This window comes from Jaculus jaculus, chromosome 7 (assembly GCF_020740685.1).
Source record: "Jaculus jaculus isolate mJacJac1 chromosome 7, mJacJac1.mat.Y.cur, whole genome shotgun sequence".
Classification (NCBI taxonomy): domain Eukaryota; kingdom Metazoa; phylum Chordata; class Mammalia; order Rodentia; family Dipodidae; genus Jaculus; species Jaculus jaculus.
The window spans coordinates 24,631,974-24,776,152 of NC_059108.1; the positions used below are offsets into that span (position 1 = coordinate 24,631,974).

At 41.4% G+C, this 144,179-nt stretch overlaps 4 protein-coding genes and 1 non-coding gene across 6 annotated transcripts; 3 read left to right on the forward strand and 2 right to left on the reverse strand.

Annotated features, from left to right (window-relative positions):
* Positions 1 to 38,497: 38,497 nt before the first annotated feature.
* Positions 38,498 to 45,894, reverse strand: Kcnrg (potassium channel regulator). The gene is made up of 2 exons (XM_045154194.1): positions 43,692 to 45,894; positions 38,498 to 38,969 (listed from the first exon to the last, which is right to left on the reverse strand). Exons 1-2 carry the CDS (start codon positions 44,267 to 44,269, stop codon positions 38,729 to 38,731), a joined length of 819 nt encoding a protein of 272 aa, XP_045010129.1. The 5' UTR covers positions 44,270 to 45,894; the 3' UTR covers positions 38,498 to 38,728.
* A 125-nt stretch (positions 45,895 to 46,019) lies between these two features.
* Positions 46,020 to 96,199, reverse strand: Trim13 (tripartite motif containing 13). Of its 2 annotated transcripts, none has more exons than XM_045154193.1 (4): positions 96,133 to 96,199; positions 57,612 to 57,713; positions 50,464 to 50,510; positions 46,020 to 47,437 (listed from the first exon to the last, which is right to left on the reverse strand). In XM_045154193.1, exon 4 carries the CDS (start codon positions 47,429 to 47,431, stop codon positions 46,208 to 46,210), a length of 1,224 nt encoding a protein of 407 aa, XP_045010128.1. In that variant the 5' UTR covers positions 47,432 to 47,437; positions 50,464 to 50,510; positions 57,612 to 57,713; positions 96,133 to 96,199; the 3' UTR covers positions 46,020 to 46,207. The 2 variants fall into 2 exon arrangements, with proteins under 2 accessions (XP_045010128.1, XP_004659933.2); XM_004659876.2 differs by lacking the exon at positions 96,133 to 96,199 and adding an exon at positions 58,161 to 58,247.
* Positions 53,372 to 58,593, forward strand: LOC123462290 (serine/arginine repetitive matrix protein 1-like). Its single transcript, XM_045155538.1, has 3 exons — positions 53,372 to 53,525; positions 57,919 to 58,427; positions 58,477 to 58,593. Exons 1-3 carry the CDS (start codon positions 53,486 to 53,488, stop codon positions 58,591 to 58,593), a joined length of 666 nt encoding a protein of 221 aa, XP_045011473.1. The 5' UTR covers positions 53,372 to 53,485.
* Positions 96,200 to 96,486: 287 nt separating the features above from the next.
* Positions 96,487 to 117,462, forward strand: Spryd7 (SPRY domain containing 7). The gene is made up of 5 exons (XM_004660046.2): positions 96,487 to 96,607; positions 103,419 to 103,535; positions 106,578 to 106,744; positions 111,248 to 111,350; positions 117,265 to 117,462. The coding sequence occupies exons 1-5, from the start codon at positions 96,502 to 96,504 to the stop codon at positions 117,360 to 117,362; spliced, it is 591 nt and encodes a 196-aa protein (XP_004660103.1). The 5' UTR covers positions 96,487 to 96,501; the 3' UTR covers positions 117,363 to 117,462.
* A 7,063-nt stretch (positions 117,463 to 124,525) lies between these two features.
* Positions 124,526 to 124,660, forward strand: LOC123462583. The gene has a single exon (XR_006638381.1). It is a non-coding gene; the product is annotated as a small nucleolar RNA SNORA70 (small nucleolar RNA).
* The last annotated feature ends 19,519 nt before the right edge of the window (positions 124,661 to 144,179 follow it).

Sequence of the window (144,179 nt, forward strand, 5' to 3'; positions counted from 1 at the left end):
AGTCAAAAATCAGGTAGGCCTACATAGCTTAGAAGAAAAAGTACAGAAAGTAATTTGTTGTCATGTATATCTCAGAGGACCTTGAAAAGTCATATACCAGAAGAGAGTAGTCATAGCACTCTAATGACAATTTGTTGCATTTTTTACCTGGTAACCACAGTAGCATCATGCCTTGTCAGTTTTTTGTCTGCCAGTAAGTTCATTCATGGGCTGAAGAGATGGCTCAGTGGTTAAAGCACTTGTTGCCATGCCTAATGACCCAGGTTTGATTTCCTAGTACCCACATAAGGCCAGATGCACAATGTGGCACATGCATCTGGAGTTCATAGTGGCTGTGGGCCCTAGTGTGCCCATTCTCTTTCTTCACTATCTGTGCTTGCAAATGACAAAATTTTTTTTGATGATTTTATTAAACCTTTTCATATAGAGATATTTCTTCCTAAATGTATTACCAGCATGCTTATTTTCAGTTCCTTGCAGTTGAAGAAATGCACACATATTGACATTGTGCATTTGACCATGATAGGATTTTTTTTTAAATTTTTTATTTATTTATTTGAGAGCAACAGACACAGAGAGAAAGACAGATAGAAGAGAGAGAATGGGCGTGCCAGGGCTTCCAGCCTCTGCAAACGAACTCCAGACGCGTGCGCCCCCTTGTGCATCTGGCTAACGTGGAACCTGGGGAACCGAGCCTCGAACCGGGGTCCATAGGCTTCACAGGCAAGCGCTTAACCGCTAAGCCATCTCTCCAGCCCCGTGATAGGATTTTTTTAAGAGAGCTTTAAACTATAATGGCATGATGTTTCCATTGGTGAGAAATAGTATATGGATATAATATAAATACTGTATAGATGATTATTGTATAGATCCTAGGAAGTCATATATTTACCTTAGGGTATATGTTTTTTTTTTTTTTTTTTTGAGGTAGGGTCTCACTCCAGTACAGTTTGACCTGGAAGTCACTCTGTAGTCCTAGGTTGGCCTCAAACTCACAGTGATCCTCCTACCTTACCCTCCTGGGTGCTTGGATTAAAGACATGTACCACACCCAGCTCAGGTATGAGTTTGTCTTGTTTTTAATATATTTGAGGGATGCCTTAGCGGTTAAAATGCCTGCTTACAAAGCCAAAGGACCCAGATTTGATTCCCCAGGACCTACATAAACCAGATGTACAAGATGGCACATGTAGCTGGAGGCCCTGGCACACCCATTCATTCTCTCTATCTCTCATTGCCTCTTTCTCTCAAATATTTACAGAGAGAGAGAATGGGCATACCAGGGCCTCCTGCCACTGAAAACAAACTCTAGATGCATACACCACTTTATACACCTGGCTTTATGTAGGTACTGGGGAATTGAACCTTGGCCATTAAGCTTTGTAAGCAAGCGCTTTTAACACTGAGCCATCTCTCCAGCCCTGATTTTTTTGGCTTTTCAAGGTAGGGTTTCACAGTACCTCAGCTGACCTGGAATTCACTGTGTAGTCTCATGGTGGCCGTGAACTCACAGCAATCCTCCTACCTCTGCCTCCCAAGTGCTGGAGTGTGCCACCACGCCCAGCTTGATTTTGTCTTTGAGACAGGGTCTCAGGTATCCCAGACTGGCCTTAAACACATTTGGGGATTGGAGAGATGGCTTAGCAGTAAAGGCACCTTCCAGAAAAGCCAAAGGAACCAGGTTCAGTTCCCCACTACCCATGTAAACCCAGATGCACAAGGTGGCACATGGATTTGGAGTTTGTTTGCAGTGGTTAAGAGGCCCTGATGTGCCATTCTCTATCTGATTCTGCCTCTCCTTCCCTCCTTCCTTTCCTTTCGTTTTTTTCCTTCCTCCCTCAAATAATAAATAAGTACATATTTTTTTAAAACCTTACTTTGTAGCCAAGGATGACATTGAAGTCCCTCCTCATCTTTTTGCCTCTACTTGCTGGCCTTTCAATATGTACCACCACTATGCTGACTTTATGTAGTACTAGGGATTAAATTTAGGGCCTAATTCATGCTAGGCAAGTACTCTACCAACCAAGATACATCCCCAACCTTTTGTGAGTTTTTTGTTTTTTTGTTTTTAGAGGTAGAGTCTCTAGCCCAGGGTGACCTGGATGTCACTATGTAGTATCAGGGTAGCCTCAAACTCACGGCGATCCTTCTACCTCTGCCCCCTGAGTACTGGGATTAAAGGCGTGTGTCACCTGGCCTTTTGGGAGTTGTTTTTTTTTTTTTTTTGTCTTTAGAGGTATGGTCTCAATGTAGCTCAGGCTGACCTGGAATTCACTATGTAGTCTCAGGGTGGCCTCAAACTCAGTTCTTAATATGTAGACCAGACTGACTTTGAACTAACTATATAGTCCAGGCTAACCTCCCAACTCTCAGTCGTCCTGCCTCCCAAGTGCTGAGATTATATTCCTTAACATTAAGAAAATACTTGAGGGGGGAAAGGGAGGGTATTACCATGGGATTTTTTTTTTTTATAATCATGGAAAATGTTAATAAAAATTTTAAAAAAAGAAAATACTTGAGGGGCTGGGGAGATGGCTCAGTGATTAAAGGCACTTGATTGAAAAACCCGTTGGCCCAGCTTCAGTTCCCTAGTACTCACGTAAAGCCAGATGCAGAAAGTGGCTCATGTGTTTGGAATTCATTTACAGTGGCAAGATATCCTGTTATACCCATTTTCCCTCCTGCTTTGCCCCATCCCAAATAAATAAAAAGCTCTTCAGTTTACCTCTCTTGACTCCTGAATCTCCAGGTCTTGCTCTTGTAGACCTTCCCCATCCCAGCCCAGCTAATCAGGGAGCAGAGGGAAAGGACCCCTACTCTCACATGGGTTCTCTACCCCTTCCTGCCTTCTACCGAGCAAGAGTTCTCTATACTTCCTTTTCTTAATATAATAAAATCTCTCTAAACCTTAAAAATTAAATATTTAAAATAAAAGAAATGAAGTATGAAGTAGATTCTTAAAAAAAGATAGTTGGGAGCTTAATGTATAATCTTACTTGCTGGATTAAATTATCTTGGCTAAAATCACATCATGCATAGTTGTTTTAGTTTTTTGAGGCAGGGTCTCACTGTAGCCCAGGTTGACCTGAAACTCACTTTGTAGTCCAGGCTGGCCTTGTACTTATGGTTATTTTCAGCACCCCCTGAGTGCTGGGATTAAAAAGACAGGGGCCACTATGTCCATATCTGCATAGTTTTACAGAAAAAATATAAAGGAGTGTAGAGAAGAGACACAGTATAAAATTTTATATTCACTTACACTTCAAAGCTACGCTTTTAGTTTATAAAAGTTTTTTCTGGGTGTGGTGGTACACGCCCTTAATCCCAACACTTGGGAGGAAAAGGTAGGAAGATTGCTGTGAGTTTGAGGCCACCCTGAGAAGACAGAGTGAATTCCAGGTCAGTCTGGGCCAGAGTGACACCTTACCTCAAAAAAAAAAAGGTTTTCTGCCAGGCATGGTGGCAGAAATCCCAGCACTTGGGAGGCTGAGATAGGAGGATCCCTGCTGGCCCAAGTTTGATTCCCCAGTACCCACACAAAGCCAAATGCACAAAGTGGCACATGCGCTTAGAGTTCATTTGCAGTGGCAGGAGGCCCTGCCCATACTCATTCTCTCTGTCTGTCTCTTTCTCTCTCTCAAATAAAAATATACTTTTAAAAACTATAGAAAAAAGATCTCTGGGGCAGGAGAATGGCTCAGTGCTTAAAGGTGGTTGCTCGCAAAACCTGACATCCCTGGTTCAATTCCTTAGTACCCATGTGAAGTCAGATGCACAAAATGGGGCATGTATCTGGAGTTCATTTACAGTGGCCAGAGGCCCTGGAGTTCTTATATTCATCTCTTTGTTTCTGTCTCTCAAATAAGGTTAAAAAAAAAATCAAAAGTCAAGCAAAAACAAATTTTATTTTATTCACTGCTAATTTTATTTACTTAGATATTTACTAAAATTTGAACGTTGTAATAAGGCAATGAAAAAAGTACTATTTTGTGATATTGCATACACTGTAGTTAGACCTCATAATTTAGACCTTTTATTAAAGATATTAACAGCTGTTTAACATTTTTCCTCCAAATATATTACTGACATTTCAAACCACTTGTGTTTTTTTTTCTCTTTTTAAGCAAAAACAGTCTTTCTGGGTCTCAGGAAATATACATAGACACTTGCAAGGACAAAAGTTAAAATGTATTTGAAGAAAGTAATGACTGTCATTCATTGTATGATGCTGGATTGAAAGTAAAATTAAGGTTTAAAAAACCTAAGGTTGTTGCATGCACCTTTAGTCCCAGCACTCAGGAGGCTGAAGTACAAGGATGACTGAGTTTGAGACCAGCCTGAGGTTCAGGTCAGTCTTAGCTAGAATGAGACCCTAACTCAGGGAAATAAAAATTAAAGTAATATAGTAATAATAGATTAAACAGATAAGAATATGTCAACAAACTAGCAGAAAAATTTTCATTTCATGTATTAGCATCTGAAAATCCCTGTTATATGATGGAAATAATCTAAATTATACACATTTAAGGGAATTTTTAATGCAGTAAAATTTTTATATCTTGAAGACATATAAAACTGACTGCTCTAAGCTGGATGTAGTGGCATACACCTTTAATCCCAGCACTCAGAGGCAGAGGTAAGAAGATAACCATGAGTTCGAGGCCACCCTGAGACTACATAGTGAATTCCAGGTCAGCCTGGGCTAGAGTGTAACCCTACCTCACAAAACCAAAATCTGCTCTAAAGTAAAAGAAATTAGGGCTGGAGAGTGATGACTTAGCAGTTAAGGCACTTGCCTGCAAAGCCTAAGGACCCAGGTTTGACTCCCCAGAACCTACATAAGGCAGATACACAAAGTGGCATATGTATCTGGAGTTTGTTTGCAGTGGGTAGAGACCCTGGCATGCCCATTCATGTTCTCTCTCTTTCTCTCTCTCTAAAATAAATAATAAAAATATTTAAAGTAGGGCTGGAGAGATGGCTTAGCAGTAAAGTGCTTGCCTGTGAAGCCTAAGGACTCCAGTTCAAGGCTTAATTCCCCAGGACCCATGTAAACCAGATGCACAAGGTGGCGTATGCATCTGGAGTTTGTTCGCAGTGTCTGGAGGCCTTGGTGCGCCTGTTCTCTCTGTTTATCTGCCTTTTTCTCTGCCTGTCACTCAAATAAATAAATAAATAAAATTTATTTAAAGTAGAAGAAATTAGGGCCTGGGAAATTGGCTTAGCAGTTAAAGGTACTTGCTTGCAAAGCCTGATGGCCCAGGTTCTATTCCCCAGTACCCGTGTAAAGCCAGATGCACAAAGTGGCACATGCGTATTTGCAGTGGCAACAGACCCTGACATGCCCTGTTCATTCATTTTATATATCCATTTATCTCTCTATAAATAACCACTTTGCAAATAAATATTTTTAAAGTAAAAGAAGTTAAAAGGAAAAATCAAAGCAAGCTATACAGAAAGGTTGCTGTTTAACACAAGTAGATACACCTTGTCTGTCTACTTGGAATTGCTTCACTCATTTGTTTATGGGTTCTTAGCTTTAATCCATTGTTGTGAATAACACAAGGTCTTGCTGTGTAGCCCAGGCTGTCCTCAAATTTGGGATCCTCCTGCCTCAGCTTCCTAAATGCTAGGATTACAGCATGTTGCCATCATGCCCAAGTGAAAATAATAGTCTTTAAGAGATGAAATTGTATTAAAGGAAATGATAGTATGCTCACTGTTTGGAAATCATTCTGTAGCAAGGAAGATTAAAGGTGCAGGGGAAATTTTAAAAAGGAATATCCTTTGATAAATAAGTGAGGATAAGATCTATATAAGAGAAGAGAGATGCCTCATCCTAATAGAAGCAGAAGTTGTATGGGCATAGATATATGTAGACCTACAGATGTGGGGAAATTTTCTGGTGGCTTTTGATATACATGGATGAAAAGGAGGATGCTAGATATGTAAAAGGAGGAAAAATATCTGATGTTTTTGCTAGGAGAATGAGAGGAAAGGAATAAGATTACCAGATAATTCTTTAATCAATTTTAGATGTAAAACAATTCTAAAGTGAAACTGTCTTTTTACAGAAGACAAGATTTTCTGAATACAAGATCTTAAAGATTCATCTTAATATAATAACTAATAAATTCAAAAGTATGTTATTTATTCAGTCTCGAGTCATTGCAAATATATTCGTCTTAAATGTTAAAATTGAGTAGTAGAAACTTGAAACAATAGAGAAATTTGTGTGAAACACCTGTTGCTTAGACACAGTCAGCCACATATATCTTTTAGTAGTGGAGAAAATACAAAATCGAATGTGGAATATAATGACTACACATCCAGTAAACAGATATTAAAATGGAGGGACAAATTTTAGTGCCTTGATTATACACATCTTATTCTATGATAGAAATAGTGTAGCTTTACATACATAACCATTTTTATGAGAAAGCAGGTACAAAAAGTTGTTTAAATAATTGGTTTTCTAGTACCTACTATCTTTACAAATAAGTGAAAACTTATATTTGAGAATACACTTCTCAGGCTGGAGAGATGGTTTAGCAGTTAAGGTGCTTGCCTGCAAAGCCTAAGGACTCATGTTCGATTCTCCATGTCCCATGTAAGCCAGATGCATAATGTGACACAAGCATGTGAGTTCACACATGCATACAAGATGGCAAACACGTCTGGAGTTTGGTTGATGTGCCTGGAGGCCCTGGGGCATCAGTTCTCTCTCTGATAAATAATAATATAATAATAAAAAATATATTTCTCTCCTGGTGAGTGGAGATAGGTAAAGCCTAAGATAAAAAGTCTATACAATTTTATCCTCTTTAGGATATCAAGTTAGCACATCATTCTACAACTTCACATATTCACAGTTACATCAAATAATATCAAGAAACATTCTAATGTGAAGGTAAATGTTTAGTTTTAGTATTTGAACTTTTGCTTTTAATATTTGGATTTTATGACTTAAGGGAAAATTGAATTGTTTGGGGCTATGTAGTATATTTAGTATTAAAATATTTAAAGTGACATTTAGTTTTTTTTTGTTAAAAATACATTTGTGTTTTGCTAGTTTAAAGTTAATGAAACTGAGCTCTTTTATATCATTTTATGTTTTTTCCCCCTTGACATGAAGTCTTACCTTATGAAGATGGTTTTGAAAGGATCTGTGAGAAGTAAAATGCTATATATAAAGTCTTTTGTTAACTAAGGTAAAACAAAACAAAACAAGCAGCTTCATATATTGAATATATTCTAAGTGTTCTCTTAATTTGACACAGGATAAACATGACTTTCCTTTTTTTTTTTTTTTGGTAATTCTTAAGACTTACAGCACTATGTTGGGCACGTAGTAGGCTTTTATTAAGTTTATGATGTAGAAGCCTCTAAAAATATGCACATACCAGTGTTAGAATCTTTAAATGTGGATTTTATGTGTTGCTTTCCTCCTAAAAGTTTCTTTTGTTGTTCTTTAGGTGCTAATGTATGTTTTAAAACAAAACAAAAACCTTGGAGTAAAGTAGCAGCACATAATGGTTTGTGGATTCTGAAAAGGTGCAGGCCATATTGTGCTGCCTCAAAAATACAAGGGCCTGATCTTCTGAAGAACATACATTTTTCTTTGTATTCATAGCTCCTAAGATAGCAATGTCAGCAGTGCCTTAGCAGCACGTAAATATTGGCGTTGAGATTCTAAGATTATCTCCAGTATTAACTGTGCTGCTGAAGTAAGGTTGGCCATATTCTACAAATGCATTTTAATATGGTTTAATATTACTGATTTTCTGTTTTAGTGATTGTATTCTTTGTAATACTGATTCTGTGATTAGCGTAGGATGCTAATAATGATAATAACTTTTCACATGTATTGTCTGTCTATGAAAATAGTATATAGTTGGGATCTGGGGATGTAGCTGAGTTGGTAGTGTGCTTGCCTAGCATACCCAGGGCCCTGGGTATCTCCAGGATTGTATAAACCAAATGTGATGGTATACACCTGTTATCCTAGCTCATTGGGAAGGTAGAGAGAATAGGATCGGAAAGTTCCAGGTCAGCCTGGATACATGATACCCTATTAAAAAATAATATACAGTTGTTCCTCCATGTATATGAGGAATTGGTTTCAGGACCTCTGAATACTCAAATTGGCAAATACTTGAGTCCTTCATGTAAAATGGTCTAATATTTTCCAAAATCCTATGTAAAGCCTCCTATAACTTCTTTCTTCTAATACCTGATACAATGAATATGTTCTTAAGTAGTTATATTATTTAGGTTGCTCCCTAAATGACAAGAAAAAAGTTGATATATTCAGTATGGATTTGGCATTTTCCCTTTTGAAAATATTTTGATCCATGGCTGGACAAATCCACCGATATGGAAACCTGACTAATTTAATAATTGTATTTAATACCTTTAAGAGTTTGGTGGGGGTTGGAGTGATGGTTCAGTGGTTAAAATGCTTGCTTGCAAAGCCTGACAGTCCAGGTTCAATTCCCCAGTACCCCATGTAAAACCAGCATGTGCATCTGTAGTTTATTTGCAGTGGCAGGAGGTCCTGGCATACCCATTGGTTTTCTTTTTGCTTTTCTCCCTCCACCCAAGTTAGTTAATTAATTTTAAAAAAAGAATTTGGTTAAGGCTAGAGTGATAGAACATCTGACATTCATAAGGCCTGTGCTGAATACCCAGCACCACACACAAAAAGAAAAGCTTCTTTAAAATGCTTAGAAGTAGTCAGGAGGGCCTACCCAGAGGCATTCACACCCCTCACCCCTCCCAATGACTAACTTCTGTTCTCACAACACATAACCTACAACCCCATAGGGAATATCAGCAATTCCACTGAGGAGGGCCCTCAGCAGATTAGGGACAAGGAGGAAGGAAATGATGATAACCAACACATGGTATGTCCATACAAAGCGTATTCTTATTTATTTATTTCAGAGAGAAAGAGAGACAGATAGAAAGAATGGGCATACCCAGGCCTTTGGCCACCGCAAATGAACTCCAGACCCATGTGGCACCTAAGTGAATCCTGGAGAATCGAACCTAGGGTTTTTGGCTTTGCAGGCCAGCACCTTAACCACTAAGCTATCTCTCCAGCCCCAAAGCATATTTTCATTTTTTTTTTTTTTTTTATTTTAGAGAGAGAGAGAATTGGTGCCACTGCAGTCAAACTCTAGAAGCTTGTGCCTCCTACCAGGCATGTGCAACCTTGTGCTTGCCTTACCTTTGTGCATCTGGCTTACTGGGATCTGGAGAGTTGAACATGGGTCCTTAGGCTTTGCAGGCAAGTGCCTTAACTGCTAAGCCATCTCTCCAGCCCCAAGTATTTTTTATTTTTATTTTTCCCAAGGTAAGGTTTCAGTCAAGTCCAGGCTGATCTGGAATTCACTATGTAGTCTCAGTGTGGCCTCAAACTCATGACGGTCCTCCTACCTCTGCCTCCCAAGTGCACATGTACATCATGCCCAGCCCCAACCATATTCTTTTTATTTTCTTTAATTTTTATTTATATATTTAAGAGTGACAGAGAGAGAAGGAAAGAATGGATACACCAGGGCCTCCAGCTACTGCAGACGAACTCCAGATACATGCACCTTTTGTGCATCTGGTTTTTGTGGGTCCTGGATAATCGAGCCTTGAACCAGGGTCCTTAGGCTTCATAGGCAAGTGTTTAACCACTAAGCCATCTCTGCAACCCCATACATATTCTTAATAAAAAGAAAAATATGCTTAGAAGCATCATGAGAATTTATTTTAATGTATGTTTATGTTTAAATTAATATAAATTTTAACTCAGATTATTACCTAAAATAAAAGAAATAATTCATTTTCCCTTTGATTTGACATTTTGTTAGATATCTTCTCTCACAAATAAGTATAAAATATGTGACAGAGTTTAGAAAATAAATTTCAGTAATGTCTTTAATTTTTTTTTAGTGTAGGAAATAACATGTTAATTGAATTCCTATAGTCATCTTTACTTAAATGTAGAAGAGTCCTTAGAGAAATAACTAATCTTTTCACTGGGTAGCTGAAGAAACCAAAATTAATTTGTAGCAGGTGACAAGATTAGCATCTTAATCCTATGTCTTTATTAAGTGCTTTTATTAAAGTGTATTTTTAAATCCTTAGCTGAAGATTTTTGGTTAACATGTCAAAACTATAAGAAATTTATTTTTGTATATTTAATACTTAACTTCAGAGTAATGCTAAATTGTGATTTTGTTATTGACTTTATAGCTTTAAATATAGTCAGAGTATTTTAATTTTGTAAAGAAGGAGTATCATTATCTTCTTTTCCTTATTTGTGGTATGTTAGATCATTAAATTAAAAAATGATGTTCAAGACAAGTCAGGTATCTCTGAATAATGTTTTCAATTATGGCTAAACAAAAATGTATAAAACAAAAGTAGGCCTTAACAAATTCTAATTATCTATTTTTGAAATTTCTAAAAAAAAAATTTGTTGACTTCTTAACCTTTTTATTTTATTTCAATTGTGTGAAAAGCTGACAAATATATAATAATTTTTGGTTCAAAAATTGATATTTTTATTGGATGAGTTATAAAGTTTGTCTAATACACTGTCCAATGTTCTTCACAACCCATAGGTTAGGTTTCTTTGTTGCATGTGTACGTGTACAAAAGAATTTGTGGTCAGGGGCTGGAGAGATGGCTTAGCAGTTAAGGCGCTTGCCAGCAAAGCCAAAGGACCTTGGTTCGATTCCCCAGTACCCACGTAAGCCAGATGCACAAGGTTGTGCATGCATCTGAAACTCATTTGCAGTGGCTGGAAGCCCTGGTGAGCCCATTCTCTCTCTCTCTCTCTCTCTCTCTCTCTCTCTCTCTCTCTCTCTGCCTCTTTCCCTCTCTCAGATAAATGAAAATAAAAAGAATTTATAGTAAGAAAATGAGATGCATCAAAATAAAAAGAGAGACTGACTGAGAGGGGGAGAGGATATAATGGAGAATAGAGTTTCAAAGGAGAAAGTGGGATGAGGGGATATTATTTACAATCATGGAAGTTGATAATAAAAAAGAAAAATAGGGCTGGAGAGATGGCTTAGCAGTTAAGTGCTTACCTGTGAAGCCTAAGGAACCTGGTTCGAGGCTTGATTTCCCCAGGACCCATGATGCACAAGGGGGTGCACACGTCTGGAGTTTGTTTGCAGTGGCTGGAGGCCCTGGCATGCCCATTCTCTCTTTCCCTTTCTCTCTGTCTCTCTGCCTCTTTCTCTCTCTGTGTTGCTCTCAAATAAATAAATAAAAATAAACAAAAAATTTTTAAAAATAAAATAAATTTGAGATTAGATTTTAGAAAATTTTTGTTTTCTAGATGACAAGAAAAAACTTTGCAGTTTACATTGCCAATCTTTATAATGTTTCAGATGTAAAGAAAGACCATTTGGAGTTAAAACTTTTCCTATGTTTTTAATTATTATTTATGAAAGAAGCAAAGAGAAAGAATGGGTGTGCCAGGGCATCCAACCACTGCAAAGGAACTCCAGATGCATGCGCCACCTTGTGTATCTGGCTTATGTGAGTACTGGGAAATCAAACCTGGGTCCTTAGGCTTTGCAGGCAAGTGCCTTAACCAATAAGCCATCTGTCTAGCCCTTTTTTCTTTCTTTTTAAATTTTTTTTATTTTTGTTTTTGTTTTTCAAGGGGTCTCCCTCTATCCCTGGCTGACCTGGAAATCACTTTGTAGTTTAAAGCTGGTCTCAAACTTAGGGTATTTTTTTTATACATATAGCTCAGACTGTTAAAGTAAGCATCATTGCTCTTGCATGCATAGATCAATCATCTTCAGAATAGCACAAACATAATTTTCACAAATTGTGATCTCTTATGTTATATATATATTTTTAGAAGTAAACATTTTAAATTAATTTTTTTCTTTTGCAGGAGGATATTGCAGTACCTTTCTCATGGAAAAAAAATTCTGAGTGTTGTTTCTCATTGAATATTATCAAAAAGGAGAAAAATTATGTTCTAAGTTTTTGCAATAGATTTGGCTTCAGTAAGTATTTAGATAATGTCACTTAAGTTTATGAGAGAAGATAACAAAACAGAAAATCATCAATACATTCCATCTATCAAAAAGTTTTATTATCTTATACTTCAGAGGTTTCTTTTTTTGTTTTGTTTTTTTCAAGGTAGGGTCTCACTCTAGCCCAGGCTGACCTGGAACTCACTCATTAGTCCCAGACTGGCCTCAAAAATGGCAGTACTCGTACCTCTAGCCTCCTGAGTGCTAGGATTAAAGGCTGAGGATTGCAGCCTGAACTTTACAAGGACTCTGCTATTGAGACATGACTCCAGAACAAAACAGAAGAATCTGAGGCTATTTTTGTACTAAATGTTGCTCAGCCTGATTAATTTTTAATGAGAATGTTCCATGTATATTTTTTCCACTTAGCTGATTCTAGCTTAAGGAGTATCTTTAGAAAGTGACAGAAACACTCTGTTTCCATGTGTTTAGTTTAAAATGTCCTGTTAGTATGAAATAATGAAGTTCAATCATTGTTTTGCCAAAAAGTGGAGAAAACTTAAGCATATCATTTTGGACAATAATGTGTAAATTTTAATATAATCTACACAGATTTTTATGTCAATGTTTATATTTTCATATCTTTCCTGGTGGTGAGAACATGTAAATGTCTGAGCAGCACTGAAACATTTGAAGCTAGGTATAGTAGCGCACACCTATAATCCTGCCCTCAAGCAGCTGAAGCAGGAGGATTACAAGTTGGAAACCAGCCTGGGTACATAGCAGAGCTTTCTCTCATGAAGCCAAAACACAAAAATGGGTGAGAACCATTTATGTAAAATGAGATTTCAGTTATATATCTACAATTTAGATACTGAAGAGCATCACCGAACAACAGATAAATCCCATAAAGGGAAAAACTACAACAAAACAACAACAAAAACCTCCCTTAGCTTTATGGAGCTTACAGTCTGGTGGTGGGTGAGTACTGGGGTGAACAAAAAATGGTTAGCTAGATGTCTGTGTTGAAAGCAAGACATGGAAAATGAGAATGGTGACTGGTGCCATACAGGTGGTTGTAAGGTAGAAGGATGTGTTTAGAATCATGTTTTAGGAACAGTTCCCACAGATGACATTTGAGTGGACACACAGAAACAAATCAGGTTGGTATCCAGGACAAGAGCCTGCAAGCAGCTCAAACAGCAGATACAGAGTTCTGGACATTGACACAGGTTGGGTATGTATATTTACAAGGAGAATGTGTATGTGAGATGAAAGGGAAAAGAGTTGATAGACTCAAAAAGGTTAAGAGGTCATAGTTCAGCTATGTAAGTTCATAGCCTAATTTACAAATTCACTTTTGAATATTTTAGGACAACTCAGCCTATTTTACATTTGCAAATAGAATACTTTCATGAATTGGACTCATGATTAAAATCACCATTCCAGACCAGTAAGAGTACAAAGAAGAGCCTGGGTAGATGGCTCATTGGGCAAGAGTGTTAACCAGGCAACCATGAATTCACCCTGAATTTGAGTCACCAGAAACCAGCATGAACAGCTGGGTATGGTCATGCATATCTGTAACTCTCATCCCTTAGGGAGCTTTGGAGGTTGCTTGTCAGTTAGTATAGAACAGCAGCTCCAGGTTGAGTGAGAGATGCCTTCTCAAGGAAACAAATGGGTAAGTTATAGAGGAATACACCAACATTGTCTGGTATGTGCATATGTACACCACACATACTACAGACAAAAGTACAAAAAAGTTTAAATGAATGCTAATAGGATATGTGTAATGACCAGCTTTTTTTCTTGTCAGTTTTCAAGGGTCAAGATAAATGATTCTAAGAAACATTGAATTCATGTTTGCCAACTGCCCAAACAAACCACAATCATTGATTCCTTCAGCCTTGAAATTGCTTTTGTAATTTAAGTACTTGCTTATTTACTGTCATTTGAGAAAGAAAGAGTGAGTATGGGCACAGCAGGGCCTCTTATAGCTGTAAATAACTCCAGACACCTGTGCCACTCTGTGCGTGTGGCACTATGTGGGTACTAAGAACTCAAGTCCAGGCACAGGCTTTGCAAGAAAGTACCTTGAACCATCTTACTGTGTCCTCAAACTCACAGTGATCCTTCTAACTATGCCTCCCCAGTGCTAGGATTAAAGGCATGTGCCCAGCTTGCTCATTTTCTTACAAACTCCTTGGCTTGTCATGTAATAATTTTGCCTCTCTCTCCTTCCCTCCCTCTCATAAGATGGCCAGTCTATTGGGCTTGCCCGCTAAACCTAAGGATTCATGTTCAACTCTCCAGGTCCCATGTAAGCCAGATGCACAGTGACACAAGCATGTAAGGTCACACATGTGCACAAGGGGGTGCATGCATCTCGCATTCAAATGCAGTGGCTGGAAGTCGGACATGGTGGGGCACACATTTAATCCCAGCACTCGGGAGGCAGAGGTAGGAGGATCGCCATGAGTTCAAGGCCACCCTGAGACTACATAGTGAAATCAGATTAGCCTGAGCTACCGTGAAACCTTACCTTGAAAAACCAAAAAACAAAAGTACCCTAATATTTTCTAAGTTCAGTTTTTCTTGAACTGAAATAATTCTAAGACTCCCCTCTGCCACATCCCTTTATACCATTTCAGCAGTTTAGTTCTATCCTAATTAATTCTGGTTTTAAAAAGTTAATCCAAGCTTTTCATATGCAAAGTAGTATACCAAGTATTTCAATAGCATGTTAATTATTTCTCCCAAAGCCGAATAAATCATTATCTGTGGATATGATATCTTGTTTTGTTTTGAGATGGGGTCATGCTCTTTTTCCCAGGCAGTTCTTGCACTTGCAGTCCTATTATCGCCTCTGAGTGCCTTGAATTATAGAAAAGTGCCACTGTGCCAGCTTATTAATTTACGCACCTGAGGGATATGAATACTTGTATCATTAATTGTACTTCATTTACTTGTATGTGTTAACTATTTAAATATACTAGCAATATAAATGGAAATTAATAATTTAAGCAATATAGAACTATAAGACATCCAGAAATTAAAAACAATAGCCTGGGGCTGGAGAGGTGGTTCATCAGTTAAGGTGCCTGCAATACCTAAGAACCCAGATTTAGTTCCCCAATACCCACATAAAGGAAGAAGCACAAAGTAGCACATGTATCTGGATTTTGTTTGCAGTGGCTTGAGAGCCTGGTATGCCCATTTTCTATCTGCACCTCCCTCTCTCTCTCTCTCTCTCAAATGTTAAAAAAAATAAAAAGTATCCTAGCCAACCATGGTAGTGCACATCTTTAATCCCAGCACTCTGGAGGCAGAAATAGGATCACTGTGAATTCAAGACAAGCCTGAGACTACAGAGTGAATTTCAGTTCATCCTGGGCTAGAGAGAGATCCTACCTTGAAAAACAAACAACAACAAAAAGTATCAAGTACAACAAATGAGATGTTTTTTATTTCTCAGATGGTTGTCAACTAGCTTCATAAGTTTCTAGGACTTTAACAGTTAAACTCAAGTGACCCTACCTCGAAAACAATGTTCATAATAAATGACTGGGAAAAAATTTTTAAATATTTTATTTAGTTGTAAGGGGGGAGAGAGAGAATAGGCATGCCAGGGCCTTGTGCCACTGCAGATGAACTCCAGGTGCATGTATCACTTTGTGCATGTGGTTTTACATGAGTACTAGGGAATTGAATCTGAGCCTTCAGACTTTGTAAGCAAGTGCCTTTCACTGCTGAGTCATCTCTCCAGCCCCATGATTGGGAGAAAAAAAAAACCAAAGAACTTTTGAGGTAAGGTCTCACTCTAGCCCAGGCTTGCCTGGAACTTACTCTAGTCCCAGGCTGGCCTGAAACTCAGTAATTCTACCTCTGCCTCCTGAGTGCTAGAATTAAAGGTATGTGTCACCATGCCCAGCTAGAAATTTTAGTCTTTTTATTAAAGGGCTAATTAACTATCATGTTCAATAAAACACTGAAATTGTTAGAAATACAGGTAAATATTTAATGAGCCAAAAAGTTATGAAATAAAATGAAAATATACATTAGACATCACTTATTATTTGCTGTGACTTAGAGATAATATTGGTGTGGAAGGGGTCATCTGATTTTCATGATGACAAGTAAGCATGTATGTTTAGTTTTCGAAAGGGAGAGAGAAAGCCTTGAAAGTTTAAGACAGCCGGGCGTGGTGGCGCATGCCTTTAATCCCAGCACTCGGGAGGCAGAGGTAAGAGGATCACCGTGAGTTCGAGGCCACCCTGAGACTACATAGTGAATTCCAGGTCAGCCTGGGCTAGAGTGAGACCCTACCTCGAAAAACCAAAAAAAAAAAAAAAAGAAAGAAAGAAAGTTTAAGACAATTTTAAACAGCCTTAGTACCATGTAGTCACTTTACTCCCTATATAAGAACCACTATAAGAATTGAAGAGCCATAATAACAGGTTAGCTACCAGAGAGAAATAAGTAATTACAAAATCAGATAAATTTTAAATCAATTTCAAAAGACCAGTTTTCTCTAAGTTCTCAAAGCAATAATGAAATTGAATTTTTTGGTTGTCGTTTTGTTTTTCAAGGTAGGGTCTCACTTTAGCCAAGGCTGACCTAAAATTCACAAATTCACAGTAGTTTCAGGGTGGCCTCGAACTCACAGTGATATATTTCTGCTTCCTAAGTGCTGAGATTAAAGGTGTGAACCACCATGCGTGGCTGAATTGAGTTCTTGATTGAGAGGTTTCACTGTCATTTTTTCCTGTTTTCTAGTCCCCGGAACATCAGAAGGTAAGTATAAGAAAAAAGGGTAGGTAAATATAATTTTTAAACTGTATTAATAAGCTAAGTAAAGACACACAAATATGGCTAGCTTACAGTTATAAATATTTTTTGCGGGGGGGGGGGACTTCTGTTTGTTAGTTTGAAGCAGGATCTTACTCCAGCCCAGGTGGACCTGGAACTCACTGTAATCTTACCTTAGCCTCCAGAGTACCGCCATACCTGTTACTATTATTTGATAGTGCAGCGAAACTGACTGCAACCTAAAAATTAAAGAATTTTTCTGGCTGGGGAGATATCTCAGTGGTTAAAGGTGCCTGCTTGTAATGCCTGCCAGCTCAGGTTCAATTCCCCAGTACCCACATAAAGCCAGATACACAATGTGTTGCATGCATGTAGAGTTCATTTTTAGCTGCTAGAGGCCTTGACACATCGATATTCTCTCCCCCTTTCTCAAATATATTTTTTTCTTTTTTTTTTTTTTGGTTTTTTGAGGTAGGGCCTCACTCTGGTCCAGGCTGACCTGGAATTAACTCTGTAGTCTCAGGGTGGCCTCAAACTCATGGCAATCCTCCTACCTCTGCCTCCCGAGTGCCAGGATTAAAGGCGTGCGCCACCATGCCCGGCTTCTTTTTTTAATATAGTATTTAAGTACTACATGGATAAATAAAACTTGTAAAGGGCAAGAAAAAAATAATTAAAATTTATTTTCACATTGGGTGTGGTGGTGCATGTCTTTAATCCAAGCACTTTGGAGGCAGAGGTAGAAGGATCACTGTGAGTCTGAGGTCACTCCTGAGACTGCATACTGAATTTTAAGTTTGCCTGGGCTAGAGCAAGACCCTACCTTGAAACCCCCCCACCAAAAAAGTTTTTGTTTCCATCACATGTAATGCACACCTTTAGTCTCAGCACTGGAGAAGCTGAGGTAGGAGGATCGCTGTGAGTTTGAGGCCAGCCTGGAACTAGAGTGGGTTTTAGGTCGTCAGCCTTTGCTAGAGTGAGACTAAAACATTTTCCCTGATTAGGTGGTGCATGCCTATAATCCTAGCACTTGGAAGATAGAGGCTGGAGGGTCCAGAAGGTCAAGGTCATCCTCACCTAAGCAGCAAGTTTAAAGCCAGCCTGAGTTAGAGAGAGACCCTGTCTCAAAACCAGGGTGTGTGGGGGGGATATATTTTCATCATTCAAAAGCAACTACCTGTTCTTAGCCTTGTGCCCTTCTAATTGCATGTTTGGCTTAGTGGAGTTTTCTGTTGCTTTTTCATTGGTAGAAATCAAATCCAGGTGCTCACATGCTAGACAAGCACTCTACTATTAAGCTATATCCTCAGCCCTATGTTTGTCTATCTCATTACTGTGCCAGGAACAAAAGCACCTACCACTTTATAAATATTTTTCTGGAGCAGGCCACCCTGAGACTACAGAGTGAATTCTATGTCAGCTTGGGCTAGAGTGAAACCCTACCTCGAAAAACCAAAAAATAACATAGTTTTTTTATCTGCGCTTGGAGAGATGGCTGTGTGGTTAAAGGTGCTTGCTTTTAAAGCCTGATGGCCCAGGTTTAATTCTCAAAGCCAGACCTCCAAAGTAGCGCATGTGTCTGGAGTTCATTGGCAGTAGTAGAAGGCCCATACTCTGCCTCTCAAGATTTTTAAAAAGATTTTTCTGTAAAGTTGTATTAACAAACTATTCAATGGTCTAAAAATCAGAAGGGACATGGGGAATATGTCCCTCCAAAACAAGGTTACAGAAGACTTCAAATCCAAGGTTCTGTTGTCACTATTTTACATTTTCATGAATTTTCATTATTTAAAAAACCCAAAAGTAAAGTCTGTGATAGTTATGCTGCAATACTGCTTTTGGATTAGCAAAAACTCACATGTCTCCAAAATTCAAGGAACTTTACAAATTGATAACTTGGCCAGGTGTTGGGGGCTCCACATCTGTAATCCTAGTGTTTAGGAGGCTATAATAGAAGGGTTCAGTTTTGAGGATAGGCTGGTTACATGAGTCACTGTCTCCAATAAAAGGAAAACATTGATAACTTGTTCTTTCTAGAAAGTTCTAATTAGAAATACAGAAAGCAAAATTTAACTACATCATATATTCTGTTAAGAAACTAAATTTCACTGGACATGGTGTCACATGCTTGTAATCCCAGAACTCAGGGAGCCAAGATAAGAGTATTGCTGTGAGTTTGAGGCCAGACTACATAGTGAATTCCACGTCAGCCTGAGCTACAAGACCCTACCTCAAAACAACACCACCACCCACTTCCTTATTATCAGTAAAACCAGGTTGCCTTGGTTTCTGTCTACTAAAAGAGTTTAATGTGAAATCTATAAGTAACAACTAAAGAAGTTCAAAACCAGCATGCCTATCTTTCATAAAATGTAAAATAGTGCAAATAAACATGTTTCCCAAACCATTCACGATTGTAAGTCTTTCATGTATGGCTCACACCAGGCCACATGAATATGCATATGGCTGACTAGAATGTGTTGAGTGAGTGGAAAAATATGAGATGTTCAAATGTCTTAAGAAATGGCTGAAGGAGCTGAAATTTACTTAAAGTGTAAGGTGGATTTACTGGACTAAAGCTCAGAGCAGGCAGTGAAGCTTCAAGAAGGTAAACAGAAGCTATATGGAACTATATGAAATGTTGTGGCAATGACTGCCTTGTAAGGACCTTAAAACTGATGAAATAGGAAAAGCAGATTTTAAAAACATCTTTTGAAATGAAATTCAACCCATTAGTTTGCACATCAAAATCGTTGCCTCAAAAATGTAAAACACTTGCTGTGCTGGGGATTAAATTTAGAGACACTAAAGCACAAAGCTACTATATAGTAGGAAGAAGTTTTTGGATCTTTTAGAACAGTTTGGGGGTTTTTACAGAAAAATAACATTGTCAAAACTAAGGAAGGTTCACCATATCAAATGTTCTAGAATTGGGTCATTTGCCTAAATGTATGAAATAATGGAATACTACCTAGGGATAATTCTTAGGTATTCCTAACAGGTTTTATAAATTAGTATGTCTTTGACAAAGATTCCTTAAAGGTTGTTGGGAATTCAGTATAGAACTGGATGGAGCATTAATCCTTACCTTCTTAAGGCTTTAAAGGTAAAGCCAGACATGGTGACACACGCCTTTAAACCCAACACTCGGGAGGCAGAGGTAGGAGGATTGCTGTGAGTTGAGGCCAGTCTAGGACTTAATAGTGAATTTCAGGTCAGCTGTGCTACTCTTGCAAATTATATGTGAGGTTTCTAATAAGAGTTATGGTCGTGGCACACAAGGTTAGACCCAGCAGGAGACTGAGGTAGGAGAATCCCTGTGAGTTCAAGACCAGCCTGGGCTATAGTGAGACCCTATTAAAAAAAAAGAAGAAGAAAGCATAAATATTGACATTTGCCCCTCTGGGAAATAGGTCAGTAAACTGTTTATTTTAGTAGCTTTCTTTGGGGGTGAGGGGGAAGGAGTTCTATGTTGGGTCTCATTCTAGCCCAGGCTGACCTGGAATTCACTCTGTAGTCTCAGGGTTGCCTCAAACTCACAGCAGTCCTCCTACCTCTGCTTCCTAGTGCTGGGATTAAAAGTGCCCCACCACACTTGGCTAGTGGCTTTTAAGTTTAGAGAAATTTATACCAAGAAAAAGAAACGAGGGAAGGCTTAGCTGTTAAAGACACTTGCTTATATTAACTTTTTAAATACTTTATTTATGAGAGAAAGTAGTAGGTGTGTACCATCATTCCCAGTCTGTGCCATTCTTTAAAAAAAAAAAAAAATTGAGAGAGCATTAGAGATGCAGAGAGGGGAGAATGGGTACACTTATAGCTGCTGCGACAAACTCCAGATACATGTGCCACTTTGTGCATCTGTCTTATATGGGTCCTGAGGAAGTCAAACCAGGGTCCTTTGGCTTTGCAGGTAAGCACCTTGACCACTGAGCCAGCCCATGTTAAGTTTTTGTTTGTTTACTGGCAACTTTCCTAAGTAGTAGTATATGCCATGATCCTATTCACCTCCCAACACCCTCCTTTCTCCCCACCAATCTTCCCTCCACTGAATCCCTTCTTTTTTCAATTTATATATTTTTTAAAAGTTACATATGTTATATAGTCTTATATCTCCTCCTGGTCCCTTTTCTCAAATATTTTAAAATATAAAGACTTGGCTCTATGGCTTAGTTGGTCAAAGTGCCTGACTCATAATGTAAATGACTTCTTTGGGTTAACTGAAGAATTTCAATTTCATTTATTTAAAACTAAACTAAATTGGAACATAACTTGATTACTCATTTGCAAAGTGTACATTCTAAAACTAGTGCAAGGCTTTAGGTTCAATTCAGAGTATCGTGTATAATTTAAAAAATGACTACTAGTTCTGTTTCTAGCTGTGTTATATATGTGATTGGAAAGAACAATTATGCGAATTATTATTTATTTTTGTTTCTATTTTTTGGTTTTTCGAGGTAGGGTCAACCTGGAATTCACTATGTAGTCTCAGGGTGTCCTTGAACTCAACGGTGATCCTTCTACCTTTGCCTCCCGAGTGCTGGGATTAAAGGCATGCGCCACCACGCCTGTCTTTTTATTTTTAATAATTTACAATTTAGGCTAATAATCTGAGGTTGCAGATTTTGCGAGGAAGAAAATATGGTTTTGTTTCATCAGAGTAGTGATTGATGTCCAATTATGGTGGCACATGCCTGTTATTCTAGCATTTGGAAGGCTGAGACAAGAGGATCACTGGTTAAAAGCCAGCCTAGGCTCTCTCCCCTCGCCTCTCCTTCCTCCCTCCCTCCCTTTCTGTCAAATACATAATTTTTTTTTTTTTTTTAGAGGCCAGGCATGGTGGCACACATCTTTAATCCCAGCACCTGGGAGGCTGAGGTAGGAGAATTACTGTGAGTTTGAAGCCAGATTGGGACTACAGAGTGAGTTCCAGGGCAGCCTGGGCTAGAGTAAGACCCTACCTCAAAAACCAAAGGGAAAAACATTCAAGCATATATAAATGTCAGCATACTAGTTTATAGTGCCTTACCAGCTTTCTGTTTGCATTGTTACATAATGTTTATTGTGTGTTCTATGCCAAGTACTTCAATATTTTCTTTAAGAGAGGTTCCTCATCACAAGGGATTTTTATTTACTTGCAAACAAAATAGGTGCCACAAGTCCTCTTGCAATTACTAATGACCTCTAGATAAATTCCCCACATTGTACATCTGGCTTTATGTGGTTACTGGAGAATTGAACCCTAGCTGTCAGGGTTTTCAAGCAAGCACCTTTAGCCACTGAGCCATCTTTCCAGCTCTCAACAAAGAATTTTTCTTTTTTTTCTAGATAGGTTTTCAACCTAGCCCAAGGTGACCTGGAATTCACTCTAATCTCAGGGTGGGCTCAAACTCACAGTGATCCTTCTACCTCTGCCTCCTGAGTGCTAGGATTAAAGGCATGTGCCACCATGCCGGCTAAGGAATATTTATTTACTTACTTATTGAGAGAGAGTGGGCACACCAGGGCCTTCAGCCACTGCATACTAACTCCATACATGTGCACCACATGGGTCCTGGGGAATTGAGCCTGGGTCCTATGGTTTTGCAGGCAAGCACCTTAACCACTAAGCCATCTCTCCTAAGTATTTTTGTTATTTATTTATTTGAGAGAGAGGCACAGAGAGAGAATTTTAAAATTATAGTAGCATATAAGAAACAGCTCGCTTTAGTCCCAGCACTCAGGAGGCAGAGGTAGGATTGCTATGAGTTCAAGGCCACCTTGAGACCACAGGGTGAATTCCATATCAGCCTGGGCTAGAGTGAAACCCTACCTCAAAAATACAAAATTAACAAAACAAAACAGAAGCTAGGTATGGTGACACATGCCTTCAATTTTAGCACTCAAGATCGCTGTGAATTGGAGGCTAACTTGGGCTACAGAGTGATTTCCTTGGTAGCCTGAGCTAGGGTGAGACCCCGCTACAAAAAAGAAGAGGATAGTGAGATGGCTTACCAGTCAAGGCACTTGTCTACAAAACCAAAGGACCTAGGTTCGATTCCCCAGGACCCATGTAAATCAGCTGCACAAGGTAGCACATGCATCTGGACTTAGTTTGCAGTGGCTGGAGGCCCTGGCACCTCTTTCTCTCCCTCTCAAATAAATGGAAATAATAAAAGTTTAAAAAGGAAGGAAGGAAAGAAAGAAAAAGAGCTAGAGAATAATGAAAAGTACATGCTGTCTTGCTATTTGGAAGTATGGTAGCTCAGGAGATCAGCTTTAAACTTATCAAAGCAGACTTAGAGGAGGTAGAGGATGGGAAGGATTAGCTAGTTGAAATGAAGGAATAATTGGCTTTCAAGCACATAGCATGCTTGCAGCTTTCAAGAGATAAGATGAATATGATGGAGAATGGAATTTCAAAGGGGAAAGTGTGGAGGGGGGAATTACCATGGGATATTTTTTATAATCATGGAAAATGCTAATAAAAATTTTAAAAAAAGAGATAAGATGTAGTGCTGAGCATGGTGGTGCATGCCTCTAATCACAGCACTTGGGAGGCAGAGGTAGGAGGATCACCGTGAGTTCAAGGCCACCCTGAGACTACATAGTGAATTCCAGATCAGCCTGAACCAGAGTGAGACCCTACTTCAAAATAATAATAAATAAGATGTAGGCTGGGGAGATGGCTCAGCAGGTAAAGGTATTTGCTTAGAAAGCCTATCAGCTTCGAATAAATTTGCCAGCACACACGTAAAGCCAGATGCACAAAGTAGTACTTAGATCCATAATTCATATTCAGCAACAGGAGACATTGGTGTATCCATTGATTCTCTTTTCTTCCCTCCCCCTCTCTCTGTCTCTCAAATAGAATTTTTTTTTAAAAAAGGAGCTAGGATGCTAAAGAAAAACATCAGCTTTTAAGAATTGGAAAGAGGGACTGAAGATAAGGCTCTTACCTGCAAAGCCTAACAACCTGGCTTTGATTCCCCAGTGTCCACATAAAGCAAGATGCACAAAGAAATACATGCATCTGGAGTTCATTTGCAATGGCTGGAGTCCCTAGTGTACTCATTTTCTTTCTCTGAGTGTCTACTCTGTCTTTGCTTGAAATTAAATAAATGAAAACTCCTTAGTTTAAAAAATTCTTTTCAAGTCAAACTTTTAGGTTAAAAAGAAATTTTAAGACCTGCCATTGGGCTGGGGTGATGGTTTATCAGTTCAAGGTGCTTGCCTTACAGCCTGGATTCAACTCTTAATATTCACATAAAGCTGGACCCCAAATGGCACACGCATCTGGCATTTGTTTGCACTGGCAAGAGACTCGTGTGTGCACACACACGAAAAAAAAAACCTCCAATGCTATAATCAAAAATGTGCTAAGCCCCTAACAGGTCTCACAGGTGACTTCTTAAAATTAATGGAATGCTCCTTGTTGCTTGTGCTTATCTGAGCCACCTTATTAAACTAAATAGGCTGTTTTCTTTTTGGCAAGGTTTAAATAGACTTTATTGGTATTATGGGAACCTCATCAAGAATAACCAATGTATATTACCCCATATGTCATCATGGAGACATCAAAAATGGTCATGATTGGGCTGGAGGGATGGCTTAGAGGTTGTTTGCCTACAAAGTCAAAAGAACCCGGGTTTGATTCCCCAGGACCCACATTAGCCAGATGTACAAGGGGGCACATTCATCTGGAGTTCATTTGCAGTGGCTGGAGGCCCTAGCATGCCAATCCTCTCTCTGTCAAATAGATAAAATTATTTTTTAAAATGGCCATAATTATGTTAGAGATGATGACATGATCTAGGCAGAAAAGGCAGCCAGGAATGCAAGAAATATGGAATAGGCAGGTAAAGATTGGTTACATAAATTAAATAGGCTTTCTGTTAAACGCTGAAAAATTTTAAAAACAACAGAGTAAAAAACAGCTTAAGAGGAAACAAAGGCAGAACTTCTATATCACAGAGTTCAAAGAGATTCCTAGAAGGCAGGGCTCCAGGAGAAGAAGAGGGTCCCAAGGTGATAATCATACTGGTGGCTCTGATCTAGAAGAATGAGAACCCTTACAGAGCCCTAGTTTGCTCAGTGTCCACTTCCATAACTCCTTGCAGTTACCATTTCTCCCCAATGTCTTTGTATATTTATTTATTTGCAAGGAGAGAGAATGCACATGCCAGGTTTTTTGTCATTGTTTTAATATTTATAGGAAGGAGGCTCCTCTAGAGAGGGAGTTAGGTTTAAGGAAGAAGAGATCTAGGGATGGAACATCTTTAGAAGAAAAGAGATAAGGAAAGTAGATTCCACCTTATAAGCTCAAGGACATTTTTATCTTTGGCCACTTTATTTGCTTTTGGGGGTACTATGACCCCTAAACTCCTTCATTCCCCCTCTGAAGGAACTAACTCTTTAAAAAAAATTCTCTATAATTTTTTTAAACTTTATTTGTTTGAGAGAGAATGATAGCACCAGGGTCTTCAGCAGCTGCAAACGAACTCCAAACACATGTACTACCTTGTGCATGTGGCTATGTGGGTCCTGGGGAATCAAACCTGGGTCCTTCGACTTCACAGGAAAGTACCTTAACCACTAAGCCATCTCCAGTCTGAAGGAGGTAACTCTTAACTGCTTTTAGGAAGTTGGAATAACAACCAGTCTGGTTCTTCAAGCTGAGTAAGGTCTTTGTGACAGTTGGGACCCTCCACTGGGACTTAGGAACCCCCAGAAGTATGCATTGCTATAGTGGAGAAGAGAGTCCTGGATAAAGATGCTAGGGAGAAGTGATAAATGCAAAGGGTCGAGTGGGCACTGAGCCAGTTGGGGCTCTTTAGGATTCCCATTCTTCTAGACTTGGGCCTTGGAGGGCTGTCAGTGGAGCTCAGGTTAATGAAGTTAGATTGTCACAGGACCATTTGAGTATGAGCTGACTAGATGAGTCTGGGTGGTCTTCAAAAAGGGGTCAAATCCTGAGCAGGACCCCAACCAAGATGCTACCATCTAGGGGTTGGGTTCATTTCTCTGCTGATTAAAGACTTAAGACAGGAAAACTTTGAAAGTCAAGAAGAGCAAAAGTATTTACAGAGCAGAAGAAGCAAAGATGGCAGATCGCCTGTAAAGCTGAAGGAGTCCCGAGCAGGTAATCCTTGTTTTTTGTTTTTTTGAGGTGAGGTCTCACTCTAGCCCAGGCTGACCTGGAATTCACTATGTAGTCTCAGAATGACCTTGAACTCATGGCAATCCTCCTACCTCTGCCTCCCAAGTGCAGGGTTTAAAGGCATGAGCCACCATGCTTAGGTAATCCATTCTTACGAAACCAAGTTACACCAAAATCTAAGAAGACACAGTTGTAGACCAAATATGTAACATTTGCTTGCTACTAAGATACATTGTATATATTGTTATTGTTTGCTTATTTGAGTCAGGACATATGTACCTCAGATTGGCCTTGAACTCTTGATCTGCCTACCTCTACCACTAAGTGCTTGGGAAGTTATATGGGAAAAGAATTCATTTTATGTGCTTTTATATAATTTTTGGTAGTATAAGAGTTCTCCATTATTCACTACAAAACTAGAGTCTTAGATACCTTGAAGTGTCATTTTATGAAACTAAAACTTAGGGTGAGGTGTTCATATATAATAAATACATGTATAATGTACATTACATATATAATATGTATGTGTGTTGTCAGGAGTCAAACCCAAGACCTCAGGGATACTAGGCAATAGCTATATCACTGAGCTACACCTCCATCCCTTAGTTATGTTCTTTAAAAGACTTGTTGCTATTGTTTTTTGTTTGCTCTTAAGGGCATTTGGCATTTTTGTCATTTAACCAAAAATTAGCAATTAAATAGTGTTCCATATGTTAAAAGTTTCTCTACTATCTTGATTTGCTTTATGACCTGTTTTCCAGGTGCGAATTTTTACACCATGGATAACTCCCTACCCCCAAAAGGTGAAAACTCACGAAACCACAACTGCTTGGAACACATGGAGAAGGGACAAAGACTGGAAACAGAAAATAGCGTTGTCTGTGCACTGTGGTAATAGCTCACTTCAGTAGAGACAACATATGCTATATGAGATGATCCTTTGGCCATAAAACTGTAAGTAATTCTGGGCACTTAGAGGAAAGTTGGACAGTTGTCAATAAAAGTTGTCTTTGTGTTTTGTAATTTGTGGCCTATATTCTTGCAAGTTAAGACACATTGAAGCCAGGCATGGTGTTGCACGCCTTCAATCCCGGCAGAGGTAGAGGATCACTGTGAGTTGGAGGTCAGCCTGGGACCACAGAGTGAGTTCCAGGTTGGCCTGGGACTATAGAGTGAGTTCCAGTTGGGCCTAGGACTACAGAGTAAGGCCCTACCTCAAAACAAGCAAACAAATAAAAAGACACATTGAGATGTCAAATAATGAATTTTCCTGGTTTATAGGTAAGAATTGAAGACAAAATAATGCTGGACATGCTGGGGTACGCCTTTAATCCCAGCATTTAGGAGGCAGAAGTAGGAGGATCACTGTGAATTTGAGGCCACCATGAGACTACAGAGTGAATTCCAGGTCAGGCTGGGCTAAGGTGAGACCCTGCCTCATAAAAACAAAACAAAAAAAAGCAACAACAAAATTAAAGCCAATGCAGAATGTAACATTCCTCCAGAGAAACTTGGACCTGGACCATAAGCGCTTAGGCAAAGTTAAATAATTTTGGGAAACCAAGTTAGAACCGAGTTACTGGGCCTTTGGCCTAGAAAACTAGAGAATTTTAGCCTTCATATAGCAAGGAATAGGGAATCATCATAGCCTCTTACAACAAATTAATATAAGTTGACTGTTTTATATTGGTATGTGTTTATGCACGTTTGTATGTGTTGACATATGTGTGTGTGTGTGTGTGTGTGTGTGTGCGCGCGCAGGTGCACATGCATATGTGTGTGCATGTGTACAGAGGCCAAAAGTCAATGTGAGGTGGCTTCCTCAATTACTTTCCACCTTATCTTTTTGAAAAATATATTTTTACTCATTTAAGCAAGAGACAGAGAGAATATGGGTGTGGTAGGGCCTCCTGTTACTGGAAACAAACTCCAGATGCATGCACCCCTTTGTGCATCTGGCTTTACATGGATACTGGGGAATCAAACCTGGATTGGTTGGGCTTTATAAGCAAGTCCCTTTAAAGACTGAGTCATCTGTGCAGCCCTGCCACCTTATCTGAGACAGGTTCTATCATTGAACCCAGAGCTAACGGATGTAGCTAAACAGGCTAGTCAACAAGCTTAAGGGACTGTCCTGTCTCCTCCTCCTTAGCACTGAGATTACAGACCATATCACCATGCCTGACATTTTTTGTGAGTTCTTGGAATCTGAGCTCACACTAGTGAAGCAAGCACTTTATCCACTGAGCCATCTCCTGAGACTTTGAAGTTAACTGCTTGAAGTTGAATGTGGCAATGTTATATGTAGAAATGCCTAAGAAATAATGTCTGATTTCAAGGAACCTGGACATGCACCTATTGTAGTAATCTATGAGTAAAGAACATGGAATAGAATAGCCAATAAAAATAACAGGTGCAGGCTGGAGAGATGGCTCTGCTGTTAAAGGTGCTTGCTTGTAAAGTCTGACAGCCTGAGTTCAATTCCCCAGTACCCATGGAAATCCAGATGAGGTCCTGGCACATCTCTGTCACTCCCCCCACCCCCGCCTCTTTCTTTCCTTGACTTTCTCTCTGCTTGCAAATACATTTTGAAAAACAGGTGATTGCTGGGCATCCCAGGATTGGGAGGCTAAGACAGGAAATCACAAGTTTGAGGTCAGCCTGGAATACCTTGTCTTCAAAACAAAAAACTAGAGGTGAAAGAATAAATTCACTATGCTTCAAAGGAAAAAAAAAACTATAGGACATAATGACTGAGGTATAACGGAAGTACAAAAATCATGTATTTTGGGGCTGGGTGTGGTGGCACATGCCTTCAATCCTAGCACTTGGGAGGCAGAGGTAGGATGATTGCCATAAATTCAAGGCCACCCTGTGATGACGTAGTGAATTCCAGGTCAGCCTGAGCTACAGCGAGACCCTACCTTGGGGGAAAAAAATACATATATATTTTGTTTTGTTTTGTTTTGTTTTGTTTTTTACCCTGGAAGACAATGGTAATATCACTGGAAGAAGGAGCTTAAGAGAAGCCAACTTGAGAGAAAAATGCTGAGCCTCAGTTCTGTAATATTACATTTAAGCTTATATTAGGGATTTAATTTGAAGTTCCTCAATTAATGGTTACTGGCTTTAGCAAGCTAGAATTATTTTATATACATGAGGTGAGAAAGGTAAATTTGGCAGTTATTCACATAAAGCTTAAAAATGTTAAACACTGATTTATACAAATAAAGTATTTTATTAAGTATAAAATCTTAAATGTTTTCAAAAATTGAAATAAAATTCCTTTTCCTGGGAGTTATTGTATCTTAAGCTTCTATCTCTAAGAAAATGCCTATACTTGCTGGGTGTGGTGGTAAATGCCTTTAATCTCAGCACTTGGGAGGCAGAGGTATGATGATCGCTGTGAGTTCAAGGCTAGCCTGAGACTACACAGTGATTTCCAGGTCAGCCTGGGCTAGAAGGAGACTCCACCTTGCAAAACCAAAAAAAAAAAAACAAGAGAGCGAGAGAAAGAAAGGAAGGAAGGAAGGGGAAAAGGAAAGGAAAGAATGAAGGAAAAGAAAGAAGGAAAGAGAGAGATAAAATATCTATACTTTTAGGAGAATCAGTGACTAAAATATACCAATACTCTTGAACCTTATCTTCTCTTTTAATAAAACAAAAATCTTTCCCTGAGGGAAAGAAACTAAGAACTTAAAGTCTAAATAACTCAACAGTTACAACTTTATAAAATTGATATGGCTTTAATTTCTAAAATGGAAAGGCAAATAATTGAATTGGGGGAAGTGTACTGATCTCCAGTTTCAATAAACAGTGTAACACAAATATCTGGCATTCTGGCTGAAGAGCTATAATAATAAACAAAAATTTGAAAACCAGGAAGACAAGTTTTCTAAAAGTACAACTGTGGCATTTCAAAGGAGATTTGGCCAAAAATTATACAGGATAGCCAAAAATTGGCTGAGATAATTGAGATTTTTTTTTAATTAGATGCTTTTTTTTTTTTTTTTTTTTGATGGAGAAACATACTTAACAGAGAATGAAGATTCTAAGGTCTAAGGTTTTTTTTTTTGTTTGTTTTTTGTGGGGTTTTTTTTTTTTTTTTTTTTTTTTTTGGTTTTTCAAGGTAGGGTCTCACTATAATTAATCCAGGCTGACCTGGAATTCACTCCATATTCTCAGATTGGCCTCAAACTCATGGTGATCCTCTTACCTCTGCCTCCTGAGTGCTGGGATTAAAGGCTTACACTACCACGCCTGGTTTAAGACCTAAGTTTCTTATTACCATAGTCATTTACTTCTTAAAAAAAAAAATAGCTAAAAAAGTCAAATAGAGGGCTGGAGAGATGGTTTATTTTAAGTTAAGGAGTTTGCCTGCAAAGCCTAAGGACTCAGGTTCAATTCCACAGTACCTACATAAGCCAGATGTACAAGGTGGCACATGCATCTGGAGTTTGTATTGGTTGGAGGTCTTGATACGTCCATTCTCTCAATATCTGCTTCTTCCTTTCTCCCACCACCCCCCAAATAAATAAAGTATTTTTTTAGTCAAATATAGGAGCTGGGGAGATGGTGCAACAGTTAAAGATGCTTGCTTGTAAAATCTGCTGGCCCAAATTCAGTTCTCCAATGCTCATTAAAGCCAGATGCACAATGTCGTGCATGTGTCCAGAGTTTGTTTACAGTGGCAAAGGGTCCTGGAACACCTGTTTTCTCTCTCCAATAAATAAAAATGTTTTTAGCCGGGTGTGGTGGCACATGCTTATAATCCCAGCACTTGGGAGGCAGAGGTAGGAGGATCACCATGAATTTGAGGCCACTCTGAAACTACATAGTGAATTCCAGGTGAACCTGGGCTAGGGCAAGAATCTACCTCAAAACACACACACACACACACACGCATGCATGCATGTACGTACGTAACAGGTAGTGTAATTTTGCATTTCCAAAATAGCTTTTAAACACTTCAGTAATATTTTTCTAGATATATCAGGATCTTTAAACCATTTTACTTTATTTTTTAATTTTTTTTGTTCATTTTTTATTTATTTATTTGAGAGCGACAGACACAGAGAGAAAGACAGGTAGAGGGAGAGAGAGAGAATGGGCGCGCCAGGGCTTCCAGCCTCTGCAAACGAACTCCAGACACGTGCGCCCCCTTGTGCATTTGTCTAACGTGGGACCTGGGGAACCGAGCCTCGAACCGGGGTCCTTAGGCTTCACAGGCAAGCCCTTAACCGCTAAGCCATCTCTCCAGCCCAAACCATTTTACTTTAATCCTTAAGGCACTTGATTAATCCAAATTCAGTGAACTACACCTTCTAAATGAGATTTCTGTTTTCATTCTCGTAACAACTGACTTATGCACCTAACCTACCAATTTGTATATATGTTTTCATAACTCCTAAGTTAGGGAGATGACAATTTATTATTAATTGCAATCATGTGACATCCACTCAGAATTTGTGTTTGTTTGTTTAGTTTTGGTTTTTCAAGGTAGGGTCTCACTCTGCCCCAGGCTGTCCTGGAATTCACTGTGTAGTCTCAGGGTAGCTTTGTACTCAGGGCAATCCTCCTACCTCTGCCTCCGGAGTGCAGGGATTAAAGACATGCGCCACCATACCCGGCTGTCAGAACTTGTATTTTTGATGTTTTTAATTGTTAAGCACTCTTGTAGCATTTTATTGTTGTTAACACAGTATGTGTATTCTTATTTGTGCTTAGTTAGCTTATTTTACTGTGTTAAGGTGTATATTTTGTGTAACTTTCTATGAGTTAGTATTCTTATGCATGAGATATTTTTATCTCATTTTGGTGTGGCACTAACCAAGTGATTTCTAATAGGAAAGATCTATTACTTAAGTCATTTGGAGTGGATTATATACAATAATTCCATCCATATTTTTCTATTCAGAACATAAATTGGATACATCCTGTGTTAGTATCCTCTCTTCTCTTCTCGCTGCCCCCATTCCACTGGGGGCCTCCTCAGTGGAGTTGCTGGTATTCCCCATGCAGTTGTAGGTTATGCTTTGTGGGAGCAGCAGCAGTCAGTTGTTAGAGGGAGGCAATGCCTCTGGGCATTATGTCTCAACCTGTGGAGCTTACAGTTTTTCTGCCCCCTCTTCTGCAAAGTTCCCTGAATCTAGGTGGGGTGTGTTTTAAGTCTACTTCAGTGATGAGCTCTTAGGAGCCTCTTGATCTCTGCTTTGGTAAGTGTTGAGTATCCTCCGCATCTGTCTCCTTCACCCTGGCACTGATTGTCAGGCTCACCATAGAAGTAGCACTCTTGCTCATCTCCCCATTTCTTCTTTGGTTTCACCTGGACCATGGCTGAAATGTGAGGGGTGGTTTATGTCCTTGGGCCTCGCTACCTTCTGAAAAAGAAAAACAGATTCTCCAACAGAGTGAAGTCAGCATAGGTTAAATTGGATAAGATTATTAATTTAGGTAGCTTTTGATGGATGTAGCGCCTCTTTTAGCCAAAGACTGGTGGGAGCTTGACATCAGAGAGCACAATCTTTGTCTCCATAGGATTCTGACTCGGTTCCCAGTTCCAGATATGGGTTCCTTTCCACTAAGCAGATCTCTTAGCCAATCAAATAGCCACAGGTTACCTACCAAGGCTCTGTGTCACCACTGCACTTGTGTACTACTTGTCAGGCTGGTTGCTTCTGAGTAGTTTAGACCTCTGCTTATTCACTCTGTTGTTGACCACTTTCCCCTAGGTACTTATGTCGTGCTTTCCAACACTAAATGGGCTGGCTGTCTGGGGACTGGCTCTCTTCTGGATTCCAGCCAGGTCTCTCCATGCTCTGTGTCGGCAGCATATGGTGTCTTCAGCAGTAGGGTCTTACTTTTTACCTCAGGCAGTAATCAGGACCCATATCAGCCTGTCTTGTTTTAGGAACCTGCTAGTTCTCTCTGACCAACAGCTCAGTGAGGGTAGCACCAATTTCTGATATTGGGAGTTACAGGTCAAAGTCATTTGGGTGGGGGCGGGATTTCCAAGGTAAAGTCTCATTCTGCTTCAGGCTGACCTGGAATTCACTATGTAGTCTCAGAGTTGCCTCAAACTCAAAATCCTCCTACCTCTGCCTCCTGAGTGCTGGGATTAAAGGCGTGTGCCACCATGCCCTGCATGATTCTTTACATATGCTTGTCAAGTTTGCAGTCTCACCAACAATGAATGAGGGTTCCTCTTTCCCCATATCCTTGCCAACATTTGTAGCTATTTGCTTTTTTTAATGATTGCCATCCTTGATGGAGTGAGGTGGAAACTCACAGATGATTTAATTTACATTTCCCTGATGGTTAGGGATGTTGAACATTTTCTTAAGTGTGTGTCAGCCATTTGTACTTCTTCCTCTGAGAACTCCCTATTCAGTTCTCTGCCCCCTCACCACTTTTATTTTTATTTTTTTGGTTTTTCGAGGTAGGGTCTCACTCTAGCCCAGGCTAACCAGGAATTCACTATGGATTCTCAGGGTGGCCTCAAACTCAAGGCAATCCTCCTACCTCTGCCTCCAGAGTCCTGGGATTAAAGGCATGTGCCACCACACTCAGTATCTCCACCCCATCTTTTCAGTGAATTGCTTGATTTTTTTTATTGTTTAGTATTTTTTAATTTTTATTTATTTGAGAGAGAACGGGGGTGGGGGAGGAGAGAGAGAATGGGCATGCCAGGGCTTCCAGTTGCTACAAACAAACTCCAGATGCATTTGCCACCTTGTGCATCTGGTTTATATGGGTCCTGGGGAATTGAAACTGGGTCCTTTGGTTTTGCAGGCAAGCATCTCAACCACCAACCATCTTTCTCCCCAGCCCTTGTTTAGTTTTTTGAGTTCTTTGTAGATTCTAGATACTAGGTCTATGTCAGTGGTATAGCTGGTGAAAATTTTCTCCTAATCTATGGGTAATCTATTGGCTCTGCTTATGGTATGTTTGTCTGTGCAAAAGCTTTTTAGCTTCACGAGTTCCCCATTGGTTGAGAGTTTGTTTCATTTCCTAGGCTACTGGGGTATTGTTCAGGAAGATCTTCCCCACTCCTATATCATGGAGAGTTCCTATTTTTTTCTTCCAGTACTTGAAGAGTTTCAGGTCTTACATTGAGTTCTTTTATTTATTTATTTATTTTGAGAGCGACAGACACAGAGAGAAAGACAGATAGAGGGAGAGAGAGAGAATGGGGCGCCAGGGCTTCCAGCCTCTGCAAACGAACTCCAGACGCGTGCGCCCCCTTGTGCATCTGGCTAACATGGGACCTGGGGAACCAAGCCTCGAACCGGGGTCCTTAGGCTTCACAGGCAAGCGCTTAACTGCTATGCCACCGCTCCAGCCCTTACATTGAGTTCTTTAATCCATTTGGAGTTGATTTTTGTGTATGGTAATATGAGTGGGTTTAGTTTCATTTTCTTTTTTTTTTTTTTACATGTGGTTTATCCAGCACCATTTGTTGAAGATGCTGTCTTTTCTTCAGTCTGTTATTGGCACCTCTGTCAAAGATCAAGTATTGGTAGTTACTTGACCTAAGGGCCATATCTTCACTTCTGGCTTTCTTTCTTCCTTGTTTTTTCATAAAATATTTTTGAGAGAAAGAGATGAGAGAGAACATGGGCATGCCAGGGTCTCTTGCCACTGCAAACAATCTCCAGACACATGCTCCATTTTGTATGTATGGCTTTATGTTAGTGCTAGGGAATCAAGCCTGGGTCAGCAGGCTTTGCAGGCAAGCACCTTTAACTACCATCTCTCTAAACCTCTTCCTTTTTCTTCTCTGCCTCAGGGTCTCATGTAGCCCAGGCTGGTATCAATATGTAGCTAAGGATGAACTTGAACTTCTGATCTTCGTCTTAACCTTCTGAGGATTGGGATAACAGGCAAGCAAGTGCTAGAGACTGAACCCAGGTCCCCATGCATGTTAAGGCAGGTAATTTACTAAGCTATATACTCAGCCACCGTTACTGTAACTTGAAATGAATTCCATCAAAAGTTAATATTAATCAGTGCCCATATAAAATGTTTGAAGACTTTTTGTTTGTTTGTTTTGGCTATTTGAGGTAGGGTCTCACTCTATCCCAGGCTGGCCTGGAATTGTAGTCTCAGGGTGGCCTTGAACACATGGTCAGCCTCCCAAGTACTAGTATTAAAGGTGTGTGCCACCACACCCGGCTTGAAGGCTTTTTTTTGTTGTTGTTGTTGTTTTTGTGTTTTTATGTTTTAAGTAAATGAAAGCGAAGATAGAAGAGAGACAGAGAGGGGGTGGTGGTGCAGGGAGAATGGGCATGCAGTGCTTCCCACTGCTACAAATGAACTCCAGATGCATGAGTCACTTTGTATATCTAGCTTTATGTGTCTACTAGGGAACTGAACCCAGGTCATAGGCTTTGCAGGCAAGCACCTTAACTGCTAAGCCATCTTTCCAGACCAGAAATCTTTTTTTTTTCTAAAATAAGTAAGAATTTTAAATTTACCTGTGCTGTATCTAACAGTATTAATTGCATTCTCATTACCAAATATCTGACAGGAAGCAGCATAAGGAAGGAGTGGGTTTATTCTGGCTTAAGTTTCAAAATAATACATTCCATCATGGTGGGGAAGACATGGTAGCAGGTGCAAAAGGCCAGCTGGTCACAAAGAGAAGACAAAGCGTAGCCAGACTAGAAAACTTCAAGGGCTGCCCTCAAGAGAGGCCCCACTGCCTTCCCAAACTGTGGCATCAGCTAGGAAGCAAGTGTTCAAACTAGGGGAATATTTTATATTTAATCCATACTAACATATCCCTCTTTTCTTCAGACTACATATGCCTACCTCATTTTCTGAAACAAGACTAATGCCTAGACATCCTAGTTAATGTCTCTTTGTAATGAATACAAGAGGTTACTGAGATGACGTTGACAGACATGTCTTCAGAGAGATCTCTAAGATATTTAAAGCTCCCTCCACTCTAAAAATGTATTCATAAGTCTGAATTGTGCCCAGCATGGCAGCACATTGCTTTAATCCCAGCACTTGGGAGGGTGAGGTAGGAGGAATGCTATAAGTTTGAGGCCAGCCTGGGCCTACAGAGAGTTACAAACTCAGCCTGAGCTACAGTGAAACATTGCCAAAAAGAAAATAATAATTGTAATGGTAAATTCTAGGGAGGGGGACAGGAATTTTTTGTCCCCTGCAGCACTGAAAGCAGTATGGTGCAGTCAGCTTCTCACTGCTATCAGAAAACACCCAACTGAGAACAGCTTGTGGAAGAAAAGGGTTTATTTTTAGCTTACAGACTGGAGAAGAAGCTCTATGATAGCATGAGCACAGGGTAGATATCACCTCCTGGCCAACATCAGGTTGCCACCAGCTGGGGACCTTAGCTTTCAGAACATGTAAGTTTATGGGGGATAACTGAATCAGACCACCACACAGTATTTGGCACACAGTGGACATCAATATTACTGAATAATTGTTAAGCACATTGTTTCTATAAATAATAGAATGTATTGACTCATTCAAAGAACATTTTATTTCTAATCTCAAATTTGTTTCCTGCAAATGTGAATGACTAACAACACATTAAGAACAGGTTAAACAGTTCATGTTTTATTCCTTGCCATACTATAGTTACAATATTGCTTTAATATTCTTAATCATTTATTTTCATAGTCTTATCAGCAAAATACTATACAAAATTGGTGTTACATGTCAGTCATACTCAACTAGTTAAATTACGGGTAGCAAAGTTTATCAGACTATAAAAAATATTGTGTTCTAAGGTTTAATACTAACATGACAAGTATACCAAATACATCACCCCCAAAACTAATATAAGACAGCTAAGCCGGGTATGATGGTGCCAGTGATGGGCAAGTGCTCCCAGCACTCAGGAGGCAGAGGTAGGAGGATTTCCATGAGTTTGAGGCTAGTCTAGGACTATGCAGTGAGTTCCAGATCAGCCTAGGGGAAAAAAAAAAAAAAATAGAAGTTGCTAGTTGTGGTGTTCCTACAATCCCAGAAATTGAGGGGCCAAGACATGAAGGCAGATCAGGAGTTTGAGGCCAGCTTAGGCTACAGAGTGATACTCTACCAAGAAGAAACAAAACCACTGGGCTAGAGAGATGGTTTGGCAGTTAAGGCACTTGCCTATGAAGCCTAAGAACTCATGTTCGAATCTCCAGGTCCCACATAAACCAGAGGCACAGTGATGAAAGCACACAATGTTGCACATGCGCACAAGGAGGCACACATGTCTGGAGTTTGTTTGCAGTGGCTGGAAGCCCTGGCATACCCATTCTGTCTCAGGGTGGCCTCCAACTCATGGCAATCCTCCTACGTCTGCCTCCTGAGTGCTGGGATTAAAGGTGAGTGCCATCATGCCCAGCACTTTTTAAAGACTGTATTGATGAACTCTGAGCTTATTTCTTCTAGTTTTTTGTCATGGCGATAGACTTCTTACTTGCATGTATAATGCTTGACAATAAGGATTCCCCCTCACCCCCGAGGTAGGGTCTTTAGCCCAGGCTGACCTGGAATTCACTATGTTCTCAGGGTGGCCTCAAACTCAGTGATCCTCCTATCTCTGCCTCCAAGTGCTGGGATTAAAGGCATGCACTATCACACCCAGCACAATAAGGATTTTTCTCCTAATGTCTCTTCTTCAAACTTTAGTATACTATCCAAAAGAAGCTTTTGAATGAATTATATACTTTTAAATAGTGCTCAAGTGCTTCCACCCAGCTTTTAAATCTATGTGCAAACACTTGTCAAATAATTCCTCTTCTAGGTTTTTTTTAATGTTTAACACAAATAGAAAACAAAGAAAATTTCTATGATGTGTAATGTGTATATTTTAAGTTATAGTATGTATAATATGTCTATTTTTAAAAGATTTGAGGGCGAGAGAGAATAGTTACCAGGGTCTCTTGCCACTGCCAACTCCAGATACATGCAATACTTTGTGCACCTGGATTTACATGGGTACCTTTAACTGTTGTGTGATTTCTCCAGCTCTGTTGTACTATGTATGTATGTATGTATGTATGTATGTATGTATTTGAAATGGTAGTAGGTTATCCCAAATTTAGATACAGGTTGGTAACAGAGGTAGGTATTCTTTCTTTCAAAAAGAGTTCAGCCCAAGTTTACATATAAGTAGCAATAAAAACTGTTCTTAAGGCATTCATAGTTAAGTGAGAAAAGAGTTTTTTTTTTTTTCATTTGTTTTTCTTTCGAGGTAGGCTCACTCTTTTTTTAAAATAATTTTGCTTAATATCTTTTTTTAAAATTTTATTTATTTATCTATTTGAGAGCAACAGACAGAGAGAGAAAGACAGAGAGAGAGAGAGAGAGAGAATGGGCGCGCCAGGGCTTCCAGCCTCTGTAAACGAACTCCAGACACGTGCGCCCCCTTGTGCATCTGGCTAACATGGGACCTGGGGAACCGAGCCTCGAACCGGGGTCCTTAGGCTTCACAGGCAAGCACTTAACCACTAAGCCATCTCTCCAGCCCTAGGCTCTCACTCTTAAAGCAGGCTGACCTGTAGTCCCTGGCTGGCCTCAAACCCACAGCAGTACTACCTCTGCCTCCCGAGTGTTGGGAGTAAAGGCATGCAGCACCATGCCTGGCCAAAAGTTGTTTCTTTATGATGGTATATAAATTGCTTGGGTATGGGTTAGTCACAAACCACATATGTTGAATACAAATCTGACTAAAATACATGCCCCCGTATATAAAATCTTCAAACAAGAAATGGTAATTTTCCTTTACTGTAACAGAGAGCAGATGACTTCATTTCTTTTTCTGAGATTGCTCTGGCATGGTGGTAGTCTCTGGTTTCGGTGTTTTATTCACCTCAAAGTGTTGAGGGCTTTTTATTCTTTCAAAGCTATAGCATTCACTTTTGTCTTCAGAGGATACTGTTCTAGTGCTAACTAGATGAAAGCCTTCCTTTAATAAAGTGTCAATTAGTAAACCAAGGACATTTGTTCCATTGGCCAACTTTCGGTTATCAGGTTTTATGGAAATGTACCTGGAACACACAAAAATTGGAATTATAAACCATTCCTTTAATAACTGACAAACCTACACATACAAATTTATTTAGAACCTCAGATAAAGGTGTCATACCTTTTTTTTTTCCTTTTATTATTTACTTATTGACAAGGTGTACTGACAGTATCATGATCCTCCTGCCTCAACCTCCCAAGTGCTGGGATTAAGGTGTGTACTACCATGCCTAGTATTGTGTTTGGGGGGAAAAATGTGAGTCTGGTGTAGCCCACCCTAGCCTTACATTTACTATATAGCCAAGGATGATCTTCAACTTCTGATCTTCTTGCCTTTACCACTCAAGTGCTGGAATTACAGGCATATATCACCATGTCCAGATTTTATGCAGTGCTGAAGACTGGGCCCAGTATTGCATGCCTACAAGGCAGGGACTCTACCTACGAAGCCACATCTGCAGCCCCTTGAACAGATATTAATTTTATTTTCAAATCAAAATCAGTAAGTTTGGGTATTAAAAATAGGAGCCTTTAATTTTTTTTTTTATTGTTTATTTGCAAGGATAAAGAGAAAGAAAATGGGCACACTAGGGCCTCTTACCACTGCAGAACTCCAGATACATGAACCATTCTGTGCACCTGACCTACATGGATACTGAGGAATTGAACCCTGGCAGTCAGGCTTTGTTAGTAAGCACCATCTCACCATTAACCTTTGCACTTGGGAGGCTGAGTTACAAGGATCACTGTGACTTTGAGGCCAGCCTGACCTATAGTGAGTTTCAGGTCTGCCTGGGTTATACACAGTGAGACCTTGTCTAAATCCTTTTACTCTGTAAAAAAGAAAATAGAAGTCTTGCTGTGATTTCAAAAAGTCATCTCAATTCTACATTTAGAAATATCACCAACACTGTTGAAATTGAAGTTATTTTCTGGAGCAAACAATTTGAACAAATAACTAAATTGGCTTAAAATTTTTTATAGCATGTATCTTAGCTATTGCCAATATTTTGGCTTTAGGTTTGATTGAGTTATAATTGATTTGTTTCCATGAATATTTTATATATTTATAATTTTCTACCAGATCTAATTTTACCAATTATTAGGTCTGACATTATATTTTTATAACTTATTTTCTTATCAGATCAGTATTTTTTCATGTAAAAATTTAGACATTAAGACTCCACCTTATTGTCAGTTTTTATTCAGTAACTTCCTGTCATTGAAGAACAAAACTTGTCAGAAAACTTTCAAGGACTCGGACCTGAAAGGAGATGTCTCAGCAGTTAAAGGTGCTTATTTGCAAAGCCTGCCAATGCAGGATCAACAATTACAGTGACAAGGTATGCTGGTACACATACGTGTGCATGCATACATACATTAAAAAATTTTAAACTTGAAGACAGTGATGGCTTCATGGGTAAGAGCACTGAGTTTCATCCCCATCATTCATGTAAAAATCCAGGTGGGTGCTAGGGAGATGGCTCAGCAATTAAAAATACTTGCTTGCAAAGCCTGTCAACCCAGGATCAATTCCCTAGCCACCCACTAATGCTAGAAGGGTGTTCACTCCAGTAGCAAGTGACCTATGTGTGCACATGCACGCCACATAAGCCTGCAACCTCAACACTGAGGGGGATGTGGAGAATCACTGTTCAGCCAGTCTCACTTGGAAAAAAAAAAAAAGAGCTCTAGGTTCAGGGAGAGCCTGTCTCAAGGATAGAAGGCTGAAAAAGCAATAAAAGATTGCTAGCATTCTCCTCTGGCATCTGTACATATTCCTGTGGTGGATATGCAACTGGACACACCAAAAAGAAATTGCAATGAAAATAGCAATTCTCTATTCCCTAAGCAACTCCACAAACCCAAACCACCTAATTCCAGAAAACTATGCCATTGTAACATATCTGTATAGATGTAACCCTAATACTCCTTGCCTGTCTGCCATCGGGATGTTTTGATTTGTGCTTCCCATTGTTTATGCATGAGATATAAAGACATTAGTTCAAGCAGACACCTAAACTGTCTATAGTTTCATGAGGCAACAAAGATGGTTGAACACATTTCGAACCTTTTAATGATCATGAAACAGAGGTCACTGTAAATCATACTTAAGAATTCATTCCATGCAAAGAAACCAATAGCAAAGTCTAAGAATTATTAAGTACAATGCACATCTCAAAAATGTTTATTTTTTGATACAAATTTTTAACATCAGTAGGTAATATCATATAACCAAGTCCAAGATCTTTCTTACATAGTCTAAAAGCACTTGTCAGAAAGGTACAGAATATCTCATAATTATTAAGATACAAATAGTAAATCATAGTTGGTAGCAAAGTGGAATGTACTGGCAATAAACCATTGAACAAAAGTATTTGATTACCACTATAAAGTGTATATCAAGGCACAAGAAAAAGATGGAATAAAAGAAACCAATGGAAAATAGAAAATCTAAATTTCTTTTAGTGTTGAGGACAGAACCCGTGGATATTCCCAGCCCTTATTTTTAAAACATATTTGAGAGAGAGAAAGAGAAAATGAATGCTAGGGCCTCTTGCCACTGCAAACTAACTCCAGATGCAAGTGCCCTTTTGTGCATCTGGCTTCTATGCTAGTTTTGTTATTGTTGTTATCTTGTTTTTGAATACTTTATTTATTTACTTGAGAGAGAGAGAATGGGTACACCAGGGCCTCCAGCCACTGAAAACTAACTCCAGATGCATGTGCCACCTTGTGCATCTGGCTTATGTGGGTACTGGGGAATTGAGCTTGGGTCCTTAGGCTTTGCAGGCAAGTGCCTTAACCACTAAGTCATCTCTCCAGCCCCTAAGCTAGTTTTAAATAAGGCCAAATAAATGCTACAAAAGTGAATTTAGAATTCTGTACCCAAAACTTGAACTTGATAATCTGCTAAACATAAATGGCCATCTGAAGGATATAAACTGGGTATTTCTAGTACTATGAACTTGAAAACTTATTAACTTGCTAGGTAAATAAGACTTTAGAGTGGTAAATCATACTGGTAAAGCATTCTGAATAAATGTGATGATACGCCAGGCTATTAGAACCCATCCAGGCTTATTCTACTGTTTCCACTGTCCAAAAATATTTGAATAGATAGATTCAGATCAAGGAGTGAGCAGAAGAAAAAAAAAAAAAAATTAGGCAATTATATAATCAAAAGTGGGCCTTTTTAAGGCCAGGGTTTTTACACAATCACTACAAATCTATATGTACTTTACTTAGACTTTATGTCTATTTTGAAACTGGCACTGTATTTTAAAAACTCATAAAGGATGAAAAAAATTCTGAATTTGAAACAACTGAAAAGAATACCATATGGTAGTTGGACATGACAAAACACACCTGTAATCCTAGCACTTAGGAGGTAGAGGCAAGCCCAGGAGGCATTCAAAGTTAGCCTGGGTCCCAAGAAACTATCTTGAAAAAAAAAAAAAAAAACAAAACAAAACTTAATAGCTGGTCTTTTAATTATCTATTATGAAAATTTAGATATGCCTTTTTCATGTTTAGATGTCAAAAACCTGTGCTGCTAATAAGAATTTAACCAATTTCAGTTTCTAATCTTGTTGCTTTCTCAAAGCATAATTTTAGAAGAGCATACAGCATTTCCAAGACATCTTTACCTAGAAGGTTTCTTCCTAAACTCAATGAGCATTTTTCCTTAGGTTTCTAATTTTTTGAAATCGGATGTCAAGAGAGGTTATCATTTAATCAAATTATAAAACAAAATTTTATTCTCTTAATTATGTACATCATCAATGGACATAAAGTATACAGTTAAAACAGTTTAATGAAGAATCAGATCCTCTCTACAACCAGCTTATTAATGTGACTGGTATGCAATCTCTTTGAAAGACCAGGAAACCAAGTATAAATCTTACATGTTGTCATAATGGTATCTTTTCCCTGATGGCTACTGCTCAAGTTAAGGAAGAACTCTGAAATGTCTCATCTTCACCCTCCAAAAGTGATTTTCTTTTAAATGCTATGAACAAAGAACACACGCCAGCTGTTTCCTCTGAAAAATTAAAACCAGCTTTCAGAGTTGATATAAAACTAATGGTAGGAAAGCATTAAGACATTTTTTAAGCAGAGGACAGGGGAGTTATATCTCTGACTGCAGGGCAGAAATCAGTCCTGAGATCCAGCCAAGAACAAAGGGTAGACAAGTACACGACTGATTCAGGAGCAGCTATCCTTACCAACAGGACAGACTAGCCCCACATTCTAAGTAGTGTGAAAGTCAAGGATATAACAGAATATTAAATTTCCTTTGAGATATATCTGCCTTTACGGATGCTTAAATCAGCAAACTTAAGTACTGTAAAAAAAAAGTGTTTAAGGAAATCAGGTGAAATTATTGAACCTTTTTCAGTATGTAAGCCACTAAAAGAATCTCTTTAAAAATATATGGTGACTCATTTCTAAGCTAAAGTCATTAGCAATGAAATATAAATAACCTATAAACTTGAAAGACCACAGTCCCCCTTTTCCCTGGGTAATCTTGGTTTATTCTAGTTCACACATACAGGGATACTGTCCTATAATATACTCAGTCTCAAGTGTTCAAGTTTAGAAAATAAAACTCCACTAGTTATCCCAAAACATTAGTCTAAACACTTTTTTTCCCAAGACAAGTTTCAGGTACAAGGAACTTTCAATCTTGAGAGAATGTTAGAAATTGGAACAGAGGAGAGATGCTTCAGAGTACAAAATACCTGACTCCAGTCTGGTTATCAGTAGTGCCGTCAGTGCCACAATAGAAAACCAGGTCATGGTAAGAAGGTCTTTCTGGAGGCAGTGGAAGTAAAGTTGTCTGAGGAGAGAAAGAATTACCACTCCAGGAAGGTGTTGTTCGATGTTCTATGAACACTGTAATCCTTCCAGTTAGCATCTCAATTGTTTTGCTGCAAGAGCCAAATACTCTGAAGAAAGCTTGAGTGTTCCGATTTAGGAAATGCACCTCCAGGACAGCAGGTCTTGATTGTAGCTGGTGTTGGTTTAAGAGATCAATCAGAGAGTCAAGTTCATAGAAAAGAGCCTCTCTCTGAAGCCTAAGATAGTCTGAAAAGTCAGAGGGTAATAAAAGCTGGTGATTTCTCAAAAAGTCCATGATGAAACTAAATAAAACACCATCTCTATCCACAAAAATCTGGTCACCGACCATTTTGAATTCTTGGTCTCTGCCATCTAACATGCGTGCCAACCGAGAAGCAGGAAATTGCTTTATGGTAGAAAGCCTTGTTGTGAATATCTTCCCTCCCACATTCAAAGTGACCAATTCTTGACTACTCATGCTTCCCTAACTTCAAACTAAAAGTTACAAACCATCAGTCTCATACTCATGAAGAATGTGAGCCTACTACCAGAAATGTTTTTTATAAATGAGTAAGAAACAGAGGGAAGTGAAGAATTAAAAAAAAAAAAACAAGACCTAAATGTCCAGGTAACTACTGTTATGACAAATAGTGTATCCATAGCAGTGTTTGCAAATTAGAGTTGCTTGGGAACTTGCAGCATACAAAATAGAAAAGCCGAAGGAGGTGAAACTGAGTAGAATAAGGAAAAGTGCTAACACAGCTGATGATTTATTTCAAATCTTTCCTGTAACAAATTTTAAAAAAAGTTGGGGACTGAGTATAGTTCAGGAGTAGAGTAGAGTACTTGCCTAGCATGTCTAAGACCCTAACTTTTATACCCAGCACTGAAAAAAACAAAAATTCTACAAGAAACCCCTAGTTTAAATATATGTAAAACACAAATAACAAAAAAATAACTAGGAGCAGTTGAGCACTTTCCTTCTTCAGATGTATTTACTGATCCCTCCCAGCAGAGGTTAGATTTATAGAGAAATACCATCTAGGTTTCTTATAATCCTTTTAGCAATTTAGTGGATAAATCATGTATTCTGTTAAGAATGTTGCAGCCGTTACCTCACCTAGTAGACTCTTCTCAGCTAAAAGGGTTATTTTTTCCATACTTTAAAATTTAGTTGCCTTATTTTTTCCTGTCAATGCTTACCTTAAACAAATTAAAGGCACTGTTTGCCAAAATTCTTTTTCCATAACAGAAATAAGGTAAACTAAGAAGTTTCTTTTTTTGTTTTGTTTTGTTTTTCAAGGTAAGGTCTCACTCTAGCCCAGGCTGAACCTGTAATTCACTATGTAGTTTCAGGGTGGCCTCAAACTCATGGCAACCCTCCTACCTCTGCCTCCCAAGTGCTGGGACTACAGGCATGTACCACCACCACTACACCCAAGTAAAAAGCAGTTTTGAAATGTTCACTTTTGTTTTAATCTAAATTTGAAGCAAGGTGAGAAAATTAACTATTTGTGTTCTCTGGGCTTTATCTCATGTAAGCCAACAGAACAGCATCCATATTCAGCAAATTTACACTTGACAGTAGTTAACAAATTGTCCCATCTATGTCAGTCTAGCCTGAACTGCTCCTGAAGTTCTGTAAACCAGTGAATAGATTTGGTTGTGCAGCTGCTGGGATACTTCAGAACATCACAACCATAACACTTAGCTGCCAGTGAAAAGGGGCTTTCCCACTTCCTGCCCTTGCCATAACAGTTCTATCACCTTTGGTAAAGATTCCACAAAAACAAATCAGCGCTGGAATCCCAGCACTGAGGAGGCTGAGGTAGGAGGACTGCCATGAGTTCAAGGCCAGGCTAAGTAGCAAAACCTTGTTAAAAAGGAGGAAGAGATTTTGTTTACCTAGTACTAAGATTTACATTTTGTTAGGAAAGAAATCAACCCTCTACAAACTTATATTCATATTCTTTCCTTTTCATTTTAGAATACCCACTGTCAAAACAGTTGCTTTCCTAGTGTCTACATGCTTGAAAGACAATCACCATGACATTACCTACCTCATTGATGCAATGTTAGAGCAGGTATTGAGATGGGATTTCACTATGTTGCCCAGGCTGATATCAAAAGTCCCAGGCACAAGAGACCACTGGCTCACCATTCAGAATAGCTTGGATTGCAAGTACACTCACATCTCATTTTTATCACAGCACCAAACCCAGCCAATATTGAAGGGAGGACATTTATTTAAAAAAGGGAAAACTTGGAATAGTACTACAAAATTTTACTTGTATCATTATGCTTCCTCATCTGAATAGCATTTATTTTTGAAAAGAATACCTTTGGAAGAAAAAAAACTGAACTCTCAAACATCTCTAACCATCTTATCAAAAACCAGAAGTGCATAGTTGATATTTTATAATAGTTTATATTTGCACACAAATTCTGCCACATTGTTCAGCACTACCAAACTAAAATTCTTGATTCTTTCACTGATAATGAAAAACCCATCTGCCATTTGTTCCCAGTAAAAAACTGATTGTTCTACCAAATCAGCTGATGTAGTCAGGTACAAACTAAGGTTTGAAAGATGGTCTTTCCAGATTAGTAGTTCATCAAATAAAGAGCATTCTAGGAATATGGTAGGACCGAAGAAAATGAGGAGGCCAAGCAGAAGAACTACAAAAACTAAGTGATAGGAGCTTGAGGGAATCTTACTAATGAATGTGCCAGTGTCCTGAGGCAAAGAGAGTTTATCCACATCCACTAGTTTTATGTCTTCCCACTGACTGGTATCAAAGTTCTTCATTAAAGGGCTTGTGGGCAAATTAGAAGGTGGCAAAGGAGTTTCCTTGATTACTTTGATTTTCTCCCTGAACTCTTGCATCTGTTGCAAAAATACAATGGGTTCTGACACATCTTTGAAAGCCTCAGCAATGTTAAAGGCCATCCGTTGCTCCTGTAGAATAGTGTTGAGTTTGTTGATTTCTGGGTCATAGGCCTGCATAACTGCAAGCTTCATGGTCTCAAAGTCAGACAAGATTTCATTCTTCTTTTGATCCAATGTGTGTTGTAACTTCTCAAAAAATTCTTTCACTTTATCAGAATCTTTAGTCAGCAACTGTAGGGACTTCCTCTTGTTAGTTTCCAACATATCCAAGCGAGAAAGCGCATCACCCCGACGCCAGGTCTCAAAGCTCTGAAAGAGGGACTCAAAAGCAACCCTTTCCTGAGCATAGGCATCTTCAATAGAACAGAAGACATGCTTGGTGTGGTCCCCACGTGTGGCACAGATCCCACAAATTAGTTGCATATCAGTTAGGCAGAAAATGTTGAGAGGCTGCCCCAAGTGTCCTTTGCACACTGGCATTTTGGGAGAGATCTTGATTTTGTTATATTTCTCCACAATACCCTTAAGAGAGTAATTAACCTGCAGGCTAGTAACTCCAGTAGCTGAAGTTTCTTTACGGCAGGTGGGGCACTTGAATGGAGATGGTCTCCACAATGAATTCCGCACATTTCCCTCTAAGAGACCTTCTAAGCATTTTTTGCAGAAGTTGTGTGAGCAGGGCAAAACCCGAGGGTCATCAAACAAACTGCAACAAATTGGGCATGTAAGATCTTCTTCAAGCAGCTCCATCACATCCTACCACAGAGAAAGAAACATTTTATTTAACTTTTAAGTAACACTCCCTTTAAGTAACACTCAAATAACTACAAAAAAACTACCTCCATATTAAAATGACCTGTTACTGAAATAATCAAAGGATATAAGAAGTAACTTTGGGAAGGGAATGTACACCAAAGCAGAATTATCCATGAGGACAAGAACACACTCCTTAATAGGGCACTCTGTACACAAGGCCTTTGTGTGGGCTTTCCAACAACAGCCATTGGCTAAAACAGGGTTAGGACTAGGACAACTGCAAGCTGAGCCAACAGGACCCAACGATTGTTTTAAAACAGCTCACTACTAGATGTCAGAAACAAAGCTTCTCAGTGTGTGCAACAGAAGGAGCTCTTTACTTTGGGCCCACAGACATTAAATGGTGCTGTTTCAAAGGAAGAAACAGACAATATAAGCTCAAGCATGCATTTTCATGCAGACTTTTATAGGGAATTGGTGCTTTAATTTTTCAATTTTAAAGGCAAGACTACAATTATTAGAGCTGGGCGTGGTGGCACACACCTTTAATCTCAGCAGTTGGGAGGCAGAGGTGCGAGGATCACCCAGAGACTACATGGTGAATTCCAGGTCAGCCTGAGCTAGAGTAAGATCCTACCTTAAAAAAAAAAAAAAAAAAGATATAAAAAGCACAAGAGTTATAATTCAGTCTTGCCTAACGAATTAAATGAGTTGGTTTGGGGTTTTGTTTTGTGAGTTTTTTTTTTTTAATTTTTATTTATTTATTTGAGAGCGACAGACACAGAGAGAAAGACAGATAGAGGGAGAGAGAGAATGGGCACGCCAGGGCTTCCAGCCTCTGCAAACGAACTCCAGACGCGTGCGCCCACTTGTGCATCTGGCTAACGTGGGACCTGGGGAACCAAGCCTCGAACCGGGGTCCTTAGGCTTCACAGGCAAGCGCTTAACCGCTAAGCCATCTCTCCAGCCCATTGTGAGTTATTTTTAAACCAGCAGAATAGCAATCAAAGCTATCCTGTGTTCTCTACAGTACCAATTCTCATCTGTGATGGGCAGAAACCTAGGTGTCCCTTTCAAAGAATTGATGAGGCCAAAACTATTTTCATATTTATGAACAATGTTGGCATTTGTATCAACAGTGTAAAAGCAATGGTAGGTAGACACTGCTGGCACTTTAACAGGAATCAAGCAAGACAGTAAGAAGTGCTGAATCATCCTACTATTCAGTATTTCAATACCACACACCTAAAAAGTGGGGTGAAGGATGGGCAGCCATTTTTAATTAAACGTGTTCTTAGCCAGGTAAGGCGGCACATACCTGGAAACCCAACACTCAGCAAGGTGGTTTTTAATAGTAAGTTCACACAAAAGTACTTCTTCACCCTATTAGATGTTGTCTGGAGGCAACTAATCAGAAAATGAATAAAATGAGCTGTGGCTGGAACAATAGTTCTTTCTGTGAAGTGCTTTCCTTACAAGCATGTAAGTTTGGTCCATTTGGTGGCACATGTCTATAATCCCAGTGATGGGAAAATGAAGACAAGAGGATCCCTGGGACTTGCTAGGCAGTCTAGCCTAACTAGTGAGCTCCAGACCTGCCTTGACCTAGGCGTGGCAGCACACAACTTTTAATCCCAGCATTTAGGACTATCATAAGTTCAAGGCCAGCCTGAAACTACTTAGTGAGTTCCAGGTCAACCAGAGCTAGGAGACACTATCTTGGGGGACAGGAAAAAAAGAACATACCAGCCTTGACTGGCAGTGTTCCTGAGAATGACACCAGAAGATGTCCTCTGGCCCTCACACATGCATCCACAAACACCACCATATGCACATACACACAAATGATCATGTTACTTCAAGTATTTCTTTTATTTTTTTTTTAAAAAGTTTTCATCTTTTTTTAATATTTTATTTTTATTTATTTATTTTGACAGAGAAAAAGGGAGGGAGAGAAAGAGAAGGTGCATGCCAGGGCTTCTAGCCCTGCAAACGAACTCCAGACACATGCGTCCTCTTGTGCATCTGGCTAACGTGAGTCCTGGGGAATTGAACCTGGGTCCTTTGGCCTTGCAGGCAAACACCTTAACCATCCCTCCAGCCCTTCAAGTATTTCTTGCCAATGAGAAAGCTGGGTTTTTAAGTGAAAATTACAATTTTGCAAAATGTAGTTGCTACTTGTAATCTTGGTAACTTCCCATTAAGGGCTTCTCTGATGAATAAGAAGCAATAAACTTGGGGGCTATTTGGGGAAAATACCAGATAATGAAATGTCAATATTTAGAGATCTGCATCATATAATGAACTAATATTTTTCCAAGTCACTAATGCATGTTTTATATATATATCACTGATAGGTGGAAAATTTATTAAAAGTACAAGAAAGGGCTAGAGTGAACCTCAGTGATAGAGTGTTTGTCTAGCCTAAAAAGGCCCAGAGTTTAATCCCCAAACTGCACAAGTAGAAATAAAGAAGTACAAGATTAATAGGCTTATCAGTCTTCTATCAACTATTCAGGGCTGGGAGTATAGCTCAATAGTAGAAAGCACGCTTAGCCTTAGAATCAATCCCCAATGCAATACCCTTCACAACTCCCCAAGACAGAGCTCGAAGTATATAAAGGCATGCCATTTTTCTCACAATTTTGTTTTGGGATCATTTGCAAACATGTGATGGGTTTATCAGTTTTTTGGGTTTTGTTTTTTTTTTTTTAGTTAAACCCAATAGACTGGCCTCTTTTTTTTTAATGTGGGCGAGCAAGAGCGAGCTAGCAAAGGGGGGGATGGCACGTCAGGGCCTCCACTCAGTAATCAAACTCCAGACACACGTGCCATCTGGTGTGTATGTGCGATCTTGTGCATCTGGCATAGGTGGAAGCTGAAGAGTCGAACATGGGCCCTCAGGCTTCACAGGCAAGCGCCTTAACTGCTAAGCCATCTCTCCAGTCCCAGTCTTATTTTAAGTAACTTTTAAGTCTTCAGGTCTAATTTCTAATACAGAAAGTAACTATAGATGGTATACTTACACACACAGCTCTTGGGGTCCTTGGTCTTTAAAGGTGTTTGTTGCTTCCTTATGGTAGAGAATAATATTTTTCAGTTGCAAGTTTATTTTTAATGTGTACTTATCCCCAAAACAATACTCAGTATTTCTTTATTCAGTTTACTTAAAAAAATATAAACCACATTACCACCAAAGTAATAAAACATGACTTAAGCCAGGCGTGGTGGCACATGCCTTTAATCCCAGTACTCAGGAGGCAGAGGTAGAAGGATTGCCATGAGTTTGAGGCCACCTTGAGACTCCATAGTGAATTCCAGGTCAGCCTGGGCTAGAGTGAGATCCTACCTCGAAGAACCAAAAAAAAAAAAAAAAATGACTTAATGTCCTATAAGCCATCCTATAAACAATTTGAGGTCGAGTGCTAGGGATTAAACCCAGTTTTGTGTATGCTAACCCTGCCTCCCAATCAGTTGTCTTCCCCCCACCTCATTCCAACCTCACTCTCAAGAAATCACCATATTGACCCCATACTTAGTGTGAACACCCCACTGACATAGTACACTACAGCCCAAAACTCCTGGATTCAAGTGACCTTCCTGCATCAGCCTTCTCCCAAGTAGCTAGGACTACAAGCTTGTACCACCATACCAACACAGTAAATAATATTTTTAAGGGCAACTTTTTGGTAAATGTTTTTGAAATATTTCATTTTTATTTATTTATTTGAGAGAGATACAGAAATGGGCAGGTACAGAGAGAGAATGGGGGCGCCAGGGCCTCAAGTCATTGCAAACGAACTCCAGATGTGTGCGCCCCCTTGTGCATCTGGCTTATGCGGGTCCTGGGTAGTCAAACCTGGGTCCTTTGGCTTTGTAGGCAAGTGCCTTAACCACTAAGCTATCTCTCTGGCCCTTTGGTAAATATTTTATTTATTTGAAAGAGAAAGAGGCAGATAAGAGAATGGGCATGCCAGGGCCTCCAGCCAATGCAAATGAACTCCAGATGCATGTGCCACCTTGTGCATCTAGTTTACATGGTAACTGGGGAAATGAATCTAGGTCCTTAGGTTTCACAGGCAAGCACCTTAACTGCTAAGGCATCGCTCCAGCCCAACCCAGTAAATAAAATCCTTTTTTTTTTTTGTTTTTGTTTTTGGTTTTGGTTTTTCAAGGTAGGGTCTTGCTGTAGCTCAGGCTGACCTAGAATTAATTATGTAGTCTCGGGGTGGCCTTGAACTCATGGCATGCACCACCACATCTGGCTTAAAATTCTTAACAGTAGCTGTAGCAGTAATAATGGGAGCTATATCACAAAGGAACATCCAAAAGATAAGCTGAGGGGCTAAGGACTCAGCTGGGAGAGTACTTGCCGCACAAGCTTGAGAGCCTGGGTCCAGATTCCCAGCACCCATGTAAAATGCCAGTGTGCTTAGAATGCCAGCTCTGGAAAGGTAGAGACAGGAAGATCCCAGGGACTGCCAACTACCTAGCACAGCCCAAGTGGTGAACTCTGGTTTCAGTTAGAGAACTTGTTTTAACAGTTATCAAGTGAGATACTGAACTACCTTCCAACATGCATGCAAACCCACACATACACAGATGCACACTACACACACACGCACGTGCACGCTGAACTCACTAGAAGAGCTTATGGTTTTATAGTAGACTGTAAGATACATATTTATGATATTTTATGTATAAACAAAAACTGTTTCAAATTTAGTGTCATGGCAAAAACATGTTATCAAGTGATTTTTCTGAAAAATCTTTTGTGATGAGAAAAATTATATAATCTTTGAAAAGTACTGGGAAGAAAACGACTATAAAGACAAGTTAGTAGGCTGAGAGGTTTCCATGTAGCTGGAAAATATTCTGACTATAAATTTTAATGATCCTCCCACCCTACTCACATTATCACCCTCATTATTCTGTCATCTTCCACTTAAGAATTCTACACAAAAGTCCGATTTTTGAGCAGGTAATAAAACAAGGAAGTATTAGGAGTAGTGCTCAATGAAGTAAGCCTCAGTCATTCATTCTTACAGCATTAGTATTTTCAGAGAAACCTATCCAAGTATATTAAAATAGAAAACAAAGGATATACCAAGAGGTTAAATGAAAAGGAAAGGAACAGCATGCAAGAAAAGAGAAACATTAGAAAAAAAATGGAGAGGAGGCAGAGGTAGGAGGATTACCGAGAGTTTGAGGCCACCCTGAGACTAAATAGTGAATTCCAGGTCAGCCTGAGCTAGAGTGAGACCCTACCTCGAAAAAAAAATATGGAGAGGGATATTACAATAGGGAACCAAGAAGAATTTTAAGGCAATCAAACATGAAACAGAAAATGCAAAATTTATAAATAACCAACAGTCATCTACAGTCATAATCAACTTACAGCTCTTAAAATGAACTAAAGAAGCCAGGCGTTGTGGCGCACATCTTTAATCCCAGAACTCGGGAGGCAGAAGTAGGTGGGTCACTAGGAGTTCAAGACCACCTTGAGACAACATAGTGAATTCCTGGTCAGCCTGGGCCAGAGGGAGACCCTACCTCAGAAAACCAAAAAGAACCAGAGTGAAAATATTACTTGTGTTTTTTTTTAAAAAAAAAAGAAAGAAATTGAGCCGGGCATGACTGTACACACCACACACCTTTAATCCCAGCACTTGGGAGGCAGAAGTAGGATTCCTGTGAGTTCGAGGCCATCCTGAGATTACATAGTAAATTCCAGGTCAGCCTGAGCTATAGTAAAACCCTACCTCAAAAAGCCAAAAAAAAAAAAAAAAAAAGGAATCAAATACACAACAGATCCCCTTGTTCCATTTTTCTTGACAGAGCTCACAAATTCTAGTTTGTAGTTTTAAAATTCTTATGCTTCATTCAGTTAAAACTATGATTTTCTTTCCCCTTCTTCCCTTAGCTTTATGCCTCGGTTTCATACTCAGAACTTTCTCTGGGACAAAGCTACGTGGCTCCTTCCACAGACATCTCTAGTACCTGTTACAGAAAGCTGAAACACATGGGTGGGCCGTGACCCAAGGAACTATGGCAGACATTGTTGCCTCAGAAGTGTTTTGTTTTCAAGGTAGGGTCTCACTCTACCTCAGGTTGACCTAGAATTCAGTATGTAGTCTCAGGGTAGCCTCAGAAGTTTTAAAGGAAAATACACAGTAAGGTTTTTAGTCTCATAAGAGTACTCTTCAGAGGTGTCTTAAAGTACACCTGACACCGAAAATCTGAAGAAATTAACAGCTTATTCTTCTGACATGAACTAAAGCATATATACAGGGTCTCATGTAGCCAGCCCAGGGTGGCCTTGAAGTCACTCTGTAGGCAAGGATGACCTGAATTCCTGATGCTCCTGCCTCCTCCACCTAAGCATTAGGATTATAGATGTACCTCTATATCCAATTCCTCCATTTCTTTTCTTTTTTTTTAATTATTGTTTTTTAATTTAAGAGACAGAATGGGCATACCAGGTTCTTCTACTACAAATGAACTGCATGCACCATGTTGTACATCTGGCTCCACTTGGGTACTGGGGAATCGAACCGGGATGTTAGACTTTGCAGGCAAGCATCTTAATCACTGGGCCATCTCTCCAGACCCCCAGCTAGATTTAATAGTTAACATTTATTAGATGCTCTCATACTATTTAGAATATACTATATTTTTGAAAATAAAAAAATTGAAAAACAAGATTAGCTAGAGTACTGAGAAGAAATGACTTTAAAATAACAAACCATTTTAATTAGTATTCCAAGGTAGGATTAGTGACTACTAGATTGGTAGGGTTTAGCATAATTTAGTGTCCATAAAATGACAGTTTTAATATTCACCATGAAGTTACCCCATAGATAAATTTACTGTTTTGAAATGCCTACATTCAAAGATGCAGGGCTCAGTGAGTGGTCCACTGGTAGAGCACTTACGTAGCCTGTTAGAGGGTTTAGTTTCTGGCACTGAATACAAAGAAAAAAATCCTTAAAGTACAAACTGTTGGCTTTTCTTTTTGTTCTCTAATAGATTTATTATTTGCAAGCAGAAAGAGTATTGGCATGCCAGGGTCTCTTGCCACCTCAAATGAACTCCAGATGCATACATGGGTACTGGGAAATCGAATCCTAGCTGGTAGGCTTTGCAAGGAAGCAATTTTACCTGCTAGGCCAGTACCCTCAAGCTTATACAGGAAGTGCTCTTAACCTCAGAGCCATCTTTCCAGCCCTAGTGTTTAAGTTTTTGAAATTTATGGTGCTGCAGATTAAACTCTAACCTTGAGCATGCTTAGGCAAGCACTCCAACCACTGAGTACATATATATATCCAGCCCACTGAATTTTAGTGTATATAAATTTAAAAGTATTAAAACTTGAAGTATGGGGGCTGGAGAGATGGCTTAGTGGTTAAGTGCTTGCCTGTGATGCCTAAGAACCCCAATTCGAGGCTCGATTCCCCAGGACCCACGTTAGCCAGATGCACAAGGGAGCGTACACATCTGGAGTTCGTCTGCAGTGGCTGGAGGCCCTGGTGAGCCCATTCTCTGCCTCTTTCTCTCTGTCGCTCTCAAGTAAATAAATAAAAATTTTAAAAATGTGAGTATGGCAGGAAAGCAAGGTTGTCTTTTTTTTTTTTCCAGAAAGGGTGTGGGCATGAGGGCTCAGTGGTTAAGACACTTGCCTGCAAAGTCTAACGACCTGGGTTTGATTCCCCAGTACCCATGTACAGCCAGATGCACAAAGTGATAGATGAATCTGGAGGCCATGGTATACCCATATTCATTCATTTATTCTCTCTTGTCTCTCTCTGATTGAAAACAAATCAATCTAGCTGGGTGTAGTGATGCAAAGCTTCATCTATTATTATCCTCAACAGGTTGGCATTGCTTAAAAGTTTCTATTACCAAGCCAGGCGTGGTGGCACACACCTTTAATCCCAGCACTCAGGAGGCAGAGGTAGGAGGATTGCCTTGAGTTCGAGGCCACCCTGAGGATACAGAGTGAATTCCAAGTCAGCCTGGGTTAGAGTGAGACCCTACCTCAAAAAAAAAAGTTTCTACTACCTAACTATATTAAAGATCAATTCTAGCTTTCAAAAGGTAGCTACTATAAATATATAAATATTCAGCACATAAATTTATCTAGCTAAATGAAATTTATATGAACAAAGTGCCTTTTGTTCAGTGTAGACTGACTATATGTGTGTGTGTGTCTGCATATATGTTATTTCCAGAATAGCTGAAATAGAAACCAAACTACTTATGCTTGAACTTAAGTTTTAAGGTTGGCTGAATTATTTAATATTATGCATGAGCCAGGTTCTGGTTTAGCTCACCCTGACCTTAAACTTACGACAGGTGACACTGGCCTTAAATTGATCTTCCACCTCACAAGGGCTGAGATGCAGATGCATCCCATCACACCTGCCTCATCTAACACTAACTAATTATTGTAAATATGAGGAGGGAGATAAAATATTCAACCAGAAACCAGGCTATTGTCAAGTAGGATATAAATGTGACACATGTCACAGGACAGGCAGTTACAAACTATCAACAAGAATTTCCACTTCAACTCTTCTGTAGAAATCTACAATAAAAAATAATAATATGTACTGTGGCGTACACCTTTAATCCCAGTGCTCGGCAGGCAGAACTAGGAGTAATGCTATGAGTTCGAGGTCAGCCTGAGACTATATAGTGAATTCCAGGTCAGTGCTGGCTAGAGTGAGACCCTACCTCAAAAACCAAAAATTAAAAAAAAAAAAAAAAGAATTGCATTCATCAGGTGCCTTTACTCCCAGCCCTTGAGAGGCAGAGGTAGGAGGATCTCCATGAATTTGAGGCCAACCAGAGACTACATGGTACACATCTGGAGTTTGTTTGAAGCAGGCTGAAGGTCGTGGTGGGCCCGTTCTCTCTCTCTCAAAAAGAAAATAAATAAATTTAACTCAAGAAATGTGTGGTGGGGCATGCCTTTAATCCCAGCACTCAGGAGGCAGAGGTAGGAGGATCACCATGAGTTCAAGGTGAATTGAATTCCAGGTTAGCCAGAGCTAGAGTGAAACCCTCCCTCGAAGAAAAAAAAGAAAGAAATGTATCTTCCAGTAGTGCAAGAAAGAACTCCACCACTTAATATCTCTATCACGTTTAAAAACAAAATTTCATTTTGCTTTTAAAATGTCTAACATGCTGGGCTTGGTGGCATTTAATTCCAGCACCTGAGGCAGGGGTAGGAGGATCACTGTGAGTTCGAGGCCATTCTGAGACTACATAGTGAATTCCAGGCCAGCCTGGGTTAGGGCAAGACCATACCTCAAAAAACCAAAATTAATAATAAAATAAGGGCTGGAGAGATGGATTAGCAGGTAAGCCTGTGAAGCCTAAGGGCCCAAATTCAATTCTCCAAGTCCCGTGTAAGCCAGATGCACATGGTGGTGTATGTGTCTGGAGTTTGCAGTGGCTAGAGGCCCTGGTGCACCCATTCTCCCTCTCTCTAATAAATAAATAAAAATAAATCTTAAAAAAAAAATGCCTAACATACTAAAGTTTCTAGAGTCACAAAAAACCACAAGCCTTGTTCTACAAATTTCAAGCAACCTGACAATCCAAAGTATAAAAAGGAAATGCTGCTGAAAGCCTCTTTCTTCCTTTACAAGATACCTTTTTAGGTTATTTTTATTTTATTATTTATTTTGGTTTTTCAAGGTACAGATTTGCTCTAGCCCAGGCTGACCTGGATTTCACTATGTAGTCTCAGGGTGGCCTTGAATTCACGGTGATCCTCCTACCTCTGCCTCCCAAGTGCTGGGATTAAAGGTGTGCGCCACCACAGCTTGTTTTGTTTTTTTTGAGGATCTCAATCTAGCCCAGGCTGGCTTTGAGCTCATGGCAACCCTGCGACCTTGGACTCCTGAGTGTTGGGATTAAAGGCAGTGGCCACCACGCCCACTGCAATACAATTTGTTTGATGTAAGTACGTAAAATAATTAGAACAGAAAGGAATGGCAAGCATGGATTCCATTTTTCTGAATTTTAAAAGGTTATAAAAAGAACAAAGATGAAAAAGTGAATAGGAACATGTATTTTACACATAGTTCATTTTGGAAAGGTTATGGGCGTTTTTTAAAAACGGATACTTTATTGGAACATGTGAGGATAGTCAAAAACAGTTTACCTCAGTCCCTGGCAAGCAGGTGTGTGCAGGGAGGTTACTATTTCCCAGGGCAAAGGAATCGGGCTTTTCCTTTTCACGTTTTGATTGTCAAACTAGAGTTTGCTGCAGGGAAAGAATAAAGGGATGGGCGTTATACACATTTTACGCAGACGGATCTGCCCTCCTGACCCCCAACTCTTTCAATCCCCAGCAAAGACCTAATAAAGGGTCAGGCTAGAGAGACAGGAGCTCTTTGTATGAGGCAGCTAGGTGGAGAGGGCGCCCTCCTCATGCCGGGCGCTCTAACCTCGGGTTCCTTCTTTTCTAGGCAGCATGCAGCTGCTGGGAGCCGGGGCAGGCCTTCTGGACCAGACGTCCGGGATCCCAGGTCGGGCCACCGGCTTCCTGGGTGCCGCCGCCGCCCCCACACCCACACCCACACAGGTCCCCGCGGACGCCGGCCAGCCCCACCCTCGCTGCGAGCTCGCGGGTCACCCCCTTCCTCCCTCGAGAGGACCAGGGCCAAGCGCTCATCTCGGGCCTCTGGGGACGCTACGCGACAGCCCTCACCTGAGCCGCCGCGACCCAGCAGCTGCCGTCGGGACCCGCCATGCGCTCCCGGAACCGCAGCAAAATGGACTCGCGGCGCCAGCGCCCCGTCCCTCGGCGCCTGCGCGCTGCCTCCCGCCCCGCCCCGAGCGAGCGCGGGAACGCGGCCCGCGTCTCCCCTCCCCCTCCCGAGCCCACCCGCACTTGAGTCTTCGCAGGGCACGGCCCTCAGCCCGCCGCGCCACCCGGGAATCAGGCCCTTCAGTTAAGCCGACGCGCAGGGACATGGTTGGGTTTGGATTGTTGTACTTTTTTTTTTGTTCGTTACATATTTCAGGAACAAAAAAAAAAGCCCAACCCTTCACACCACTTCATCCGCATCTCGGGAGCTGAAGCCAGAACGCCGCCGCCCCTCCGTCTTCAGCCAGGACACCTGCAATCCAATTCCGCTTAAAATTCGATCGCAGGTTAAAAGTACTGCTGCGTTTCTTTGGGGAAAAGAGGAAAAACTTCAACACTGGTTTTCCCGGGCGTGGTGGCGCACGCCTTTAATCCATGCACTGGCGGGAGACAGAGATAGGAGGATCACCTTGAGTTCAAGGCCACCCCGAGACTACATAGTGAATTCTACAAAGTCAGCTTGCTCCAGAGTGAGCCCCTACCTCGAAAAGCCAAAATAAATAAATGATTTGGTCTTAAGTTATCCGCTGATGACAACTATTCAGTAGCTATCCCATTTTAATGCCCACCTTCGTAGGGGGACCTTGTCTGGTACAGAGAAAAACAAAGTAGCCCCTATACAAAACCTAAAAGCCTGAAAGTGAGGCAAACACAAGATCAGACAGTATGCTGTAAGACTGTGTTCACTCCTGCTTGGGAAAGTGGGCTTTGAGAGAAATAAGTTGATTTTTTTTCTTTTAAAAAAAGGCATTTTTCTCAAGCATGTAACAAAAACTTGCCACACCCTGTGCACATCCCTGGCAGCAGCCAAATAACACCTTATTTTAGAATAGTTCCTGTCATTTCTGCCATTTAATCGTCAAAACACACCGTGGACTGGAAATTATTATTCTTATCCTATAAATGAAGAAAAAGATGAAATAATTTCTCTAAGATGGAAAAGTGAAGGCTAAAGTCATATACAGGGATGGGGTTTCTACAGCACCATATCTGTCTATAAATGAAGTCTGCATTCCAGCCCCCTACAAATTAGTGTTACTAAAAATAAACTGGTTTATGGAAGCATTCAGGCACTCAAATTGCAAAATAATGGCCGTGAAAATTGAGTTATTAACAAGCCACAATATAATATAATTATATAATGTGTACATAATTAGGTCTGGTTGGTGGGACATGCTAATTAATAAGCTGCCCAACTAAATGTAAAACACTTGTTAATCTGTACAGCAATCTGTAGGCTGTAACAATTAACTGCTACAACCTGGGTGTAGTGGTGCACATCTGTAATAGCCACAGTTAGGAGGTGATGGCCAGACTGGGCTATATAGGAAGTTCAAGGTCAGCCTAGGCTTCAATGAGACCCCGTTAAAAGAGAAAAATGAAGAAAGAGAAAAGAAAGAGGTAGAGAATGTTAGACTCTCTAAAATATAGAAAATTATAAAAACAGTTCTTTCTCTCCTGCCATGGTCCTAATATATACTGTAGCAAGGAAACTACCATTTGAAGTGTGTCTAGAACAAGAGCAGCACCCGATGAAGACCTGCGCACCTGAAGTGTATCCAGAACAAGAGCAGCACCGGATGAAGACCAGTTGCTGGAGTCCCTAGCACTCCCATTCTCTCTCTCATTTAAAAAAAAAAAAAAAAAAGATAGTCTTGGGCTTGCCTCAAGAAAAAAAAAAAAAAAAAAATTAAGGGCCTGTAGAGATGACTCAGCAGTTAAAGGCACTTGGTTGCAAAATGTGGTGGTCCAGGTTCTGTTCTCCAATACCTATGCTAAGCCAGATAAAGTGGCACATGTGTCTGGAGTTCCTCTGCAGTGTCAGGAGGTTCTGGCATGCCCATTTTCTCCCTCCCTCTCTCTCTATCTCCCCTTACTAATAAATAACCAATTAAAAATTATTTTTACTAAAAAGCACATAGGGATGGAGAGATGGCTTAGCAGTTAAGGTGCTTGCCTTCAAGGCCTAAGGACCCAGATTTGATTCCACAGTATCCATATAAGCCAGATGTAAAAGGTATGCATCTGAAATTCATTTGCAAGTGGCTAGAGGACCTGGTGCACCCATTCTCTCTATCTGCCTCTTTCTGTCTCTCTCTCAAATAAATAAATAAAAATACTTTTTAAAAAAGCAGATTAAAATGTCTGGCGTGGTGGCACACACCTTTAATCCCAGCATTTGGGAGGCACAGGTAGAAGGATTGCATGACTTCAAGGCCACCCTGAGACTACATAGTGAATTCCAAGTCAGCCTGGGTTAGAGCGAGATCCTACCTTGAAAAACAAAACAACAACAACAAAAAAAAAAAAAAACAAGACAATACAGGAAGCAGGAATAGAATGGTCTCAGTGAGGTTAGGGGAGAGGATGGAGGAGAGTTAATCAAAATTAAAGATGTTGCCAGGCATGGTGTATGCCTTTAATCCCAGTACTAGGGAGGCAGAAGTAGGAAGATCACTGTAAATTCAAGGGCAGCCTGGGCTACAGAGTGAGTTGATGGCCAGCCTATGTAACTTAGACCCTGTCCCAGAATTAAAAAGAAAAGGAAGGGTGTAGCTCAGTGATATCTTGCTTAGCAAACTTGAGACCCTACATTCAATCCCCATTGGGATATGAGGGGCAGCAAGGTCATAATGACCAATGGGCCATTGTCTAGGAGTGACACAGGTTGTCTTTCTTGCTACTGGGACAAAATGCCAGACCAGAAGTAGCTCATGGAAGGAAAGGGGGTTTACTTCTGCTAATAATTTTAAATATTTGTTTATCTGAATGTGTGTGTGAAAAAGAGAGAGAATGGTTGTGCCTCCTGCCACTACAACTCCAGACACATGCACTTTGTGCATCTGGCTTTACATGGGTACTGGTGAACTGAACTCAGGCTGTCAAGCTTTGCAAGCAAGCACCTTTTAACTTCTGAGCTCTCTCTCCAGCCCCCTCACAATGATAGCTATTATTTATTTATTTATGAGAGAGAGAGAGGCAGACAAACAGAGAGAGAATGGATGTGCCAGGGCCTCTAGCCATTGCAAACAAACTCCAGACATATGCACCCCTTTGTGCATCTGGCTTACGTGGGTCCTGGGGAAAAGAACCTGGGTCCTTTGGCTTTGCAGGCAAATGCCTTAACCGCTAAGCCATCTTCTCCAGCCTATAATGATAGTTTTTAATGCTTGAATAATTCCATGAGCATACTAATGAATGCATATGTAAAGTAAAAAGACAGGTAAGTCTCTGAGATGGCCAGTCATATAAGTCCCTATTTGGGTACCAGTGATTATGCTATGTGCAGTCAAGACAGCACAGCTGTGAAACATCACTGGGCACACCAGAGGTTATATTCTTGGAACCAGGGAAAGAAAACAGGAAAAGTGGTATAAACATAGGAAAAGGACAAGAATTTCAAGAACTGAGTATAGTCTTTTTTTTTTTTTTTTTTTTTAACATAGGGGCTCACTTTAGCCCCAGGCTGATCTGGAATTCACTGTGTAGTCTCAGGCTGGCTTCAAACTGACAGTGATCCCCCTACCTCTGCCTCCCAAGTGCTGGGATTAAAGGCGTGCACCACTATGCCCAGCTCTGAGTGTAGCCTTAAATAAATACTTCTTAATCCTTTCCCTCCCCATACCTACTTCTAGCCCCAATTACAGACATAGACTAAACTAGTTAGTAAACTAACTGGAAGATTCTCTAGTCATTTCTCAGGGCTCAATTTGCTTTTTTTTTTTTTTTAAATTTTTATTTATTTGAGAGCGACAGACACAGAGAGAAAGACAGATAGAGGGAGAGAGAGAGAATGGGCGCGCCAGGGCTTCCAGCCTCTGCAAACGAACTCCAGACGCGTGCGCCCCCTTGTGCATCTGGCTAACGTGGGACCTGGGGAACCGAGCCTCGAACCGGGGTCCTTAGGCTTCACAGGCAAGCGCTTAACCGCTAAGCCATCTCTCCAGCCCTCAATTTGCTTTTTTAAAAATATTTTTCAAATTTTCATTTAAAAAAATTGATACATATGTATGTACATATTTGTAGAATACTATATAATGTTGTGATACATGTGTACACTGAGTAATGTTCAAATCAGGGCAAATATAGCTTCCCCTTCAAACACATCATTTTTATTGCATGTATATGCATGGGATATGTGCGTATACATGTAGGTGTATAAAATAAGAATAAATTGAGTATGGCATAGTAAAGTGACTATACATAACAACAACACAGTATACACACATGTAGAAAAAAAGACATTGAATATTTTCACCATGAAGAAATGACAAATGTGAGCTGGGGAGATGTCTCAATGGGTAAAGTATTTGTTTCCCAACCATAAGGACCCGAATTCAGATCCCTAAAATGCACATAATGGCATGCTTGTTATCCTAGTGCTGGGGAGATACAAACAGGGATTTCCATGGCTCATTGACCAGTCAGTCTAGCCTAATTGGAGAGCACTAATTCATGAGAAATCCTATCTCAAAAAGAAGTGGACAGTATTACAACAGAGGTTGTCCTCTGGCTTTCACATGCATGCACGTGTGTACAACACCCTCTCGTACACACATGAACATGAAAATTTGAAAAATATTTTTTTAAAAAAAGCAAATTGAAAGCCAGGTGTGGTGGTGCATGCCTTTAATCCCAGCACTCGAGAGGCAGAGGTAGAAGGTTCGCCGAGAGTTCGAGGCCACCCTGAGACTACATAGTGAATTCAAGGTCAGCCTGAGCCAGAGTAAGACCCTACCTTGAAAAACCAAAAAAAAAAAAAAGCTAATTGAGCCCTGAGAAATGATTAGAGAATCTTCCAGTTAGTTTACTAATTACTTTAGTCCATGTCTGTAATTGGGGCCACAGACAGGAGCATTTGCTGCATAAGCATGAGGGCCTGAAGGGGCATGATCTGCCTTGAGTTCAATGCTCCAACACCCACACAGACAGCCGGCCATGGCCATGCATACTGTAATCCCAGCCCTGAGGGGAGTGGAGATTGGAGAATTGCTGGGGCTCTCTGGTTAGTTAGTCTGACTGGCTTCAGTGATTCTGCCTCAAAGAAACGCAAGGATGAGTGATCGAGGAAGACACCTGAAGTTCTGTTCTCTGCATGTGCTCACATGGGGCACACACACGAAACAGGGAGGCTGAAGTGTATAAATGATATGTGGAAGACTAGGGCAGTGAGGCACACTTGTATGCCCCCGCAATCCAAGTTACTTAAGAGCTACCCACTTCAATAAAGAAATAAACTGTGATGTACTTTAAGTTAAAGCACAGCAATGTACCCAACCTTTCAAGGTTATAGTAACTGCCCTCAATACTAGCTTAAGTAAACATTATCTCATAGGACTTGAATTCAGAAGGTCTGCAGTGGGAGCCTGGGAACAGATATTTTATAATAATGTCACTTGGGGGCTGAGGAGATGACTCAAGGGATAAACTACATTCACTCAAGCCCAAGTACCCAAATTCAATCTCCAGATCCCATATTAAAAAAAAAAAGCCAGGGCTGGAGAGATGGCTTAGTAGTTAAGGCACTTGCCTGCAAAACCTAAGGACCCATGTCCAACTCTCCAGATCCCATGCGAGTCAGACGCACAAAGGTGAGGCAAATGCAAGGTCACACATTTCCATTAGGAGGTGCAAGTGTCGACTTCAGTGGCTGAGGCCCTGGCATGCCAATTCTCTCTCTGCCTCTCTCTCAAAATTAAAAAAAAAAAAAATTAAAAATTGAAGAAAAAACACCAGAAACCATGACAGGCTTCCATAATTCCAGCATTCTCAGACAACTTCCTGGGCACCTGCAGCTAGGACACAACAAAGAACAACAGCAAGAATGAGAGAACAAAGGAGGTGGAAGGGCTGAGAAACAATACCCAAAAGTTGTCCTCTGAACTCCTCCCATGGATCACAGCACGTGCGTACACACACACACACACATAAATACACGTGGTCCCATCAATCCCTATAGCCTGGCTCACAAGAACAGGCCTTCCTTGGGGCCTCACCAAATCTCAGCCCCAAAGGGAGAGGTCTTTTACCTTTTACCAAGGTTATAAGGGTACCAGAGGGGAAAGATAGCATCCTGTCTTCTCAGTATTTCTCAAAGATGAAGTGAGTAGGTCCTAAGTACACACTTACTACCTGCCTACAGATACCATCTATAGCACAGAGCAGACTCCCATGTTGCCCTGCTCAGCTGCTGCTTCCTTGTCCTTCCGGCTGGGGGTTGGACCATGATGGCAGCCAGCTCGCTCCCTCAGAGCCTCTCAATCTCACACCCCTACCCCAGGTAGCCTTAAAGGGAGATGGTCATATGTCCATATTCGCCAGACCTCCTTCCGTGGGCCCAGACACCCTTCTGGTTTTGTGTTTTCCAATCTCATTCATTCACTCCCAGTTGGGATGATCTAACAACAGAGACAGAGCATAAGCAATGCACGGTTGGCCAACAATTTAAATAACAACTACTGTTATCCAACAAACCACTCTGTGATACCATACACATCATTTCTATGAATTCGCAAAGCAACTCTACCAGGCAGTTTTAGGGATGTGAATTATGGCAGTGAGGAAAGTGAATTAAGTGATTTGACCAGGATCCTCCAGAGGACAGCAAGACTCAAATGTTCCCCATATGCAACCCTAGTCCCTGCTCTTAAGGGGCCCACCTGTCTCTTGGTGTATGTGGATTCCCTACCCACCAACTTCTTTTTTATTTTGAAATGTTATTTATTTATTTGAGAGATCAAGAGAGAGTGAGAGTGTGTGTATATGGGTACACCTGGGTCTCCTTCCACTGCATATGAACTCCAGATTTATGGGCCACTTTATGCATCTGGCTTTATGTGGGTGCTGAGGAATTGAACCTACAACATCAGGCTTTGCAAATAAGCACTTTAAACACTGAGCAGTCTCTGCAGCCCCCTACCCACCAACATTTTGTTTCAAAGATTTGTTTTTATTTATTTATTAGAGAGAGAGGTAGGTGGGAGAAAGAGAGTGAGAATGGGTGCACTAGGGCCTCTAGCCACTGCAAACAAACTCCTGGTGCATGCAACACCATGAGTGTCTGGCTTACATGGGACCTGGAGAATCAAACCTGGATCCTTGGGCTTTGCAGGCATGTGCCTTAACCCTTAAGCCATCTCTCCAGGCCCCCCCCACCACCAACTTTTTAAAAAAAGATTTTATTTTTATTTATTTATTAGAGAGAGAATGAGAATGGACGCACCAGGGCCTCTAGCCACTGCAAACAAACTCCAGATGCATGCGCCCCCTTGTGCATCTGGCTAACATGGGACCTGGAGAATCAAACCAGTCCTTAGGCTTCACAGGCATGCGCCTTAACCACTAAGCCATCTCACCAGCCCCCCACCAACTTTTTTTTTTTTTTTCGAGGTAGGGTCTCACCTAGCCCAGGCTGACCTGGAACTCACTATATAGTCTCAGGGTGGCCTCGAACTCACAGCAATCCTCCTACCTCTGCCTCCCGAGTGCTCGGATTAAAGGCGTGTACCACCACGCCCGGCCTCCCACCAACTTTTTGACTGTGTTAAGAAACAGAAATTTATCAAGAAAGTTTCAACATGGAGGCAATTTCCTATTCATATTTTTATCTTAAATAGAAGGTAGAGCTGTGCTTCCTATAGCTGTATGTCTAAGCTCAGGCTCTTCCAAAAGAAGTGACCAAGTGTACAAGACACAATTTAACTCAAATGATTGCAAATGGAAAAGAACACAGTGAAGTCAGCATTGCTTCATAAGAATACTCTGAGAGCAAACCACACACAAATCAACACCCAATTTTAGCCCTGTACATTATTACAGTTTGGGGGATGGTGTTTTGTTTTTGACCTTCTGTATGTTTTTTATTATTTATTTATTGCAGGGGGGAGTGGAGAATGGGCACACCAGGGCCTGTAGCCACCGCACATGAACTCCAGACCCATGTGCATCTGTCTTAAGTGGGATCTGGGGAGTTGGTCCTTAGGCTTCACAGGCAAGTGCCTTAACCACTAAGCTATCTCTCCAGACCCCTTCTGTATTTTTAAATATTTTACTAATTTATTTGAGAGAGAGACAGAGAGAAAAGAGGCAGACAGAGGGCTTCCGGCCACTGCAAATGAACTACAGACACATGTGCAACTTAGTGCATCCAGCTTTATGTGGGTGCTGGAGAATCGAACCCAGGGCCATCAGACCTTGCAAGCAAGCACCTTTAAGCCATCTCTCTACCCCAACCTTCCCATATTTTTTTAATCTAGGAAAGTACTTTTCTACCTTTCTTTTCCAATAAGGTAGGAGAATGTTTAGCTTCTTCCCCAACTCCAGAGAGAAGCTGTTAACTTCCCAGAGTCAGGAAGCTCTGAGGAGCTTTTACTTGTCTTTTACCCTCATAGTGGCTAAGAGTCAGACTGCTGGGTAAGCATCTTACCATCCCAGCTAGCTGACTGAGTACAGGCAGGTTCACTCATAGTCTCTCAGCCAAGGACAGGTGTGGGGCCCTGGTCTGCCCTATGTCAGCCACGCCAAGACCTCCCTGACCTGTGCACACTCCTCTCACATCCTCTCTCTGAGCTCATGATCTTGTCTCCCTTCTGTCCCTTAAGCATGCCAAGGACATTTGCACTTGCTGTCCTTCTGCTTGGAATATTCTTCTTCCAGAAGGCCTTCCTGCCATCCTGTAACAACATTGATCCCTCATTGCCATTTGACACTCTCTGGTCTCCTTTCCAGTTTTATTTTTTTCATTGGAGGAAAGTTCCAATGTGGCAATGCCACTTATTGCCACCTGACATACTATGAATTCCTTTGATTACAGTCTCCATTAGAATGTGAACTCCACACAGAAATGGTAGCCAGGGCCAAGAGTGCTTGACACAAAGCGGGCCCTGCATATCCCTGCTGAGTGGATGACTGCCTGAATGAGGACTGAAGGGAAAGGCAAGGATGTGGGGTATTACTATACATGTGAAGGAAGAACATTAAATAATATGATTTACAATCTTCAAAAGATCACTGGCAACTGTGGAGGAGGAATGATCTTACTCAGGGTAGGAGTAGCGTGGGGGCAGTTTTCAAGAAAGAAAGAGAATGAAAAATTTAGGGCTGGGGAGATAAAGTGCTTTCATGAAGACCTGAGTTTTAACCCCAGAGCCCATGCAAACATGTTAGGCATGGAGGTTTGCAGTTGTACTCCCAGTGCTGAGGAGGTGGAAACAAGAAGGTCCCGGGGGGTTCCTAGCCAGCCAGTCTATCCAAACCAATAAGTTCCAGGTTCACTGAAAAGGAAGACAGCATTCCCAACAACTCAATGCCTCCTATGCACAGGTACAAGCCTCTCCCCTCCCCACCACAGGGCATTTTTTAAAAACAGAATGAAGGAAAGAGTCCAAGTGAAGGAAAAGCTTTGTTTTTAAATCATATTGAGGGAAGCTGGGCGTGGTGGCGCCTGCCTTTAATCCCAGCACTTGGGAGGCAGAGGTAGGATCACCTACAGTTTGAGGCCATCCTGAGGCTTCATAGTGAATTCCAGGTCAGCCTGGACTAGAGTGAAACCCTACTTCAAAAAAAAAAAAAACTTGAGGGGACTAAATGAAAGCTGACAGCAGTGTTGTAAGCTGACTGAGGGTGACTCAATGCTGAATCCTCCCGACCTTGCTTCTCTTCCATGACTGCTGTGACGAAGAAGGCAGAGGACACAGAGCAGGGCACGCATAAACCCTCACTAAATGCTAGTCTGCTCGTTGCCCCAAAGACAAATGTGGGTTGTTTCCTGCTTCATTGGCACACAGAGTTACAAAAATATCCATTCCACCCAAGCTGAGTATATACCCTCTCCTCCTGAGGGGCAGATTTTCACTTTGTTTAGCAGAACATTTAACTGTAGTTTTAGAACATTTTACTTGCACACAGATAAGTAAATGGATAGCTCGCATTTCAAAAGACTCTTAAGGCTCTTTTAGGTCATGTTTGTCCATTCGGTACTTAATAGGAGTAACTAAAAGCTGAAATTACAAACTTTGTGCTGATTAAAAAAATCAATCAAAACATAAGATAAAGGATATCTGAAATCATAATAAGATTTTAAACAGGCATTGCTTGCACTTGAATATGCCAGAAGCTAAAATACCATTGCTGTCCAACTTAATACGGGACACCTGGCAGCCCATTCCTAAGTGTAACTGGGCTTTCTGCAGAGCCAACACCCAGCCCTTTTTGGCTGAGCTGGCCTGTCCTCATTTCCCCTGAAAAGCTGTTCTAAACTTAGTGCTGATAGCACGCTGCCTGCGTTGCCATCAGCAGCTTCTCACCAGAGGCCATCTGGCTCGGCAAGGGCTTCATCGGGGTAACCCTGGATCTTCTTTCAAACCTCCTGATGGTTGCCTCCACGCAGCCTGAGGAAAAGATGCCTGTGGAGAATTTAGTAGACTGTTTGAAGTCCTTCAGGGATTTTTTTTTTTTTTTTGAGACAGGGTCTCACATTGAAGCTCAGGCTGGCCTTAGTGCTGGGATTACAAGCATGGGCCACCACACCTGGCCCTCCAAAGATTTCCTTGCTAGCAGGTTTTTTGTTTTTTTCTTTAAGAGTGTGTGTGTGTTCGTGTTTAAGTGAATGGTGGCACGTATGGGGAGTGAAAGGACAACCTTCTGGGCCATATTGGCTGTTCATCCTGTCTCTCCCCCTGGATTCTCACTGTGCTGTTCTTTGCCACAGTAGCCAAGAGCTTCAGGGAAATGCCCGGCTCTGCCTCCCGTCGTCTCCGGCATGCCGGGATTGCAGAAGGCCGCTGTGGCTCCGGCTTTGAGCACTTTGCCCGCTGAGCCATCCCGTACTCCCCATGCTAGCTAGCATTTTCCAGGTCTCTCTTATTGCTGTTAGGTGTAACTAACCACTAATTGAAAGCCATTTTCCTTTCCAGGGAGGTTGGAAAGAGGAATCCCGACATCTAAGTCCCCTTCCCCTCCTTGCCTCACATGGAACTCCTTGAATCCTTTTTTGGTTTTTCAAAGTAGGGTCTCACTCTTGCACAGGCTGACCTGGAACTTACTCTGTAGCTCCAGGCTGACCTCGAAATCACAATCCTCCTGCCTCTACCACTCAAGTCCTGGGATCAAAGGCATATGCCACCAGGTCTGGCTTGAATCGTTTTATAACAGGCACTTAGAGTGGCTTTTGCTGAAAAGTAAGAGCTTGGCATTGCAGGCCTTCCTGTGGCGTCCATTGCATCTATCTCCTTAACTTTTGGGTCAGCTATTTGCTTAATTCTACCGATAGACATGTTAATCATTTAAGGAGTGTCTGTCTGAAAGCTCACCTTTCTTCAAGGCTGGTGGACAAACAGTAACTGGGCCCAGGCCTCAATTCTTTCGCTAAAGTTGATCCCATGATGCCCTAATCACTTCTCTGCTCCCCTACTTTTTTGTTTTGTTTTGTTTTTTTCGAGATAGGGTCTCACTCTAGCTCCAGCTGACCTAGAATTTACTCGGTAGTCTTGGTGCTCACAGTGATCCTCCTACCTCTGTGTGGTGGTTTGATTCAGGTGTCCCCCATAAACTTAGGTGTTCTGAATGCTAGGTTCCCAGCTGATGGAGATTTGGGAATTAACGCCTCCTGGAGGCAGTGTATTGTTGGGGGTGGGCTTATGGCTGTTATAGCCAGTTTCCCCTTGCTAGTGTTTGGCACATACTCCTGTTGCTGTTGTCCACCTTATGTTGGCCACGGGGTGATGTCCACCCTCTGCTCATGCCATCATTTTCCCTGCCATTGTGGAGCTTCCCCTCAAGCCTGTAAACCAAAAGAAACCCTCCCCCACCCCAAAGCATCTCTTGGCAGGTGATTTCTGCCAGCAGTGCAGCATTCTGCCTCCCAAGTGCTGGGAATAAAGGCATGAGCCAGCATGCCTAGCCACCTAGTATAGTATCATGTTAGTACCCTGAAGATGGGAGTGGGGTCACTGCACTTGTTGAGCTGTACCTCTTTTCAAGGTGGTCATGTGATTAAGTCTTTCTCTGGTTTTCACGATGAGCCCTCGGTTTAATTGGTATATTGTGAGGAGGGGAACCTCATCTGTTGGGACTCCTAGAGCAGGGCTTTTGCCCTAACTCTGCCACCGACTTGTACTACCTGGGAACTTGCAGGGACAACCTTGAATTTGAAGCTGGAAGGACCTCCTAAAAATATGTCCCATGGTTGAATCTCTGGTGGCGGCCTCTATTGCTAGCTCTTTCTGTTCTGAAGTTGGAGTGACAGAAGTGCTTAAGAACAGCAACCTCCATGAAGAGCTTGTAGGAAAGGTGGACCTTGCCCCAGTGAGTCAGAATCATGAGGAGATTTTGACACCATCTCCACGTGATTCCTAGGCATCTTTGTAAGGCCAGGTAAGTGCTTTCCTGCGGTGGGAAGAATTTATATAACTTGTCCTGTGTAAGGATCCTTGCTCTTGAGTCCTACTTCACTGCTTTCCAAAGAACCCTGAGCCATTTCCTTCCACCACCCTCTCTCTCGCCTCTGAGAAGCCAGGGCCTCTTTTCCTTCCACAGGGCCACTCTTACTTCTCCCTAAATAGGGCTAATGCCAACCAAAGTACTGCCCCATTCAGAGCTGCTTCAATCTGCCCAGGAAGAGTCTTTGGAGCTGAGCCAACTCGGGAGCTCCTGGTCATTATGATCTGGCCTTATAAGTGCCTTCCCTAGGGCCTCTTGTGGAATGCACCTCCCCTTTCCCATGGCTTATCCAGATCTCAAACCTCCCCAATTGAAGCCTAATAAGCAGTCTTTTAAAAAGTATCCTTGTCAGCCAGGCGTGGTGGTGCACACCTTTAATCCCAGCACTTGGGAGGCAGAGGTAGGAGGACTGCCGTGAGTTCAAGGCCACCCTGAGACTCTATGGTGAATTCCAGGTTAGCCTGGGCTAGAGGGAGACCCTACCTCGGAAAAAAAAAAAGTATCCTTGGTGGGGAGTGGATATGATGGAGAATGGAATTTCAAAGGGGAAAGTGGGGGGAGGGAGGGTATTACCATGGGATATTTCTTTTTTTTTAAATTTTTATTAGCATTTTCCATGATTATAAAAAAAAAAATCCCATGTTAATTCCCTCCCCCTCCACACACACTTGGGATATTTCTTATAATCATGGAAGATGTTAATAAAAATTGAGAAAAAAATTTTTAAAAGTATCCTTGGAATGGTGTCTATATTCATTACTAAAATAGTGATTAAAATAGGGTCTTCCCAAAGTTTGATGTAATGTATTTTGTTTTCATAGCCTGCTATAGCACATTTTATGTAACAAACACTATCCTAACAGCTTCTTAAAAATTAACTCATTTAATCTTTAAAATAGCTCAATGAAGCAGGCTAATGTTAATCTTGGAGATGAGCAGATGAAGGCAGAGAGTTTAAGTAACTTCCTCAAGATCAAACATTTAATAAAGGACAAATCGGAATCTGAGCCCAGATACTATGAATGGGTCACGCCACATGCTAGGCTGAACTGACTCCGTAAAGGGCCTGAAAAACATACTCATTTTAATTACATTTACATATGCACATATTTTTATTTGTCATTCCTAGAACATAAAGCCCAAGCTCTAGCACTGAGTTTTACCCCTGCCATAAATATTTCTATTTAAATATACATATACAAAGAGAAATAGGAAAGGCTCTAGTTGCCTTCTCCCCAGTGACCACCTATGCTCTGTGTCAGGCTACAGTCCATTTTTAAGAAGAGCCTTTTTTTTTTTTTTTCCTGCAGCCAAATTCTCCTGCAGAATCTAAAGGACCAGTTCCATAAACCTCACTTTCCTCTGAGACATAAGGCAGTTAGATTGGATGAACTAGTTTTCCACGTGCCTGTAATGAGCCTTCCAATTAAAATCTTTTTTTTTTTTTTTTTTTTTTTGTTTTGTTTTGTTTTGGTAGGGTCTCCCTCTAGCCCAAGATGACCTGGAACTCTGTAGTTTCAGAATGGCCCAGAACTCACAGTGATCCTCCTAATTCTGCCTCCCAAGTCCTGAAATTAAAGGGATGCGCCACTAAGACCTAACCAACTTAAATCAAAAAAAATTTAAATTTCCTGACAGACCGCCTTTTTCTTTGAGTTTGACCATGGGTGACGTCTTGGCTAAATATTCTCTAATTCTAGACCGTTCTCGTGCCTCTGGACTAACAGTAATGTAGGTTTGTTCTGGATAACTGACTGTATTTTAATGCGTTTGTGGAGGTTTACATTTAAATTTTTGGACAGTTTCAGTCCCCAAGGCTTAACGTTGTACGGCTCAAGTAAACAAGCCAGAGGTGAAGGTAACAGCACTGGTGCAAGTGCGCCCTCTGCCGGTCTCTCAGAGCACTGCCGCTCTACAAGGGACTTGGCCCCCAGTGGACAGTTTGCTGATTGCCTTCAAGCCGCACGCTGCCTTCCAACCAAGCAACTGCCCTGTTAGCGTTTCCATGAATTAGGCATAGGGTGCCAAAGACTAAGAAAGCATCTCAGCTTTAAAGGAGTTCACGGTCTAATGGGGCACGCCCAATCAGATCATAATGCCACTTAAGAGGTGCCTCTCATTTCCCCATTACTTGCTGCCCCAAGTTGACGCAAGAGCCCAAATCACACAGCACGGTACAATGCTCTTTTGTTAGGGCTAGTGACTCACTGGCATTCTCTGCACAAAAACAGACGGCTGCCCAACCAATGGGCTTGGAGACCCAGACTACCTGGGAGAAGTCCTGACAGGAAGCCCTCCAGGACAAGACCTGCAGAGAAAGGTCCAAAGTGCACAGGTAAAGGTGTAAATTAAGGATGGGGTAAGGAGGGCGTGGGTTCATTCTGATATTTAAGAAATAAGGGCTGGAGAGATGGCTTAATGGTTAGAGCGCTTACCTGCAAAGCCAAAGGACCTCGGTTCAATTCCCCAGGACCCATGTAAGCCAGATGCACAAGGTAGCACATGCGTCTGGAGTTTGTTTGCAGTGGCTAAAGGCTGTGGTGCGCCTATTCTCTCTCCCTCTCTGCCTTTCTCTCTCTCGTCCCATTTTTTTTCTCTCTCTCTCAAATCAATAAATATAAAAATAAATTTTAAAAAAGAAATAAGTGCATGTAAAATATACTACCAGTGCCAGGCATGGTGGTACATGCCCTTAATCCAAGTACTCTGGAGGCTGAAGTAGGAGCATTGCTGTGAGTTCCAGGCCAGCGTGGAGCTCACACTGAGTTCTAGGTAGAGTGAGACCCTGCCCCAAAAAATTAAATAAAATACATTACCAAAATCTCACTTTCCATCACCCAGGTCTACCTTATCTCCCACAAGACTTTGTTAGATACTGTGTCCTACTAGAACTGCATCTTGCCATGTTTTCAAACAAGGCTGGGAGGTCCCCTCAATTTCAAAACACAAAAATTATTTCTGTTACTCTTAAATTTTTTCAGTTTCGGGACATGTGCAGCAGCTCTACATGGCTTTTACTTAGTTCTCTTCTAGAAATTTCCCTTTCTTTTTTAAAAAAATAGTTATTTTTATTTTTATTTATCTATTTGACAGAGAAAGGGGGGGGGAGAGAGAGAATGGGCACTCCAGGGCCTCCAGCCACTGCAAACAAACTTCAGATACATGCGCCACCTTGTGCATCTGGCTAACATGGGTCCTGGAGAATCGAACCTGGCTCCTTTGGCTTTGCATGCAAATGCTTTAACTGCTAAGCCATCCCTCCAGCCCTCCTTTTTTTTAAAAAAAAAATAATTTTATGTATTTATTTGCAAGCAGAGGGAGATAGAAAAGAGAGAGAGAATGGGTGGGCCAGGGCATGCAGATGCTGAAAATAGACTCCATATGCATGCACACACCACATTGTGCATATGGTTTTATGTGGATACTGGGAAACTGAACTCTGGTTGTTAGGCTCTACAGGCAAGTGCCAACGCTGAGCCATCTCTCCAGCCCTCATTGTTTTTTTTTTGTTGTTGTTTGTTTTGTTTTGTTTTTTGAAGTAGGGTCTCACTCTAGCCCAGGCTGACCTGGAATTTACTATGTAGTCTCAGGGTAGCCTCGAACTCATGGTGATCCTCCTACCTCTGCCTCCCGAGTGCTGGGATTAAAGGCGTGTGCCACCACGCCCGGACCTCATTGGTATTTTTGGTGGCAAGTTTTGTTTGTGTTTGGTGATAGGTTTCAGATTTGCTAATAAGTAAGGGGTTTCAGGCAGGAAGCCTGTCTGGGGGTTTCCGTTTGGCCTTGGCCTGGTCACTTGCGCTGGGCTAGGCGTGTGTGCTTACCTCCCTCTGGTGCTTCACTCTGTCCTCTGTACTTCTGTTGTGAGTGCCTTGTGGGTGAGTGTGATGTGTGTTCACTCATTCAATGGTTTTTGTCAAAGATAGATATTTCTGGGCTGGAGAGATGGCTTAGCAGTTAAGGCACTTACCTGCGAAGCCTGAGGATCCAGGTTTGACTCCCCAGAACCCACATAAGCCAGACACACATGGTGGCACATGTATCTGGAGTTTGTTTGCAGTGGCTAGAGGTCCTGGCATGCCCATTCTCTCTTTCTCTCTCTCTTATAAATAAACAAAAATAAAAAATATTTTAGAAAATTTGGGGCCAGGCATGGTGACACATACCTTTAATCCCAGCATTCGGGAGGCAGAGGTAGGAGGATCACCGTGAGCTCAAGGCCACCCTGAGACTACAGAGTGAATTTCAGGTCAGCCTGAAATAGAGTGAGACTGTACCTCAAAAAAAAAAAAAAAAAAAATCACATATCCTAATCTGCTTTTCCTTGCTTTCCATTATATGGACTACTGTAATTAATCAATTTATACCCTGACTGCTTGTTTCTTGGGCATTTATAAGAATTACTTCACATATATGTTTGCATGTGACTATAAGCCAGCATAGCTCAGTATATCTAGAGAAAGCTTCTCCTACCTTGTAATTTCTCCCTTAAGTTTACTATAAATAAATATCTATGTAACAGGTGTCAATACATATGTATAAGTGTTAATAATATGTATGGGTAATCATAGAATATCTTCCATGCAATTACAAAAGTTCTATTATTGCTTTGTTAATACTTCCTTATGTAATTCTTTATTAATTATTATTTTTATTTATTTTTTTTTAATTTTTATTAACATTTTCCATGATTACAAAATATATCCCATGGTAATTCCCTCTATTAATTATTAAATTACCAATTTGGCCTCCAGATTATCTGCTAGAAATCCAAACATGGTGGCACACACCCATAACCCAAGCACTTGGGAGGCTATTTCTAAACAAACACCCCCACACATACATAATACCTACTACAGTCCACATAAGACAGGTTCAGTCCTCTTTGAATCCTAGGATTCTTATGGAAGTTTCTTTTTCTTTTTTCTTTAAAGTAGGGTCTTGCTGTAGCCCAGGTTGACCCCGAATTCACTGTGTACTCAGAGTGGCCTCAAACTTCTATCTCTGCCTCCCAAGTGCTGGTATGAAAGGCATGAGCCACCACACCATACTGGAAGGTTTGTTTTGGTTTTTTTGAGGTAGGGTTTCACTCTAGCTCAGGCTGACCTGGAATTCACACAACACAGTCTCAGGGTGGCCTCGAGCTCACGGCGATCCCCCTACCTGTGTCTCCCAAGTGCTGGGATTAAAGGCATATGGCACCACGACCAGTTTACAAGTTTTTTGGGGTTTTTTAATACATGAAAACTCACTCTTCTCTTGTTTGAAGATTTTCTCTTTGTCTCTGACTTTGGACAGCTTGATTATATGATTAGAACTACCTCAGGTTGGACTCATCCTTTAGCTTCTTATTTGGAGGTTCATTCCCTTTCTTAAATTTAGGACAATTTTGTTTATTACATTTTTGTAAATATTTGTGTGTGTGTGTGCGCGCGTGTGCGTGTGCACACGCGTACATGTGTGTTCATGAAAGAGAGAAAAAGAATGTGCATGACAGGGCCTCCTGCCACTGCAAACTCCAGACACATGCACCACATTGTGCATCCAGCTTCACGTGGGAACTGGGGACTCAAATCCAGGCCAGCAGGCTTTGCAAGAAAGTGCCTTTAACCAATGAGCCATCTCTCCAGCCCTGTTAAATTTCTTCAAATTAAATTGTTCTTTTTCTTTCATCTTTCTAAGACTTTCATAATAAGCATATTGGATAGTCTGAGGGTGTCCTTTAGGCCTTTTTTTTTTCATTTTCCTTCCTTCCTTAAAAACTTTTATTTATATAATTATTGATTGATTGATTGATGTGTGTGGCCCTCCAAGGGCCACTGGGCACTGCAAATGATCACCAAGCACTTGGGTTACTTTTTTCATCTGGTCTGCATGGGTGCCTTGGAAATTGAACCATAGCCAGCAGGCTTTGCAGTCAGGTCAACCTTTTGCCCTTTATTTGAAAAAGTAACCACCTCTCCCAATATTTAGGGACTAGCTTCAAACAAAGGAATCCTTTCATCACCGCCTGACTAGATTCTACGACTCTGAGTTTCTTGGGCTTGGGAGATTGCTCAGTAGTTAAAGATGCTTGCTTACAAAGTGTGTCAACATGGGTTCGATGACCCCATTCTCATACAGGGCCAGATGCAAAAAGTGGCACATACATTGGAGCTCATTTGCAGTGTCAAGAGGTTCTGTTGTACCCCTACTGTCTGTCTGTCTCCCTCTCTCTAATAAATAAATAGATTCTATGACTCTGAGCTTCTGAAATCTTTTTGGGGGACAAATGCCCCCCATCTCTTGTGTGTAGTTTCCTAATTAGAGAGATTTGCTAGTTTCCTTTCTAGAAGCGAGTTAATTCCTAGCTCTTTCTACTGTCTGGTGGCAGTCCTGCAGGTTCTGTGGTATTGTAACAGGCAATGAACTCTTTCTTTTCTTTGTTTGTTTGTTATTTTGTTTTTCGAGGTAGGTTATCACTCTATCTCAGGCTGACCTGGAATTCACTGTGTAGTCTCAGAGTAGCATCAAACTCATGGCAATCCTCCTACCTCTGCCAAGTGCTGGGATTAAAGGTGTGTGTCACCACGCCTGGCTTGAATTCTTTGTTTTCTGCAGCCCCCAGAAATCTAGGATATGCTGGACCTATGCTTAGGTCCAGGAAAGGAAGAAAACATCCCCTTAGGCAGCCCCACTAAGCTGGAACAATGCAGACATGTTTCACCCTTCCTTTTCCTCTCTAGGGATAAGCTATGAGCTGGGAGCTTTCCCCATCACAGTGAGCTAAACCATTCCCATTCTGTATCTAGTAATGCACTTTCTCTGGGAGTTTAAAAAGTAGGCTCTGAACAACCCTCAAGTATCCAGAGCATTAGCACTCCAGATCAGATGACACCAAAAGTAGTCCCCAAAAATACTAGACACATATTCCATTTTTTTCAGTGCCTCACAGCCATGGCACTCAGGGCAGTCATCTGCTCCCCTAGCAAGAGCAGGCTCTGCACTGCATGTCAGGCAGTCCTCTAGGAGAGGCAGAACCTACCTACCTTCCCAGGGATGTTGTAAGTATAAAAAAATATACAATATATAAAAGTATTATACATTTTTCTTTTCAAGGTAGGGACTCACTCTAGTTCAGGCTGGCCCAGAATTCACTATGGAGTCTCAGGGTGCCCTCAGACTCACAGCGATCCTCCTACTTCTGCCTCCCAAGTGCTGGGATTAAAGGTGTACAGCACCACAGGAATATTTTTTGAGGCCACAACTCTACACTGTCAATAGGTTCTTCTGATCAGTACCCTCTATTTTATTGGCATATAATAATTATACACAATAAAGGATGCCATTACACATATTAATATAATGTACTTTGATCATAATCATCCCCATCACCCTGTCTTCTTTCTACACTGCTGATCCCCTCCCACTTTCCAACCAGCTTTTTTCTATGGTTGTGTTTGGTTTTTTTGTTTGTTTGTTTGTATTTTGTAGCCCAATAAGTTTAATTAGGGCACTTACAGAAGCATGGATAACTTATCAGTGGCTATACCATTGGAGAACATAGCTCTCCCTCCTCCAGCATCTCTTAACTGTCTTAAAATCCTCAGGGAGGGGAAGGGTTTTCTGAGTCCCCCTCTGTCCAGTGGAATGCTAATGGCCCAGTTTTGTGCCAGTAATCACAGCTCTGTAAGTTCATGAGTGCAATGGGCACGTCATTCCCAGAAGACACACCCCTTTCTCCTGCCCTTCCTTTCTTTCTGGCCCTTCTTCTGTGATCATCTCTGAGCCTTGGAGGAGATATATAGATGTCCCATTTAGAGCTTAGCATTCAGTAGTCACGTATTCACAGCACTCTAACCAGTTATGGTCTCTGCAGTTAATGTCATCCACTGCAAAAGGAAACTGCTCTGGCCAAAGGTGAGAGCAGCACTAGTCCTGGGCATAAATCTGAATATGTGCTTACTGTCTTTTTCTGACATAAGCATAGATATTTAGAAGACAGTATGAAAGGCACATCATCATGTCCTATCATGCTTCCTGCTAAGCTGACGACAGTATCCTCTCCCTGGCTGGTCTTAAGTTATGTTAGACAAAGAATAGATATTCTTTGTATAAACAGGATGGCCCTCCTGCTGTGCCAAGTTCCTCTCCCTTCAGAGTGTAGAAAGCAGAGACACATGTTCAATGTAGTAAAAGATCACAATCAAGGAACAGAAAAGTTACGGTCTACAAAGTTCAATACAATACATAGTTGGAAAATTAGTGGCTCTACATTTTGCTAAAAATTTTCAAACAGCAAATTTAGTACAAGAAAAGGTTATATTTAGTCATGTTTTCTGTGTAATGTGGGTAAAACTTGTCTTTGTGTATGACCAATGAAACATGGTTCTACCTGGGAGTCATTATCAAGATGAAAAATGCAACCCTAGCCAGGCATGGTGGTGCACACCTTTAATCCCATCACTCAGGAGGCAGGAGGAGGAGAATCACTGAGAGTTCAAGGCCAGCCTGAGACTACATAGTTCATTCAGGTCAGCCTAGGCCAAAGTGAGATGCTACCTCAAAAAACCACAAAATAAATACACAAACAAATAATGCAACATGATATTCTTGCCCTGCATTCTTAATGCTGATGTTGTCTGAATCATCTTCTTGTGTAGTTCCTGCCCAGTACCTGAACCAGCCCTTTCTTTAAGAGCATGAAAATTTGGGTTTCTGTTATTAGTGACAATTTATTTCCATCCTGTTGAGAGCAACCTAAGTGAGACACTTTATTTCAATTTTTCCTTATTCTCTCCTTACCCAAAATTAGGCCAGGTAGACTATCCAAAATAAATATTGCTACTGTAAGATATAAATACCAGATTTTCCTTCTTTGCTAGGCTAAACAGTGTATTAGTTACTTTCTACCATGGCCAGAAAGGCCTGGTGGCAGGACCATGCAGCAGCTGGTCACATTTAATCTGAGGTCAGGAAGCAGAGAGCAAGGAATGCCCATGCTCAGCTCCCTTGTCCTCTTTTATATATATATATATATATATATATCTATATATATATATTTTTTGTATTTATTTATTTATTTGAGAAGGGCAGACAGAGAGAGAAAGAGGCAGAGAGAGAGAGAGAATGGGCATGCCAGGGCCTCCAGCCACTGCAAACGAACTCCAGATGCGAGCACCCCCTTGTGCATCTGGCTAACGTGGGTCCTGGGGAATCGAGCCTCCAACTGGGGCCCTTAGGCTTCTCAGGCAAGTGCTTAACTGCTAAGCCATCACTCCAGCCCACCCTTGTCCTCTTTAATCATTCCTGGACTCAAGCCCACAGAACAATACCACCCATAGTCAGGGTGAGTCTTCCCACACAAACCTATCTGGAAACTCCCTCCCAGACAGACTCAGAGACTTGTCTTTGAGTTGCTTTTAGACCTGATCAAGTTGACAGTCACTGTTGACCATCACAAGCCTATTCATTCCTTGTCAACCTGACAGCCAAGTATATTACTTCTTTTTTTGTTTGTTTGTTTTGAGGTAGGGTCTCACTCTAGCCCAGGCTGACCTGGAATTCACTATGTAGTCTCAGGCTGGCCTCAAACTCAGTGATCCTCCTACCTCTGCTTCCCGAGTGCTGGAACTAAAGACATGCACCACCACACTGGCCTCAAAATATATCACTTTTATAACTTCCCCTCCTTGTCTCCACAGACACATGGCCATCTCATGCCAAATGCATTCTGTACAACTTCAAAAGTCTCAACATGTTCAAAAGTCCAAAATTTCTTCTGAGACTATGGTAGTTTGAATATATGTTCCCCGTAGATTCAAGTGTGTTATTAAAATTGAGTTGGTAGCTTCAGCCACCAGGCAGATTCCTGCTGGGGGTGGGGGGGGCCATGTCACGGGGGGGGGGAGGGGCTGGACCTGAATTCCAGCTTAAAGGTGTGCAAAGACGTTTTGAGCTCTGGCTGTGCTTGCTTGTGGTGCTGGCTCTTTAGTGGTGTCTCTCTGCTTGGATTTATGAATGGGAGTCAGCTTCTTCTGCTATTTAATGGAACTTCCCCTGGATCTGTAAGCTTAAAATAAACCCCTTCCTCCTATAAACTGTGTCTGGCTTGGATGTTCATCCCAGCAATATGGAACTGACTGCAACAGAGACTCAAAGCAAATGCTAAATCCAGGGTTCCTATAAAATTATACTAAGCAAGGGGGCTGGAGAGATGGCTTAGTGGTTAAGGTGTTTGCCTGCGAAGGTTCAATTCTCCAGGTCCCACATAAGCCAAATGCACATGGTGGCACATGCATATGGAGTTCATTTCAGTGGCTAGAGGGCCTGGCTCACCCATTCTCACTCACTGTCTCTGTCTCTAATAAATAAATAAATTATAATAAACAAGTTACATACTTCAAATATACAATAGCATAAACATGCTCATTCCTAAATGGAATAGGGGAATAGCAAGTAAAGATCAGACCAAAGCAAGACCAAAACCCAGAAGGGCCAACAACTACGGCAGCTACATGTCCAGCTCTGTTGCTTGTAGCACAGATAGCCTCTTTCTTTCTTTCTTGGCCTGGCTCCACTCCATGCCACTGCAATTTTCTTCAGCAGAAATCCCATGGTCCTGGCATCTCTGACATCCCAGCATCTCCAATGCAACCTAGAATTCTCCTTCACAGGTTCACAGAGTGACCTCTCAAGGAATCCAACCCTGCCAGACATAACTTGGTCTCAGTGGCTCTAAGAAACTGAGGTACCAGGCTTCATGCCTACACAACCAGGTATCAGGAGATGTGTTACTCTACTCAAGTAAGGAAACTATAGCTAGTATAGCAGCTGCAGTTGAGGTTACTGCTTTATTAAGTTTATGAGAATAAACTATCATTCTTCATGACATCTCCTGCACAGCATTGCTTCTGACTAAGGAACGTTCTTCACAACCAAAAAAGTGAAGCACTGGGTTTGTGCTCCTGTTTTACTGGTCTTACTATGTTCCCCACCATCCTGAAGCAGCTGGCCACATTTAATCTGGTTCAGAAGCAGAAAGCAATGAATGCTAGCACTCAGCTACTTTCTTTTTTATTTTTATTCAGTCTGGGACCCCAACCCATGACATGGTGCTACTCAGGATAAGTCGTCTCACCTCAGTTAATCTAATCTAGAAACTCTCTTACAGACGTGCTCAGAGATTTGTCTCATAGGTGATTCTGGACCCAATCAAGATTAGCCACCACAAACAGCAACTGTATGGACAGAAGCAAGTGTGTAAATCAAGTTTATGTCAAAACAATATCAATATGAGTCTAAAATTCCAATTGCTAGCTCAAGGATGAGGAGTGTAGTTCTCAGTTGGAATGGCAGTACTCCCAAGACATCGTGGTTGTCACACTGACTTTAGGAATGAGAGGCAGTACTGACACTTAATGGGCCGAAGACAAGTAGAACAGTCATGCCTAGTGAAGAACTTTCCATGTATTGGAAATGTCACAATGGACATTTACAAAGGTGGAAAACCCCTTTATCACCATGGACAAGCCTATAACTCAGAACCTTTTATATACAAATACAGATGCTCCTTCACTTATGATAGGGTAGTGTCCCTATAAACCTAATGTAAATTTAAAATACTGGAAGTTAAAAATACATAGAGGAGCCTGGAGAGATGGCTTAGCAGTTAACGCTAAGTAGGTATTGCCTGTGAAGCCTACAGTTCAATTCTCAAGATCCCACATAAGCCAGACACACAAAGGCGCAAGGGCACACATGCCCACTAGGTGGCACAAGTGTCTGGAGTTTGACTGCAGTGGCTGAGGCCCTGGTGTGCCAATTCTCTCTCTCTAAAAGAAATAATAGTAATGGGGCTGGGGAAATGGCTTAGTGGCTAAGGCATTTGCCTGTAAAGCCTAAGGATCCTGGTTCAATTCCTTAGGACCCTCATAAGCCAGATACACAAGGGGATGCATGCTTCTGGCATTCATTTGCAGTGTCTAGAGGCCCTGGCACGACCATTCTTTCTTTCTCTCTATCTGCCTCTTTCTCTGTCAAATAAATAAATAATTAATAGTAATAAAAATATATGGAGAGGCTTGAGATGTTGCTCAGTGGTAAACTAAGTTCAAGTCTTTTTTTTTTCTTTAACACAAGAGTGTGTGTGTGTGTGTGTGTGTGTGTGTGTGAGAGAGAGAGAGAGAGAGAGAGAGAGAGAGATTGAGAGAAAGAAAGAGAGAGAGAGAACTGGCCAGGGTCTCAGCCACTACAATTGAACTCCAGACACGTGCACCCCCTTGTGTGCATGTGCAACCCTACACACTTGTGCGACCTTGCACACTTGTGTCACTGTGCATCTGGCTTACATGGGACCTCAAAAGTCTTACATGAGCCCTTAGGCTTCACAGGCATGTGCCTTAACCACTAAGCCATCTCTCCAGCGCCTGAGTTCAATTCTTAACACCAAGAGAGAAACAAAAAGGAAGAAAGCAGAGGAGAGGAAAGGACTAAATAGAACAGGATAGTACAAACACCTCACCCATCTACTGAATATCACAGCTCAGCAACACAGCACAAAAGTATAAGTGGCTAATGGGAAGCTGTGGCTCATTGTTGCCACCCAGGATCATAAAGATGTTTCACAACATATTGTAAGTCCAAGAAAAGATCCAAATGCAAGGCCAGGGGTGGAAGTGTATGTCTGTGATCTTAGCACTTAGGAGGCTGAGGCAGAGGAATCAGGAGTTCAAGGCCAGCCTGGGCTATATGAGACTGTCTCAGAAAACAAAACAAAGCAAAAATCTAAATCCAAATTTCAAAGATAGTTGCTACTTAATGCATTTTGTTTTCATGCCAAAGTCAAAAAGTCCTAACGGCAACACATAATTTTCAAGAAAGCAATAGGCAGATGTCAAATAAAATAGCATTTATATATTGATAACTTTATCAAAAGTTGTTCACTAGTTCAGAACACTTTTCTAAGAAAAAACTATTCATGATATTTGATTTTTAAAAAAAATATTTTATTTAGCTGGGCATGGTAGTGCACTCCTTTAATACCAGAATTTGGGAGGTAGAGGTAGGATGATCGCTGTGGGTTCAAGGCCACCCTGAGACTACATACATAGTGAATTCCAGGTCAGCCTGGACTAGAGTGAGACCCTACCTCAAAAAACCAAATATATATATAACTTATCTATTTATTTATTTATTCAAGATAGACAGAAAGAAACAGAGACAGAGAGACAGAGAAAATGGGTGCGCCAGGGCCTCCTGCCACTGCAGACAAACTCCAGATCATGTGCCACTTTGTTCATCCAGCTTTACATGGGTACTGCAGAATTGAACCTGGGTCAGTAGGCTTTGCAGACAAGTGCCTTAATTGCTGAGCCATCTCTCCAGCCTGACAGCCTGGTATTGATTTGACTTGATATTTTTGTTTGTTTGTTTTGAGGTACAGTCTTGCTCTAGCTCTAGCCCAGGCTGACCTGGAATTCACTATGTAGTCTTAGGGTGGCCTCAAACTCATGACAATCCTCCTACATCTGCCTCCCAAGAGCTGGGATTAAAGGCAGATGCCACCAGGCCTGGCTCCGATATTTGATTTTTTTAAAAATAATTTTGTTTATTTATTTATCAGAGAGAAAGAAGGAAAGAATAAATGTGCCAGAGTCTCTTGTTACTACAAACAAACTCCAAGTGTATACACCACTTTGTGTATTTGGCTTTACATGGGTTATAGGGAATTAAACCTAGGCCAGTAGGCTTTGCAAATTAGTGCTTTTAATTACTGAGCCATCTTCCCAGGATCATGTTTTTTTTTATTTTTTATTTTTGAAGCAGCATCTCCTTCTAGTCCAGTTGACCCTTAATTGTAGCCTAGGTTTGCTTTGTTTTTTTCAAGGTAGGGTCTCACTCCAGCCTAGGCTGACTGTGTAGTCTCAGGCTGGCCTCGAACTCCTACTGAGTGCTGGGATTAAAGGTGTGTGACACTATGCCTGGCTCCAGGTTGACTTTGAACTCATGACAATCTTCCTACCTCAGCCTTCTATTGGCTATGATTAAAGGCATGTGCCACCACACCTTGCAGATATTTGAATCAACAGTATTAGCATTATACTGGTATCAGTCTACATTTCTGCTGTCACCTTCATAATAGATGATGATAGAGTTTCTTAAAGACTTTTTAAAAAATTTTTATTAATTTGAGACAGACAGAAAGAGAATGGGCACATCAGGTTCTCTAGCCACTGCAAACGAACTCCAGACACATGTGCCACTGGGAGTTGAACCTGGGTCCTTAGTCTTCACAGGCAAGTTCCTTAACCACTAAGCCATCTATCCAGCCCAATGAGAGAGTTGTCACTATACACAGATTTAGTATAGACATGTAGTAATCATATAATATAAATGAATAGTCTCATTTAGCTCTTATCTCAAAATGTCTACTATAGAATTTGAGTATCTGAAGCTATATTTCATAATCTTGCTGAAAAGTAAAATACCCTAAGGGGCTGGGAAGATGGCTCAGTGGGTAAGGAGCTTGCCACACAAACATAAGAATCTGAGTTTAGATCCCCAACACCTACCTAACAATGCTTGGCTGTCGGGGTGTGCCTGTAATCCCAAAGCCGGGTAGGCAGAAACAGGGAATCCCTAGGACTCACTGGCTAGTCTAGCTGAATCAGTGAGCTCTAGGTTCAGTGGGAGACCCTGTCTCAAAAAGTAAAGTGCAGGGCTGGGGAAATGGCTTAGTGGTTAAGGCATTTGCCTGTGAAGCCTAAGGACCCTAGTTTGATTCCCCAGGACCCATGTAAGCCAGATGCACAAGGGGGCTCATGTGTCTGGAGTTCGTTTGCAGTGGCTGGAGGCCCTGGCACGCCCATTCTCTTCTTTCTCTCTGCCTCTTCCTTTGACTCTAATAAAAAGTAAGGTTTGGAGTGATAGAATGAGACCCCTGGCCAGATCCTGGCAGGTCACCAGCCAGGCAACAGGGAAGCTCTGGTGGCTCTGAGCCCATGACCCTGGCCTGAGACAGGTAGGTTACCAGGGAACCAAATATCAGGAGGCTAGGTCCCTGCCCCTGGGAAAGCTCCCAAACTGCACTGCTCTTTCCTCCAAATCCAGACCCAGACAATTCACCAGGGAGCCAGGATGACTAGACCCAATGAACTTGGTCTAGACATGTATTTGTTAGTGAAGTAGCCCCAATCCTTGCCCACCCCGAGTCTTCCAATGGAGCTACAGTTGCTACATTCTCAACAAGGCAAAGGGATTCTCTAAGGATGGGCAAACCCCAACACAAGCAACACCAAGCCAAGGCAAAATTTCCCCAGCAAGTATGTTTAGTCCCATAGTGGAAGCCTCTACTTAGAAGGAACTCCAGACAAGGAACTCCAAAACAAGATAGTATTAATTATACATAGCAAACTTAAAAGAAGACATGAGCAGATGCCTGAATGAAATGCTAGAGAATCAACTGAAAGACCTCCACAGACAAATGAAAGGCACAAACAACTAGAAAACAATGGGAAAGTCAAACCAAGAAATGAAAGCAGAACTCAATAAAGAGACATACTGAAGAAGAACCAAAAGTGAAATAATTCAATGAAAATGTTCCAAGGAGAGCCATAAGAATAGAATAGATTAGGTGGAGGGCAGGATATGAGAACTTGAAACGAGGAAGAGGAACAACATCATGAGACCAAAATCAAACAATTTCAAAAAAGTATTTGCAGAACATTAAAGTAATGTAGGAAATCTTAAAAAGACCAAATGTTCAAGTCATGGGCATAAAACAAGGAAAACTTTAGGTCCAAGACACAGAAAATATTTTCAGTAAAATTATAGAACAAGATTTCCCAAATCTTATGAAAGAGAGGCCCATCCAGGTACAAGAGGCATACATAATGCCAAATAGACTGCACCAGAAAAGAAAATCCCTACAAAACATTGTGGTTAAGACACTAAACACAGAAAACAAAGAGTGTCAAAAACCATAAGAGAGAAACAGCTCCTCACTTACAAGAGAATCTTCTTTTTACAGATGGCTGGAAATACTAGACAGACACGAGACTCACCAAAACGGCAAGTAGAGAGGGCCCAGGGCTTAGCACTGGATGAGTCATTTCTACCACACCCACCAGGGCTCAGGGGACGCCGCAGAGGTAGTCAGTGCAAGGATAGGAGTGCTGCTCTTACTGCGAGACAAAGAACCGCTGTATGGAGATGGTGGTAGACACTGAGGAGACTCAAAATTCATCACAGTAGAAAGTAAGAGGCTATTAAGTCTTACTGCTGAGGGGGACGTCTACTGTACATTCCTCCACAGCTCAGGGAACATCGTGGAAGAGGCGGCAGAATGAAGGTAAACAACACAACGTGCACAGTCATACTTTGAGGCACTGTCCTCCCAATATGAACCAACTGGTGCACTCATGACCCCACTGTAGCTACCAATACCCCCACCCACCGTGTGTTTTTCTAGTGAATCATGAAGCAATAAAGATGAAGCACATGGAGCCAGGAGTGGCACGCCTTTAATCCCAGCACTTGGGAGGCAGAGATAGGAGGTAGCAGTGAGTTCAAGGCCATCCTGAGCCTACATAGTGAATTTCAGGTCAGCTTAGACTAGAGTGAAACCTTACTTCAAAAAAGAAAAAGAAAAAGAAAAATAATTAAATACACATTTTGAAGAGAAGCAGCAGTTTCTCTGGTGTGTGTAGGATTCCTGAGATGGGATAGGAAGAACTTTCTGGGGTATTGAATGTATTAATTACTGATGTACTGATTACATGATCTATACATTGATAGAAATGCATCAAGTTACTCAGTGTGGTGGTTTGATTCAGGTGTCCCCCACAGACTTAGGTGTTCTGAATGCTAGGTTCCCAGCTGATGGAGATTTGGGAATTAATGCCTCCTGTATTGTTGGGGGCAGGCTTATGGGTGTTATAGCCAGTTTCCCCAAGCCAGTGTTTGGCACACTCTCCTGTTGTTACTGTCCACCTGATGTTGGCCAGGGGGTGATGTCCACCCTCTGCTCATGCCATCATTTCCCCTGCCATCGTGGAGCTTCCTCCTTGAGCCTGTAAGCCAAAATAAAAATAAACCTCTTTTTTCCCACAAGCTGCTTTTGGCTGGGTGATTTCTACCAGCAATGCGAACCTGACTGCAACACTCAGTATTAGGGCACGTTGTGTACTTTCTTTATCACTGCTATTGTAACAATCACAAACATAGTGGTGTCAAACCACTCAAATATATTGAGAGGTTAGAAGCCTAAGCAGGTCTGGGGGACTGTGTTCCCCTAGGGTCCTAGGGGAGAATCCATTTCTTTGCCTCCTCTGGTATGTAGAGGCTACCTACATTCTTTGGTTCGCATCAATTTACTCTGTTCTTCCATCATCCCCTCCCCTTCTCTGACTCTCACACTCCTGCTTCCCCCTTATAAGGACCCTCACAATTACACTGGGCCCATGGGAACAACTCAGGATTCTCTCCCTCTCTAAAATCCTTCATTTAATTCCCATCTTCAAGTCCTCTCTTTTTCTTTTTGCCATGGAAGGTAGCATATCCACAAACTAGGTTTAAAGACACAGAAAATGTTTAGGACTATTGTTCTGCATAACAGGTATGAATGATGTACTTTTTAACCTAAATTTTAAAATAAGAAGAAGGAACAGTGAGTATAAGCATGATAAGTGATAGATTGTTTCACATGTTTATACAATGATAATGAAAAAAGCTTTGACATTTGAATACCTTCTCCAAGCTTGTAAAAGGAAGTGATTTTAAGACTTTGTTCACTATTTGATAGTATTACAGAATTTTTGATTCAATAATTAAACAGTGAAGTCAAAACAGGTTTTAAAATTGCATAATATATCTTTTCAATATACTTTAAAAGCTAAATGAACTCTTTAAGCTGCCATACAATGGGAATAATCTTATTAAAGTGAACAATATTATCATGGAACTACTTAGCAAACTTAATGGGGGAAAACATGTTCTTTAAGATTTTTCATCCACCCTTGCAATAGGAACAAGCTTAATAATACTGACTTGGGAAAATATTTTTTAAGCTTTATAATTAAATTTAAAGTTTTGAATTTTTTGTTCTTGTTGTTTTTCAAGGTAGGGTCTCAGTCTAGCCCAAGCTGACCTATGTAGGCTACACTGTATAGTCTCAGGGTGGTCTTGAACTCACGGTGATCCTCCTACCTATGTCTCCTAAGTGTTGGGATTAAAGGTGTGCACCACCATACCTGGCTAAATTTAAAGATGTTTTATGAATTCAAAATACCAAATTGAGGTTGAGGCCATCCTAAGACTACATATTGAATTTCAAGTCAGCCTGGGCTAGAGTGAGAACCTACCCCCAAAAAATAAAAACAACAACCAAAAAAACCAAATGGAGTGATTTGTGCATTTGACACAGTGATCGTGTTGCCCAATGTTACATGCATCAATAAAACTAATCACTGACAAGCACAAATAAAGATTTTGAGGCCACAAAAAATTTAATCAGTCTAATTACATAAGATTTCAGATTCAGTGAAACTGCTTGTAGTATTTCTCTTTTTAACAATATTGTATTTTTATTTATTTATTTGGAGTCTAGAAGCATGACAACCTGACCCAATGTCTGAAGACAAAAGACATGGATATCTAAGAAGAGAGAATTTGTATTTCTTCCACCTTTTTGCTCTATTTTGGCCTTCAACATATTAACTTATGCCATCCACATGGGTAAGGGCTGATCATCCTTAGTCTGATTCAGAAACACACACCCAAATACACCTTCTGGGCATCCCTTAACCAAGTCAAGTAGACTCATAAACTGTCACCAACACCAAATGCACAGGTAACAAAAGAAAAAATAAGTAATGCTCCAATAAAATTATTTTTTGTTCCTCAAAGGATGTTATCAGGAAAATAAAAAGAAGCCAGGCATGGTGCACGCCTTTAATCTCAGTACTTGGGAAGCAGAGGTAGAAGGATCACCATGAGTTCGAGGCCACCCTGACACTACACAGTGAATTCCAGATCAGCCTGAGCTAGAGTGAGACCCTACCTTGGAAAAACCAATAATAATAATAAAAAAAAAGAAGAAAAGAAAATTAAAAAGATAACTTATGGCCTGGAGCAATGGCTTAGCAGTTAAGGAGCTTGTCTATGAACTCTAAGGACCCATGTTCGACTCTCCAGATCCCACCTTAGCCAGACACACAAAGGTGAGGCAGGTGCAAGGTCACATGTGCCCACTAGGTGGCAGAAGCATCTGGAGTTCAATTGCAGTGACTGAGAATCTGGTGTGCCAATTCTCTCTCTCTCTAAAAGAAAAGATAACTGGGCTGGAGAGATGGCTTAGTGGTTAAGCGCTTGCCTGTGAAGCCTAAGGACCCCGGTTCAAGGCTCAGTTCCCCAGATCCCACGTTAGCCAGATGCACAAGGGGGTGCACGCGTCTGGAGTTCGTTTGCAGAGGCTGGAAGCCCTGGCGCGCCCATTCTCTCTCTCTCCCTCTATCTGTCTTTCTCTCTGTGTCTGTCGCTCTCAAATAAATAAATAAATAATTTAAAAAAATACAGTGGTCTGTCCCAGAAGCTGCCCTGTCTTGTTTAAAAAAAAAAAAAGACGGGCGTGGTGGCGCATGCCTTTAATCCCAGCACTTGGGAGGCAGAGGTAGGAGGATCACCGTGAGTTCGAGGCCACCCTGAGACTACATAGTGAATTCCAGGTCAGCCTGGGCTAGAGTGAGACCCTACCTCAAAAAAACCAAAAAAAAAAAAAAAAAAGATAACTGTCAGAATGGAAGAAAATATTAGCAAGTTTTATAGCTGATAAAGGCATTTATATCTAGAATATACCAAGAACTATCCAGTTGGCCATTGGCTCACACCTTACTCTCAGCACTCAGGAGGCTGAGACAGAAAATCACCATAGACTCAGTCAGCTTGGGCTACACACTGAGTTCCAGGCCAGCCTGAGCTGCAGAGCAAGACAGCATGCTGCCGCTGCCACCCCTCCCCCCCCAACACACACAAAAAAAGCCACTCGGGGGTAGAGATGTGACTTAGTGGTAGAGTGTAAGGCTCTGGATTCTATCCCTAGTACCACAAAAACAACAACAGAACCAGTCAGACTGAACTAGAGACTACCCTAATGGCATCATTTTCACTGGGCATGATGATACACACCTGTAATCCCATACCTTGGGAGGTAGAGGCATGAGGATCAAGAGTTCAAAACCAGCCTATGCTACATAACCAGTTAAAGTCTCAAAAAAAAAAAAAGAAAAAATTACAACTGAAAAACAAAGTAATCCAATTAAAAAATTATCAAAAGATATACATATTACTCCAAACATACACGGATGGCCAAAAAGCACATGGAAAGCTGCTTGACTTTAGTAGTCAACAGGGAATGCACAGTGTCAGAGACACTACTTCATACTTGCTGACAGATGGTAACAAGAATTGGCAAAGATACAGAGAAATTACAACCATGTGCATTGTTGGTGAGATTGCAGAACAGTGCTACTACTGTAGAAAAATAGTTTAACAGATATTCAAACTTTAAAAAAATCTTTTTTATTAATTTACATATTTTTTAACCAACTCCTGATGCATGCACCACCTTGTGCATCTGGCTTATGCAGGTCCTGGGGAATTGAACCTGGGTCCTCTGGCTTTGCAAGTAAGTGCCTTAACCACTAAGCCATCTCTCCAGCCCTTATTTATTTTTATAATTTGAAAATGGTGACTTTTTGCTCCCTGGCCCTGCAATATAGTTCAAACATACGTATCACTTGAATCTTCCAAATACTTTGGAAAAGTGTATTATTTTAATTATTTAGTGCAGATAAGTGATTTTGTAAATTGTTTCCCAAAAATACTAGGTTATGTAGTTTTACCTTTGGCTATGAAAGCTTTTGTACAGAACAGTTACCAGCCCTTTGTAAACAAGCCACTGATTAAGTGGTGCAGCCTGCAGTAGGATTCATGCTTCCCCTGCTGGTTTTCTCTTGGTATGGCCCATTCTTCTCATTTGGAGTGGGAATGTTTATTCTATGCCATTATGTGTTACAAGTATGTCACTTGTGTTTTGATATTTCAGGGTTCACAGTTTAGGGACTGTCTCACAAGAGACTTGGGGCTTTTGAACAGTGTTGGGACTGGTAAATACAATGGAGACTTTTAAAGTTTGACTGAATGCATCTTGCATCATGAGATGGCCATGAGTCTATGGGAGCCAGGGGTGGAATACAGTGTTTTGAATGTAAATGTCCCCCAGGAATCTCACATGGTTGTTTGTTTTAAACATTATTTATTTATTTATTTGGGAACAATGACGTGTCAGGTCCTCTTGTTACTACAAACTCACTCCAGATGCATGTTGAGCATCTGGCTTTATGTGAGTACTGGGGAATCAAGCCCAGGGCTGTGGGATTTGCTAGCAAGTACATTTAGACAGCAAGCCATCTCCCCAACCTGCCTCACATGTTTTGAGTATCTGGTCCCCAGCTTGTAGCAATTTGGTTGTGGAGTTTTTGAGAGGTGGCGCCTTGTTGGAAGAGGTGAGCTCTTGAGGGCAGACCTTAGATTTATTATAACCCGTTGGGTAACTCACTCTGGCTGCTACCTTGCAGCTAATGTAACAAAATATGACACTAAGCTATCTGCTTTTCCATGTTTTCCCTGCCACAATAAAACTTCCCTTGAGACTTTAAGCAGAAATAAACACTTTCCTCCCATAAGCTGTTTCTGGTCAGGTGTCCCAGCAATGAGAAGGTAACTGCTATGTAATGTATTCCTAAATATAACACCCTAGGGGAGTCAGTTTGCAAAGTAATTAAGAATACAGACCCAAGAGTCAAACTGCCTAGGTTTGAATGCAGCTTTTTATCCTTCGCTGAATATAACTTTGGAATTATTATCTTTTTCTCTTCTCAGTTTCATTGTTTATAACATGAAGATAATTTTTTTCCTACAGAGGGTTAAGGATTACTTTGCAAAATACACTTAGATGAGTGCTTGATTAACAGTTAGCACTTCTTAAATATCAATTATTTGGATTAAAAGCTCGTTATTAATTTCTTTATATATATATAATTTTTATTTTTATTTAGTTGCAAGTAGAGAGAGAGAGAAGAGAGGCAGACAGAGAGAATGGGCACACCAGGGCCTGTAACCACTGCAAACAACCTCCAGACGCATGTGCCTCTTGTGCATCTGGCTTACATGGGTCCTGGGGAATCAAACCTAGGTTCTTTGGCTTTGCAGGGAAATGCCTTAACCACTAAGCCATCTCTCCAGCCCTCATTGATTTCTTAAGAAATAAATCATTCCGTATGGTCCAGTATACAGTGTGAAATTCACTAATAACAAATGGCTGCCTGTCATAAAAACCATTAAAGAAAATCTTGACCATGATGTTAAAATCAACTCTGAAATACAAAATACATGCTTTACATTATTGTCCTCGGTTCTCCTGTTCCTGGCATGAGAGTAAAGCAGATTTAAATACACACACACACACACACATATATATATATATATATATATATATATATATATATATATATATATAATGAGAAAGGAGGGAGGGAGGAAGGGAGAGAAAGAATGGGTGCACTGGGGCCTCTTGACATTGCAAACTCCTGACACATGGGCCACTTTATGCATCTGGCTTTACATGGATACTGGGGAATCAAACCTAAGTCGTCAGACTTTGCAAGTATGTGCCTTTAACCAGAGTCATCTCCATCTTAGATTTGTTTTTGTTTTCTTTGTTTTTGCCCAGTAACCACTGTTACTGCTTTTGTCGTTGATAAAAGACCTTCTGAATACAGGGAAACTTTCTTGTAGCCTTTATATATGATTGTTATTTGAGGTGATAGCTCAGAAATACTTTCAAAATATCTTCCAAAATAAAGGAAAAAAACTCTTTTGAAAGTAATAAAGGATAAGAGAATCTCAGATATGAGAAGGGAAGCCTGTGAACTCATAGATGAAATTCATCACCATGACAGGGAAGTCTGTTTCAGGATTCATCGCCATGACAGGGAAGTCTGTTTCAGGAACTAACCAGTTTTTCTTGCTTCATTCTGCTGAGCACACTTGAGTTTCAACAGTAGGAGCAAAGGACACTTGGCAGTGCCCCAGCAAATTACTTTTCAAGTAGCTTCTGCCTCTGTACATTCATAGCTAAATCACAGCCATCTAATAGTCTGACTTTTCTTTGATGATGGGATCAATTTGAATGCTCTAAGTGTTTATTGCACATTTAATACATGTGCTACTTTTAAAATTCTTCTAAGCAAAACTTTAAGCTTATAATTTTTATTGTCTATACATGAATTGTGACAGCTTCATTTACGGTAGAGACTAATTAAACAAGAATAAAGTATAAATCTACATTAACACCATTTTCAGAGGACTGTAGCTTTAATTATGTTAGGACTTCAAAATTTGAGAGGCAGCAAAATTTGGTAAATACACACTTACAGTCAGAAGGATGGGTTTTGAAGCCTAACTTGTATCTTTCCTGAACTCAGAAGAAGTTGCACAAGTCATTTAATCCCTCTAGGCTTATTTCTTCATCTATAAAATGGGACAATATTGCCCTTGAAATATTGCAAAGATTCAGTTAGATCTGTCTGTGAAGAGTGCCTGACTCCTATTGGGTGTATGTAAAATGATTACTAGGAGAGCACTTCGTAGGCAGTGGGAGACAGTATAAAGAAATCGTCAGTCAGGGCTGGAGAGATGGCTTAGCGGTTAAGCGCTCGCCTGTGAAGCCTATGGACCTCGGTTCGAGGCTCAGTTCCCCAGGTCCCACGTTAGCCAGATGCACAAGGGGGCGCACGCGTCTGGAGTTCGTTTGCAGTGGCTGGAAGCCCTGGCGTGCCCATTCTCTCTCTCTCCCTCTGTCTTTCTCTCTGTGTCTGTTGCTCTCAAATAAATAAATAAATAAATAAATAAATACTAAAAAAAAATATTAAAAAAAAAGAAATCGTCAGTCAACTTAATAATTACCTTAGCTATTAATTCTATGATAAAAGTACAAGATACAGAGATTGTCCTCAGTATTGTAATAAAAATATCACTCGTGGACTGGAGAGATGGCTTCGCAGTTAAGGCGCTTGCCTGCAAAGCCAAAGGACCTCAGTTCAATTCCCCAGGACCCATGTAAACCAGATGCACAAGTGGGGGGGTTGCATGTGTCCAGAGTTCGTTTGCAGTGACTGGAGGCCCTGCCAAGCCTATCCTGTCTACCTCTTCCCTCGCTTTCTCTCTCTCTCCTTCCCTCTTGCAAATAATTAATTAAATAAAATGTTTTTAAAATATCATTTATGCCAGGCTTAATCCCAGCACTCGGGAGGTAGAGATAGGAGGATCGCAGTGAGTTCGAGGCTGCCCTGAGACTACATAGTGAATTCCAGGTCAACCTGGGCTAGGGTGAGACCCTACCTCGGAAAACCAAAACAAATAAAATAAACTAAATCAGTTATATAGACAGAAGAGAGTGAGGGACCCGAAAATAAAAATATTCCATAAAGGATATCTGAACTCAGGTGACTAAAAAGTTATGCATGGAAAGCCATGACTTAAGTAGCGAGAATTTATGTCTAGTTCCCACGGGGCAGGAGGAGTCCTTCAGAATGGAAACCTGATCTGGGGTACAGAGATTTGAGCCGGGTAAATCACGTCCGGAAGTCGGGTGTCATCTGAAGGAGTAAAATGTACCGGCGAAGGAAATACACTGACGACCATGGGGGCCTTCTGTGTGGAAGCAGAGCAGATCGCAGTTGGGGGACGCTGCACCCACCCTTCCCGTAGCCTGGGAGGGAGGGGTTCGTCAGTACACCCGAGCGCTGAGCCTGCAAGCGGCCGAGCAAAGGTCGCCCTCCCGGCCAGGTCCTCTCTTTGGGTGGCCTCTTGCGCGCTTCGGCCTGCGCGGCAGAGCCCACGGTGCAAGCACCCACGGTGCAATCTCCCCCGGGCATCCCTCCAGAGCCATATGCGGTCTGGAAGCTTCTTCCCTGAGCAGCCGCAGGAGGAGGGTACCCAGGCTCTTCCTGGAGACACAGGCGCTAAGTGAAACCTCAGAGGTCGTGTTGACTTAGCGCCCTCCACCTCCAGACGGATCTGCTCCTGTCAGTCTGGCCACAATGGCGACGGCGCAACAGCAGGGCCAGAGCGCAGTCAGGTGCGGGGGTCGCGCCTGTAGTCCCCGCCGCTCGGGAGGACGGATCATCTCGAGCCTGAGAGCTCCAGCACAGGGTGGGCAACGCAGCGACTCCCCCACGTCTCAAAATAACAAAACAAGAAACCTCCCTTCAGCATCTGAGGACTGCCCCCGCCCCCTCCCCCCAAGACCCCTCGGGATACAGACAATCTCACTCACCTGTCGGCCTCGGGGGCGGGCGCGAAACAGTTGGAAGATGGAAAGGACGCGGTGCGCAGGCGCACGCCGCCTCCGCACGCCCCGCCCCCTCCCAGTCCGTCAGGCCATGGCCCCGCCCCCTCCCAGTCCGTCAGGCCATGGCCCCGCCCCCTCCCCGTCCGTCAGGCCATGGCCCCGCCCCCGGCCCCGCCCCGTCCCGCGAGGAGGCCCACGCCTCGGCCCTGCGCTGCGCTGCGCCTCCCGGCCCCGGGCGTCACCGCACCGGCCGCCGCAGCCCCCGCGCGCTCGGGGCGGGTGGGCGGAGTCGGGGGCGGTGTCGGCGTGTAGGTGTGGGCCCGGCGGCGGCCGGGCCGGAGGTCGCTGCGCGCCATGGCCGCGTCGGTGTGGTGCTGCCTGCGGTGCTGCCGGGACGGCGGGACGGGCCACATTCCGCTGAAGGAAATGCCGGCCGTGCAGCTGGACACGCAGCACATGGGTAAGGGTCCTCGCTGCCCGGACCCGACGGGCCGGCCCCGGGGCGGGGGCGGGGGGACGGCCCCGCTGGTCGGAGCCCGTCCTTGGGCTTCGGGGATGCCGCCGGCCCACTCCATCCCTGCCCGCGGTTCAGTGGCCGGCGCTGCCGAGGGTGGGCTCCAGCGTGCTAGCTCCCCTTCTCTCCACTCCCGAGCCCCAAGTCACACCTCACGTCGGAACGTGCCATTCCCTAAAACCTCCCCTTGCCGGACTCCTTAGTCACGGGTGAGAAACGCTGTCACGTCATCTGACCCTGCTCTTCCCACCGAGTCAGGCTGTTGCAAAATAAAACAGGACGCTTGCTTCTTTTCACCCGTGTTCTTGTTGTCCCTGTCAGTTCCAAGTGGCCTGATAACTTCCTCACCTAACATTCTTCCCTCTGGCCTCCGTCGGCTCTTTTTCCAAATACTCACGCTCTTTAGATTTCTCCCTTGTAGTTCAGAATTCCTGGAATATGCTCCAGGCAGGAGAGATTTCCTAGTGTAATTATTTCAGTTGGAATACTATCCCTTGCGGGTCATTTCAAATAAAATTCTGCGCTCTTCACTTCCCCAAACCTCTCATTGTCTAAAGAACAGTGCATTAAAATAACAAATACAGTTCCTAATGTTTGCAGCAAAATTATTCTTCAACAATTCTGGAAACAGTGCCTATTACAGCTTCTATAGCATATACGTTTTGAAAGTTTTACTTTTATTTCTTTATTAGAGACAGTGAGGGAGAGAGAATGGGCGCACCAGGGCCTCTACAAATGAGCTACAGACACATGCGCCACCATATGCATCTGGCTTATATGGGACCTGGAGAATTGAACTTGCATCCTTAGGTTTCACAGGCATGCATCTTAACCTCTAAGCCATCTTTCCAGCCCTATAGCACGTATTTCTAATTCTTTAGTCTCTCAAATGCAGTACATGGTATCTTAGTACACACAAGTAAGTGAGTATCTTTAAATTATTTATCCATCATGATTTATAGATGATAGATGTTCAGATGCTGTAATTTCTCTCAGAAAACATTTCTGCTTTATTCACCCACTCACTGAACTAATGTGACTGACTGGTGGTACTGTTTTAATATAACAGTAAAGGACAGCCATCATCTTTTAAGTTCCTTCAGTCCACTCTCTAGAACATGCCTCTTCTCTGGTCTCTTATATGGAAAGAACTGATCATTTGTACCTATTCCATTATGCTTGTCTTTCTCCAAAGCTGTCTAACACCCTTCAGATAATATGTGAATGAAATAGAGTGATATTATTCTAAAATTTTCTTTCCAAATGTTTTTTCTTAACCTGTCTTCCAGTAAATTCAAACGCTTCAATCCCCAGGAAAACCTGGTTCAAGAACCGGAATGAAATGAAAGACAGGAGAGGGGTGTTGAGTTAGAAGAGTATTGCAATCATTGGTTAATCTTAAGTGGGAAATATGGAAAACATACAGAGTAAATACGCATATATGAAAGGTCATATGAGTAACATGAAGAATGTAATTGAGTTTTCTTTTTTCCTTTTTGTTTTTGTTTTTTCAAGGTAGGGTCTCACTGTAGCCCAGGCTGACCTGGAACTCACTCTGTCGTCCCAAGCTGGCCTGGAACTCACAATGATTCTCCTACCTCTGCCTCCCCAGTGCTGGGGTTAAAGGTGTGCACCCAGCTCATTTTCATCTTTTTTTTTTTTTTTTGAGGGAAGAGTCTCACTTTCTTGCCCAACTTTCCTGTTTTCTCTTAAAAGAAAATAAATCTACATTTTAATATTTGAATCATACCTCTTTATAGTAATTACTGATTTTTGATGTTTCATTAAAACCATTTTGTAATGTTATAATTTTCTTAATTGATGCTGTACCATATGCTTTTAGTTGTGAATTGATTTTTTTTTTTTTGTTTCTAGAAACAAATGCCAGTCAAGGTAGGAACTACTCATTTGAAAATTCCTATTGCTTCTTAAGACACATTCTTTGGCTATATTTTTTGGTGTTTGGATGTACTCAAATTTGCCTTGACTTTCCAAGCTGAACCAGTGATTAATAAAACTACACAAATTGCATGAATCCAAATACAAAATATTGGCTTACTTAGTAAAGATAAATAAGATAAGTGATTCCCCAATGATCCACAAACACTGTAGAATGTTACTTGAATATATTCATTTCTGTGTAAAATATCTCAGTAAGAAGGCTGAAGAGATGGCTCTTGCTGGCAAAGCCTCATGGCTTGGGTTCAATTCCCCAGCACCCACATAAAGCCAGATACACAAAGAGGCATATGTGTCTGGAGTTCATTTGCAGTGGTAAGCAGCCCTGGTGTGTCCATTCTCTCTCTCTTTCATTTGTGAATATAATTAAATAAATGTTTTTTAAAATCTCACTAGGAAATTATTTTGAAATAAGAGAATAATGACATACCCTCTAGTTCCAGCTTACAGATCAGGCTATAATGTTTTGAAAGTCTTATTTATTTTTTAAAGAGAGGCAGATAGAAAGAGAGCATGCCAGGCCCTCCAGCCACTGCAAGCGAACTCTAGATGCATGTGCCACCTTATGCATATGGCTTACGTTTATACTGGGAAATCAAACATGTGTCCTTAGGCTTCACAGGTAAGTACCTTAACCACTAACCCATCTCTCCAGCCCTTGAAAGTCTTGATGTTTCCATTAATGTACTGCCTTAGGATGAAATTTAAATCTTAAATTTAAGATTTAAGAGTTAAGTCCATAGACGAGTTATATGTGTGGAGGACCATGAACTCTTGCCAATGAGGAAAAAGTGCATTTATTTGCATAGTTATTAGAAGTGCATTTCACTAGAGATGCTTTTAGTTGTAGATAGTGCAAACAGAATTGTTTAAGTGATGGGTAGTAGTTGCTTCAGGAAGGACTCAGTGCTGCTAGGGCCTTGGTTTTTTCTCATCTCCTCTGTCTCCTCCTGAAGGTTAGCTTCCATGGTCACTTGCAGCAGCTCCCTTGGCTTCCTTATTTCAGTCCAGCAAGAACAAGAGTGTCTTTATGTATGGTTCTCTGCAAAAGTCCTGACACTTTCTCTTATTTGTTAGGTTCTATAATTGCTGGGCCTTTTTGTTGTTGTTGTTTTTGTTTTTTCGAAGTAGGTTTTCACTCTTAGCACAGGCTGACCTGGAATTCACTATATAGTCTCGAGGTGGCCTTGAACCACGATGGTCCTCCTAACTGTGCCTCCCAAGGGCTGGGATTAAAAGTGTGCACCACCACACCCGGTTTATAACTGCCCTTGATTCAATCACTGTGACCAGGACATGTGGAAGGTACTGATGCACTCAACCTGGGTCAAATGTTCTGCCTCTGAAGCCAGAGATTGAGTTGGCTTCCTTAAAACTGATTTCCACAGGGAAGTCTGTCTGGGAAAAGAAATCACATGCTACTGGCCACTACAAAGAGTACAGCTCATCCATTTATTGCTGGATCATTTTTCATTGAACATTTGCTGGACACCAAGACTTGTGCTAATAAAGCAGGTGTGGAGTGGGTTAAGAGTTTTACTTTTAATCCCAACAAAGGATATTTCATATATATTAGAATTATGCTGTCTCGGGCTGGAGAGATGGCTTAGTGGTTAAGGCACTTGCCTGTGAAGGCTAAGGACCCTGGGTTCAACTCCCCAGAACTCATGTAAGCCAGATGCATAAGGTGACGCATGTGCACAAGATAGTGCACACATCTGGAGTTCATTTGCATTGGCTAAGGCCCTGGTATGCCAGTTCTCTCTCTCTCTCATAAACAAAAATAAATAAAATCGAATTATGGTATCTCTTCATGTTCTCTGATATACATACTTTATTCAACCAAGATTTAAAAACAGGGCTGGAGAGATGGCTCAGTAGTTAAAGGTGCTGCTTGTCAAGCGCGCCAGCCCAAGTTCAATTCCCCAGATGCACTAAGTGGCACAAGTATCGGGAGGTCATTTGCAACAGCAAGAGGCCCTGGTATGCCCATATATATTCATGCATTCTCCCTCCCTCCCTCCTTTTCTCTCTCTGCTTCTCTCTCTCCTCAGCTTGCAAACAATAAAAAATATTTTTTAGACAGGCATGGAGACACAGCCTTTACTCCCAGCATTCAGGAGGATGAAATAGGAGGATTGCTGTGAGTTTGAGGCCAGTCTGGGACTACAGACTGAGTTCCAGGTCAGCCTGGGCTAGAGTGAGACCCTACCTCAAAAAACATCAAAAGAAAATTAAACAAAAAAAATTAAAAACAGGCTGGAGAGATGGCTTAGCAGTTAAGGCACTTACTTGCCTACAGTTCCCCAGGATCTACGTGTAAGCCAGATGCATAAGGTGGTGCATGCATCTGGAGTTTGAGCTCAAACAAAAAAGATTTCATATGCACATGTGTGTTTGGGGGGGTCACACTAGGGCCTCTTGCCGCTGCAAACTGAACACCAAACACTTCCTCCACTTTTTGTATCCAGCTTCATGTGGGTAGGTGGCAAATTGAACCCAGGCTGAAGGCCAGAAATCTAAAAATTTACATGAAAAGAAATGCATTTAGTGATGTTAAAATCCAGTTTTTATTCGAAGGATGGTGTAACCCTGGTTACTGGGAGGAAGGGGGACTGAAGCAGGAGAATTGAAAGTTCAGAGTTAGCCTCAGTGACAAAAGAACATTCTTTCAAAACAAACAAAAATAACTTGTTTACATTTTGCCATGTGATTGACAGGAGCTCTCCTAATAAAACATTTTAAGGTCCTAAAGTTGAGGGTTTTTCAGTGTCTGCTGTTTCAACAAGGGAAGAGACATATACCTTTTCATATCCATGTACTGTTTTGCTGTTACCTGACATGCACTAATATAGTATCTTGTTCGTGGTAGATATTCAGCGGTTTTTCAAAAGATTGTGTTAATTTATCCAGATTGAATTGAAAACGGCACCATTTTTTGTTTTTTTGAGGTAGGGAAAAACTCTAGCCCAGGCTGACCTGGAATTCACTATGTTGTCTCAGGGTGGCCTTGAGCTCACAGTGATCCTCCGAACTCTGCCTCCTGAGTGCTGGGATTAAAGGTGTGTGCCACCACTGATTAGAAAACTTCACCAAATTACTTAATTTTTTTAATGTTTATGGCTTGTTTTAAATGGAAGTGATTTGTTAAATCATCTAAATTGTTTATTGGTCAAAACTTAAAGGAGGGCCGGGTGTGGTGGCGCACACCTTTAATCCCCACACTCAGGGAGGCAGAGGTAGTACAATTACCATCAGTTCAAGGCCACCGTGAGACTACATAGTGAATTCCAGATCAGCCTGGGCCAGAGTGAGACCCTACCTGGAAAAAGAAATAAATAAAGGAGGGCTGAAGAGATGGCTCAGCAGTTAAGACACTTGCTTACAATGCCTGATAGCCTAGGGTTCAATTCCCCAGTACCACATAAAGCCAGATGTACAAAGTAGCACATATGTCTGGAGTTCATTTGCAGTGGCTAGAGGTCCTGGCACACCATTCTCTCTCTCTCTCCCCCTCTCTATCTTTTTCTCTATGTTTGCAAATAAATAAACACTTTTTAAAAAACCTAAATAAATAAGTAAACAATACCATTTAGCCAAGTGTGGTGGCGCACACCTTTAATTGCAGCACTAGAGAGGCAGAGGTAGGAGGATCACCATGAATTCGAGGCCATGCTGAGACTACATAGTGAATAACAGGTCAGCCCGGGGTAGAGTAAGACCCTATGTCAAAATACACACACACACACACACACACACACACACCCAAAAAAAAAAAAAAAGTTAAAGGAGGGCTGGAGGTACTTCAGGCACTTACCTGCAAGGCCTAACGACTTGGGTTCATTTCCCCTGTACCTATATGGCACATACATATGCAATGGCAAGAGGCCTTGGCATGCCTATTCTCTCTCTCCCTCCCTCCGTCCCTCCATCTCTCTTGCACGTGCTCTCTGTCTCTCTGCTTGTAAATAAATAAACATTTTTTAAAAGAATTAAAGGAGCTAGGGTTGGGGTAGAGTGCTTGCCTTGGAAGCATGAGGACCTGAGTTCAGATCTCAAGTACCTATGTGAAATTCACCTGTGGTGCACACCTGTCATCACACACACAGAGAGAGGCATACACGTGCAAAAAAAAAAAAAAAAATTCAAGCAGTCTATTTCTACCTTGGAAGGTTTTTTGGGTAGAGGTGGTTGAGGTAGGGTCTCACTCTAGCCCAGGCTGACCTGGAATTCTCTATGTAGTCTCAGGGTGGCCTCAAACTCACCATGATCCTCCTACTTCTCAGCCTCCCAAGTGCTGGGATTAAAGGCACGCACCACCATGCCCAGCCCTTACGAGTTTTTTTTAATGTCCAGTATAATTTAAAGGTATTACATTTCATTTGAAACAGTTTAATTATACTTATTGCTTAATTGAAGCAGACTAATTAAACTTACTAGTACAAATATTACATATAAACATCTCTAAAATAGTGAACTAAACCAGGCGTGGTAACGCACACCTTTAATCCCAACACTTGGGTGGTAGAGGTAGGAAGACTGCCAAGAGTTCAAGGCCACCCTGAGACTACATAGTGAATTCCAGGTCAGCCTGGGCTAAAGCAACACCCTACCTTGAAAAAAACAAAACAAAAAAAAGTGAACTAAATATAAAATGCTCTAGTAATATGCCTGAATTTCCAAGGACTTATGACAGCCTTACTTTTTGCTGGCTAAGAGATAGAAGTGAACAAATTAACCCTAATTATTGGATATGAAAATGCAAAGCCTTACCTAGTATTTGTGTTTTTTTGTTTAGGAACAGACGTTGTCATTGTGAAAAATGGAAGAAGAATATGTGGAACCGGAGGTTGTTTAGCCAGTGCACCTTTACATCAAAACAAAAGCTACTTTGAATTCAAAATCCAGTCCACAGGTTAGTACCATGGTACTTAGCCACTGAAAGTCATAGTTCTAAATATTAAGAATAATGTTTAAATATATGAAAAGGATTTAAGAAGTAATAATAAAACAGTTCAAAATTTTGTCTTAGGAAGCCAAGTCTTCCATTCTTATGTGATTCAGTTTAAATTAGTTAATTGGTTAAGTTCAGTTTTTTCTTCTATAAAGTGGGAATTATAGGAACTACCCTTCTGCTTCATAGAAGTAAATGTATGAACGTGTTTTAAAAACAGAACACACTAGGTAAATGTAAGGTGCTAGTGTTATTAACAGGCTACAATTTTATTTAGTCAGGCATGTGGATGTGTACTCTTACTATGTTTTTCAATTTTTAAGTTTATTTGCAAGCAGAGAGAGAGGAGAGAGAATGAGAATAGGTGCCCCGGGGCCTCTAGCTACTGCAAATGAGCACCAGATACACATGCCACTTTGTGTATCTGCCTTTACGTGGGTCCTCGGGAATCAAACCCAGGTTCTTAGGCTTTGCAGGCTGAGCCATCTCTCCAGCTACAGACCCTTGCTGTTTTATTAGGGTAAAAATAAACCCTTGGGCTGGGGAGATGGCTTGGCAGTTAAAGGCACCTGTTTGCAAAGCTTGCCAGCCCAGATTCAGTTCCCCAGTACCTACATAAAGCCAAATGGACAAGGTGACTCATGCATCTGGAGTTCATTTGCAGTGGCAAGAGGCCCTGATACGCTTGTGTTCATTCTCCCTCTCCCCTCCCCCCATAAATAAATTAAAATTTTAAATATGAACATTTTGGAGCCGGGCATGGTGGCATATGTCTTTAATTTCAGCACTTGGGAGGCTGAGGTAGGAGAACTGCCATGTGTTTGAGGCCAGCCTGGGCTACAGAGTGAATTCCAGGTCAGCTTGGGCTAGGATGAGAGCCTGCTTCTGCTTGGGGGTGGGGGAACCACCTTTGTGTCTTGAGTTTTCCTTTCCCTATCTTACTAAGATGCCCTGATTAAATTCTTCTGAAGCAGCCATCCAATGTAGAATTTTCGAAGGAGTCTCAAGCCTATACTTGTGCTAGTGACACTTTTCATTACCATCACAAACTATGTGAGAAAACAACTTAGGGGAGGAATTTTATTTTGTCTCATGGTTTGAGGTTTTAGTCCATGGTCAAGGGCTCTATTTGTTTCTGGGCCATAGTGAGACAGAAAATAGTAGCAGAGAGGTGTGATGTCATAACAGTCAGGAAACAGAGGTGATAACACAGAGGAAAAAGCTGGGGACAAGATAATACTCTTGAAAGGCATTTCCTCAGTGACGCCTTCCTCCCAAATAGGCCCCACACGTACTTTCCACCCCCTTCAAGTAAGCTATCATGTTAAGAATCCCTCAGAGGAGTGAGTAATCCACTGATGAAGGCAGAGCCCTGGTGATGCATGCAAGTACTACTCAGGGTTTTTTGTTTGTTTTTTTGAGGTAGGGTCTCACTCCAGCCCAGGCTGACCTGGAATTCACTACGTAGTCTCAGCGTGGCCTCAAACTCACGGTGATTCTCCTACCTCTGCCTCCCAAGTGCTGGGATTAAAGGCATGCGCCATCGCGCCCAGCTTGCCACTGCAAATGAACTACAAGTGCATGTGCCACTTTGGGCATCTGGCTTTACATGGGTAATGGGTTACTAAACCCAGGTCATTAAGCATTGCAGGCAAGTGCCTTAACCACTGAGCCATCTCTCCAGGCCAGAAAAACAGTTCTTGAAGATAGCAATCTTCTACTTATCAGAGGCAGAGTTTAAAAGAACTCTAGGCCACTTACATTTATATGTTTTATATGTATGTATTTGCTGGGGATTGAACCTGAGGCCTTGAACATGCTAGGCAAGAACTATACCACTAAGTCCTAGATATTTAAAAAAAAAAAAATCTTAAGAGAATTAGTAGTGATAATATCTAACATTTTTTGAATATTTTAATTTTTTTTAGTACTTACTCTATCCCAAGTGTTTTGCTTGAGTAGTCTCGTATCTTTTTCTAACCCTGCAAGTTCTATTAGACCCTGCTAACAAACTGAGGGAGATTAAGTTCTTTGTCCAAGATAGCTTAGTAAGTAGAGTTAAACCTTGTAGGGTGTGGTGGCATACACCTTTAACCCACCACTTGGTAGGCAGAAGTAAGAGAATAGACATGAGGTTGAGAACAGTTTGTAAAGAACAGCCTGGGTCTACAGTATAAGTTCCAGGTCAGCTTGGGCTAGAGTGAGACCCTACCTCAAAAAAAAAAAAAAAAAAGTTAAACCTTAATAGTACAACTCCAGGACACAGTCTCTCATCTCTTAGTTCATATGTAGCAAATATTATACCCTTTGCAGACTACTTATTTTTATTTTTATTTATTTTTTTGACAGAAACAGAGAAAGAGGTAGACAGAGAGAAATAGAGAGAATGGGTGCGCCAGGGCCTCCAGCCACTACAAACAAACTCCAGGCACATGCCTCCCCCCCCCCCTTGTGCATCTAGCTAACATGGGTCCTGGGGAAATGACTCAAACTGGGGTCCTTAGGCTTCACAGACAAGCGCTTAACTGCTAAGCCATCTCTCCAGCCTGCAAACTACTTTTAAATGATGCTTTTAAAAATAAGTTTCAAAGGAGACATAAAGGGAAGAGAAAGAAAGGGAAAAGGGTACTTAATAGGTTGATATTGTATGTAGGTAAGTACAATGATTGTGATGGGGAGGTAATATGATGGAGAATGGAATTTCAAAGGGGAAAGTGTGGGGGGGAGAATTACCATGGGATATTTTTTTATAATCATGGAAAATGCTAATAAAAATTTAAAAAAAATAAGTTTCATATAGATAAGCCCATTCAATAGCAGACTACTTGTCTAGAATGCGTGAGGCTCTAGATTCAATTCCCAGTACCACTAAATGAATGAATGAATAAAATTACTTAATGATAAGACGCTTCTTATAAAAATAATTTATACTCCCTTCAAAAATAGCTTTTTTATCTTTGTAGTCTTCAGATCTGGGGGCATCTTAAACTGTTGTATTTTTAGGAGTCTGGGGCATAGGTGTTGCAACTCAGAAGGTTAACCTGAACCAGATTCCTCTTGGCCGAGACATGCACAGCCTGGTGATGAGAAATGACGGAGCCCTGTACCACAACAATGAAGAGAAAAACAGGCTGCCAGCAAACAGCCTTCCTCAGGAGGGAGATGTGGTGGTGAGTCCCCTGGTGGAGTTGCTACCCACTGTAAATTACTAAGGTTGAGCTGCTTTGAATAGATGTGGCTTTGCCTAGGAGTTTGCGCTTTGGATTCTGAAGCCCTCAGGGTGATCTGACAGGGTGGCAGTTTCAGAGCACACACCTGGTGTAAATGCCGCTGCCTCACCTTACGTCGTGGCCCTCTTAGAGCAGCTGGCAGCCTGGGACATGTGGGTGACAGGCCCTGTATTCCGTGCAGCAGGATCAGTAATGAGTTGGCTGCTAAGCAGTGTTTTCTATTATCACGTCAGAAAGACCTTGGCCTACAATTTAAAAAAATTGCTGACCTCATATTAGAAAATATTAAACACTTTTTGGGGAGCTGGAGAGATGGCTTAGCAGATAAGGCACTTGCCTGTGAAGTCTAAGGACCCAGGTTCAATTTCCTAGCACCCATGTAAGCCAGATGCCTGAGGTGGCACATGTGTCTGCTGTTCATTTGCAGTGGCTGGAGGCCCTGGCATGCACATTTTCTATCTTCTGATCTCTGTCTCTGAGACTACCAAGTGAATTCCAGGTCAGCCTGGGCTAGAGTAAGACCCTACTTTGGAAAAAAACAAAAACAAAAAACGATTTTTGTTTTAGTTTTAAAAAGAGGAGCACATTGAGATCTCTCTATTTTTATTCCCAATGGGATGCATTTGTCTCCTGACCAAAGCCACTTGTTGAAAATGTAAACCAAAGATACTTTCTGTCTTTCCCAATCACACCCCTAATCCATCTTATCCAAGAATCCAAGCCATAGAGTTCAGGCTCTTGGTGATTGATAGAGAATAGAGTCCTAGACTGTCATTCAGCCAAGATGTCCTAGTACTCAGATCATTCAGTTATTGGCTGTGATAAAATATTTTTTTAAATAAAAGGAACTATTAGATATTTTTTTTTATTTTTTTTTTTAAATTTTTATTAACATTTTCCATGATTATAAAATATATCCCATGGTAATTCCCTCCCTCCCCACCCCCACACTTTCCCATTTGAAATTCCATTCTCCATCATATTACCTCCCCATTACAATCATTGTAATTACATATATACAATATCAACCTATTAAGTATCCTCCTCCCTTCCTTTCTCCACCCTTTATGTCTCCTTTTCAACTTACTGGCCTCTGCTACTAAGTATTTTCATTCTCACACAGAAGCCCAGTCATCTGTAGCTAGGATCCACATATGAGAGAGAACATGTGGCGCTTGGCTTTCTGGGCCTGGGTTACCTGACTTAGTATAATACTTTCCAGGTCCATCCATTTTTCTGCAGATTTTATTAGATATTTTTAGACTAGAGCTCTCTTAGAGAAAATTTTCACATTTACTAATTTATAATATCTGTTAGAGAATTATAATTTTACCAGAAGTGTGGTAAGTTTTGTTAAACTTAATCTGATTATTTCCTCCATTTTTAGAACTCTTCAAAGAACTGGACTCAAAATCTTAAGGCTTGATTATAGAAAAGATTGTTGTGCTGGGCGTGGTGGCACATGATTTTAATCCCAGCACTTGGGAGGCAGAGGTAGGAGGGTTGCTGTGAGTTTGAGACCTGAGCACCCTGAGACTACCAAGTGAATTCCAGGTCAGCCTGGGCTAGAGTAAGACCCTACTTTGGAAAAAAACAAAAACAAAAAACGATTTTTGTTTTAGTTTTAAAAAGAGGAGCACGTTGAGATCTCTCTATTTTTATTCCCAATGGGATGCATTTGTCTCCTGACCAAAGCCACTTGTTGAAAATGTAAACCAAAGATACTTTCTGTCTTTCCCAATCACACCCCTAATCCATCTTATCCAAGAACCCAAGCCATAGAGTTCAGGCTCTTGGTGATTGATAGAGAATAGAGTCCTAGACTGTCATTCAGCCAAGATGTCCTAGTACTCAGATCATTCAGTTACTGGCTGTGATGTCAGTGTGAAAGGGATCTGGGAAGAATGAGATGACTCAGATAAGACAATTCCAGAATGTTAAATCAAAGAAAGATACAGTATTTTAGAAAGAATGAATAAAAGTGTGGCGATTTTAAGATTTTTAAAAAATATATTTTATATATTTATTTGAGAGAGAAAGAAAGAAAGAGAATGGGTGTGCCAGGGCCTCTAGCCACTGCAAACGAACTCCAGATGCATGTGCCATCTTGTGCATCTAGCTTACATGGGTCCTGGGGAATTGAACTGAGGTCCTTTGGCTTTGCAGGCAAATGCCTTAACTGTTAAGCCATCTCTCCAGCCCCTTAAGATTTTTCATTATGCTCTTATCTTCTCTTTTTTTATACCTTGAAAACTATGGCACTTGGGAGGTGAAAACAACAAGATTGAGAATTCAAGGCCAGTTTGGGCTTTATAGCAACTTCAAGAGCAATCTGGGTTATATAGTGAGATGCTGTCTTTAAAAAAAAAAAATTGGGAAGGGAGGCTTGAGAGATGGCTTATTGGTTAAAGTCACTTTCCTGCAAGGCCAAAGGAACAAGGTTCATTGCTCCAAGACCTACATAAGCCAGATGCACAAGGTGGTTCATGCATCTGGAGTTCGTTTGCAGCAGCTGAAGGCCCTGGCACATCTCGTCCATCCGTCCGTCCCCCCCGCCCCCAATCTCTTTCTCTTCTCTCTCTCCAATAAGTAAATAAAAATTTTAAAAAATATTTTAAGTGGAGGAGAACTTTTAATTTTGAAAATCTGCTTTTCTTTGTTCTTTCTTTTTGAATAGTTTGAATAGTTGTTCATATATGAGATGCCAGATGTTCATACTATGGAACATTCTTATTCAAATGATTGTTTCTTAAAAGCGAATCGTGCTGTCAAGTGGAAGCTACCAACTGTTTACACTACAAGATGAAATTGAAGCATAAGAAAAGATAATCACTGGCAGATGTTTGTCTTTGTTGCTATCCTGAACTTCTACATGTCATTTTTGCCTGTCTCATCTCATTCATCGAGATAGCTAACACCATAAATTGACAGATCTAAGAATGCCATTTGTAGTCTGTCCACATGTAGTAGACTTTGGTATTCATGCCCACTCTGGTAGAAAACTGAAAATGTGGAATATATACAGAACCAAGAAGGCCAAAGCCTTGCCTTACCATATTATCTTCCTACTTCAGACACTTGTGAACAAATTTTGCTGTTCACAGTGGCTTCAGAAAGGAATGAATTATAAAATAGGAAAAACATTCTAATTGTTGTTATGGTATCATTATGGCAGAATCAGACCCAGGTTTTAGATAATAAAGGACAGATTAAGCTGGAAAATACTTTGAACTAAACTCTGACTGGCTTGATAAGGATTCTTATGCCCTTTCTCATTTCTGTTTGTGACTTTTTGCTATCATGTTTACAATTTAACTTGCTTGTAGTAGACTATGCTGCCACAAGGTGGTGAAGGGCTCCTCGATTACAATGTACTTTTCTGAAAGGCTACATTTCCTGTAGTCTCATAAAGAAACACACTCTTTTCCTCCATGTGTGCGCATGTGTTTGGCAGATGCATGCGCCCCATGCACATGCATGTAGTGGCTGGAGGAGAAAGTCTAAAGCATGCTCTTACTGCTCATCCATGTGTTTTCTCAAGACAAGTCTCTCCCCCATCCTGGAGCCAGGGTGGGTCAGCCTCAGTGATCCTCATCCAGTCTTCCCCTAGCCAACTGGTGTTATAAATGTACATGGCTGCACATGGCTTTTTATGTGGGTTCTGTGGAATCAGACTCAGCCCAAGAGCCCCTTGTGTTTAAGGATCAAGACCTTTTAACTGCTGAGCCAATTCCCCAGCCCTCTTTTTAAAAAAAAAAAAAATATATATATATATATATATATATATATATATATTTGTTTTCAAACCTCTTCAGTACTAAAACTTAACCCTCGGCCCAGAGGATGGCTCCTGGGTAAGAGCATTTGCTGCACAAGCACAAAGGTCTGAATTTGGATCTCTGGCACTCGTGTAAAAATAGCATACATGCCTGTAACCGCGTGCTGAGGGAGGGCAACGACCAGGGTAAAAAGACAGAGACACAAATATATAATTTCTTCTTAGAAGTAAGATATATAAAGACATTTTTCATGACTGGAAAAGAATGATAGGTAATAAGCCCTAATATTGAAAAATTCTCTATTTTACCCCCATCAGATCAAATTTTATACAGAGATCACTGTTTTCTTTATGCTTAAGTCTTCATGACCTGTGATTTTTATACCATCTTAATATTTAATTCATGAAATCCAGATTATCTAAATATAATACTAGAATTTAAACTATTATCTTTGAGTTCCCTCTAGTTTGGTTTTTACGTACTATTTCCCCCACACATAATCACTGCTAATTGTTTTTAGCTTAGAATTCTACTAAATTGTAAACCCCTAAAATGAAATTCCTTGTGACACTACTTAGATTTTTGTGTTTCCATAATTCCATACCAGTACTTTTAGCTACTCAGGTCTCTATTTTTATCCTTTAATGTTTTTTTTCATTCATAGGGTATTACATACGACCATGTAGAATTAAATGTGTATTTGAATGGAAAAAACATGCATTGCCCAGCATCAGGTATACGTGGGACAGTGTATCCAGTTGTATATGGTAAGATAAAATGTTTCTCATATATTATTAGATTCATGTTAACATGTTTGACATTTATATTAATTTGTAATTACTTAGAAGTCTGGCCAAAGTATTAATAAGGACTTTTTTTTTTTGAAAGAGAGAGAGAAAAAGGCAGAGAGAGAGAGTGAGAATAGGCATGCCAGAGCCTTTCAGCCACTGTGAACAAACTCCAGATGTGTGTGCCCCCTTGTGCATGTGTGTAATATTGCATGCTTGTGTTACTATGTGTCTGGCTACATGGGACCTGGAGATTTGAACATGAGTTCTTAGGCTTCCAGCAAGCACCTTAACCACTAAGCCATCTCTCTAGCCCAGTAAGGACTTTTTTTTTTTTTTTTAATTTTTCAAGGTAGGGTCTCACTCTAACTCAGGCTGACCTGAAATTCACTATGTAGTCTCAGGATGGCCTCGAACTCATGGCGATCCTCCTACCTCTGCCTCCCAAGCACTAGGATTAAAGGCATATGCCACCATGCCCAGCACTCAGTAAGGACTTTTTAAAATGGAATGTAATCAGACAATTACATTCCTCTGTAGAACTAAGGGTGGTATTTATTCCCTGAATATTCAAAAAGCTTTCCAAATACGGTGATTATACTTACATGTGCAATTACCATATTCCTTTTTTATCATGTAGTCTTATGTTCTATGAAGATCAAAACTTTACTGAAGGGCTGGGTGTGGTAGCACACACATTTAACCCCAGCACTCAGGAGGCAGAGGTAGGAGGACCACTATGAGTTCAAGGTCAGTTTAGGACTACAGAGAGACCCTATCTCAAAAAAAAAAATAAATAAATAAATAAACAATTAACATGAAAATGTCAAAATTTTCTTGGCTGAGTGTGGTAGTACACATCTTTAATCCCAATATTCAGTAGGCTGAGATAGGATAGCTGTGAGTTCAAAGCCAGCCTGGGCTAGAATGAAAGCTTGCCTCAATAAACAAAGCAGGGTTAGAGAGTTAGCTTAGCAGTTAAGGTGCTTGCCTGCAAAGCCAAAGAACTCAGTTTCATTTCCCCATGACCCATGTAAGCCAGATGCACAAGGTGGTGTACACATCTGGAGTTGGTTTGCAATGGCTGGATACTTTGAAATGCCCAGTCATTCTCATTCATTCTCTCTTAAATAAATAAAAATAAAATATTAGAAAAAGAAGCCAGGCGTGGTGGTGCACACCTTTATTTTATTTTATTTTTTTTTTTGGTTTTTCGAGGTAGGGTCTCACTCTGGTCCAGGCTGACCTGGAATTAACTCTGTAGTCTCAGGGTGGCCTTGAACTCATGGCGATCCTCCTACCTCGGTGCACACCTTTAATCCCAGCATTTAAGAGGCAGAGGTAGGAGGATTGCTGTGAGTTCAAGGCCACCCTGAAACTACTGAGTGAATTCCAGGTCAGCCTGGGCTACAGCAAGACACTACCTTGAAATGTAAATAAATAAATAAAAAAGAAAAAGAACCAAGCATAGTGGTACACACCTTTAATCCCAGCACTTGGGAGGCAGGGTAGGAGGATTGCCATGAATTTGAGGCCACCCTGAGACTCCATAGTGAATTCCAGGTCTGAGCTAGAGCGAGACCCTACCTCAGGGAGAAAAAAAAAAAAACAAAAAAAAACAAAAAAAAACAAACTTTTTTTGTCTCAGAATAGTGCTAACATTTGGATGATTTGTTTGTTTGTTTGTTTGTTTTGTGAGGTAGGGTTTCATTGTAGTTCAAGCTGACCTGGAACTCACTATGGAGTCTCAGGGTGCCCCTGAACTCATGGCGATCCTCCTACCTCTGCCTCCCGAGTGCTGGTATTACTTTAATTTTACTGGCTTACTTTAATTTCTCATTACAAAAAATTGTAAACATTAATAGAAGTAAAGAGAATATTATGATGAGCCCTCATGTACTCATTACCCAGCTTCAAACAATTGACAATTTATAGACTGTTGGATTTCATCAAGCCCCAGAACTTTGCTTTTGCTCCTCTCCTTTTGTTATTTTGAAGCAAATGTCAGATAATTTTGTTCATAGTTTATGGTTTTCTCTAAAAAAATAGGTTTTTGTCTTTTTTCAAAAAACAAGCAGCCAGGTATGGTGGCATACACCTTTAGATCCAGCACTTGGGAGTCAGAGGTAGGAGGATCACTGGGAGTTCAAGGCCAGCTTGAGACTCCATAGTGAATTCCAGGTTAGCCTGGGCTGGAGTGAGACCATTCCTCAAAAACAAAACAAAAAACATAATGCCTTTATCACTCTCTTCTACTTTATATTAATTTACTTATTTATTTTAGTTTCTGAAAAAATATTTTATTTATTTATTTGTAAGCAGAGAAAGTCAAAGAAAAGAAAGACACACAGAGAGAATTGGCATGCCAGGGCCTCTATTTTCTGTAAATGAACTCCAGATGCATGTGCCATTTTATATATTTCACTTTATGTGGGTACTGAAGAATCGAACCCAGGTCGTTAAGATTTGCAGGCAAGTGCCTTAACTGCTGAGCCATCTCTCCAGCAACATTTTATTTTTTTCAAGGTAGGGTCTCTCTCTAGTACAGGCTGACCTGGAACTCACTCTGTAGTTCCAGGATGGCCTTGAACTCACAGTGATGCTCCTACTTCTTCGTCCTGAGTGCTGGGACTAAAAGTGTGTGCACCACACCCTGCTCTACTTTATTATTATGTTACAACTTTCAATCAACATGTTGTAATTTTTCTGTCATTTTAGTAAGTTTAAAATATCTTACTTTTAATTATGTTAAGTTCTTAGATATGTATCACAATAAAAACTATCATTTCTGATCATGGTGGTGCACACCTGTGATCCCAACACTTCAGCAGATAAAGAAAAGGACCAGTTTCAGCTACATAGTAAGTTCGGGACCAGTCTATATTATAAGACACCCTGTCTCCAATAAAGAAAAAAAAAAAGAAAAACTATGATTAACTTTTGTGTGTGTGTGTGTGGTAACTTAGTACAAAGGTAATAATGATGTGGATGATATGCCAGTATGTCAGGAAAGGATTTATTCTCAAATTAAATATTTAATATTGCACTAACCTAGCCAGGCACTGTGGGGCACACCTTTAATTCCAACACTCGGGAGGCAGAGGTAGGAGGATCGCCATGAGTTCAAGGCCACCCTGAGACTACAGAGTGAATTCCAGGTCAGCCTGAGCTAGAGTGAGACCTTACCTCGAAAAAGAAAAAAAAATAAAAATAAAAATGCAGTAATCGAAGTTGGTGATTTACCTTTTTCAAAATATTTTACTTATTTGAGAGAGAGGAAAAAAAGAGTGTTCAGGGTCTTTTGTAGCTGCAAACAAGTGGGCAGACACATAAGCCACATTGTGCCTGTGGCTTTACTTGGGTACTAGGCAGGCTGTCAAGCTTTACAAGCAAGTGCCTTTAACTGCTGATCCACCTCCCCAGCCTGTGATTTAGTCTTCTTTTCTCCTAAAAAAAATTACTTCTGAATGGTTTTACTGCCTATGACTTTACATGTAAAAGTGTTTTAAGTTAATTTGGGTTAGTGTTCTTACATATTGGGTAAGTCTCAAAAGTAATTTTTTTAATCTTTAATGGAAATGATGTAGCTTGATATTTTAAATAATTTAGCCTAAGAAATGAAATGAGGGCTGGCTTAGCGGTTAAGCACTTGCCTGTGAAGCCTAAGGACCCCGGTTTGAGGCTCAATTCCCCAGGACCCATGTTAGCCAGATGCACAAAGGGGGCGCATGCGTCTGGAGTTCGTTTGCGATGGCTAGAAGCCCTGGCATGCCCATTCTCTCTCTCTCTCTCACTCTCTCTAACTCTTTCTCTCTCTCTCTGTCACTCTCAAATAAATAAATAAAAATAAACAAAAAAATTTTTATAAAAAGAAATGAAGATTAGTAGAGTAATACAAATGAGTGTGTAAAATAAAATCATTCTAGGGCTGGACTGATGGCATAGCAGTTAAGGCACATGCCTGTGAAGCCTAAGGACCCAGGTTCAATTCTCCAGGTCCCATGTAAGCCAGATGCACATGGTGGTGCGTGCGTCTGGAGTTCATTTGCAGTGGCTGGAAGCCCTGGTGTACCCATTCTCTCCCTCCCCCCCCCTCCCTCCCTCCCTCCTTCTCTCTGTCTCAAATAAATTAATTAATTAAATAAAATCATTCTGAAGTGCTTCTTTTTAGCATGTTTTTATATGTATTTAAGAATGAAGAAGACTTGCCTGCAAAGTCTAATGACCCAGGTTTGATTCCCCAGCACCTACACAAGGTGGCACATGCATCTGAGTTGCTTACAGTGGCTGGAGGCTCTGGTGCACCCATTGTTTCCCTCTTTCTCTTTCTGTCACCCTGCTTGCAAATAAATAAATAAGTATATACATATATGCTTTAAAAAAAGATAAAGTTTTAGGGCTGGAGAGATGGCTTAGTGGTTAAGCTCTTGCCTGTGAAGCCTAAGGACCCCGGTTCGAGGCTCGATTCCCCAGTACCCACGTTAGCCAGATGCACAAGGGGGCGCACACATCTGGACTTCTGCAGTGGCTGGAGGCCCTGATGCACCTATTCTCTCTCTCTCTCTCTCTTTCTCTATCTATCTGCCTCTTTCTCTGTGTCTGTCTCTCTCAAATAAATAACTAAAAATAAAACAAAAAAAGGTAAAGTTTTTAAAACACAGAACTATACATAGTAAATTGTATTAAGCAAACTATATTTCATAAATTGAATTGATAAATCAATCTAATGAAATATTTTAGTAGCCTAATGCCAAGATAAAAAGAAAAACTAGGTTCCTTACACTTCGTCCTCCATTGCATTTCTTTTTCTTTTTTTTTCTTTTTGGTTTTTTTGAGGTAGGGTCTCATTTTAGCTCAGGCTAGTCTAGAATTCGCTATTTAGTCTCAGGATGGCCTCAAACTCACTTTGGTCCTCCTACCTCCGCCTCCCAAGTGCTGGGATTAAAGGTGTGAGCCACCACACCCGGCCCTCCATTGCTTTTGTAACCCTAAAACATGTATTCTGTCAGCCCTTAAAATCAACCTATGGAGAGAAAAGGGCTCCATAACACAAATGTTTTTATAAAGTCATGACTTCAGCCTAATCTAAGCTGTCACTAGCTTCTAGAAATTCTTATACTTCTCTGCTTCTTTCTCATGTCAGCTTCCTTACTCATTATCCAAAGGTACTCTTGCCCTTTTATATGGAAATAGAAGATCAGCATTGAGAACTCCTGCTCACCTCCCTTCAGTCACACTTTCACATGCAAAAGTGTCTGTAGTCCAGGGCTAGAGAAATGCCTTAGCAACTAAGGTGCATGCCTGCGAAGCCTAAGGACCCAGGTTCAATTCTCCAGGTCCCACATAAGCCAGATGCACATGGTGGTGCATGCATCTGGAGTTTGTTGCAGTGTCTGGAAACCCTGGTGTGCTCATTCATTCTCATTCTCATTCTCTCTCTCTCTCTCTCTTTCTCTCTCTCTCCCCCCCCCGACTCTAATAAATGAATGAATTAATTAAAAATGTCTATATATTTTTTAAAGTGTCTGTAATTTAGACTTCAAACTCCCCAACACTAGGACTTTACTTTTTTAGTCATTCTATCTGACATCATCAGCCCCTTTTTGCAGTGTTTATAAGCATTCTGAGTCTTTGCCATTCTAACTCCCTCCCCTCAGCTTATAACCCTCTTTAGTACAGTGCTTACCCTTCTCTGTTTTGTGCCCACTGCCTTTAGTGTTACTGTTTTCTTCTGTATCCTGGTCTGGCTACTGTTACTACCTTTTCAATGAAACTGTCCTTGTTAAAAATCACTGATGAATACTAAGCAGGTATATCCTTACCTATATTCCCTGCCTGCAAACAGTATTCATTTAAATTTCCTTTTAACTTAATTTCTTTTTCTACCCTCTAGTTGATGACAGTGCAATTTTGGATTGCCAGTTCAGTGACTTTTATCATACTCCTCCACCCGGATTTGAGAAGATACTATTTGAGCAGCAAATCTTCTGAATGTATTTGCTTTTAAAACTTGTACTTCTGCACTGTTACACAAGTGTTTACTACTTAATAAAGCTTTATCAGAAATATAGAAGAAAATATATTCTTAAAATTTTGCTTATCAATGTTGTCTAAGGTTCCAGTGTATTCATTTTACCACACAGAAGTTTGATTTAAAAATGTTTTTGCTTTTAAATATGTGAAAATCAGCATTTGGGGCAGTTTATTTAATTCTTATTTAAACTTTTAACTATGCGTTTAATTCAGTGTTGAATGGTTATATGTAAGTATTTAAAGGTAATTTTTCTTACATAAAATATCTGCTTTGACAGAGATGTAGAGTTGAGTGGTTGTTTTTTTTTATTTTTTTTTATTTTTTATTCTTAAGTTTAGACCTCATTAACTATTTGTCCATAATCAATAATTCTGTGTCTCTTTTTTCTTTTTTACACACAATATAACAAAGTGGCAGAAATTTATATTACTGACAACTTAGTTTTGTTGATATGTTTACAGTATTAATATCACTTTTCTTAAAACTTAAATTGCTTTTGTTGTGTTATACCGCTGCTCTTTATTTTCTTTATGGAAAGAGATCAACATCTTAGTAATTGTCTGAGCATCTTGTTGAAGGCCACCAAGCTTCAACCCCAGAGTGCGCAGTGGTTGGCTTGTGACACAGTGTACTCTGCAGACATTTATTAGAGTAGGACGCTTTAAATTTAGATGAAAATGTTCATTTAAGGACTTTTACGTAAATGTGGTTTCTGTAAGGATTAATAAAGTACAACTAATTAAGAAATAGTACTATATTTAAAAAAATCTTTCAAGAAAAATTTTAAAAAGCCGGGCGTGGTGGCTCACACCTTTAATCCCAGCACCTGGGAGGCAGAGGTAGGAGGATCGCCCTGAGTTCGAAGCCACCCTGAGACTACATAGTGAATTCCAGGTCAGCCTGAGCTAGAGTGAAACCTTACCTCGAAAATAAAAAAAAAAAATTAAACTCTTCTGGGCTGGAGAGATGGCTTAGTGATTAAGCGCTTGCCTGTGAAGCCTAAGGACTCCAGTTCGAGGTTCAATTCCCCAGGACCCACGTTAGCCAGAAGCACAAGAGGGTGCATGCATCTGGAGTTTGTATGCAGTGGCTGGAGGCCCTAATGCGCCCATTCTCTCTCTCTCTGTCTGCCTCTTTCTCTCTGTCACTTTCAAATAAATAAAAATAAAAAACCTTTTTAAAAAAATCTGCCTGTTTTGTTATATAGTAAGTTTATTATACCCTAGATAACTTTAGAAGCTTGGAGCTAAGTGAGTTCCCTCCATGATCCTCGTTCTCTGCCTTATTTTCAGTGAGAGTCACCGTCCTTCCTTTAACACTGCTGACCTGAACTAAACACATCTTTAGAGACATTCTCTTTCGAGAGCATGCTCAGGATGCATCAAGAGGCAACACAGTACATTGTGCTAGGCAAACAGAATTGTTAGTTGGGAAGCAATCTGGACTGTGCTTTTGTTGCCTGGTCCCATTACCTCTTCTGGTAAGTTCCTCAGTGTCTCTGAGCCCCAGGTTGCCCCACTCACACAAGGATAATCATACTGACTTTTTAAGATCCTATAACTAGTTGGTGATTTTGTAAAATGCTTCAAGCCTCTTGGGCACTGAATCCACGTAGTTTTTTCTTGTGAAGCAGTGATTTTCATACTGTGTCTCAGAACACTCATAAGAATAATGAACATTGTCAGGGCTGACGTGGTGTTTCACACCTTTATTCCCAGGGCTTGGGAGGCAGAGGTAGGATTGCCATGAGTTCCAGGTCAGCCTGGGACAGAAAGACTACTTCAATGGCCCTCCCAAAAGAAAAGAATAATGAACATTCAGACTACAGCCCAGAAACACAGATGGCAGCTAAGAATCCACTTGAGTGAGCACTCAGGTTGATCGGACTCTCGCTGAAGGTTGAGAACCACTGCCCAGGAGAGGAGGGTTCTTTGGGACTCGATATAAGTAATTTTCTAAGGATTTAAGAAGGGTATTTTTTCCTCCACGTATTATTCGCGTACTCATTGCTGGGACAGAAGTCAGTTTAAGGGAGGAAGGTTTATTTCAGCTTCTGGTTATAGTCCAGCAAGGCGTGGAGGCAGAGACGACGCTGCGGCCTAGCCAGCGTTCTGTTACGCAGTCCAGGAACCCAGCCCATGGCATGTGCTGCCCACAGTTAGAGTGGATCCCTCACCTCAACCAACCTGCTCTGGAAAACTGCGGACATGACTAGAGATTTGTTTCCATGGTGATTCTGGGTCTTGTCAAGTTGACAATATATATCAGCACATTCTACAAACTACTTTCCTACGCAATGTTTATTGCTTGGCAGAAAAAGAGGGATAGTGTACTTTGAAAATGGATAGGCTTACATAAACTCATATTTTACCTCTGAAGATACATGGGATTGAGGGCTGGAGAAATGGCTTAACAGTTAAGGCACTGCCTGCAAAGCTGAAGGACCCAGATTTGATTCACCAGGACCCACATAAGCAAGATGTACACAGTGGCACATGCATCTAAAGTTCCTTTGCAGTGGCCAGAGGCCCTGCTGTGCCCATTCTATCTGCCTCCTCTCTCTGTCTTCTCTCCAGTAAATAAATGAAATACTAAAAAAAAAAGAAAAGATACAACTGAGCTAGGTATATGTTATTTGTGCATTTAAACATGTATTTGCATGTATGTGGACACACATGCCATGGTGTGCTTGAGGGCATGTCTGTGCTCTTCTACATGCTCTTTAAGTATTTTTTAATTTTTACTTATGTATTTGCAAGCAGAGAGAGATAGAAGACAGACAGAGAATGGGCGCACCAGGACCTGTAGCTACTGCAAATGAACTCCAGATGCATGTGCCCCTTGTGCATCTGGCTTACGTGGGTCCTGGGGAATCAAACCTGGGTCCTTTGGCTTTGCAGGAAATGCTTCAACTGCTAAGCCATCTCTCCAGCCCTCTTCTACATTCTTTAACATAGGGTCTCTTCATCTCTATCATACCTTCCATTGCAAAAGAGGTGGCAAAAAAAAAAAAAAAATGTAAGAGCCAAAGGAAGGGGAGGAAGGCTTTGCAACACTGTCTTCCATACACAGTGGTGGATGCTACCTACTCAAGACCTACATGATAGGACAGGGGAAATGATGACATCAAAGTAGACTAGTTGAAAAGAAGGGAGTCAGTAAAAGGGGGAGTCAGGGAATAGGAGGGTGGTGGGAGGGGATTATGATCATGGTATATTGTCTATATGTGCAGAGGTTGTCAATAAAAAGGTTTTTGGTTTTTTTTTTTTTTCAAGGTAGGGTCTTGCTCTAGCCCAGGCTGACCTGGAATTCACTATGCAGTCTCAGGGTGGCCTTGAACTCATGGCGATCCACCTACCTCTGCCTCCCAACTGCTGGGATTAAAGGTGTGCACCACCACACCTGGCTTAATAAAAAGGGGGTGTTTTAGGGCTCTTTTTGCCACTGCAAGCAAACCCTGGCTCTGCCTCTCATTGTCTTGGGCACATTGGGATCACAGTTGTATATACCATCTTGCATCTGGCTTTACATCCGTTCTGGGGAACTCGGGTTGCAGGACTTTGTAAGCAAGTGGCTTTAACCACTAAACCAACTCCCCAGCCCCTATTTATGGATTTGTTGTTGTTGTTTTGTTTTCCAAGGTGAGGTCTCACTCTGGCCCAGGCTGACCTGGAATTCACTATATAGTATCAGGGTGGCCTCAAACTCATGGTGATCCTCCTACCTCTGCCTCCCAAGTGCTGGGATTAAAGGCGTGCGCCACCACGCCCAGCTCTATGGATTTTGTTATAATTAGTGTCATATATATGCATATATATATAATATATTATATATATATGCATATATATGACACTAATTATTGTATATATAATTAATTACATATATTATATAATTATATAATATTTACTTGTTTGAGAAAGACTGGGCAAACCCAGCTGTCTACCTAATTATGCAATCTAACTAGTTCCCTGTCAGTATCATCATGTTCTTTGCTTCCTCTTAATCATACAGAAGAAGCAGTGCTAAAAATGATACGAATTATGTCTTTGGTAACACTGATGAGTCTGGGTGTGTTTTTAGGCTCTAGGTATCATATTGCTCCTGAAGAAATTACATTGAGCATATTGCTCTTCCTTTCAGAACTCATAGCCATAGTCTAATCATGAGGAAAACATCAAACATTCCAGGAGATCACCTACAAGGCACCTGACAGCACCCTTCCAAACTTCACGGTCATCAAAATCAAGGAAGAGAAATTGCCACACCTCAAAGGAGCTTTCAGGGACATCATGGATTAATATAATGTGGTGCCCTAAGTGACATTCTGTAACAGTAAAAAGACATTAGATAAAAACTGAAGAAACTGAGGGCTAGAGAGATGGCTTGGTGGTTAAGGTGCTTGGTTGCAAAGCCAAAAGACCCAGGTTTGACTCCCTAGGACCCACATAAATCAGATGCACAAGGGGGTTCATGCATCTGGAGTTTGCAGTGGCTGGAGGCCCTGGCATTCCCATTTTCTCTCTCAATCTCTCTCCCCCTCCCCCTGCCTATTTCTGCATCTCTCTTTCAAATTAATAAAAATAAAATGTTTAAAAACAGCTTAACTATTAAGAAGTAGACTATCCTAATGTAAGATGTTAGTAACATTTCAGAGAGGTCATAAGTGGTAACTCTACAGTTACCTCAATTTTTTTTGCAAACCCAGACTTTTTAAAAAATAAAATATTTAGGGGCAGAAGAGATGGCTTAGTGATTAAGGCACTTGCCTTTGAAAGCTAAGGACTAAGGTTCAATTCTCCAGTACCATGTGAATCAGATGCAAAAGGTGGTACATGTGTCTGGAGTTTGTTTGCAGTGACTAGAGGCCCTGGCACATTCATTCTGTATCTGCCTCTTACTCTTAAGTCAATATATATATGTATGTATGTGTATGTGTGTGTGTATATATATATATATATATATTTAATTTATTTATAATTTATAATTTTTTTGAGATAGAGTCTCACTGTAGCCCATACTGACCTGGAATTCACTGTGTAGTCTCAGGCTGGCCTCAAACTCACAGAGATACTACTTCTGCCTCCTGAGTGCTGGGATTAAAGGCGTGCACCATCACGCCTGACCTCCCTTTCATACTTGTATGTGGGTGTGTGGGTATGTATGTATATTTTTGAGATAGTGAAGGAGCATAGGAGAAAACTTCTTTGAGGTAGTGTCAGAGATTGAGGCCTAGAGAGAATGAGGAAATGCCACCCCACATGCCACCTCACCTAGCACAAGAACAACTTGGCAGAAATGGAACTCGTGTTTGATTGAGACTGATCTACAGTGCCCCGTGCTGCCCACAGTCCTAGCTAGAGGGCCAGGTGAGCTGGCACTGGGGTCCACCCTCCAAATCTACAAACCACTGGGTCTTCCCCCTGCATATAAAGTCTCTCAACTTCTGGCCTTTTTCTTCTTTGTGGAGATCTCTGGAATCCCTCTCATCTCTGCTTGTATACACGTGCATGACTTTCCTCTGGTCTCTGGATCTACCACGTGTGCATTTTCCTTACACTCTAGATCTACCACGTCGCTGCACTAACTCCAAACCTGCTACCTGTATGAGTTCTTCAAACTCGAGGATAAGCATGAGGTAGCTCTCTTCATTACTCATTTCTTCTCTGAATTTCTTGGTCTCTGCCTTGATGTTTTCCCTCTTACTCTTCTTTGGGCCTCACTGTTTGCCCTCTTAACTCCCCTCTGGGGGAAAGCAAAAGGCAGATACCGTGTCCCTTCTAAGTCTCTCTACATATATACGGAAATTCTATCTTCCAGATGCTTGCAGCTGTACCCTGATCTCTCCTTGAAAGCCTCAGTTTCTCTAAAAACTGCTTCATGAGCTCCCCTCCACGTGCTTGCAGCTCTACTTGTCTTTTCCTCCAAAACCTCAGGTTCTCTTAAGTGAATCTTATACACTATGCAGTGTTTCCACATGAGAGTGTTTTTCCTATTCCCCCATGTTTATGATTCTGCTCCAGCCTCCCTTCCTAGATCCCAATCTCCCTTAAAAACACCCCCACAACTTATTATTTCTTCCTTAATTGCATAATTCATAATTTATCCTTTTTAAATATTTTATTTGTTACAGAGAGTGAGGCAGATAGAGACAGAGAGGGAGGGGAAATGGGCATGGCCAGGGTCTCTAGCCACTGCAAATGAACTCCAGATGCACTGGCCACCTTGTACATCTGGTTTATGTGGGAACTGGAGAATCAAACCTGGGTCTTCAGGCTTCACAGACAAGCACCTTGACTGCTAAACCATCTCTCCAACCCCATAATTTATCCTTGAGTTCATCTTTATCAGTTCTTTGTTAAAATTTGGACAGAACGCAAACTTGGAGTTCATAAATTTGGGAGACTTCTTCTGAATCCCCAAGTCCTGCATCAGTAGGGTCTCATTATAGCCAGGCTGACCTGAAATTCATTGTGTATTCTCAGAATGCCCTCAAACTCACAGCAATCCTCCTGCTTCTGCCTCCTGAGCACCACAACACCCTGCAGAGGAGAGAAAGAATGGGTGCACCAGGGCCTCCAGCTGCTGCAAACAAGCTGCAGATGCATGCTCCGCCTTGTATATCTGGCTTTACTTACACATTGGAGAATCAAGCTCTAGTCATTAGGCTTTTCAAGCAAGCCCCTTAACCACTGAGCCATCTCTCCAGCTATCATTCTTTTTTGCGGGGGCTTTCGAGGTGGGGTCTCACTCTAGCCCAGGCTGGCCTGGAATTCACTATGGAGTCTCAGGGTGGCCTCGAACTCACGGCGATCCTCCTACCTCTGCCTCCCGAGTGCTGGGATTAAAGGCATGCGCCACCACACCCAACTCAGCTATTATTCTTTTAACACCTGTGTTTATTCCCATCTAAAGAAACACCATCTCAGCCGGGCATGGTGGCACACGCCTTTAATCCCAGCACTCAGGAGGCAGAGGTAGGAGGATCGCCGTGAGTTCGAGGCCACCCTGAGACTCCATAGTGAATTCCAGGTCAGCCTGGGCTAGAGTGAGACCCCACCTCGAAAACAAAAAAAAAAAAAAGAAAGAAAGAAAGAAAGAAAGAAAGAAAGAAAGACCATCTCTGTAGCTAATTAAGCCAACCAGGTTCCTTTCCTAATGGTGGCCCGGTGTGTAATGGCTGCAAACAGCAGTCTCCTTGGTGGTGTATGTAACCTGTTGCTTGTACAGGTTGCCCTAAGAGACCTTGGAGACAGTTTTCTGGTGGATCTCCATATTTCTGATCTCATGCTATTCCCAATCTAGGTTCCAGACAGGCAGGTGAAGTGCTTTTGGGAAGCTCCAGGGCACAGTGGCCAGGGTTCATATTGGCCAGGTTATCATGTCCATCCGCACCAAGCTGCAGAATAAAGAGTTTGGGATTGAGGCTCTGTGCAGAGCCAAGTTCAAGTTTCCTGGCCGCCAGAAGATCCTCATCTCAAAGAAGTGGGGCTTCTCCAAGTTCAACGCAGATAACTTTGAAGATGTGATAGCTGAGAAGCACTCATCCCTGATGGCTGTGGCATCAAATACGTCCCCAGTCATGGTCCCCTGGACAAGAGGTGAGCTCTGCGCTCATGAGCTCCCACTGCTCAGTCTTACCCACCATGTTCATGCTATAAATCTCACAATACAAAAAGAAAGAAAAAAACAAGCCAACAAAACACTATCCACTGTCTTAATTCTGATTGTAACAGTGAAGTTGTTCGTACTATGTTGCTTTTCACAACCACTGAAAATAACATTTTCTATTACTTATGTGTGAAACAAAAATAGAATCATCAGTTTGCATATATATATTAAAAAAAAAAACCAAAAAACAGAGCTGGGCTGGAGAGATGACTTGGTGGCCTGCAAAGCCAAAGGATCCAGGTCCCATTCCTCAGGACCCACGTAAAGCCAGATGCACAAGGTTGCACATGCATCTGGACTTCGTTTGCAGTGACTAGAGGCCCTGGTGTGCCCATTTTCTCTCACTATATGCCTCTCTCTCTCTCTCTTTCAAATAAATAAAAATAAAATATATTTTTTAAATTTTTATTTATTTGAGAGCGACACAGAGAGAAAGAGGTATAGAGAGAGAGAGAGAATGGGCACACTAGGGCCTCCAGCCACTGCAAATGAACTCCAGACGCGTGCGCCCCCTTGTGCATCTGGCTAACGTGGGTCCTGGGGAATCGAGCCTTGAACCAGCATCCTTAGGCTTCATGGGCAAGCACTTAACTGCTAAGCCATCTCTCCAGCCCAACTATATATATTTTTTTTAAAGCTAGAGCTGCAGCCTGGTGTGGTGATGCGCATCTTGAATCCCAGCACTCAAGAGGCAGAGGTGGGAGACTCACTGTGTGTTTGAGGACAGCCTGGGACTACAGGGTGGGTTCCAAGTCAGTCTGGGCTAGAACGAGAATGAATGACCCTACCTCAAACAACCACACCACCACCACCCCCCCAAAAAAAAGAGAAGCAATTTAAGAGAGGAAGGGCTTATTTCAGCTTGCAGTTTGGTGGGAAGGTGGGAAGTGGCTGGTCACAATGTGTCTAGAGTCCAGAAGCAGACAGTAACTAAGGCTTACTTTCTTTTTGTATTCTACAAGGGTACCTCAGCCCATGGAATAGTGCTGCCCACAGTTCAAGTGGGTCTTCCCACCTCAACCTAACCTAGAAACTCCCTCACAGACATACCCAGGTATTTGTCTCCAAAAGATCCTAGGTCCTGTCAAGTTGGAAACATTAACCATCACAACTCTGAAAAAAGAATAAGGGGCTGAAGAGCTGGTTTAGCGGTTAAGGTGCTTGCCTGTAAAACCTAAGGATCTAGGTTTGATTCCCCAGGAGTGAGCCAGATGCAAAAGGTGGTACATGGATCTGGAATTCATTTGCAGTGGCTAGGAGCCCTGGCACACCCATATTCATTCTCTCTCACATATAAGTAAAAAAAATTTCTTAAAAAGAATTAGAAGCAGGGTGTGGTGGCACATACCTTTAATCCCAGCACTCAGGAGGCAGAGGTAGGTGGATCACTGTTAGTTCAAAGCCATCTAGAGACTACATAGTGAGTTCCAGGTCAGCCTGGGCTAGAAAGTGAGAGTCTAACTGGAAAAACAAAAACAAAGCAACAGAAAAAGAATTAGCCTTCAATTTTTTTTTTTTTTTAGATTTTTATTCATTTATTTGAGAGTGACAGAGAGAGAAAGAGGCAGAGAGAGATTGAGAATGGGCATGCCAGGGCTTCTAGCCACTGCAAACAAACTCCAGATGCGTGTGCCCCCTTTGTGCATCTGGCTAACGTGGGTCCTGGGGAATCGAGCCTCGAACCGGGGTCCTTAGGCTTCATAGGCAAGCGCTTCACCGCTATGCCATCTCTCCAGCCCTAGACTTCAATTATTTCTGGTTTACCAGATAAGATTGGAATATGTTTTCAACATGGATTAATTTAAGATTAAATAAGAACGATGGGCTAGAGAGATTGCTTAGTGGTTAAGACCCTTGCTTGTGACGCCTAAGGACCAAGGTCCCACATAAGCCAGATGTACATGGTGGTGCGTTCATCTGGAGTTCGTTTGCACTGGCTAGAGGCACTGGCGCACTCATTTTCTCCTTCTCTCTCTCTGTCTCTAATAAATAAAAAGTCAGAATAAACATATAAAAAAGAATGATATGGGCTGGAGAGATGGCTTAGCGGTTAAGCGCTTGCCTGTCAAGCCTAAGGACCCCGGTTCGAGGCTCGATTCCCCAGGACCCACGTTAGCCAGATGCACAAAGGAGGTGCACGCGTCTGGAGTTCGTTTGCAGTGTCTAGAGGCCCTGGCGTGCCCATTCTCTATCTATCTGCCTCTTTCTCTCTCTGTCACTCTCAAATAGATAAATAAATAAAAATTTAAAAAAGAATGGTATCAAACTGGGGAGATGGCTCAGTGGTTAACAGTGCTTGTTTGCAAAGCCTGACAGCCTGGATTAAATTTTATAGTGGCCACAAAAAGCCAGATGCATAAAGTAGGGCATGCATCTAGAGTTCATTTGCAGTGTCAGGAGGCCCTGACATGCCCATACTCAATCATTCTCTCTATATATAGTAAATTAGTAATAACAGTTTAAAAATAAATAAAAGTTAAAAAATAAAGTGGGGCCAGGCATGCTGGTATATGTCTTTAATCCCAGCACTTGGGAGGCAGAGGTAGGAGGATCACCATGAGTTCAAGGCCATCCTAAGACTACATAGTGAATTCCTGGCCAGCCTGGGCTAGAGTGAGACCCTACCTCAAAAAATAAATAGATAAATAAATAAAATGGGAGCTAGAGAGATGGATTAGCAGTTAAAGTGCATACCTGTGAAGCCTAAGGACCTAGGTTCGATTCTCCAGGTCCCACATAAGCCAGATGCACATGGTGGCACATGCGTCTAGAGTTCATTTACAGTGGCTAGAGGCCCTGGTGTGCCCATTCTCCATCTCTCTTTCTCTCTCCCTCTTCCTCTCTCTGTCTCTAATAAATAAATAAATAAAATAAAATCTTAAATGTATTCTTTAAAAAAATGGGTGGAATGTGATGGCTTACACATGTAACCCCAGTACTATAGGATCTTGGGGTATGGGAGTACTTCCAGGCCGGTGAACGCCAACATTTGTGTTCTCTTCCATTTTAACAAAGAATTGAGAAAATGGACTCAAGAAGGAAAAATTATGAATTATTAAGATTATTTAGGGAGAAATTATGAGGTTTATTGTAGGGGGAATTAGATCCAGGGAGGAGGCTAGCTGAAAGACTGAAGCCAGAGGACAATGCTCCTCCTTGCCTGGCTGGAAAGGGAGAGGGGGGATGGAGAGACCCTCCATCCCAGAGAAATCTCTGGAAGAGGCACATTCACCTGCCCATGGAAGGCAAAACATAAGACAGAAAATACCCCCTTCACATAAAAAAAAGGAGAGAGTAATATTAAGAAACAGTGAAGGACTCAGAGACCAAAGATCATGTAACAATGTGAGAAAGCATCCCAAAGCAAGATGCACGTAGAAAGCAAGCAGGAAAATATCCAGGCTGAGAGAAGTGCTCTGAGGAGAGACAGAGTTCTGCAATGACGTTTAGGTGAACTACCAGGAAGGAAAAAAGAGCTTTTGTTCATGTGGTTAGTCTCCTTTATTTTTTTTTTCCTAAAATTTTTTGTTTATGTTTATTTATTTATGAGTGACAGAGGGAGAAAGAGGCAGAGAGAGATAGAGAGAATGGGCACATCAGAACCTCCAGCCACTGCAAACGAACTCAGACACATGCACCCCCTTGTGCATCTGGCTTATGTGGATCCTATGGAATCGAGCCTTGAACCAGGATCCTTAGGCTTCACAGGCAAGCACTTAACCGCTAAGCCATCTCCCCAGCCTGGTTAGTCTCATTTGTACAGATCGGGCTTCCAGCTAGGATGAGCCTTGTTATCAGACTCAGGTGCGTTAGTGGAGGAGACAAGACGGGATTGGGTCATGGATTCAAGGGGCTGACTCAGAGAAGCCAGCTCACCTAGGTGTGCTGGATGGGGGAAGAGGCAGGAAGTTCCTGCTGGGAAGCATTTCTGGCAGCATCTTGGATGAGACTGGATCAGACCCAGAACTCTCGTTTTAATTTTTTTGTGTTTTTATTTATTTATTTTTCTTTGAGAGAGAGAGAGAGAGAATTGGCACACCAGGGCCTCAGCCACTGCAATCAAAATCCAGATGCTTGCACCACCTAGTGGGCACATGTGGCCTTGTTCTTGCCTCACCTTTGTGTATCTGGCTTATGTGAGACCTGGAGAGTCAAACATGGGTCCTCAGGCTTCACAGGCAAGCACCTTAACCACTAAGCCATCTCTCCAGCCCCTATGGTCTAGTTTTGCCAAGGAAAACCTGGTGGCATCTCCTTGCCCTTGAGCCTTGTTTCTGGCTAACTGCCTATAAAAAGCTACCTTGCTCCTAGTTCTCCTTTACCAGCACTTAGGAAGCTGATGTAAAAGGATTGCTATGAGTTTGAGATCAGCCTAGACTACAGAATGAGTTCCAGGTCAGCTTGGGCTGGAGTGAGACCCTGATACAGTTTCAATTAAGGTTTTCCTAAATCATTAACAAAAATAGATAAATGCATGTTTGCTCATACCCCTGTCTCGCTTTATTTTTTTTTAATTTTATTTATTTATTTATTTGAGAGCAACAGACACAGAGAGAAAGACAGATAGAGGGAGAGAAAGAGAATGGGCGCGCCAGGGCCTCCAGCCTCTGCAAACGAACTCCAGACGCGTGCGCCCCCTTGTGCATCTGGCTAACGTGGGATCTGGGGAACCGAGCCTCGAACCGGGGTCCTTAGGCTTCACAAGCAAGCACTTAACCGCTAAACCATCTCTCCAGCCCTCACTTTATTTTTGATGTGTGTGTGTGTGTGTGTGAGTGGGTACACATGCACAGTTCAGCACATGTGTGGAAGTCAGAGGACACGTTTAGATTCAGGTCCTCACCTTCATCTTGTTCAAGGCAGGGTCTCGTTTTCACTTCTGGGTTTTGCTAGGCTAGCTGGCCTGCACTCTCTCCTGTAATTCTCCAATCCCCACCACTCCTCTTGTCCAGGCAATCTGGTACCACAGATGCTACAACAACAGCATCCGTCTTCATGTGGAATCTGGGGATCTGAACTCAGGTACTTGTACCTACATGGCAAGGGCTTTTATCCACAGAGCCATTTCCCCAGCCCTTGTTTACTTGTTAGTATTGGTCTAGATACAGACTCTAAACAAAGCTAGAAATGTGAGTTAAATCTTGGATGTAATAAAATGTATTAAACTGATAATTTCTTTTACATCATGCAAAAACAATAAGATCAGGAGATGGAGACTATTCACACTGGAATTTTCTTTTTCACAGATATAACCAAGCACAATATCCATAAATAGAATATAATTAATTCCCACTTATATTAATTTGCATTATTTATGCAACTTAGCAGGGAAATACTGTTGTGAATGAGTGGAAAAATGATAGTAATTGTTCTCCCATTTGCTGAATGGGAGAACAGTCCATTTCTTTTAAAATAGCTGGAACTAAAATTATTAAAATAGAATAAAAACAGAATAATGGTAGCTATAATTAGCCTTGTAACTAACTCACAGACCATCTCTCCTAGAGTAATATGTCCTGTTCTTCATTTAAATGTGTAATCTTGGGCTGGAGAGATGGCTTAACGGTTAAGCACTTGCCTGCGAAGCGTAAGAACCCTGGTTTGAGGCTTGATTCCCCAGGACCCACATTAGCCAGATGCACAAAGGGGCGCATGCATCTGGAGTTCGTTTGCAGTGGCTGGAAGCCCTGGTGCGCCCATTCTCTCTCTCTCTTTCTCTCTATCAGCCTCTTTCTCTCTCACTCTCAAATAAATAAATTAAAATTGGGCTGGAGAGATGGCTTAGCGGTTAAGCGCTTGCCTGTGAAGCCTAAGGACCCCGGTTCAAGGCTCTGTTCCCCAGGTCCCACGTTAGCCAGATGCACAAGGGGGCGCACGCGTCTGGAGTTCGTTTGCAGTGGCTGGAAGCGCTGGCTCGCCCATTCTCTCTCTCTCCCTCTATCTGTCTTTCTCTCTATGTCTGTTGCTTTCAAATAAATAAATAAAAAATGAACAAAAAAAATTTTTAAAAAAATAAATTAAAATTATATATATATATTTAAATGTGTAATCTCAGGCTGGAGAGATGGCTTAGCAGTTAAGGTGCTTGCCTGCAAAGCCTAAGGACCCATGTTTAACTCTCCAGATCTCATGTAAGCCAGATGCATAAAAATGAGGTAAGCACAAGATCACACATGCCCACTAGGTGGCACAAGCATCTGGAGTTTGATTGTAGTGGCTAAGGCCCTAGCATGCCAGTTCTCTCTTTCTCTTTCTCTCACTCTCTCTATCTAAAATAAAATAAAATTTAAAAACAATTTAATAATATAAATTTAAAATAATAATCTCATTACACAGGAACAATTACAAATTAGCCATTCAGCCATGGAATCATATATTTACTTTCTCATAAACACTTAAACAACATTACCTGCCTTCAAGTAACTCTGCTAATTGTGATTACTTCCTAAGTATGATTACAGTTTCCAAGACAGGTTGGCAAATGCAGGTTATTAAACCTCTGTATGTGAATTTTGATCTTTTTTTGAAGGCCAGAGTCTCATGCATAGGAAAAAGTATCAAGAAACACACACCAACATGTTGTATCCTGACAAACTAGTTCTTTTTCTAAAATAATTTTATTTATTTATTTGAGAGAAGAAAGAGGAAAAGACAGAGGCAGAGAGAATGGGCATGCCAGGGCCTCTAGCCACTGGAAACAAACTCGAGGCATGTGCCACCTTGTGCATCTGGTTTACGTAGGTCCTGGGAAATTGAACCAAAGTCCTTTGGCTTTGCAGGCAAGTGCCTTAACCACTAAGCCATATCTCCAGCCCACAAACTAATTCTTTTTATAATCTTTCCTTTGTTGTCTAATTATTTTTAAAATAATGAGCTTGTTTTTGAGTTAGAAAAATATTTTTTAATAATTTTACTTATTTGCAAGTAGAGAGAGAGAGAAATGAAAGACAGAGAGAATGGGCACACCAGGGCCTCTATCCACCGCGAACAGATTTCAGACACATGTGCCACTTTGTACATCTGGCTTTATGTGGGTGCTGAGGAATTGATCTCCGGTCATTAAACTCTTTAAACAAACATCATAACCACTGAAGCATCTCTCCAGCCCTAGAACAATAAATTTTCAAGTAAAAGGTAAGACTGAGGGAAAGACGTGCGTACTAGAGAATGATGACTTTTCTATCTACAAACCTAAAAGCTGCACTAGAATCCCAACTCCAGGACCTACAGTGTATTTCATGGCAATTTACTAGTAAAAGATCCCACATGTTAGTCACTGGCATGCCAGGCAACAGTGCACCCCCAGACAGGGGGGAGTAAGAACAGCAGGAAGCCGTTCATAGAGCAGACCAGGCAGTAAACTTACAGACCCTGGGAAACAAGCAGAGCCCACGGGCTGTCGAGGCTCTGCTTAATTAATGTGTGAATGAGTAAAGGATCCTAAGAAAACTCACAATGTTAGGAAGAAAATAGTCAACCCACTGAGCTCCTGAAGTCAAAAGGAATTACGCAATGCTAATAATTATAGGATGGAGGCTGGAAATAGAACACCGAAAGGTTCATAGATTCATCATGTGATTTTCCAGGAAAGACAATTGGAGATGTGCTCAAGTATCTAACGGTTTGTCACTTGAAAAGCAGAACAAAACAGTACATTTATTCTTTCGTTGCCCTGGAGGCAAACATAGCACAATATGGTGAAAGGTGTGGCGAAATGGGTTTCAGCTTAAGATGGAAAAGAATGCTCCTGATACTCGCTTCTGACATCGCTGCCTTGCAAAGTAATGCACTTCTGGGCCCTGCAATGGCGCTAACAGATGTTTACAATGAAGATTTATATGATCGCTCTTGTGGTGTCTTAGTTCATTTTATGCTTCCATGCCAGACTAATACAGGCTTGGTAATTTATACAACAGACATTTATTTCTCACATGTCTGCAGAGTCCAAAATCAGTGACAGCATTCGTGAAGGGACCTCTAGCTGCGTCATCCTATATTAGAAGAGCAGAGAGGTGAGAGAGCAAGAGGAGGTCACCTACTGCCAAGGCAGCATCAATCACTTCATGAGGCAGTTGCTTCGCAATTCAAGTGCCTCGCATTAGGTCCTGCCTTTCAGCGCTGCCACACTGGGGATCCGGTTTCTAACACATGGACCTCGGGGGACACATTCAAACCAAAGTACGTGGTAAGGACAAAGATCAGGGGCTGATAGCCACTGGGGGGAAAAAAATAGTCTGTGGGCTGAAGAGATGGCTTAGTGGTTAAGGCGCTTGCCTGCAAAGCCTAAGGACACATGTTTGACTCTCCAGGTCCCACAAGGTGACGCAAGTGCTCAAAGTTGCACATGCGCACAAGGTAGCGCATGCAACTGGAGTTCAATTGCAATGGCTGGAGTCCCTAGCGGGCCAATTCTCATTCTCTCTCTCATAAAAAAATTACAAAAAAAAAATCTTTAATAGCCTAATGGGGCTGGAGAGATGGCCCAGTGGTTAAGGTGCTTGCCTGTGAAGCCTTAAGGACCTGGGTTTGATTCTCTGAGTCCCACGTAAGCCAGATGAACATGGTGGCACATGCATCTGGAGTTCATTTGCAGTGGCTGGAGGCCTTGGAATGCCCATTCTCTCTGTCTCTCTCTAATAAATAAAAATAAATAAACCTTTTTTTAAAATAGCCTAATGGATCACAACAGACATAAAATGCTAATCACTCTAGAAAATTTGCCAATGCAGGGCTGTGGGTGATACTCAGTGTAGAGTGCTTGCTAAGCATGCTCAAAGCCCTGGCTCCAGTCCCCAGCACATCAAGGCAGAGAAAGGGAGAGGAAGGCATTGTTGGGGAGGGAAAAAAAAATTATTGTGCCTTCCATGAACAAGGCAGATTTAAAATTGGCTAGTTTGCATGTCAGCAGGCCCTGGGGCATTGGGATTGTCTCTAGTTGGTTCCCGGTCCAGGAAAGATCAGGATAGACAATACTGGTCTGGAGTGTAAGAGCTGAATATTGGAGATGAGAGCTCTGGGCTGGTTATTTGCATAAGAAATGCATGTTGCCTGGCAAGGAGTTAGCTAATCAGGTGGGAGCAGCCCTCCCCCGGCTAGCAAGTCCCCAGATACCAGAGCTTGAAAAAGAGAAGAGAAGACGATTCAATGAATGCACACACTAGACAGCTATCCTAAAATCCTTGTGGCTACGGTTTCTGCTTGCCTAGAGGCCAGGTAAGTGTTTTCTAATGTTGCCATACTAATTCATTCAGGTTGTCAAATCTTAAACTCCTTAAATTAAATTAAATACAAGAAACTGGAAAATACAGGATCTCCAGGGGTCTATATGAGGACTTGTCATATTAAGATTTGTGCTAAATCTTGAGATGGAAGATGGTATAAAATTTACTTAGGAATGTAGTGCTGGCTCAACTGAATAAACTAGAGTTCTCAGAGTTTTGTGAGCAGACAGAAGTGACCAGTGAAGTGTTTGGGGCAGCAGTCAAAACTATGAGCGTGGAGCTGAAGAGATGGCTTAGTGGTTGAGGCTTTTGCTGACAAAGCCAAAGGACCTGGGTTCAGTTCCCCAGTGCCCACATAGGGCCAGATGCACAGGGTGGCACATGTGTCTAGAGTTCATTTGTAGTGGCTGAAGGCCCTGGTATGCCCATTCTCTCTCTTTCTTTCTTTCTTTCTCTCTCTCTCTCTTTCTCCCCCTTCCTCTGTCTCTCTCAAATAAATAAATACATGACTAAATAAACAAAATAATTTTTTAAAAACCTTTAAAATATAAAAAGACAGCTATGAATATGATGGCAGGATGGTTAGTCTTGATTGAAAACTTGACTGGACTGAGAAATTCCTAGGCGATTGGTAAAGCGTACCTCTGGGTCTGAGGGAATGCCCAGAGACAATTAGATCATGAGGACCTAATGAATGAGTTAATCATAATATGAGTCTATTATTGGGATGGAGCAAAAAGTAGGAAGTAGGACCTGGTTAGAGGAATGCTACCCACATTCAGAATATCACACTGACTATATGTCCTTGGGACTCTGTTGCTTTATACACCTTCCTATATCCTCCTCTCTCAGCTTCCTGCCACCATGAGTGAATGGCTCTGCTTTGCCCTGGCATGCACTGCCACCATAAGTAGAGCCCTTTGAAACCCTGAGCCAAAATAATTAATTCCTCCCTTTAGGTTGGTAGGTATTTTGGTCACAACAATGCAAAAGTAATAAATATGGTCTCTTAGGTGTGACTGAAGAGGTCTCTGGAGCTACCAGTATATTTGTAGTGACCATCAAGTGTCTATAGTATGCTATTATTAGGAAAGTTTTGGAAATGGAGCAGAGCCACTTTCCAAATATTATAGGAAAAATATTATACAAAACTTGTCTTTCCCTTTGGGGTGTCATAGCCCAGACCCCTTGCCAGAGACCAGCTCACTCATTTGCTTCTTTCTGCCAGCTACTGTGGCAAGAACTGATGCTCAGCCTCTGCTCGCCCATCTTTCCCCTGCCATCCTGAAGCTTTCCCTCCAGACAGTAAATCCTGTCCTCTTGTCTGCACCTTTTGGTCCTGTGTTTTGTCCCAGCAGCAGGAAGTGAACTACAATATTTGTGTTACATTCTTTTTTTTTTCTTCAGGTTTTATTTTTTTTATTTTTTAATTTTTATTAGCATTTTCCATGATTATAAAAAAAATCCCATGTTAATTCCCTCCCTCCCCCCTGACACTTTCTCCTTTGAAATTCCATTTTCCATCATATTACCTCCCCATCACAATCATTGTACTTACATATATACAATATCAACCTATTAAATACCCTCCTCCCTTCCTTTCTCTTCCCTTTATGTCTCCTTTTTAACTTACTGGCCTCTGCTACTAAGTATTTTCATTCTCACGCAGAATGTGTTACATTCTTATGATTAGGTTTGACTATACGAACGCAAAATATCTGACAATTCACAATACTTGAAGCAGGTTAGTAGTAACAATTTACTTTCTGTAGTGTGTTACTGAATTTTTGCTGAACCTTGTTTCTTCTATTAAACTGATCTTTAGAAAAGTCTTGTTTTATACTGGATTTTACAAACTCAAATTCTGAAATATTTACCTTTTTTCTTTCTTTTTTTTTTTTTTTTTTTCAAGATAAGATCTAGCTCAGGCTGCCCTGAAATTCACTATGTAGTCTCAGGGTAGCCTCAAACTCATGGTGATCCTCCTGCCTCTGTCTCCTTAGTACTGTGAGTAAAAGTGTGTGCCGCTTTAGTGTACACATAATAATATAAAACTGATGATAGGAAAAAGATACAGACATGTCACAGAACAATTTTCCAACATTTTAGAAGCATGTATCTTCCTATATGCAATTACCACACTCAGGACAATGCTTCCACCAATTTGAGAAGGATTTCAAAGGATAATACTGTCACACTTAATTAGCATAACAATTATTTTATAGCATTTCTCAGAGAATGGTGATAGAAACTGAGTTAGCTCTTTTTTTTTTTTTTTTTTTTTTTTTTTTTTAGGTAGGGTCTCACTCTAATTTAGGCTAACTTGGAACTCACTCTCTAGTCCCAGGCTGACCTTGAACTCACGGCGATCCTCCTGAGTGCTGGGATTAAAGTCGTGCATCACCACACCCAGCTGAGTAAGCTCTTAAAATGATAACATTGAACAGAAATTTTCCTTAGGATTTTTGTTTTCTAGACAGACTGAGTATCAGGTCCCAGCTTCTCAATGAGAGAGGACTCAAGAGCTGAGGTCACTAACTGGAAAAAAAGACTCCAAGAGTAGCAGCAAGAGGTCTGGAGGGATTGCTCAGAAGTTAAAGTTACTTGCTTGCAAAGCCTGATGGCTTGGGTTTAATTCTCCACTACCCACATAAAGTCAAATGTACAAAGTGGCGTATGCATCTGGAGTTCATTTGCAGTGGCATGAGGCCCTGGTGTGCCTATCCTCACTATTTGTGTCTGCCTCTTTCTCTTTCTCTCCCTCTCTCTCTCTCTCTCTCTCTAATAAACAAACAAATACTTTTTTAAAGAGTAGCAGCAAGAGCAGCTTTTTTATTTTTATTTTTATTCCAGGCCCTGCCCAACTCCACCATTATTTGTTGTGTGAGGCATCCTCCTCACACACATCCTAACAAAGTGGCTGATAGCCAAATTAGAGGTTACGTAATATAATAATGTCACAGTTACATGGGAAGTTTCATAACATGTTGATTTCTAGCTCATTAGAAGAATAATCCTCTGGCCAACTAACCGGCCAGCTCCTTTATACACTCCCCTGCCCCATGACCCACCTGACAGAGTGTGTCCATTTAGCATCTACTATGCGCTGTGGGCGAGCTGGGCTGGAGACAGGAGAGCCGCAACTTTTACCTCCAAAGAAGAACGCGGCAAGGAGTCAGTGCTCCCAGAGTCTCAGGGAAAATAGTTGCTGAGAATAGCCAACTGGCATCCTTTGCCCAAGCTAATGTCTGGTGGGGTTTTTTTTGTTTTGTTTTTGGTTTTTCGAGGTAGGGTCTCACTCTAGTCCAGGCTGACCTGGAATCCACTATGTAGTCTCAGGGTGGCCTTGAACTCACCGTGATCCTCCTACCTCTGCCTCCTGAGTGTTGGGATTAAAGGTGTGTGCCACCATGTCTGGCTCTCATGTCTTATCTGTTTTTAACCAAAGGATTGGATAAACCAGACTGAGAAGGATGGTTATTAAATTATTGTATTTATTCAGAAGCCCGGAGGGGTAAGGGAGAGCCCATGGACCAAGGAACGGGGAATGGCAGGGGAGGTTAGTCTGAGGACCAAAGGGCAAGGCGTGGATACATCCACATGGTCTAAGGGCCACATATATGGTGACCGTGCATATGGCCACCAGCTAAGCTGCCATCATGGGAAGCCAAAGCCTTATTGGTGGTGAAAACTCAGATGCTGAGAGATGAACAGGACAGGAGCTGGCAGAGAAAAAAGCCCACCACAGCCTCATGAGCTGCCAGGTTTTATATTCTGGGTACGGGGCCAAATCCAGAAGAAGCTGGCATACCCGGGTGCAGCTTCTGGAAGGAGCTGGGCTTGAACGCACACACCTGCTTAATTCCAGCTCTGCCGCAGCTGCTGCAAATAGCAGGGTGAAGGTATGGGGTAATTTCCCTCTCAGTGACCCAGTGCTTTCTCTTCTCTACTCCTGGTCCAAGTTATGAAGCCTTCTTCTACTGCTTGATCATTTATGCTGATGCTATTTTCTGCCAAAACCCTCCAGCAAGGCTGTACCCCTTGACACCTTCCTTCACCTTTATCAGTAAAGCTGATCCCTTCCCAGTTTGTTCCCTTCCCCCTGTGGGTGGTTTGAATATAAATGTCATCCATAACCCCAGATATATTTTTTTAAAGAAGTCAACTCTCTTCATATATATATAAATTTTTATTTATTTGACAGAGAAAGAGGGAGATAAACACAGAGAGAGAGAGAATTGGTGCACCAGGACCTCCAGCCAGCCACTGCAGACAAACTTGAGACACATGTGCCCCTCTGTGCATCTGGCTAATATGGGTCCTGGGGAATCCAACCTGGATCCTGTGGCTTTGCAGGCAAAAGCCTTAACTGCTAAGCCATCCATCCAGCCCAACTTTCTTTTTTTTAATATTTATTTTTATTTATTTATTTGAGGGAGAGAGAATGGGCGCATCAGGGCCTCCAGCCACTGCAAATGAACTCCAGATGTATGCGCTGCTTTGTGCATATGGCTTATATGGGTCCTGGGGAATTGAACCTGGGTCCTTTGGCTTTGCAGGCAAGTGCCTTAACTGCTAAGCCACCTCTTCAGCCTCTCAGATATTTTTTTAATTAAGCATTCCCTACTCAGTCTCCACCATGGGAACCCTGCTGGAGGACATGTGTCCCTGGGGGGACAGATCTTGAGCCTAGCCCTGCCTTGTGTTCAGAGTCAGCTTGTGCTCTGGCTGTTTGCTCTCTCTGCTTCAGGTGTATGATGAAGTGAGCCACCTTCCTCCACCATGATGAAGCTTCCTCTGCAAGCTGTAAGCCTGAAATAAAGAAATCCTTTCCTCCCATAAGCTACTTCTGGTCAGGTGTTTGACCTAGCAATCAGAAGCTAACTGTAATAGTCCCACACAGAACTCAGGTTTTGCTAATACTGGAATGCTTCCAACATCCTGGCCCTGTCAAGCCCTCTGCCTTGTCCTCTCTCACTTTCTCCCTTCTTCACATAAGACAAGACCTATGCCCCAAGTAATGATGCTGCCAGCCCCATCTGGCCCTCATGGTCGACTCTCAACACATTTCATCACTTTCCCTGAAGACCTCTCCTGGGAGATCGTGTGATGGGCTATGTAGTATATAATACTTCCTGATCATTCTTTTCCACTGTGAAAAAAAAAATCACAATCTCCACCCCATTTCTTCTCAGCATATACAAAATATGGGCTGCTCTCCCAAGGCAGGGAGGAGCTTATGGGAGTGGTTACCCATCCCGCTACTTTTCTTGCTGCTGTGACAAAATAGCGAGCAAGTAGCAATTTAAGGAAGAAAGGACTTATTTCGGCTTATAGTTTGAAGAGATGTACTCCATGATGGCAGGGAAAGCATGCGACAGCAGGGTCATGGTGCAGCTGGTCACAGTGTGCCCGTAGTCAGGAAGCAGAACGCAATGCATGAGTGCCAGAACTTAGGAGGCGAAGGAAGGAGGATTGCCATGAATTTGGGGCCAGCCCGGGCTACAGGATCTTAAAACACAAACAAAAAATAAATATAAGAACTATTGCTGTGCTGGAGAGATGGTTCAGTGGTTAAAGGTGCTTGCTTGCAAAGCCTGATGGCCTGATGGTGTGGGTTTGATTCTCTAGTACCCACGTAAAACCAGACATACAAAGTGGCACATGCGTCTGGAGTTCATTTGTCATGGCAAAAGGCCCTGGTGTTCTTTCTCTTTCAAATAATAAAATATTTTTAAAATATTAAAATATATACATATGTGTACACACACACTCACACACACACACATATAGGTATATATATATATATATATATATATATATATATATATATATATATATATATATATGTATGTATTATTGGGAAACAGAGGCAGGGAGACCACTGTGAGTTTGAGGCCAGCCTGGGATGACAGAGTTAATTCCAGGTCAGCCTGGGCTAGAGTGAGACCTCACCTTGAAAAAACAAAACACAGGGCTGAAGAGATAGCTCAGTGATTAAGGCACTTGCCTATGAAGCCAAAGGACCTCAGTTCAATTCCCCAGGAACCACATAAGCCAGATGTACAAGGTGGCACATGCATCTGGAGTTCGTTTGCAATGGTTGGAGGCCCTGGTGTACCCATTCTCTATCTCTCTGCCTCTTTCCCTCTCTCAAATAAATAAAAATAAAATATTTTTTTAAAAAAAGAAAAAGCAAAACACATACACAAAAAACACTATTGTATTAGTTAGTTATTTTTCTCATTAGTGATAGAAAAGAGAAGACAGGAAGCAAGTTAAGGGAGGAAGGATTTCTTCAGCTTAGAGTTTGAAGGGATCTGATTCATCACCTTGGAGGGGGCATAATATCAGGAACATGAAGCTGGTCACATTGTGCCAGCCGTCAGAAGCTCTAGGCTGAATTCTGGGTGGGGCTCAACCTTCTTTCTCTTTTTTATTAAGCAAGGAGTCCCAGCTCATGGAATGATGCTCCCTGTAGCTAGGATGGGTCTTCTTATCTAAATTAACCTAATCTAGACACTCTCTCATAGACATGCCCAGAGATTTGTCTCTTAGGTGATTCTAAATCCTTTCAACTTGGCAATATTAGCTATCACACTCATAATTCAGAGTGCCACCATTGCTCATGGGTTAGCAAAACACTGTAGTTTTACTTAAAGTGTGAGGTTTCATGTCATTGTTTAGAATATTTCTGGAGTATTCTGCTAAATCCATATCTCGTAGAAAACTGCTTATGCCAAACTCACAGACAGTATTCATGTAGAATGAAAGAGACTGTGGCATTTTACACTGTCAGCACACCTGCAAGTATGCCACAAAAGGTTTACTTAAAATTTGGGGGCTTGGGCTTGAGAGATGGCTTAGCGGTTAAGCACTTGCCTGTGAAGCCTAAGGACCCCGGTTCGAGGCTCGGTTCCCCAGGTCCCACGTTAGCCAGATGCACAAGGGGGCGCACGCGTCTGGAGTTCGTTTGCAGTGGCTGGAAGCCCTGGCGCGCCCATTCTCTCTCTCCCTCTATCTGTGTCTGTCGCTCTCAAATAAATAAATAAGTAATTTAAAAAAATTGGGGGGCTAGGGAAATGACTTAGTGGTCAAAGGTGCTTGTTTGCAAAGCCTGTCAGCGGGGTTCAATTCCCAATGCCCACGTAAAGCCAGACATAGCAAGAGGCCTGGCATGCCCCCCCCTCACTCCCAAATAAATAAAGAAAAGAAAGTGAAATTCTGTGGTATTGTGTTGCAGTCAGGTTTACATTGCTGGTAGAAATCACCCAACCAAGAGCAGCTATAGGAAAAGGAGGTTTATTTTGGCTTACAGGCTCAAGGGGGAAGTTCCATGATGGCGGGGAAAACAATGGCATGAGCAGAGGGTGGACATCACCCCCTGGCCAACACAACGTGGACAATAGCAACAGGAGAGTGTGTCAAACACTGGCATGGGGAAACTGGCTATAACACCCATAAGCCCGCCCCCAACAATACACTGCCTCCAGGAGGCATTAATTCCCAAAGCTATGGAGCTCCATCAGCTGGCATTCAGGACACCTAAGCTTATGGGGGACACCTGACTCAAACCACCACATCTTGTTGGCACAAGTAGCCATAGCAGACCATTGCAATGGCCTGCATGTCTGGCACCATGAGTGAGTCAGTGCATGACACATATATCTCTCAAGCCTTCCGATCTATTAGCTATAATCTAGGCTGTTTAATCTAATTAAGAAAAGCGATGATTCAAACATTAGTAGAAAAAATATTTTCATGAGTTCATTTCTGTTAGTCTGGCATCTCTCTCTGCTTGCAAATAAATAAAAAAACTTCAAAAAGAAAAATAACTAGTAAAGTTCATTACAGTACTTTCAGACTCCAATGATTGTAAATCCTTGGTATTTAACTTTTAGATTTCTGATATTTATTTATATGGAATGGAAACATCTCAGCTTGGGAAAGGAAAGAAAATAATGATATTAGGCCAGAATCATGGATCTTAATAGTTTAAATTTGAGGACTAGGAACCTCAGCCTTGGTGGAGTTCCATGGTGGGTCTCAGTTCTACCAGGTCAGCACTCTGAGAACCTCTTGCACATAGCAGGGTTGGGGCTTAGGTGAGGATGTGCTGCTGTTGGCAGTTCTGACTGGAAGCAGAGAGCGTCGTCATTGCAGGGAACGAGTGACCCCTGGGACTGATAATGAACAGTCTTGTATCTGTAATAAATTGCAAGTAGAAAGAAATGCTCACAAGTTAATGATGTTGTAGTAAATAAAAAGGAATTGAAGACAACTTTCATGAGTTCAGATATGTGGACACATTTAAAGGTAGAGTTCCAGAATGTCAGAGAAGACTGGAACACAGAGGGGGAAATATATAACATTGGGCTGGAGAGATGGCTTAGCGGTTAAGGCATTTGCCTGCAAAGCCAAATGGATTCTCCAGGATCCATGTAAGCCAGATGCACAAAGGTGGCACATACGTCTGGAGTTGATTTGCAGTGGCTGGAGGCCTTGGTGTGCCCACTCTCTCTCTCTCTTTCTCAAATACATAATAAATATATTTTAAAAATAGAAAAAATACATCTGTAACATCTATATTTATCCCTATGTGTATATATGTGCATACATACATATATATACACATACACATACATACATATGCACACACATGTACATACACATATATACATACACACATATACATACAACATATATATGTACATATATACACATATATACATAGATATGTAACATGCAAATATACATATTTATACATACTATTGTAGTCAGCTTCATGTTGCTGGGACTAACATCCAAGCAGAAGCAGCTTATGGGAGGAAGAGTTTTATTGCAGGTTTACAAAATCCAGGGAAATACCACCAAACAGCCAGCAGACACCAAAAAGCACAAACTGCCAGAGCTTTAAGTGCTCTCCACATACCTTATTCCACAAGCCCCCGCCAAACACCCAAAGAATGGACTCCAACATGTAGCCCCAGTGACATGGCCTCTGTCACAGACATCTGCCTGTTAGGGCCTCATGTAGCAAGCTCAAATTTTTTAAAAACATAAACAATAAACACCTTTATTACATGGACTAAGGATGGTTTATTTGCCTTTCTGGGCTTTGATCGTCCTCAGATAGAACTCCAGCTCCTTGCCAAGCTCAATTTTAATGAACACCTGAGTCTATGGGTCCATACATTCAAACTAACACACATACATATACATATATACACATACATCATATACATTAATGAAGTAACTCTGAACCACATCCCATGAAACCCTTACTAAATTAATATATGTGATGATTAATTTTGATTGTCAATGTTACTGGATTAAGAAACATCTAGATGAGTAAGGGAAAGGTGGAGAGAGGGCTAATCAAAATCTAAGAGGATATAAATAAATCATTTGGAAACTTACTTTTTTGGACAATGGAACCCTCAGGGGCCATAGATTGTTGCTAGAAAATATTCAGTGCCAGAGACAGGATACCTTCGAGTGAGTTGTTGGCCAGGGAGGTCCCTGATGCCCCCAAAACATAGGCCATTACCGAGGCCCTTGGCTTCCCACCAGGAATAGACGATAAGACCCTATTACTGAAGACTCCACATACTTGGGCTGCAAGGCCACTGAGAAATCCTGCTGGAACTGAGCTGATAACCTCCTCCATGTAGTTCAGCTGACAGAAAGTTCAATGGGAGAAAGAGAAATCACCAGTGAAAATATTCAACAGTGGACAGCTCAAGCCTTATATTTGGCCAGCCAGGCCAAATGGTGCAATAGTGGCACCCCTGTCATGGTGGAAACCAACTGCCTTCTAATTGGACTACAGGCCTGCTCCATGGGAGGGAATACATCCCTGATACTGAAAACTTAAAACAGGGG

Excerpts from the sequence above, each read along its gene's own strand:
- Kcnrg (XM_045154194.1), bottom strand. The coding sequence starts at position 44,269 with ATGAGTAGTCAAGAATTGGTCACTTTGAATGTGGGAGGGAAGATATTC. Across the intron at positions 38,970-43,691 it reads GATAACCAGACTGGAGTCAG|GTACATTTCCATAAAACCTG; the intron begins GTATTTTGTACT and ends TGTGTGTTCCAG.
- LOC123462290 (XM_045155538.1), top strand. The coding sequence starts at position 53,486 with ATGGCAGACATTGTTGCCTCAGAAGTGTTTTGTTTTCAAG. Across the intron at positions 53,526-57,918 it reads AGAAGTGTTTTGTTTTCAAG|GCAGCATGCAGCTGCTGGGA; the intron begins GTAGGGTCTCAC and ends CTTCTTTTCTAG. Across the intron at positions 58,428-58,476 it reads AGCCGACGCGCAGGGACATG|GAACAAAAAAAAAAGCCCAA; the intron begins GTTGGGTTTGGA and ends TACATATTTCAG.
- Spryd7 (XM_004660046.2), top strand. The coding sequence starts at position 96,502 with ATGGCCGCGTCGGTGTGGTGCTGCCTGCGGTGCTGCCGGGACGGCGGG. Across the intron at positions 103,536-106,577 it reads ATTCAAAATCCAGTCCACAG|GAGTCTGGGGCATAGGTGTT; the intron begins GTTAGTACCATG and ends TTGTATTTTTAG. Across the intron at positions 106,745-111,247 it reads CTCAGGAGGGAGATGTGGTG|GGTATTACATACGACCATGT; the intron begins GTGAGTCCCCTG and ends TTTCATTCATAG.
- Trim13 (XM_045154193.1), bottom strand. The coding sequence starts at position 47,431 with ATGGAGCTGCTTGAAGAAGATCTTACATGCCCAATTTGTTGCAGTTTG.